Below are 144,179 nucleotides of genomic sequence, written 5' to 3'. Positions count from 1 at the left end.
TCTACCATTAGAGGTACCCAGTATATGTTCTCTAAGACTCCTCTTGATAATATGGGATGTACATCTTGTTTATTCAGCAGCAAGGACAAGAGTCTTGTCCAAAGAACCAGCATTGAGTAGGCACCAGGCCTTGTGGGTTACCAGCAAGATGGAGACATGTCATAAGCAAACAAGTTGGTTCTTAAAAGGTACTTTGTGTCACTTAAGGAGCCACACAAACTGCTTACTCTCCTGGGAAGGAAGCCTGATATGGACAGAAAGAAAGCAGACCTTGGAATTAGACTTGATTTGATTTTTGTTCTCCGCCACTTACTAGCTGAGTGACCTTGAGCCTCATGTTCCTCATCTGCAAAAAAGAAGAGGGGGTACCAATTGAATACGGTTGTTCTATGTGCCCCCTTCCAAACTCATAACCCCCAGAACCTCGGAATGTAACTTTATTTGCAAAGAGGGTCTTTGCAGATATAGTCAAGTGAAGATGAAACCATGAGGATTGGCTCTAACCCAATATGACTAGTGTCCTTATACAAGGGGGACATTTGGATACAGATAGGCACACACAGAGAGAAGACACTGTGAAGAGACATAGAGAGAACACTATGTGAAGACAGAGAATTGAAGCAATGGATCTAACAAGCTGAGGAAGGCCAAAGATTGCCGACCGGCCCCTAGGAGCTAGAAGGAAGCAAGCAAGTACCTTTCCCCACAGGTGTCAGGGGAGCACAGCCCTGCCATTGTCCTGATTTCAGACTTCCAGCCTCTAGAACTATGAGACAACCCATTTCTATTGTTCTAAGCCACCCAGTTCGTGGTATATTGTTACAGAATCCCTGGGAAATTAATTCATTGTAAATATTAAAAGCAATTATTTACATAAAGTACATAGTAGGCCCTCAATAAGTTCAAGTTCTCTTTTTCAAAGAAAAAGGTTTATACGTTGGAATGCAGACAGAAACTATTCACTTTCTCTCTCAAACTCTAGTATGGTCTGACCAGCTGGCAGATGGAGCAGCCTTAAATTCTACAGAGCAGTGCCAGAAGTTATCCACTCTCCTGGGGGACCTCTGGGTTAGAAAGGACTGAGGACCAAACCAAAATCTCTAGGTCTGAACTAGAACAGAGAAAACCCTCAACTGGAATATAAACTGCCGTTTACTGAGAAGAGCTAGGATGTTTTTCTCCATGGGGCACAGTGTCAGGCCAAGCCTAACTCCTACAGTCTGGGTGCCACTCACCCCATTGCTGGGGACTCTCCATACTCACCTGCAGGCTCAGCCCTGGCCAAAGTCTTGGACACTATAACCCTTTGAAATCAAATGATTTGAGGGGCCATTTGCTGCAGTGATGGAGAATGGACGCTGGAGCTGGACTGCCTGGGTCCCAGTTCTGCTACTTGTTGTATATTTTAGGGCAAGTGACTCTCTAAGCTTCAGTCTCCTCTTCTGAAAAATGGGCACAATGATAACAGCATCCAATCATGGGCTTATTGTAAGGCTTAGCTAACACAGCTACAGCATGTGGTTTGACGTCGGGTACGTGGCCAGTGCTGCGTAAGTGTGTGCTGTTATCACTGCCATGCTGTCACTAAGATCTAGTCCCTGCCTGCTCTCCAGTACTAGCAGCTGGTCCCTAGCCTCAGGCCTGAAGCCTTTGTCTTGATAGCTTGTCTTGTGTTCAGTTTCTCTAGTACTAGGACCAAAACCAGACTCTTTCTACAATCTCAACCCACTGTCCTGGTAGGGAGTCCAGTGTCTGTGACCCTGCTGCCTCCCCAAAGACATCCTAATTTTGTGCACTTGCCAGGATGTCCAAATTCTTTACTCCTGGGCTCCACCCTCTCATGATGTCAGCTGATAACCTCTGCATTAACCCTCCAGCGATGGCAAAGAGCTGGGCTGTTATCAGCCCACCTGCCAGCCAAAATGGATTCTCCCCATATCTGAATGGCTGGACTATTCCTGAAAAACCTGCCCAAATACCCACAAGCAGGCGGACTGCCACCTATTTTGTGACAAACCTATCATTCACAAGGTGTTACCTTTGATTGTATCAAATCATAAGATTAAGAGGAATAGGAAAGTCAATGTTTATAAGATTTTATAAAAGTTTCCCTCATTTTGTAATAGTCATTCTCTCTAACCACCTCAGTGGGTAGCATTTAAAAAAAACATCAACACACTACAAAAGTCAAAAGCGAAATCTTTTTCTGCTCCTCATCTCCTCAGGATGACTCTACCTAAAACGTATTAATTAAGTTTTACAAATTGAGATACAGAAAACTGGAGGGAGTGAGCCTTGTTAAACTGACTTTGGCAAGTACTAATTACGTTTCAAACTCTGTGCTAATTGCTTCACACAAATAATATAATTGAATCCTCATAATAAACTTGTAAATTAGGTACCAATTTTATGTGTGCTCTGTGTGTGTGTGTTTCTTTTTACAGATAAGGAAACTGAGGCACAAAAGAGGTGAAATAACTTGACCCAAATTCAAAATCTACTTTAGCAGAGATTGAACCTATGTCCAAGTTCAGACCCTGTACATTGAGTTTAATAAATAAAACTCTTCTACATTCTTTCTTCCTTTTCCAATTGATTTTAGTGTCCAAGTAGGGCTGCTCCTTCCAAATGTATTCAGTGGCATTTGCTGTGAGAGCCACAGCCAGCAAACACTACCCTCATTGTCCCCAGCATAATGCAAAGTCACTGTGGCCCTGGACAGTAGCAGCAGTGAGTTCCTTTTCAGTTTCATCAACTAACCCTGGGGGAGGCTGGGATGGGAAAACACAAGAACTCCAGTTCTCCCAGCGAGCAGCCAGCCTGGCCGGTGGACAGAGGTGGAGGTGACTAGGACCTGTCTCAGGTGATGGTTCACCTTTGGATGAGGTAGGCCCTGAAAGCTGATCATGGGAAATTTCCGATGCACTGATGAGTATGGGAACGGAGGAAGGAGCTTGGTGAAAATTTTTAGTAATGTAGTCAGGAAATTGGTGGCCAGAGCTTCGCTGCCAAATCAAAGAAAGTGGCTTTAGGAAGCTGAGTCTCTACCCTGTTTCTGTTTTCTCCTCAGCAGTATGTCCCTGAGTTATCTTCAGGGAATTGGAGTGGCTGCTTTCTCCCTGGCTATAATGCGAATTCCAACTACAGGCTAATTAGAATACACCGGAACTGCCAGTAAAATGTTTCACTGACTTTATTGGTTTCATAAAACAGGTGGAAGAAATCAGGCACATTTCAGAGCCTTGCCAAGATGCGAGTCTCCTAGTGAAGACTGACGGCAGCTGCGGGGCTCCTGACCTCCCCTACTTCCTCCAAGGTGCTCCTTTTAGCTCCTGGATGCCAGCTCACCACACCCACCTGAGCTGTGGTCCGTACTTCCCGCAACATCTGAGCTGTAGTAGTTGACCTGTGGCCCTGGAGGGATTCGCTTTGGGTTTTTCTGAGCCTCAGTTTCCTCACTTGTCAGTGTCAGGTGATACCCCTTTCATACAAGGCTCAGGCATAGATATAATTTCACTTAGAAAAGCAAGGGACTGTTTTCATCTCTTTTCCCCTCCCCGCAATCCACTCCTGGGTTGGTTTCCTCTCAGTGCTTCAAGCCGAGGCACGAATGATTCCTGCTCCTGTTGACTCCCTGTTGGAAGTGCTGCGTGTGTGTCTTTGCGAACGCGCGTGTCCAGCATGTCTGTTTTCCCTGTCAGCCTTTCTTTGTTCTTTCCCAAGGCTTCCCCGAGAACAGCGAATGAAACATAATGCCCTTGACCAGCCCCTCCCCTTCACCAGCGCGAGGATGGACCGCGTACTACTACCCTGCCTTCATCCGTGTCTCCTCCCCCATCCTCATGAGTGCACTGGAAGAAATGAAAGCCCAGGAAGAGTGATTCGATTATTTGCCTGACCTTTGCGAGTGCCGGAAAGTATGTAGATCCACGTGCTTTCCTCCAATGCCCCTTTGAGGCTTTTCTAAACGTGTCCCCAAAGGACCACTCCTGCAGCTCCTTAGAATCAGCCTCTGAGGGCCGGGCTTGGTTAAAAACCGGGCGCGGTGGACCCTCCCCCCAGCCACGCCAAGCCTGCCTTTATCCCCCTCCGTTCATTACAAACAACAATTGCTGACAGTGATTAGCTGCTCAGAATAACAAGGACGTTATCTTTGCTCAGCTTTACTGCAAAGGCGCATGAGCAAACCTTATTGTGCTTACACAATAAAGTACTTTTGAAAATCCCCTTTAGAGTCCTGGAAAACAGGACCCTGGCCACTTCCTCGTACTGGAACCAATTTCCCTCTCTATTAGGTTGGATTTTCCCTTTGGGCAGCGTACAAAAGCTCGGAGGGAAAACGTACGTTTAAAAAACTGTCGCTTTGTCCATAATTTTGGACAATCCTATCGCTTGATTAGTATTTGTTTACCATTCACCCCATCTTTTGTATGCATTTCTTGGGTTGTAAGGCTTCAGGTGGCCTTCAAATTGTCAATAGTGAGGCAAAAGCAACCATCAAAAGTGAAGCTAGAGAAGGAAAGGTTGGGAAGTTAAGACTATTTAAACCGCTGGAGAGGTTGGAAAGGCAACTTACCAAAATAGCAGTATTAAAAAAAAAATCTGAAAAACAAATTCACCACCAAAGAGTTTCTACTGCTCCATTTATTTCAACTAGTGTGGTATTAATAGAACGCCTAACAGCAGGGAGTTGGAAAATAAATGTATTCTCACTCACAGGGGAATGACTAAATGACTCACAAATGCAAAAATAAATAAATGGCTCCCTATGAAAATCTGAAACTGTATTACCCTGACTGAAACAACTAAGCTTTTTAACTGTAACCTAACATGTTAAATTCAATCAGTTTTATTTGAGGCCATAGATACAGCGAGCGATCAATCTCCATTATCCTGGGCTTTTTTTCATCTCCACAGTGCTATTTTTCTTCCTACAAGACATTTCAGTTCATTTCCTTGAGCCTTCTTCAGTTTAATGGCTGATTTTCAGGAAAAAAAGAGAAAATTTCCCCCTTCCTCTAGAGGAAATGGGAAAAATAGAGCAATGAAAAAAAAAGAAAAATGTAAGCAGGGCATGTCTTAATTCTATGTAGTAAAGAGTAGGAAGGAGGACACGGGGTGAGAAAAAAAATAACAGGTAGATAAATAATGTGTGTTATAGCTTGTTTCAAACACTATGTTAAATGTTAACAGGTGCTGCCTCCTGACACTATAAAAAGATCTACTTTTTGTCTCCTTTGTAATTTGTGAACAGGTAGGCTCCAAGGACTTAAATGAGGTCATGCCAATTAATTCACCGATTCCTGCAATCAGAGTGATAATGACATCCTTAGCAACCATCCTATCACTATGGCACCAGCTTGCTGCTATAAAAACCCTGTTCATCTACACTAGTTTTAGGTTAGGTGGCCAGAGCTGTGATCCTGAAATCCACAGGCTGAGAATTTACGTTAACCACCCTTCCCCCGTCTCACCCAGGGGCGTGAAATCTTTTCTCTCTCAGAGGCAGAGCATTAAGAGCAAAATTTTCACTGCCTCCTAAAGCTGAGGATGGGGGCTTTTCCCAAACACAATACAAATCATCAGATGGCTTTTTGGAATCATCTCCTATTAAGGGAAACAAATGAACTTTATCTTTCAATTTTATCCACCCAATTATGCTGTACAAACTAAAAACTATATACTGGTTTCTGAACTGCCTTTATTCAATAAAAATGTTATTAGTTTTTTCACAGGATGGCAACTGATACCCCAAACACAGCTAAAACCAAAATCATTAACAATATCTCAGGGTTTCTTCCCCAGAGTACTTTAAAAATTTTTAGTTCTCTGGAGATAAACTGAATACCTGTAACAAACAAAAGAAGGGAAATCAGGAATAGTCACAAAATATATTGGGTGGGCAAATTTATCTCAGCAACCTTCTCCAGCTATAAGCATTTTAGTTTGAGCCCACATTTATTATCCTGAGTCTCTCCCTGTGTGGCCCTTGTTATACAAGGCACTTTGGGAAATCCACAAAAATCAAAGATACTTGAGTGTGTCCTCACTTCAAGAAACTTAAAATCTATTTGGGGAGAGAGAGAGAGGCATCTAACCAACAGCAACAACAAAAATCTATTTGAGAAGAGAGGTCTTTACGGTGTAAGACCTTTGTGGCCCTGAGGCCTCCTTCAAAGACCTCTGACAGTATACATCAGAGAGAAATAATAAAATAAAAAGAGGGAAGGGAGGAGGGGGGAATGAGAAGACGGGGACAAAGGAAAGAAAGAAAGAAGGACCAACCAGTCTGGGGAGCAATAAGAGACTGGAGAACAACTAAACATACCAGGAGAGTGAAGAGAAGGCAGTCGAATATACCTCAGGGCCTTTGGCATTTGCTGATCCCCTAAGTGGAATGCTCTTTTCTCAAATCTTCACGGGACTCATTCATTTTTATTTTTATTTTTATGTGATAATGCCTTACTTTACACATACAGACACACACACACACACACACACACACACACACACACACACACACACACACACACAGAGGAACCAGAGATTCATTCCATCCTAAAGTAGTGTTAGCCCAAGGTAGGTTCCCAATACTGGATGGAATACTGGAATGCTGAATGAATGAATGAATAGGAAGAGTTAGTTGCAGGGGAAGGAAGCTTCACATTAGAGGAGACAGTGTGTAATAAGAGCAGCTGGCTCTTACTGAAGTAAGATCTGTGTTCTCAGACAGATTCCCTAAGCATCGATGACAGTGTCAAGTAGACCTGTGACTTCAGAGATGATTTGCAGAGCTGACGTTATCTGTACTGTCGGCAGTTACCATATATTTCTCATTGGAGGATATCAATTCTCCGTTTTCCTAATTGATTCCAGTAACAGCGATACCCTGAGTGCGGTATACAGCTCACTGATTGCTGGGCAAACATTATTGAAGTGTCAATATTTGCTCTTTTTTCTAGAGCGTCATTTTCAAAAAGACTGCAATTCATTTAGGGACACTTCTCTTACATTTAATGCACAGGGAGGGCTGATAGCAACGATATCTTCATTTTATTATTCTTTACCCTTGCTCTGGCCACAGGGATGGCTTGACTTACTGTTACAGAACACCCCCCCATCCCCGCCCTTGGGGGTCTTGTTACTCTATGGTTATTTTTGCCTGCTGTCAATTAAGAACTGTGACTCTCAATGCCAGAGTTTGGTAGAAAAGAAAGGAACTAATCATTCAAAAGTTATATAGGTTCAGGGTAATGGCGGAGTGTCACCATTAAATCCCAAAGTCTCTTTCAAACAGCCACCAACACACACACACAGAGTCCTGCCTCCCCTTGTCAAACCAGGCCAGTTAGGGGTACCATATCTCAGGAAATGAATATAGAAGTCCGTAGCTCAGCTAGGCTCCTGTTCTAAATCCAAAACCACGTAGCACTGATTGGTGGGTTGGTGGGACTTCTGCATTCTTTCAAACCGCATAGCTAGGGCCCCACAATGCTGCTACACCCTGCTTACCTGCTTTCTCAGCTGCATGGTCAAGAGAGCCCCCTCTCTGCTCCCAAACCACATGATAAAATCCCACCATGGCTGCCGCGCCTGGGTTTAAATCCCAGCACAGATCTTCCTCCGTAACCCCACGTCCAACTCCTCCCGCACTGGGATACACCTGCCAGTAGTCTGGTTTCTGGTTTCTTCTGCCTTTCTCAGCTGCCATCGCTAGTCCAGGCAAGTGTGACCATGCAGAACCCGCCTCCAAGCCACTTTTGTGGGCGCAGGGGGCCCCTCTGGCTTTGTCACATCACAGGTAAGAGTCATGTCATCTCCCTGGCTCCGAGCGCAGGCACAGCTTTTAACATGATTAAAACCCTGGCCAAGTTCTTCAGGTATGCAAAGTAGCTCTCAACGGCCCTGGTCCACTTCCCTCATTCCCCAAGTGATCGCTATGGAGGTTTTGTCCATTTGGGGGGACATCCAGCTCAGCACTCCATTACATTACCAGCCACCACGGCTGTCCTTCGGCAGCTCCAGAAATGTTCCCAGTAGATGCTCCTACCGGAGACTGCTACATGATGCTGTTGCCGCCTCTTCTGATGAGACTCGCAATTTAGAAGCAGAGAACCTAGACTGGATTGGACCACTAATGGTCAAGGTTCTTGATTCTTCTCATCTGAACTACATTAGGTAGGGCAGCTGACTCGCCTTTCTGACCTTGTGGTCCTCAGCCCCTTGGGTTAGCCTGAACCACACTTTAGCCAAAAGTTCAGACTTGGAACAACAAGGGATCATTCTGCTATCATGTGACTGCGTTATTGCAAGGCTAAACCCATAGGACATATTTTGGGACATTCTCCACCATTGTGGCAAATAAATCTGTGGTCCCTTTTTGGCTTGCTTTTTTTGCCTTAGAGAGGAGAGACTTGATTTTGGTAGAGACAGCAACGTTGAGGTTGGGTCCCTATAACTTATATGAAGGTGATCTTCTTACATTTATTTCCAGATGCAAATAGAGCCATACTCCAGTGCTTTCTGTCTTCTGGGAAATTCTTGCGGCATGATTCTTCTGGATTGCGTGTCCCGCCACCTCATTAAATTAGTGTGTACTATTCTAGCCAGGAGAAGTCCCATTTTCCAGGGTTATTTTCTTCCCACTGCCCAAGGTGGGAATTCCAGACTTGCAATCACACCAGACCAAATCATTATTATGTGTATGGGAGTTTAGAAACTGTTTTGACCGGGGCCTTTGAACCTGATGCCCCTGGACTTTTGTGTGCTTCAACTTTTTGATACCTAAGTTGAAGATTTTAATAACGGCTTTATTCTTCCAGTCATGTTAATGATAATCGAGTGCTTCTGAAAATAAAAACAACCTGTGATGATCCTGAGATATAATCTTGTGTGATGTGCCAGGCAGTAATATTTCTGATTAGTCATCACTGGGCCACCCAGACTTTCAGTTTACTTATAATTGTGTTTCAGATAATGTTATTCCCAGTTAGGCAGATGATCATTGTAATTTCTGGTAATGAAATGGCTAGGGAGCCCATTCTGTGCTGGGAAGAGAGCCAGAGCCTGGCACTTTGTAAGAGACAAGTGTTATGGTCCAGGACAGAGAGATGAAGCCAAGGTGCTAGTTGAACATTTACAGCATGTATCAGGTTGAGTCTTTATCTAGTGCCCTCTCTCATATTTAAGACTGATACATTTTCAAAGGGACATCCCTCAGCTGGAAAGCAATTCTGCAGAAAGCAAAGACACTAACAATATTTCTTTCCCCTTTGCACTCTTTAATGTGCCAAAGAATCACCATTGGCTTTCACGGTGACAAAGTCATTTTCTCACCATGGTAAGTAGCAGTTTGATCAACTAGGATCAATAAATAATGATGGTGCTTTTTTGGTGGAAGTTATTGAAATGATTGTGGATAAGACCTCTCTAGGTAAAAAAAAAAAAAAAGAAAGAAAGAAAGAAAGAAAGAAAAAGAAAATAAACTTTAGAATGTTTCCCAAAAGTTGTGGGATTATCGGCGCTCCTCTTTTTCCATGTTTCTAACATCTTACGCTTCAGGTATGTTCATGACAAAATAATCACTTGGCTTCGAACTTCTTGATCTTGAGGTATTCTAGCTAACAGCTGAAACCCAGAATATCAATGGCTTCTTTTCAATATATCAACCTGGCAGATATGAAGAGTTCATTTTCCTCCAAGGTTGGAGTCCATCTCTGCTGATTCTGTGGCCATTAATGTCTCTGCAAACTACGTTTCCAGACAGCCTCGTCAACAGGCTGCTGGCCAAGATCCATCAACATCAGAGGGCAGTAGGAAGGGCAAATCCAGGCAGTTCTCTGTCTCTGCTTCAGGTGACAGTTCACAACAGTAGTCAAACTCCTCTGTGGAAGGGAGGATAAGCCCCTCCCTTCAAGGTTCCAGATCTTACCAGGTAGCCCCTGGCTTCTGGTCTCTGTAACATCACCTTTTTCCTACATCTCCTCAGTCTTAAGCAGCAGCTTCTTGCTGTTGTTCATCTCTAGTTTGCTTCACTATCTCCTATTTTGCTTCTCGTTCCTTCTGCCACTGACATAATCAGTCCTTATGATATATTTAATTCCCTTGGTTAAAAATCCTTAGAATGGTTTCTGTTTTCCTGACTTCACAGGAAAACAGGTATCACAGCCCATTCTGTTTTTTTCCCTGAGATTCTTCATTAGATACAGATACAGAGCACAACTTTATTAAGATTTCAGGTCATCTCACCAATAATTAAAATCAATATACAACCATAACAATCATACTAGCATCTCTCACTACTCACCAGCCTGTGCGTTGTCCTCACGTGCAGCTGTCCTGGATTAAGCCGGTACTCACATTGGCTCATCTAATGCTTTCAAAGCAGCCTGAGGTAAGGATTATCATTATCCCCATTTTCTAGATGAGGAGGCTGAGGCTAAGAGAGTTTAAGCAGCTTAATCCAAGTCATGCAGATAACAAGTATCAAGACACTGTTTTGAAAGTATGTTCATTTCAAGCTCCCTTAAACCACCTGAGGATGCTGGTGACAACCAATGCCACATTGAGAAGGCGCTGCAATCCAAAGTGTAATATTAAAGGTTCCTAGCAGCATCTTTGAATAATTCCGTCCACACCCTGCCTTAACCTTTTGGGAGTTATTCCTTCTGCTTAGGACATTAAAATGGATATTTTTGATATGTCAAGGGCACAGGGGAAAGAACAAACCCCCAGAGCTGAGGGCGACTATTAACCCCCCTCAGGGTACTGGAGGGATGAGAAAACCTGCTGCTCGGGGAGGGCAACCTGGACGCCTGCTGGGTGCCTGCTGGTCTCTGGCTGCTGCGTGTGTTCTCTGAGCACCCGCAGGTCATGGCCGCCTGGGGAGCCACCAATGCACTGGCTCTGATCTCTCCTTACCTGAGGGCTAAGAGATAAGCTGCAGAGAAAAATTAATGAGGAAAGGAAGACAGAGTCTTAAGAGAGGAGGAGAGCCTTCTGAAAACAAAGCAGGATTGTTTAGACACATCCTTTCTGTTGGCTTTCCCCTTCCCTTCTCTTTTCATTTTTTTCCTGAGCTTTGTTTTCAGATTAATTTGCCTAAGCATTCCTTTCTGCCTTTGCTCTTCCATGTCTAAATATGGGGGGTGGGGGGTGTTGGAAATAAGGACCAAATTAGCCAAACATTTTACTTTTGGGACTGAGTGATAAAAATAACAGCCCGGTCTGAGCTCTCTGAATCATTGCAATAGCATTGGAAGCATGCGGAGGGTTGCCGCGGGGGGGCGAGCTGGGAGGGGAGGGGTTCAGACTCACCCTGAATTAGAACTTGATTTATTGCAAGAGTCAAGCTCCTGCTTCTTTCAGAATTTGGTTTTGAGCAAAAACAATGACAATCTGAAAAGCATGAAATCCAGAACAGTCACACAGTGTATGAACATGCCACCATTCTCCTTCTTAACCTCCAAGCCCACCGCTGATGTGGAAGCATACAAAACGTCTTTGGTCCTTCAGTCCAAGGGTAGGTCAAGAAATAAAAACAGTCAATTTTCTATTTTATGGGAGCAGCTTACCTACCCAATGAGTGGTTGATGAAAATCCTTTGATGTTCCTTTCTTTCACTTGCTATTTGCCATGAATTCCCTTTCCAAAGAGGCAGACAATGGGAAGAACTGAGATTAGCAGACTGGTCAACTGTTGCTGCTTGCTTTTAAGCAACATTGGTGTTGCTTATTTAGCTGTCCTTTTTTCTTTTTTGGTGGGTTTTGTTTTTTTTTTCTGAGTGCATAAAAGTTGTTTTTGAATATCAAAAAAAAAAAAATCAGGAGCTATGTGGGTGATGCTTTCTATAAATTCTGGTTTAGATCTCTGTTACCAGTCACCATATTTTCGATTTGACTCTGTAAAGAAAAAAATGGTGGGGGGTAGGATATTCTTGTTTACCTTCTTGTACAAACTGGTAAATGGTACATGTGTATTAGTGCTTGAGCAGACACACGCTCATATCTTTTTATACTCAAAGCCAACAAATGCCTCAGTGATCTAACACTGCATCTGTAAGAGCCATTGAAAATACAGTTTTTATGAAAAGGTGGCATTTTAATGTAAATAAAATGATGATGTGAAATGAAAAGAGCAAGCTATAACCAAAGATAAATCCTACAAAAGATAAATGCCTGCTATTTTAATTATTATTTTTTAAAAAAGAAAAAGCAGATGAAGATAGCCAAAGAACCCTATGTGTGGATTGAAAGATAAATAGAAGGGTAATAATGATGTTTTCACATTGAGATGTTTGCCTCAGCAGCTATGGTCCTTGCCTTATTCTGGCCTGGCAAGGGGAGGCACAGGTTGATATAAATGGGCTTTTTCAGTTTTACTTCCTAGTTTGCACATAACTGGTTTGCCAGGTGACCATTGTTCTGGCTCCTCCAAACTCTTCCCTGCTCCCTACTACCCCCTCAGAGCACAAGCTCGTAAGAAATAAAAGCCCCACTGGGTCCGCCAGTGTTCTTCTTTCTCCAAATTACAAGTCTGGCGTTGATGGACCAGAAGATGGAAAATAGGAAGAGAAAGGCTACTTTTAGTGGGAAACATTTTCAGACTAGGGCAGCCCTCCAACATGACCTGAAATTAAAACCTATTTCTCTGCTCTGCGAGCCTTTCAATAAAAGACTAGAAAAAGGGCACATGCTCCCTGGAGCCACTTGGAACCTTCTGGATGTCTGATAGTCAGCATCCGAATGTGCCTCAGGCAGAAAGGAGCTACTGGCCTCCCGGAGAGAGCTGGTGTGCTGGCTTCCGGTCCCGCAGAGGTACTGTCCGTAGGGCTCCTTCACCCAATCGTCTCTTCCCAAGGGTGTCGGAAACCCCTTGTGGATTGATTGGGCCATATGTGAACTTTGGAACATCCTAGGGAGATATGATTTCAGAAAGACTGAAATAAATGTTTCTTCTTTCCCAAAGAATTTTTTTCTCTTTAAAAATTTCAATATCATAGGGGAAGCTGTCATAATCAGTGACAAACACCCTAGTGTGACTTAGTTTGTTCAAATTACATTTCTACGAGCATATTTTTATGAAATAACATAAAGGTCACTTTTTGAAGATGTTAGCAATCTATTAGGGGAAGGTTGGAGATGAATGTAAATGCTACTAAGATATAGGACAGGGCATCCATGCCAATTGATTTGGATAAATAGGAAATATTACAACAATTCAGAGCAGAGGTAAATCATGGAAAGCTTCAAAGAGGAAAAAGCACTTGAGCTGGAAGGGGAGATAAAACAGAAGTGGAGAACTGTAGCTATTGTCCAATTTTTTGCAGCATTCACCATTGGAAGACTCTTTTTGGAGAATAATATCATTTGAGCTAATACTTCTGAAAAGTTAATGTGAAATGTACTGACACTTTTTAGCTCATGCTACTAGGATCTGTCCACTGGGCTGTCACAGGTCGTCCTGCTTTCAGTCTGGCCTTCTGTCCTGCCCTCCTCCCATCTGTCCTGCAAAGAACAGCAGAAAGATCTAAAACTCTAATAGGATCTTAATATGGCTCTACTATTTAAAACTCTTCGTGGCTTTTCATTGGTTTTAGGAGAAAATACAAACCCACAAACACAGTTTACAAGGCCATGCTCATACTTCTACCACCAGCTCCCCTCGTCCCAATGCTGAATTTCAGCCATGCTTTCTCTCCTTCTAGCCTAGAATAATTTCTTCTACCCCATCTCCCTTCTGACCATCAGAAAACTGGGTTAACTCCTATGCATCTTCATGCCTCACACTAAAGATCATTTCTTCAAGAAATCTAATTTGACTGCCTAGACTATGTCCCTTCTGACATGTCAACACTTCCTCTAGACCCTGTGGATACACTGCTGACAAATTAGTTATGGCCTCTGCTCTTGGTGGAGCTTTCATTCTGGGAGAAGACACAAAAACAGCAAACAAACACATAAATATACAGGATCATTTCAGGTGGCATTAAGGACAGTGATGAACATAAATGGATGGTGGGCTGGGGACCAATGAAGGCAATGAGGGGGTCAGTGAGTACGGTATACTTGTGTTCTCTTAAGTGGAGTGGTCCTGGGAGTTTGGGGTCCATTCCACATGTTTCTCTTATAGCCTGTGCATCCCCATCACAAGTAATAATCCAATGTGGTTAAGAGCCATTTATTCATCTATCTTCCCCATGAGATTATAAGTGCCAGGGCAAGGTCTAATAATTTATTTATTTTCCCCCAGCCACTCAACATGGGGCCTGGAATATAATTGCTTGAATAAGTGAGAGATTAGAAGGGGAAAGATTTGAGTTAGGAGATCATATGGTTGTCCAGTTAGAGCTTATAAGGGCCTGAGCTGAGACGGTGGTACCAAATATAAGCAGTGGCATTGTAGAGAAAACATCAACAGGTCCTGGTGACTAACTGGAAGATAAAAATGTAGCAGGAGAAGGAGGAGGAGGAGAAAGAGGAGAAGAAGAAGGAGAAAGAGAAGGAGAAGGAGAAGGAGGAGGAGGAGGAGGGGAAAGGGATACTGCCTTATAGCTTTGAACACTGGTTACAGGGAGAATAGAAGACAGCCAACTACTGAATACATCCTGTCTCCTTTTGGGCACACAGCTAGATAACATTGCCCAGTCTTCTCTGCAATTAGATCCTGTAACCAAGTTCTAGCCAATGGAATGTGAACAAAATGATGCGTACCACTTCCAGATGTGGCCAAAATAAGCCTCCATTGGAGTCTCAACGTTCCTTTCTCCTCTTACCGTCTGAACCTAGTGCTTAAGGCCTCCTTGGAAGCTGTGTATTGCAGATGGCAGGACCTCTATCTTCCTGGCCCCTGAGTGACAGAGCAAAGCCTGTCCCTCTTCTATCTTTACCCAGATGGAGGGCCAGGGGACGTTTCTGCCTTGAGTTGTTGTTAGATCAAGGCATGTTTCTAGATCAAGAAATTAATAAAAATAGGGAAGTTAAGAGAGAAAAATAGCTTAAGTTTGAGTGTAGGGGACACTAATAAGTATGATTTTAGAAACTGGAATGTGAAATTTTAGAAAAATGTTTGGTTGAAAATGTGTCAAAGGAAGTTGGAGAAACTAACCTGGAGTTTAGGACAAGGTTTGGGGTGTGCTTTGTTTACAAGCAGTGGGTAAAGTAGATGAAGTTGATTAGAAAGAGGAGATAAAGAACAAATAGGCAGAATCTGTAGAAAATCACTAATTTTAGAGATTAGGAAGAAGAATGGACTTTGAAAGGCACTGAGGACCCAGGAACTGAGTGTCCTAAACCCAGTGGAGAAGGCCCCAAACTCAGGACTGGAACAAGATCAGAGAATTTGCCGGTGCTGAGGCATGTGGTGGCGGATTGGAGCACAGCGGGAGGAGAAACTGGATTGCACACTGGGGCATGACAAGGTTGCAGGGTGAGTCACTGGAGAATCCTCTTTTGTTCCCCCGGAAGAAATGTAGCTGTGAAAAGTTGAAAGCTATGTCAATACGAGACATAGGCACAGAGAGAGAAGGCTAGAGAGAGTCACAGAGGAAAGGGAAGTCTTGAGGGTATGTGGGAGTGGAGAAAAAGACCCTACAGAAGCTGTGGGACAGAGAAGGAATAAGGAATATGAAAATGTCTGGAGGAGAATTTAGGAGGGTCTGGCATGAAGGACATGGTTAGGGGCGCAACCCTGGCCACAGAGACACCTTTCATATCAATAAAAGAGAAGGTAACCCGTTGCTTAGACCCCAAGGAGGGAAGGAGGAAAGGTGCCACCCAAGGAAGAAGTGGCAGAGATGTGACCCTTCAGGGGGCATACTTGTGAGCTCTCCCATCACCCTCTTATTCTCATTTCATTTGGAGGTTTCTGTTCACATACTTAGTCTTACCTCACCAGATCAATGTTTTTCTTGATCACCAAATCATAAGATTGTGTCCAATGTCAAGGTCTTGGGGCCTGAATGGTGCTTGAGTATCCTAAAGAGTGATAATAATTATGTGAAAGCCAACACACTGGCTGAAAGAGTAGAAAAGAACCATATTCCACCCTTGTAATATGTTAATACGGAGCCCCTTGTGGAAGACAGATGGCTTCTCTTGGATGGTAGACTCTTTGGGACCTGGATTCCTGGGTTAGAAAGGAAAATCTATTTTCTGCCTGTAGCATAGAGTCTGAAACATAGAGTTCAGCGGATGTTAGCTGCTCTTATTAATATTATCATTAACAATTCTCCCCTGGTGGGGGAGTAGTCAGCCTAGAAATGGTATGACCAAGGAGTCATGGATCATTACATCCGAACCCAGGACTTTCATGGGAATGGGAGGGGGTTCGGGGGAGGTGAGGAAGACGAGGCAGGAAAATGAGGGCCTGGGCTTCCCACTAATGAAGAGATCAAATTTATACTTTAATTATTTCACCAAATGAGGTACTATCTTCAGTCTCAGAGTTACCATGACAGGACTGAAAGTAGCCATTCATCATACAACCTTAAACTTGTGTTCCATTTTTGGATCAGGCTGCCTATGGTTCCCCAAGAATTAATGTTTTTCATAAATCCTTAATTATCTTGTGAGATTCAATTGCATTGCAATCTTATATTAAGAGTTACTAGGTTAAATGTAAACACAAATGATGGGATTAAAATGTATTATTTAAATGATTTAAAGCCTCAGTTTTACTTTTCTCTATTTGTTATTACATAGAAGCCCCAAAATATCAGAAATGAGGCTGGGAGTTCCTTGCTAGAGAATACCTAGTTTAGTGATTTTTTTTTTTTTTTTTAATTAAAGGGACTCATCTGAGTCACCAATGAAATTTCTTGAAAAAACAATTCCTCACCCACCCAAAGAGCCTGATTCAGGAGTTTCAAGTTATGTCCAAACCTGCATTGATTGTAAAATGCTCCCAGGCATTCTGACCACATTTCTGAGTCAGGAAGGTGTCTCTCCTGACTCAGCATCCAGGGCTCTTCCCACAGGTTCACAGCAGGCATGTTATTTACCTACCTATGCCCTGACCTGGAGGGCCTGGGGCAGGTGCTTTTGCACCTTCCAATAATAGCAAGTGAATCCTTCGTTTCTTGTCATCATTGTTAAATTAGAGCCTGAAACAAGACACGGTGTGGTGGCTCCCAAAAGCTATGAGTATCTGGCTTCAGAAACAATAAAATAAAAGAATCTCTCTCTCTCTCTCTCTCCCCCCCCCCCCACCCCTCCCTTACCCTCCCTCCCCCTGCCTTCTCCCTCTCCTCTCTCTCTCTCTTAATTTGGTTGGGGAAGCTTACGTCCTAACACTTAAATTACTGATTAACTAGAAAGCTTGCTTTATGAACAGGACTTTAGTCCCTATACCTCTGGGCATGGAAATGTGGTAAATTCCCTCTTTCTTAGCATAGTGGCCCTGAGTGGTGAGTCCTGTGCTCTAAATCTAAGTATCCTGGAACTCTGTATCTTGCCCTTGGGGCACTCCCCCTGAAGAGGGGCTGGAGTCAAATGTTCTAGCTCCTCCCCTCCAGAACTCAAAGGACAATGGGACAGCTGACTGCTGGTGCTCCAGGAAAAAACTGAGCATTTGTTGATGTGCCTCAGACTCCTGAGGGATGGCACAGGACACAGATGCTGCCTAGAGTAGAATCGACCATGTGTCATCTTTGTGCTTCCGGAGGGCCACGGCACATTAGCACTGGTGTTGGTGCCTCTCAGAGGGACAGGGCATTCTGTCTCCAGATTTCATTCCGATTCTGGACTTAGTGTCTGCACATTTGACACTAAATCATATCTTGTCTCATGCAATCAATGATCTTGTCTTCTGTTGTTCTATAACTTTATGTGAGTGCATCTCATTTCCCTGGTCAGATTGTAAGTTCCTAGGGCAGGAACTATAAGTTGTTCATCTTTGTGTCCCCACAGTATGGGTTCACTGATTTCAGATCAAATGAACTAAAGAGTTCAGGAAAGTAGCCCTGATCTAATTTACTGGTGCTATTCTCATTAAGTCACAACCAAAGGTGTGATCCTTAGGCCTTGTCCTTAATTTGTAGAAAGATGAAGAGCAGTAAAGGAGATCATTGACTACAGCCCTGTGCTAAGGGTGACTCTTGGCAAATAAATGGATTTGGGCTTTGTCCATTATTTAGGAATCATCTATGGGCATCACCATTTCAAATTACTGAAGTTTCTTGAGTACTGGAGATATCAAGAACAAAGATAAAAATGATAGTGGATGGCAAATGAGATGTCTGACTCTGGATTTTTTTTAGTTGAGGTCCAGTTTTTCTTGGCTAGGTTTAAGTAGATGATATGTCATTTGCTGAGGACCTGAAGAAATAGCACTCTGAAACACAACTGACCAGAGTATAAACCTGGTATAAACAGGATTAGCACACTTATTTAATCCATCGATCTTACTTTTAAGAATTCAACCTGAGGAAGTAATACAATGTATGCAAAGATGAACATTACGGGAGTTCATAGACATTTGAAAATATGGGAAACAACACAAATGTCTACTAATGGGAGATTTGTTCAGTAATTTATGGTATGGCTTTACAATGGAATACGATGCAGCTGTCAAAAAAAGGTTAAAGAACTTTTTAATGCTATATTTCATCATTTATAAGATACCTTTTAAATTTTTTAACATCTCTGAAATGAAGATGTGTTTTATAGTCTACAGAGCCTACAGTTTATTTTTTCCCTTACTGGGACATAATCGTACAATCACAAATGTCTTTCATTCTGTGAAGTATGGCACATTGACATAAAAATATGGCCATTTTACATTCAGTTAAAAAAGAATCCTACAGAACACTACATAGATAAGATCTCATTTATGTTAATATCTATGTTGATTTCTGGAAATGTATCAAGTTCTTAATAATGATTGTTTAGGTGGCATTAATAAGAGCTTTAACTTTACCAGTATTTTTTGGAATAATTTGCAACGTTCTTTATTATTAGGAAAAATAAAGGTATTTTCAAATTAATCAGTTGTTTTGTCTTTTCCTTTCTACCCACCATGAGACCATTACTCCAAGTGAAAATTTCAGGACTGAGTGCCCACTGAGGACTCGGGTGAGCAAAATGTTGCCTTTCTCTCCTTCAACCACGGTCGATGACATGGTCAGAGCCCCAAGTTTATGTTCTTAGCTCTTAACCCAGACAGCTCTTAGTGAAGTGAACTTGCATGGCTGAGCTCCTGTATGACCCGTATTAAGTTTAGTCTAATGGGATGGATGCCCTATTTGCTTATGATGGAGGCAGGAAGATGTTGTCAGGGAACTCTGCTGGGTGGCGGAAGAAAAAAAAAAAGAGACAAGCCAGGTATCCTTATCATGAAAGAGTAAGAAATAGAAGAGGAAAAAATCAGGCATTTAGAAGCTAAGTTTGCCATTTATCTTCTTTTGACCCAAAACTATATTGGGTTGGTAAAGGCATGGCCATCAGGAGAAAATTACCTCCATGAGGACTATAGGACGGAACAGTTAACTGCTGAAAAGGAGAATTCAGAACACAAGAATAATCATTTACCATAATTAGGACTTTTTAAAAAACATTTAATTGTATTACATTATTTAAACAACCATAATTACATGATAACTGGAGTCATTTTAATTTATTTAATGTGTGATTTTAAAATTTATAAGCATTGTGTTAAGTATAATGTTATCAATTAAATTAGCATTCTTACCACTTTTGCTCTCAATAACTTTTCAGCTGCTATTATCTGCAATTTTAGTAGCATCTCATCAGTAAAGGCTCACTGTGGCTGGCCCGTCTGTTTCATTAATAATTTCTTAATTAAATGAGATGACAGCTGTCCCTCCTTGTCCTCACTACCTGTTACTCTTTCCAAAGTAATTTTTTTCCGGTCTCCCTTACTGCCCCCATCCCCCATCTCTGTCTCTCTGTCTCTCTCTCTCTCTCTCTCTCACACACACACACACACACACACACACACACACACAGGCTCAGCTCCTGGTGTCTTTCACAAATGGATGTGGAATTTCTTCTCTGATCCTCACCGCCTACACCAATCTGTTCCCTCTCTGTCTTTTTTTATTTCAGTTCTATATTATTTTTCTCCCCTTCAAAAGCTTTTCTCACTTCTCAATATCTCTCATCTCTAGTCCTTGTGGTTGTCTTGTTTTTTGTTTTGTTGTTTTTTTTTCCTGAGCTCTCATTATTTCCCTCAAACAATTCAATCACATTACTGTCCTTTTTTGGTCTATTTCTCTATATACTTCAGCTAATGTTCTAAATATCCAATAATAACATAACAGTCCTTATGCAAAGAGACAAAATTAGTGGCAGCTTCATCATGGAAACCCCTTATGACCTCACAACTGTCAGCGTCATATAAAAAAAATCCCCACTGTGGCCATCTGTTTATTTATTCAATTCCAAATATTTTTTCCCCAGTGATTTTTCTTAATGAGAAATGGAAAACATTAACTTTGAAACAAGTAGTCTACTTGATACCAAAATAAAACTCCCAGAAGAATGTGTTTCTTAAGTTGTCCATCTCCCAGGATGGCCTTTTACTTTGAGACTGTGTCGTCATTGTTTTGAAGTCCTTTCTCTCTTTAATAAATAAAATAGCTATGAACTTTACAAAAATCTAGGATTATCTTCAACTTGAGAATAAGAAAAGTGATTCAGGATTCAGCCCTTATTTTATCCAAATTGGTTTATCTATTCCTGAATTGTGTATGCTACAGTATAAATAGATGAGGTAAAGACCTCATCATTTTACAGATGAGGGCCCTGAGAGAGTAGAGGCTTTGGACTTGTACTGTCCAATACATGTAGCTACTTACATTTAAATAAATTAAAATAAAAAAATAGGATGCTGTGTTTCTTTGTCACACTGGTCACATTTCAAGTGCTTAGTAACCACAATGGCGAGCATCTACTGTATTGGATAGCGCGGACATTCATTTCCATTTCAGCAGAAAGATCTATTGGACAGCCCTGGTTCAGATTATGCAAGGCAGAGTTCAAGAATCTGCGACTCAATCTTCCTGTAAGTTGAACACCCCAGAGCCCTACAATAAAATTTGTTTTGTAATGTCCTACAGTATAGGAACCTAAGAGGTCAGGTACAAAGGGAAACTGAATTAAATATAATTTCATATGGTTGATCGCTCATGAAAAGATGCTTTTCAGCTTACAAGGCATTTTCACATCCATCGTTACATTCGAAGCTCACAATAGCCCTGTATAATAGGAAGAACAGGTGTTCACATCTTCATTTCCCAGAGGAGGAACCAGCAGCTCAGAGATGTTAGGACTTGTCCCAAGTCACACTTCTTTTAAACTAAGATAAAAAAGCCAACTGTCTTGCTCCAAATCCCTCGATCCTGTCATCATGTTGAAAAGCACCAAGGGAATGAATATAAATTTTTAAAATTTAAAAAAAAATCACATGTATTAAGAACATTCTAGAAGCCAGGTGCTGTGTCATGTGTTTGTGTATTATCTCATGCCTGGCTTTAGCGTTAAATGTCCAACTGCTTACTCATCCTCTCCTCTTGAAAGTCTGATATGTTTCCCAATGTGCAACATCTAAAGCAGCATTGCAGTAGCCTACACAAGAGAGAGTTGCTTAGATGAAGGTGGTTTTCATGGATATGTATAGAAATTAAGATGGCTGGGGTATATTTTTAGAAGTGAGTTCACCAGATATATTGATAGGAGGGAGAGGGAAACTGATGAACCAACAAGGACTCAGATTTCTCACTGGAGCAATTAGATGGATGTTAATGCTTTTTTTTACTGAGCCAGAGTGCTTGGTTAAAAAGTTACATCAAGTAAGGGGACCCCTCTGTTTAAATTCTTCAGTGGGTCCCCACTGCTCTCAGAGCAAAGCCCCAATCCCTGACTTTGCCCTACAAGCACTTTGTGACCTACCTCTCTCTTACTTCATACCCTGTGGCTCCCTGTGCGCTGGCCCCAGGGGCCTCATTTCTGTCCCTCCAGCTCTGGAATCCTGTCTCCTCCCAGGCTTTGCTCTTGCTTCTTCTGCCCAGCAAGTTCTTCCTTAGCTCTCCCTGTGGCTGCTCACTCCCTTCTCCCCAGATCTTAGTTCAAATGTCACCTCCTTAAAAAAACCTCTTCTTGCCAGTTTGTCTAAAGTAGCTCCCATGTCCACAACTGAGTCTACATTCCCCCGTTTACTTCCGTCGTATCACCACGTCACAACTTTAATGAACTCATTTACTTATTTCCTTGTTTATTGTCTAGGGACCCTGTCACCTGTGTTTTCTGAACTATCTTCCTGAACCTTGAAGAGCGCCTGGTACATAGTAGGTGCTCAATAAATTTTTATTCAATAAACAAACAACCTTAGAAATAAGTTCAGTTATTATTTTTATTTTACAGCTAAGAAGATGAAGACTCAGATTATAACTTCTCGATTGTTCTACATTTAGTAGGTGGTACAGCCAAAAATGAACCCAAATATACACCGAGACCTGCTCTTCTTAATCATAGATCTATGTTGTGTCCTTATTTAAAAAAATTTCCTATGTTCATTCGTTCATTCATTCATCATACATTTATTGAGCATTTACAAAGTAAGTGTCAGGCACAACAGGCCACACTAGGCAAATTCTGGCTCTTTAAAAATGTGGCGCATTCCTTGTCTTCATCTTAAAAATCTTAACTTAAAATTAGCTTAAAATATAGAAGGAAATTCTTTTGTAAGATGAAAAATGATCACCCATTCATTATACATACTTATATGATTTGCTTAAATCTGCATGTACTGATTATAACAAATAAATCATAGGAATAAACAAGCTCTTAAGTGGTCATTTCTTTGTCTTTTTCCCCTCACATTCCAGGTGACAAGAGTCGCTTCTTGCAAATAATTTTCTGGAATGGAGGTCTTACAAGATATTTTAATAACTGACCAAAATAAAATATGCATAACTCTATTTGGGACCATCCAAGTGGTTTATCACAATAGACTGAATTGCTAGTGACAGAGTTTTGATGCCTTATGTTAAAGGCAATAAAAGAAAACTCCCAGAAGGGGTAGAAAGTATACTGAGTTGGGGATTGAAAACCTGAGTTCTAGTCTCAGTTATACCCCTAAACTAATCTTAGCCAATTCACAGTCTTTTAAACATATCTTTTCCTCATCAATAAAAAGGGGCTGGGAGAATGTGTGTCCTACCTCCATCATAATAAGATAATGTAAAGAAAATAAGATAATGTAATGAAAGAGCTAACGTAAAAATTCTCTGAAAAGCCAGGCTATGCAATGTGTTTCCATCATTTCAGGACCTCATTTGCTCCTTAGATGGTAGGAAACGTGGGTGGGTCATAGGTAGAAAGGGACATAGAGTGCTATATCCTTTTCCAGCCTCATCTTTTCACTCCTCCGTGCCGTGGTTCCATGCCTCTGAGCCTTTAAACACACTGTTCCCTCTGAGGAACAGTGAGGTAATGCCCTTTCCTCACTGACTTTTTTTTGTTCTGTTTTGTTTTTTTTGGTTGTATTTCAAAACTCGGCTTGAATCTTAGTACAAATTTCTGGATTTTTCTTAGGCCTAGTCATTGCTCCTTTTTCTGTGTTTTTAGAGTGATCTGATATATTTCTGTAATTCAGCTCATGTAGTTATAGGCTTGTTATCTATTTGTAGATCACAAGATTAGGAGCTTCAGGAGTAAAGAGACTGTCCATCCTTCACAGGATTTTCTCCACATTGCTTTTTTAATGGCAGCTCATTTCTAGAGAGTGTCCCTCCCCACAGGGCAGAGTCTTTTGGTCTAGGGTGAGCTCCTGGTCCAATTTAGGAATTGGAACTGATAAAAGGAACTCAATCTCTTGATTGTGAAGTAATAAATTTCAGAGTTATTGGCAGCCTTGTTAAATGACATGAGGGCAAAAGAAGTGGAAGTCTTGAGAAAGAGAAGAATGAAATAAATGAGATAAGCAGCACACAGAGGGTTCTGAGCTCTTGAATTTCCATTCTAGTCATTCTAGAAATCATATTTCACTTTTTGGATTTTTACAAAGATACTCTGGTATCCCTACAATGAATTATACCCTAGTCCTAAAAATAAGTCCCCCTTTGTGCATAGGCTATTTTAAGTTAAATTTCTGTCACCAATGAAAACAAGTTAACATAAATATACAGTTCTGCCTCAATAAGTCATATAAATTACCTCAGGCATCTTTGAATCCCCAATGTTGAACAGTCTTTACCTTATGGTACTCATTAGATTAAGTTAGTGAATTAATTAATCCTTATCTCAATTCCTGTGTCATACAGTTTTCATAATACTAAATAAAAAGGCTTGATCTTCTAAATGACCATATATAATATGTAGTTGTGTTTCAACCTTTTAAACATGGGCTAGTTACTTTAATAAAAATATATTAAAATTCAGTTTTTGAACAAACTTTCAGAATACTATAATAATCCAATTATAAACACAAACATCTATTAAATGAACCAAATCTTTGGGTATCTTATCAAGGTAGGGTAAAAAAAATCCATCAAGATGGATCAAAATCCAGCATGAAGTGCTCATCAGCACAAGGTAGATGGGAAACAGAATGAGTAGCAGAGGGATGTATTCACCTCTATTGCTTAGCACTTTTGTGATTTTGGGCAAGTTACTCAACCTCCCTGCTTTGTTTCCTCATTCAAAAGATGAAGAGTGGGTAGGGAGTTGAATATAGGTAATATCTATCCTACTGGAGTTTATTATGACTATTAAATGAGGCACTTTATTAAGGCTATCAAAGCTATTAAAACAATAACCAAAAGCAGTATATGAGGTCTGCCTGGAAAAATTCCAGCCATTGTTAATATAATGAGAATGGTTTACGTGACATCGATGTAACCTGGCAGCCAAGGAGAGTGTACTGGAATGCGTGTGTACGAACAATGACAACTTGACTGTGCTAGTCAGTGGAGGTGGTAGACACTGTTGAGTAAGCATGCGTACTGTGTGGCTGTTGCATTCAAAACAAGTGAACAGAGCAACAAATCTGCTTCAAATTTCACGTTAAGCTTAAACTTTCCTCTGTGGAAACTATTCAGATGATTCAGAAGCTGCAGCTATGGGAAACTGGTGATTGGCAGCTTCACCATAACAACACACTCACTCATGCATCATATCTTGTGTGGAGATTTTTGGCAAAACATCAAATCAACCAGGTGACTTAGCCCCGCCACAGCCCAGATTTGGCGCCCTGCAACTTCCGGCTTTTCCCAAAACTAAAATCACCTTTGAAAGGGAAGAGATTTCAGACTGTTGATGAGATTCAGGAAAATATGATGGGGCAGCTGATCACTGTTTGGAGAACTGTGTGAGGTCCCAAGGTGCCTATGTGGAAGGAGACTGCAGTGTGTGTCCTATGCACAATGTTTCCTGTATCTTGTATCTTCTTCAATAAATATCCCTATTACATGGCTGAATATCTTTTGGACAGACTTTGCACCTTTCACTATTTTCCTGTCACATCACTGGTAAATACTCCGACAAGTAGTTTTCTCTTCATTTTGTACCTGTGGAGAACTGTTATTAAAAAACTAAATAATTGACTAAAACTCTGCAACCCTATAACAGGTTTACTATTGTAAGTATTCAAAGAGTGATTGGTTGGTGAAAACCACTTCTCAGGACAGAAGCCTTTTACAATAATAATAGTAAGTTGGACTGGCTTGACATTTTATTTTGAAGGAAATCCAAATCATTCAACAAGCAAGTATTGTCCTTTTTAAGGGCTGAGGAAACGGCCCTGTGAGGTGACGCACCAGGAAAGCCACACTGCTGGTGACAACCAAAGGGAAAATGCTGAATCTTCTGCTTGTATCATCTAAGATCCATTAACAAAGACACTGTTCTTTCTATACAAAAATAACCAATGCAGGAACACCTCAAGCTGCCTTCCCCGCGGTTGTGAAGGAACAGGCCGGAAATGAGTGGGCGCTTAATCACTGCTCCCCTCTGTGCCCAGCTTCCTGACCCTTCTTCCTCCCGGTACTCTCCAAGAATTGCAGGAAATCAGACCTCTAATATGGAAAAAATAACACTTCGCAAAGAAAATGACCAACATTCCCACCGCGGTTGTGTTTTCTCAGAACACATCTACCAGCTTTCTGGGGATAAAGTCTCTGAGGAAGAAGAGGATTGAACCTGGGAAACGCTTGCTCCCCAGCCTCTCTGCCACAGTTAAGGAGAAGCTGAGCTGGGCAAGGATTTGGGGTGGCTGGGGCGCCACGCACTTGGGGTGGCTGCAGGAGAGAAGGGAAATCAGAGAGGCTATGTACCACCAGTGGCTTTTCATTCCCTGAGCCCAAAGCAGAGGCCACCAGCCCGAGATCTGGGGAGCATGTGAACAGCATGCCCTTTTTCCCGAGGACTATGATCAGACTCACATCCAGGAAACTCTCCCCTGAAACATTTAAGCTTTTTGTTAGGAACGATGATGAAAGCCAGCACTACAGAGCATGTAACATGTTCCAGGCTCAACTCCCATCATGTCCATGTATTAACTCTTGTAATTCTTAAAACGATCCTGAAGTTGCTAACAGAGGCTCGGACGGTCGACCTGGGAGGTAATTCATAATTAATGCCTGATTGCGTTTCACAAAGCTTTTGTATTTATCTTTGAATATAAAGGCTTTTGATGTTTTGGGGACTTATTCCAAGCCTAGAGAGGAAGTCCTGTTAGAAAGTCCTGCCACAGAAGGTAGAAAAATTGGCCAGTTTCTCTTTCCATCCATGTCCATGTTTTTCTGTAGCCGTTCAGTGTCAGGTTTCCAAGCATTTCTCCGAGGGAGCGAAGGCCGCAGTCCCAGTCAGGCAGAGAGAAAGGCGCCATCTATCACCAAGTTGTGCAGGGGCCTGTCGGGGAAAACAGTGTTAAACATAAAAGGAACGTCTGCCTCAGAAATACTGCTGTGGGGATGATACAGATTTTCCTTAATGTGCTGAACTGTGAGTGTAGACATTGTCTCTGTTTGTTGTCATTTACACATCCAGAGCCCCACAAAGGGATTCGCTAGCTTAAAAATTCTCAGCAAATTTCTGTTTAATGAATCAAAAATGAATGCCAAGATGAACCATTCTCTGGGACCATTCTATATGGGGATTCTGTAATTTTCATATCAAATACTTCTTGAAATTATATTGTCCCAGAATTTAAGAATAAGAAAGGACTTAAAGATTCATGTGACCTATTCTATTTATTTCTCTGGAAAGGAAAAGCAAGGCCCAGAAAGGCTAAGTGATGTGCCCCAGGCCGTACGGTTCAGCGGAGGCGCAGGTCGGGCTGCGGAGTGTTTCCTGACTCCCTGACCTGTCTTCTCTTCCTGCGCCCTGTGCTGCCTCACACAGGAGGTAATGAAAGAAAACTCATCTTTGGTCTTACTGTAATAGAATGACATGGTTCCCCCTACGCCCCTATTGCTGGAGCTTTTCTCTTGATACTTCTGGAACAGTCTGGAAAGGTGTTCTGGCTTTTTTTTTTTTTCCCATTTCTGAAGATTCTCTTCTTTTCTCAAAGTTGTATTTCCTTTCCAGCACCGGTTCACCCGTCCCCTAAAAAAAAACATAATCATTGCTCTATTGATTTCTCTAACTCGGAAGTTAACGTCTCTTGGCAAAGAACAAAATTGACTACAATCTTTTGAGAGGAGATGCAGCTGACATATGGATGAGGAGGAATTGGTGGTTCTGGTGAAGTGAGTGAGTTGATGCAAGTGTTGGTGTATATTATAAATTATGAACATAAAAAAGAGAACTATTTGCAAGGCTGTGTTGCATATTCTGAGATACTTGACCCCAAGATGAAGAAAGGGATCCAGGACATGGCCCTGAGGAAGTGTCCCAGAGTGGCCTATGTTTTCCTCCTTGCCTATGGCCCAGGCTTGGCTCCGGATGGACCAGTACCACATACATGCCTGGCCCCTGCTCCCCTTTCCCCTCAACAACAGCTGATCTGGCCAGTTATGAGCCCTGGACCCAGGCCTGGCCAATGAAATTCTTCCTCAGGGGAAATTAGAATTGGGACCCAGAGACTGTGCCCATGCCCATGGGTAGCCAAGTGACAGGTGCTGTAGAGGCTAGAGCTAAGGAGTTATTTGGGAGCAGCTAGGCAGGGAGGTATGTTGGACCATATGCAATGGATGAGGAAGTGAAGAAGCTTGTTTCTGCAAGGAAGGGCAGAGCATTAGGCAAAGAAAATCAGAAATGAGAGAGAAGGAGAGAGAGAGAAGAGAGAAAAGAGACAGAAAATGAGATGGGAGACCCCATGACTTTCAAATCCCAAGAACTATTTTCCCCATAATCAGGTTTCATGAAATCCCCCTGCATCTTTTTTATCTTGATACGATTGTAGTAAATTTTTGTTCTTTGCAAAGAGGCATTAACTTCTCAGTTAGAGAAACCAATAGAGCAATGGTTATGTTGCTTTGAGGGAGGCAGGTGAACCAGTGCTGGAAAGGAAATACAACTTTGAGAAGAGAAGAGAGCCTGTAGAAATGGGGAGGGGGCCACAGAAGACCAAAGAGTCAGGGGCGTCAGAGGGAGCGAGCCTGAGGAAGCAGAGGGGAGCTGGGAGGCAATGGCTGCTTTCCAGATACCCCATTGACTCCATGCCCAGCCAGCCTGGTTTCCCATCCCCAAGAGCCAATCAGCTGCTCCTCCCTGCTGCACAGGGAGATCATCAAAGAGATTTAATAACGGTTGGCAAATGTCAAATTACATTGAATCTACACCAAATTCCAGACATTTAGGGTTGTGTAGTCATTAACAATCAATTAGTGAACTTGCTTTTCAGTCAAAGCATTTTTTTATACCCTTTCCTTCCCATGACAAGAAAACACATGGTTTGCTTTTATCCCTCTCTGGGCAGCTGAGCAAAGTATCACTCCTTGAACTTAGGGAAGGAACAACCTAGTCCCTGTTCTCATTGTGGTTTGTTTTCCCTGTTTGCTCCCCCAACAATGCTGTCAGGTGTAGAAGGAGGGCATTTGTACATCCTGTCCTGCAAACATGAGAGAAGGAAAGCGACATCGGTCATTTTTCTCTCTTTCTTGGGAATCATGGAACAATGGAAGCTACAGAGGATGGAGTGCTTCATCGCAAACCTTTTCTCTAGCTGCAGGCAAGGACTTTGGCCTCCGGCACCTGGAGGAGCATCCACACCAATTACTCCAGGAGGCATGAGGTGAACTCATTTCACTTCTAATGGCACATGTTCTGATGCAGCAGGATCACATTCCCGCAACAGAGCGGTAAACATTGACCACAAAACAAGACGTCGCTCTATCGATTGCCAAGTATCTGCTTCATCCTTCCCTTTCCAAATTAGCTCAGATTTATGGCAATTCCCTTCCTGTTCTCCAAGCCAACCACCTCATCCCTCGGGTGCTGCGGGCCAGAGGAAAGAGATAAGCAGGAACCTGTATCTGAATTCTTGTTTTCAGGAAGAATTTTTGCAATCAGTTGAAAATTCCTCTTTTGCGCCTATTTTTTCCTGCTAGGTCTTCCACTGGCCTATTTTTAGAATCACTTTTTCAGAATATAGAAAAGCCCATATTATCCACTGCCACAAGGATTTTATGAGAAAACCTGGAGCTTCATTCAAAGGGCTTGTTGACAGACAGCAGACTCATTTGGGGTCCTCTGAGCTCTTGGTTCCAGGTAATTTTTGCATGAAAGATGAAATGCAGTGGCATAAAGGTGGCAGTGATGAAGGAGGCAAATGTCTGAAAAGACAAAGAGGACTTGACACAGAGAGGGTGTCGTTGGAGTTTCATAAGCCAGGGGCAGGGCCCAGAGCAGGCAAGTCCTCCAGGCCCAGGAGCAGATGGGTGTTCCTACGCCCAGGTCTGGGCCTCCACCGGAGAACCTCACAGCACAGGGCATGCGCCACCAAGGCCAAGCGAGAGGGCTGAACAAAAGCCAATGAAAGAGAAACTCACTAGCTCCGAAGAGTTACCAGTAGAGTTCTTATCTAAAACGACACCCAGCGCACTTCGGAAGAGAATTCTTGGGGCTTTACCTGATCAGTTACCTCCTTGGAAGTCACCCAGTGAACCGGTGATAGCGCAGTTGTCATTGTGACAGGTCCCAAGCAAATGCAGTCCGAGGAACAGACATACCACACTCTGAGCAGGTCGTAAGTACCTATGAAAATCTATATTTTGACAGAGCAAAAATGAGAGAACACTTATTTGCATTTTAAAACGGTGCTTTGCATTATATACAAGTGTTTCTCAGACTATGAGGTGCTCTGAAAATGCGCCTGAGTGAACCTGTTAAAATGCAGATGTCTAGTCTTTACTCCCAAAGAATGAGACTCAGAAAATTGCATTTTAAAAAAGAACTCGATGATTCCGATGGCTGCGGTTGTCGGCCCGCACCCTGAGAAACACCCTGCACAGCTGGCTTCTGCATACATCTAAACAGAAGTCAATTTTAATTTGGAGAATGATTATATTGCATAAACAAAAACCTACCTGTACTGTAATGGACATCACTGTGAGCTAAGGGAGAAAATTTATATTTGAGACTTTCCAAGGCATTTGGGATTAAGGATCAGCAAAGAGCTATTTTATTATTCTATTTTCTATTGCTTATGTGTCTTGGTAAGAAACATTCAAATGGGCATGTAGGTGATTGACACATTCCTATATGACATGCATGTCCCAGTGACGGACCCACTGCTGGGCACGTGACAGTGTTTAACACATGAAGCTGTGTTGGAAGCATCTGTGCCATCAGGCAGTTTTCTGTTTCTAACTGTACCCAAGGAAACCCAGGGAAACAACCAAAACCCTTCCCTTAGTAGCACTATTTTAAATTATGCTGAAAAAATGGACAGCCTCTACCTGGGAGAGAGCGGCCCTCCAAAGGTGCAGAGGAGGCAGAGAGGAGGAAGGAGGGGCATCTGGGGCCAGGTCACTGTGGCAACACCAGACAGGGAAATCCAGTGTGGGCTTGGAAGCCAGTTCCTCACAGTTGTTGTTGTTGTTTTCCCAGATACCAGGATGCAGAAAGAAAGGAGAAAGAAAAGAGGAAAAGAGAGTAAATGGGAAAGAAAATGAAAATTAAAAAAAAAAAAATCAAGATTAGGATCAGAAAAGTGTTAAAAGTTCCAAGAACCAAAGTTAAGATTCAAATTTTGACCATTCATTAATGCTGTCATCATATCCTCTGTACATTAGAGTATAATCAGATATTTTTAAGCAGGGATGAAAAATGATTTTATAACAAATTTGACACTGAGTCAATTCATTTGTGGTTTCAAGTGGCAAATCTTTAGGTCTCTGCCTTCATGAGTTCATTTGAGCATGTAAATAAGATCAGGGCATTTGTTTCTTACTGCTCACAACAGCCTGCAGACTTAACCCCAAGAACACAGCATATTGTGTAGCTGCAGAAGACATATCATTGCTTTGGCTCTGATATTAGACTCCACAAATAATGTCTCTTTAAAAACTCCCCCAGTGACTCAGGTACAGTCCATCTTTACAGAGGAACCTCGACTTTCAGCTCACAGGATCAGGACCCTGGAAGCTGCGGCTTCCGGGAACAGAACCAAGCCCGCAACCAGAGATCTGTTACTATTACCTAACTAGAGGCCACCCATATACTAGTAGCTGTTTCCTGTGATAAGCTCTGCAGACCCAGTTTTCTGGAGATGCACATTTTGATCACGTAGCAGGCTTTGCCGGCAACAAAATATTGCTGCAGTCCCTTTATGAAGTCATTTGATACCCTGTGTCTCCACAGTGATGGGCAAAGAACTGCCTGCCTGTCTGCTTACCCCTCCCCACCTCCTGTGTCCCAAAGTGGGCCACCTGCTTCTGTATTTTTTCCCTATCCATAATCCCCATATCTGTCATCCTCCTTGTACTTAAAACCATTTCTTGTGAAAGGATAGAATAAATTGATTCCTATTATCGTACACATGACCAATAAAACATAAAGAGTTACCTCTTCCTGCCTAGTTGTAGTTTTAAAAATAGAGAAGCTTTAAACTATATATATAGTTTATATATATATACATATATATAGTATGTGTGTATATATATATACACACACACTTATATATAAATATAAATCAGGTGCCTGGGAGCTGGTTGGGAAAACACCTTGGGGGCTGAGTTGTGTGTATGTGCACATGAATAGATGGTGGCCCGGGGCTCCCAGGACACATGTCACGAATGTGAGCACATGTTTTGAAGCCGTTTTATAGTGTAGGAAATACATTTTTGTAGCATTTGTTTCAAGGCATTGACTGTTGACGGTGGCGGGGGGGTGTGGGGGGACACATGAGGAAGGGCGACTGCCTTGAGGCGGTCCATGCCTAACGGTCAGAGCTCCATTCCCAGAATAATGGCAGGGCCTGGCCTCCCGCCCATCCACTGACAGCGCCTTTCCCTGAGGGAAGATGGGTGTTCCACAGATGGGAAGGCGAGGCCAGGAATGCATGCTCACTTCACTTACGGCCATATTATCTTCTTCTTCCTGAGAGACCTCTGGGTCCTTAAGTAACTTCCCAGTCATCAAATCGGTCTTTATTAAATTTTCACATGCACTTAGTTTTAGATTCAATTTGAAACGTGCTCCAAGGAGCATCGTATGGACTACATAATTAGTTAAGAGACATGGTACAGAATAGATTTTAGGGAATGGTGCAGAACAGGACCTCTCCAGTACCACCAATAGTAATTGAGATTTTTAATGTAACACAAAGGTGAGTATTTTTACTTTGAGTTATATATTAACTTTCCTTTTTATTTAAAGGAAAAGAGGTCATATTGGCAGTTTTAGGAATATTTTTGCTCTGGACGAAGCTAACGTAGGTTAAATTTTAAAAGTGGGTCAATTGAAAGAAAAATATTAAAGAAATAATAGTGCAAGGATATTGCAAGAACCTTGAAGACTGTACTCAAATGACTAAAATTTAAGAAACATCACCAAGAATAGTAGATCATTACTGCATATCAACAGCCCTGAGTTGACCCCTGTTATGGCCCTGGGCATGTTGCAACCTCTCTGAGCCTCAGTTTGGTGTCATTGAAGGAGGTCCCTTCCAACTGTAGCATATTCTAGGTTAATGGAGAGGAGATGGAGAAATTAAGTCAGTGCTGCATTGAGTTAGCTTCCGCTGAGCCCCCAGAAGCAGTAAGGAATAGAGGAAGGTACACTAGTTTGAGAGTCAGGTGACCTATGGGTCAACTCTACCACTTACGGTCTCCCCTGGGCCCTCACAAAGTCGCATGCCTTCTTTGAACCTGTTTCTCTCTCTGTGAGGGCAAAGGGTCATGGTGGTGGGTGGTACTTATTTCATTACTATACAGTCTTGTTGGGCAGCTCAAATGCAGTGTACCTGAAGTTACACAAACATAAATCTTGTCTTCCCACCCTCTTGTGCCTGTCTTTGTATCATTTCATTATTTTTAAATAGAGTGTGTGGTGGTATATTATAATCAGGTAGAATTTTTAAAAAAGTAATAGGTCCCATTCAAGCCAGTCAATATTGACAGTTTTTCAGAACCCAGACAAAATGCTTAAGGTGAAGAAAGAATGGTGAATTGGCTCATGGTAGAAAACCCAGGAAACCATCACTACCCATCACCTCAAATTCATGTCTCAGTTAAAAGTTTTAACCACCTCCTCTTCTAGACCTATCATTGTAAGTGGAAGATGAGCTAGATACACTAAATTATTTATCAATCCCACTGAGCTCTGCTTTTTACGAGATTCCTTTCCATTAGCCCAGAATTCCCAATTGAATAGGTGACCTCAAATTACAGCTGTCACAAGGTTTATATGCTTCACTCCCTTAGAATATCCAGGTTACACTTTCAGATTACCGCCTGTTGAATTCAAATTATAGTTATTTTTGTACCAACTTACTAAGCTTGATTCTCTGATATGTGCTAGCTGACGAGGAGAAAAATATTGTAGAAGGTGACACAAAGAACTTGCAACTTCCAAATAGGGATAGCGCAGCAAAGAAAGTATAGTCATTCGATATGAAGTGTGGAGTCATTTAGCGTGGGGTCAGGCAACCTCACAGCTTGGAGCCACCCCGAATGTATAATATATTGCACAAGTGGATGCTCAAAAAGGTTGTGAAGTGGGTAATTTATTTTTAGGTATATTTTAAGCAAGAGATATTTCTAAATATGAGAGCTTGTTATCTAGAGTACTCACTTAAATAAACTGTCTTGTTTCCTTATTCCAAATAGGTTAGACTTACAACCCTCTCCTCTCAACTTTTTGGTACAAGGTGGGTTGTCCTCCACCCAAAATGTCCAATTTTGATATTCTTTTACAAGTCAGGCTTCTAATGGGATAATAAGCTTTGTTCTAAATAATACCGCAAAGCTCTCTTATACTTCCTCATGCAAAGGAATTTCTAGGTGAACAACTTTGGTTTTGAGATGGTTTAATTACTCATCTAGGCATGGCTCTACTAAATGACCAGGGGCCAGGAAGTAGGACTGCAGACTCCGGGACCCATATTTCACCCACCGGCTCCTGTAGTTTCTTGTCAGTTAGCCTTGGGCTGCCCCGATGCCCAGCCAGCTCACTTACCTGCTTTCAAAGTCATTTTCCTGCCCCTGCAGCATCAACTCTTTTCTTTACCCTAAGTTGTATTAGAGTGAGAACAAAATCCCTCAGCTTCCCTGGCAAACCCACTGCAACACTCCTTACACTTGCTCTCCTGTTCCAAGACATGACTGTACAAATTGGCAAGTCAGTCACTGTACCAACAGTCTGAACGTGAAAATTTATTGAAAAGTTTTTTGTCACATTCATTTGATGAGCAATAGAAGTGATTCACCTTTGTATCCTTTTCTGTAAGTCCAAAGTGTGGTAAGAAAGCTTGAGTAGTACTTTGTCCCAAGTAACTGACAGATGCATTTATTGTTGTTTCCAGTGACTAATACAACTTCTCTTGGGGAATCACCCTGCAAGGGATGCTGGGGTAATAACACTAGTTAGACTCTCTTACTTTGATGTTCTTTAATGGAAGTCATATGTGGAAGAGAAGACTTCAGTCAGTGTTCCTTTTAGTTCTGAGAATTTTCCGTAGGCCTTTCATCTCTCTCCCTCTTTTTGGTGTTTCAAGCTGCTTACATTGCACCTAACTTTTTGTACCACGTATAGGCACCCAGACTCCTCTGCCTCTGGCTAGTCAGCTCTTCCCCGCTTTGCTATGAAATGCCTTCTGTAAATGGACTCCTCCCACCTCGCACCTAAATTATTCCCTCACCTGTGCCCTTCTTCACTCCTCCGCTAGCAGCTTCCAGTCATCCTTTCCGAAGATGCTTCTATTTAACGCTATCCCAGAACAAACTTTACGCCTTGTTCCCCAAATAAACTGCTTTCAATAAGCCTCCCCTAAACAAGTAACATCCCATAACCTACCTTGTTCTAAAATATTGCTTTTCATAACCTCCAACAATTTGCTCCTTTCCTTCCCTCATAGAAATAAACTGTCATCAGTGCTCCGTTCTGTTTGGGCACTAAGCTGCCTCATCAAAACCATAAAAAAGACACCCCCCCCCCGAAACAACCTCCCAAACAAAGAAAAATGGCCTTATACAGTTTTTCACTTTCCCTTTCTCTCTCTGAGAACATTCTCATGTGGTAGATAAGGACCCATTTGTGTCCCTTTTGAGGAGTTTTCTTTCTCAATGAAATAAGCTAAGGAGAAATACAGTAAGGCATTCCAAGGCCAAACACATTCTACTGTTTATTACACATATTACATTCTTAAATAAAAATGCGTCACATAACATTTTTTGCATAGATATCTTACAATATACCAATTTAAAAAAGAATTATGAAACAGACCAGTAACAAAAATAAATTTTTTCTTCATTAATAATTTTGTAACATTAACATACCACCATCATATAATACAAATAATAGTTTTAAATCTTAAGACTTTTGTACAGCAAAAAAACTTGACAAAGTAATATATTTATATATATATATAAAAAGCTTAAAAAAAATAAAATGTCAAAAAAAGGCATAACCGAGGGCTATAAGACTGGGTACTTCTGTGATATATTATAAATACCAGAGAAGGCCTGAGAGAAATGTGACCGGGGAGGCAGGGGGCGGGAGGGGGCTGGGAGTAGGTCTCTCCAAACACACTTGTTAGACACATCTGGCAAAAAGAAAATGTATAGTGCAAAAATAAATTTCTTCAAGCCTGTTAAGAGGATAATAGAGATTTGAAAGAAAAATGGTGGTGGCTGGGAAGATGTATGGTGGGGACAGGGAGGGATGACAAGGGAGGAGTTCGGGGAGATTTGTGGAAAGGAAGGGGAGGCTTCAAAAATATGGAACATTTATTTTTGCCTCTGTGTTAGCAAGGAGATCTTGGCCAAACAGGTGTACTTTTCCTCCCTGGAATGAAGCAAAAGTAAAAGATAAGGAAATTAAGTCTGAGTATAGGAAATGCATGCTGGGGAGGGAAAAAAAGGGGAAAAAAAAAAAAGGTTGAGAACCAGCCAATGAGTCCAAAAGCCTCTGAGGACCTAGATTTGCAGAAATTATTCTATCTCTGGTCCAAAGGCCTAGGATTAAAATGTCCCCTCTCCCCACCCTCAGCCCTTCCCCTTTATGTGGAACTCCCAGTGTGGTTTCAATATACTGGCAATTATAAGCATCCATCCCCCAAAAAAGATATTAGGCACTGGTGGCTACTCCTCTTAAACGTCGGTAGCCTGTTTTCCTTCTGCGAAGGTACATTAGGTACATGTGCACATGTTAGGTGTGCACAGACATACCACCCTCATTATTCTGATGTGGGGTCCATTTTATGGCAGTAGACAGAAGCTGGAGTCAAAGCAATTTACGATTCCAAAGCTCACAGTTGAAAAAAATTGTATAAACAGTCCCCAACAAAGAATGGATCAACCTTCCCTCATGGCCGCTTAGAGGGAGCCCTGTTTGAAAAGAGTATCTTGTTTGGGATATTTGTGAAGTGATGGCCTAGGATTTCTCTCTCCATTTTTGACACCTATTTCCCGAGGACTTATACTTAAATGCAAAACACCTGAAGAATACAGTACTAGATCGGAAGGGTGCGCACAAGAAAAGTTAATTGCAGCTTTATTATCCCCTTTTTCTGGGATCTATTAGAAACCAACAGAGGAGGTTTGAGAGAGAGTGTTAAAAGCAAGAGAAAACCCTGAAGCCTCAGGCAATCAGTCATGGGATCTCACACTGGGAAGCGGTTTTTGCTTTCTTGGACACATTTTGTTGTTGTTGTTCCATCTCAAGTATTCCCAATGATCCTCACTGAGGAAAGGAGGCCATCAAAGAGGCACTGATGTATACCCAGGCCAGCCCCTCTCTTTTTCAAGCTGAGATATCACCATGTTTACCGAAATTTAATCCAGACTCAGAATGAAAATTCTCTTCTCCTGCCCCCACCCCACGCTTGGCAGGTGTCCACTTCCAGAAGAGGCCAGGGAAAGCTTCCGCGATCAGGTTCGACTTAATGAATTTTCACTTTGGCAAAGATGTGGGTGCAAAACTGTGGCCAGACATGCTGGCCCTCATAAGATTTTTTAAAAAGAAACAATGAACCTGATTTTTGTAGTTAAATGCATTGCCTCTCTCTGACTTTCCCTACCTTCTTCCTTCTCCTAAAACCAAGTCATGCAAAGGAGAAGACAAAAGCACTTTGTCCTGTGTTTTATATTTTATGAAGTGCCATTTTGAGCCAGTAACACTAATCAGTAGGTTTTGTTTATTTCTTTTTGGCTTTGCCGCAGAATTCGGGAGTGGGGGTTACAGGCAAAATGCTCCGAGTGTCCTGGGTGAGCTGCCCTGAAAATCCCACTTATTTCCCCTCTGATGCCAATAGACATGGCTAATCTGGACGTTTATCCCAAACGAAAGTCCTTAAAAAATCTTCTCTGACTTCTAGGTTCAAAGAAGATTTTTCAAAAAAAATAGCAATCAGTTCTGCTAATCATGCGTGAGGTTGGCTGTCATTTTACCCTGTTAGAATCAGGCAATCAAAGATGTAAAAAGGGCACAAGAGGTGCAGGAGGGGAGGAGATGGGTACTTGGAGGGCTCTGCAAGGGAACACATGTATAGGGGAGAAGGGAATGGTCAGCGTGAAGTTCATTTGGGGGTCTCCGATATTTTTTATAAAATGCAGCTTTGTCATGAGTCTGATCATCTCTTTTTTCGGACATAATAGTCATTACCACCAGGCATTAAGTTGGGCGGATTAACCGTTGGTGGGGCAGGAGGCCAGTAGCTAGGAGCAGCATGTCATTTCAGGTTTCCACGTCTTTGACTTACAGCCAGGTGGTAGGAGAAAGAAGCACAACTTGAAATTAAGAAAACTGTCAAAATTGTCCATGGCTTAGAAACACTCCCGTTCTAGACATCAAACTCTGAACCCTGGATTAAGTGTGCTTGAGGGGGCAATCACAAGAAACACCACGCCAGGGTTTTCCTTTTAAATTTGGGATCCCCTGGAACATTAGGAGGTAACAATTTAAATGAAAGAGCAGTTCGATGTGTTTCAAATGTCCATTAAAGCACTGTTTTAAATAACCTGTCCTTTTGGGAGTAAAATATTTTTAAGTCATTTGTTGGAAAGCCTGCTCACTCCAGCAGGCTCTGGTCAATCATCTCTGCCATTTTGGAGATGCTGGGCATTTGATCACAAATTTTTCCAAAATGATTCAGGTTGTACCCCCACTCCCACGGGCAGGACTGGTTATCATTCACAGGTGTCAATTGGGCTAGAGAGGAACAGTTTCAAAGCCATACACTTAGCACCCACCAAATTCTCGGCCAGTTCTCACAGTCAACAAATGACTCTGAAGCGAGCCAGCCCCACCATCGCCGTTGAGCGCACCCTGCTCTGAGAAAGGTCAGGAGCAGATTACAAAGGACCTCACTGATACAAAAGAGAGAGGAATTACAGAACAGTTCAGACACTGATGGGGACCAAAGGGCCTTTGTTCCGCCACATTCAAATGAGAGCTTTTCAAGACCACAGATGACAACAGGGAGCAAACAAGCAATGATTACTCTTCTGCATTCTTTTTTTAACTTTCTTTTTAATAGAGCCTTGCATTGGTCAGTTCAAAAAATTAAATTAAGTGTTATAAACCCTTAATAATAGCATTTCAAGAGGCAAGAGCAGCTCCAGCTGGGGAGAGAACATCTGCAAATCGTGGTGGCCACGGCCAATGTCATCTCTGGAGTGTGCGTGCATTCCTGCTGGAGGCTGCTGTAGGAAGGGAAACCAGCGAACCAACAAAATCTGGGGTGTCTAACGTTTCATCTAGTGCACTGACTGGAGGCGCTACAGTTTAATACAGCTGAGGTTCAAGGTCCCTCACACATCCTTCATCCCGAAAGGATGCACCACACATTCAAATATAATCCCGTGGTACGCCCTGATGGACTGGCCACAAAATGCACTCAAATGCAGTCGAGAACTACGAGATTGTCAGCAAGCAGTGCTCCAGAAATTGTTTCTAAGTCATGTCTAGTTTTAAATCTTTGGAATAAAACTGATTTTTTAAAATACCCTCCGACTAACATATACATAATTGCCTCTGGCAAATGGGCAGATTTTGTGTGTGCGTGTGTGTATTTTAGGGTGGTTTTTTATTGTTATCTTGTTGTGGGGTTTTTTGTTTTTTGTGTTTTTTTTGTATTTTTTTTTTGTTTCTGTTTTTGGTCTAAATTGAAAAAAGGAAAAAGAGAAAGCAAAGTTTAAGGGCCAGACCTCGGAATGCCCCCAGTGTCCAATTGGCAGCTACAACATTTGTGACAAGGAAGCTCCTTTACCCTCAGATGAGTAGTTTCAACATTTCAGTGAAATCAAAGGTTGCAGGAAGCTGAGAAACCAAATGCCAAGGATCTTGAAGGCTGCTGTCATAAGTATATTTGTGTTTCTTATATTATTATCTCCTTTTAAAGACTTCAGTTTTGCATCCCAAATTGGTATGGGGTGGCATTTTAACAGTCAATGAGTCAAACAGTCAAAGGAGGGCAGGAAGGGAGCCAGCTGCTATGAAGGAGCAGCAATCATGTGCGGACCAAATGCCATTTTTGTTTTTTAGACGTGTCTTGAAGGGATGGTCCCAGAATATACAAAATATACAATCTGTCCTAATAACCACCCCGCTTGCTTGCATAGGCCATTTAATGGTCCTAAAGGCAGTCTTTGGAGTTGAGGCCAATGCCAGCTAGCTAAGAATGCGGGTAGATAGAGACCGATATTGGATGTGTGTGAGGGATGAAAAGTAAGGAATGTAACCCCCTTGGAGTCAGTTTGCAGAGTAAACGTGAGGCCTCTGTTGATCCTGGGTGCTCTAGGTCACAAGTCATGATGGGCCTAGCCAGAAAAAAAATTAGAAATATGTCTCTCCTTTTAGCCAGACCATGAGAGAAACATCTCAACCCTTTCCTGAAATGTCCACCCTTCATTCCCACAATGGCATTGTTGAATCATGTGTTTTAACAAGTGGAGTAGCATGAGCTCAGTGGGGATGAGAGGAAGATAGGATGATGTTTTTTGAAGTCACTAGACTTGGGAGGCATCTTCCATTTTCCCCACTCCTGGAAAGAGTGATATTTTTGGCTTTTTGTCAGGTCATAACCCAGAGTTAGGTTCAATATGCAGCTGCCCTTTGAGACTAGCGACATGTACGCTGAAACTGGGTACAGGGTGGCCATGACACACAGCACAGGGTTGATCACTATGAGCTGAGGTCATGACGCCTCAAGGGGACGAGAGAACTGTGATGTCCCATCTGATTGGCTGCTGTGAGAGCTGGACATCCACGTGCTGAGGGAGTCCTGGAGAGGTTTAGTCCATGGAGAAAAGATAAAACATTTAAGCTTCCAAATAAGCTTTTCAAGTTTTCATTAGCAAAAACAGAGAGATTAAAAAGAAAAAATCTAGCACTGGCAATAAGGTGAGGCTCAAGGGATAGACTGTGATTTATCATCAAGGACTTTATTCTCTTGGCCACTTTGCAGTCATGCTAGAAGTTTCCAGAATCCCTAGTGCATATGGTGTGCAAGAGTCAAAAAGTAAAAAAAAAGAAAACTCCTCCCTTAAGAGTGAAGTCTAGAGAAATGCAGGCCAGAAAGGTGTAAGGTGTTATTCCAGAGTCTGTCGCCGCTAAGGCCGTTGGTATTGACTCGAAAGATCTCAATTGACTAAGAAGAACCAAAACCAATCAACAGTTCTTTGAGGAAGTCGGACGCACGGAATAGTAGGACTTTTCACACACAAAGGACAAATAAACCAAGAGTTAATTTTGGCTACCAAACTGCAATTTGGTTTTCTAGGTCATTTTCCCCCAACTATTTAAAAAGGAACATTAGTGCTACACATATGCAACTTTAAGACGTTGTATTCTCCTATCAAGTTGCACTGAGAAGTTAAATAAGCCCCTCTTACGGCTGTCCACCCGCAGAAACGTCACATCCATTTTCTTTGATTTCCATTGGCAACAGCGGGAAATAATTCCAATAGTGCTGAAGTGAGCAGCCAGTCTGCCTTGCTGAGTTCACCGGGTTTCCTTCTTCTTCGTCTTCTACCATCTGGCTAGGGCAAGGCATAAGGAATAGACGTATATATTTTAAATACAGCTGAGTGCATGACAGTGTGTGTGGTGGGGGGATCTGTGCGTGAGAGCGCATGTGGATGTGTGTGTCTGTGTGTATGTGTGTACACAGAGGTTTGGAAGGGAGAACTTTCTTCTGCGAGGCAATGGGTCCCCGCCTGAAGTCCAGCCCTCTGCCTCGTGGCATTTCCTTCAGACAACGGCCGGCATCATGGCAACTCTGGCCTTTAGGTTTTTAGATATGTCTCTTCATATGGAGGGCAAGATGGTCAGACCTGGAAAAACACCTAGGAAATATAAACAACAACAAGAATATTAGAGAGGTCCAGGTAGAGAACTCAATTTCCATCGCCCCTAAGAGAATGATTCACCCTACCTGAAAGAGAGACAGTACCAGTGTATTGAGAAATAAGGCAGTGTGTTAGGAAGGTGCGCTCAGGCGTCAGGTTGCTTGGGTTCCAGTGCCAGCTCTCCCAGTAACTGTGTAACTCCGAGCACGTTGATGTCTCTGTGCCTTAATTACTCCTCTGTAAAACAGCACTTACCTCATAGCTTGGTTGTGAGGACTAAATGAGACTATCTATGTAAAGTGCTTAAACTATTGCCTGGCACACAGTAAGGTCTCAATGAATGTTAACTATTATTATCATAGTTGTCATCATTAAAGAAGAAACGAATGTGCAAATGCTTCGGAAACAATATGTGTCATGCCTGTATACTATAGAGTAAATACGCTATGGATGAGTAGCCTGTATTACTGAACGGCGCGACTCTAACATTTGAACACCCAAAGTTCAGTCTTGAGCTTTACAATGAAATCCCAGAAACACTGCCTCTGATATGCATAGGTCTACACAGATACTCTCTATCCATCTCAAGAAAAAGCATGGCGAAGGGAGCTCCTATTTATGGAATACGGTATGACAGGCAGGCATATGCTAGGTGCTGTCCCAATATCGCCCCGGGAACCTCCTCAGCAACCTTCCATGGTAAGTATTCACACCCTTTGGTGTATGTGTGGTAAGGAAACAGAGGCTAGGGTCACATAGCTAGTGAGTGACAGACTTGAGGTTAGATCCCAGGTAGACCTGCAAGCCCACTTTTCTGAACTGCTTCTAGGTACCTAATGTCCACCAACTGGGTGTCTTCCACAATCTTCTGAGTAGTGTCAGTGGTTGTCTTCACCGCTTCTCATTTCTTCTAACATTACCAACTTGATTTTCCCTCGGATAGCAACTCTTCTGCATTCTCAGTTGTACGGAGCTGACCCTCCTCCTAAGTGGTCTGCTAAGCAACAGCCACGTGACTCATAAAAATCAGTAAGAGCCGGCCCTAGGATAGCTACTGAAACTATAGGAAGACAGAAGCTCTCCTTCCACTGGGGCTGCTGAGCTACTAAGACTGAAGCCCGGAGCTGCATGTGACAAAGAGCCTGCTTGAGAACCAAGTCAAGAGAAAAATTGGGCCAGTGGATAGAAAGAGAGAGTTCTGATGACAATATCAGAGAATCTAGATCCAGCCAAACCTAATGACAAATCTAATTCTGTTCTTAGTCACCTGAGCTAAGAACTACCTGCATCATGTAACTAACAGAGGGGGCATTTCCATATCCCCACAGCCTATAATCTAAGGTTCCAGTGAGAATCCCAATGAAGTTGGCATGTAAGACAGCAGTCATTCTTAGCTCTGGATTCCTCTCTTAAAACTGGCTACTCTCCATCTGGGAGAATATTCCCTGGCTACCCTGAGGACCAAGAAACCAGCACAGTCCAAAATTCTTGGTAGGATGTTAGCATGTTGTCCTGTTCAGGTTAGCAAGTTTTCCAGTTTAGTCCTGGATTTCCCTATGTTTGTTTATTCTTAAAACAAACAAACAAACCCACTCTATCCTCTGACCCCAACATTCTCTACACACTGTCTGTGTTTATTTCTTAAACAGGTACATGTGCGGGATAAAACCCCAAGGAAATGAAGTAAAACAGAACAGAAGCAAAATAAAAAACACATAAGAATGGGAAAAGTATAGTAGAAAGCACTCTAATCCAGTAACATGTTGGATAATAATAATCCTAATTATATCAGCTTACTTCAGGTTCTGATTTAGAATGAGCAAGATATTTGGGAGATCCCTTAGAGTGTCATCAGGGTACCATCTAAAGGGGATTTGATTTACTGTAAAACACCGATAAAATTTTCTTTAAAAACCAGAACTCGGTGCCACTGGTACAAAAAAAGCTAAACAGCCTGCTGGGAATTTAGTGTTTAATGCGCATAATTCTGTTCTATCTTGAAGATATACTCAGTAGTGCTCACTGACCAATTATTTTCTTTTCTTCTCTTCCTCCCTGCCTCCTTCCTTTCCTCTCCCCTTCCTTTATCCCAACAGCCTAGAGAAAGAAGACCGAAGCTGAAAAGTTCTCTTTGCAGGAATTTCCCTTTTAAAGTTAACATCTTTACAAGAACCCTATGAACAAAGTACTATTCTTATTCCTACCATCAGATGAGATATTCATCACTAAGATTTGAACCCAAGCAGTCTGACTCCAGAGCCCAGGCTCTTAACTACACCTGCTTTTCAGGCCAAGAAGAAGAGAGGGCTGAGATGACAATTTAAGGAGTTTGGAGTAGACAAAATAATGGATGGTTCCCCCATAATGTCTACACCTAAGTCCCAGGGCCTGTGAATATATTAGGTTACAAGGCAAAGGGGAATTAAAGTTGTGAATAGAATTAATTTGCTAATCAGTTGACTGTAAAATAGGGAGATTATTCTGCATTATCTGGGGAGAACCAATGTCATCACAAGAGTCTTTCCAAATGGAACAGGAAACTGAAAGAGAAAACCAGAGAGACTGGCAGCATGTGAAGGACTCAACAGCCTGGATGATGGCGGAATGCGGTCAGGAGGCAAGAAACGTGGTCAACCCTTAAAAGCTGGAAAAGACAGGGAAATGAATGCTCCCTTAGAGCTTCTAGAAGAAAAATGCAGCCTGGTGGGTACCTTGATTTTAACCCGTGAGACTCGTATTAATAAGCCTTGTAACCTATAGGATTATTAGATGATTAAATTTGTAAAGATATAGAAAAATGACATTACATGTGTGGCAATTGGTAATGGCAGCAACTAGAAAACTAGTCCTTACATTAATCTGGGCAGGCCTGTCAGCAAAGACCTGTGAGAGACCAACAAAGCAGGGACAGAGCCTCCACCTGTTCCAGAGGGGGACACAGGGGCCTGAGACGGTAAGAAGTGAAGGAGAGGTCTTGGCAGTGGGCAAAACCTCTTTCCTTTCCTTTCTATATTCAGGAAACTTAGAGGAAAATAGTATTCTTGATATACAACTTCATTTGAAATGACCATTCAGTAATGTGTATGTTCTAGGTTTTTACTATGCCTTTACCAATTGCCTACTCTGTGCAGGGTATCTAGTAATATATGTACAAGTGTTCAATTTCTTTCAGGAAAGAAAGACAAGTGAAAATGAAAAAACCCAGATCCTTAACACGATATGAAATGTAATACGTCCCTCCAGAATCAAACTAGCATCATTATTTGTTCAAATTCTAAGGAGTATATGATACTTAACATTAGACTAGGTCTCTCACCATTGAGGTTTTTATTTAAATTCAATATACCAGCAAGATACTTATTCATGATTAATTTATATTTATTAATTTATACTTACTGGGCTCCACATAGGAATAGTAAAAGGTAATACATAAACTCAGCATCTAGAAATGCAGAATCAAATAATTCTAAGGGTAATATACCCCCAGAGGGTATTTATGACTATACAGCAGGCAGATGACCTTAAATAAGAAAGTCCTTAATGATTGAAATTTGCTCACTACAGAGAACCAGTCAAACCCCAATGGTCGTTTCTCTTGCTTTTATGAAAAAGGCACAATAAAGTCATGTGGGCATTAAGCCAACGGCAACCCTATAGGGCACCAAAGGGCTAGATACTGGCTGGTATTTCTTACCACCTGGAAGTAGGCTGACTCAAAGATCAAAATGCCTCCTCTCAACTGCCCAAGATCTTGGAGGGACAACCCTGGCAGCCGCCTCCCTGGACAACTGTGCCGAGTCGGCAGAACAACAGCCTGCCTATCACCACCAGTAGAAACAGCCTCGCGCCCTGCGGCTGAGCGGCAAGACTCTGTCTCCAGCAGCTAGTCACTCAGTGGGCCGCATGGTTCAGTCCGACGGTAAGGAAACGGCAGAGCTGCCTCATGGCTTACCACCCCCCAAGCTGGACCTGAAGCCAGAGGTCACAAAACCCAAGGCCTTCAGGGGTCAGGCAGGTGAACTGAATGTGGGCAGTGGGTCGAGTGTAAGAAACACACAGCCCTCCCTGATTCCACTTTTGAGAAGGCATGGATCCAAAAAAAACACTGTTCTTGTGAGAGCAGACAATGGAGCAAGTGTGGTAAGCCGTGTCACTAATGGTCTGCCTTCACGTTGGGAGGCCACAGGGAGTGATGGGAACAGTGAGAAATTAGTGACCACGTGGCTATTTCAAATGGGTAGTGACTACTATTTGGCTCCAGGAAATTATGGCCACATGGGAACATGAGCCAACTGTTACCGAATATCTGATTTTTCCAGACAAAGCCAGAAATACAGACATTCTGGGGGCATTAGCAATTTTAAATGTTAGCAAAACAAACACTTATGCATCTTTTATTCTAGCCTATATGCAAGATAAAAATATACATGGTACATACTCTAAGGAAAGGAAACCCCAGTCCTAGCTTAGCCTTGAAATAGGGTGGTTTGGTTTTTCAAATTAAAGAGGCAAGAGGTAGGTTTCTCAAGCTCATACACAAGGTGGTACCAATAGGATCCAGTGTCTCACTAAGGGCCACAGATGCCCTCTGTTTCTGAAGGTAAATGTCTTCTAAGGAATGCCGAGTCCTTGGTCACTCCAGGCTTTCCTTTCATCTGCTCTGGGACCACTCCAATTCCCAATGCCACCTCCCAGACCTGCACTGTTCTTAGCACAATCCTTGCAATTGAAAGCAGGGTGCACCCTGTTGTGAGGCACTAATGAGAGTCCAACCTCTCGGGTCTGACACTGTTGAAATGCACTGACTGACCAGTGCCACAGGGCTTGAGCTACTCACAATCTCTCCCAAATACCATGCGTGTCGCAAAACTTGTACCATCTGCTTAGAAAATTTCTAGCTCCAGAAACCATAGCATATTTTGATGAAGCAAAAAGACTAACCAACTTCCCCATCTCTGATAAATCCTTCACTGAAACATCTAGTTAGCTTGAAATATTTCCCACATCAATCACACAATCAGATTTAATCCTAACTCATCAACGGCTACACAGTTGTAAATTTCACAGTAAGTCCCTTGATTTGAAGAAAGAAATACTAACTCTGGCCATTTCCCCTGAAGAACTCTGTCCATTTCCAGGGATGACAGCGATCCATCATACACAATCTTTGGTGAACTGCCTCACCACCTTCCAGGGATGGGGGACCTGTGTGTGACTCCTATACCACAGTCTGACAACTCACCAAGTGGATACACTGCTCTTTCCCAAAGGACCGTGGACATAGAATTGCCATCTATGTAGTGTCTTTATTAGTAGCCAGGGACAGAGAGGAATCAACTTGAGGTGGGAGATGGGGGGAAGCTGTCAAATAAGGAGAGACTTGACCGAAGTATAATCTGCAGAAGAGCTGCTGGGACTTCTAGGTAATGGGATAGAAATGGGAAAACAGGTTGCATTCTTGGGGAGCAGAAGAAGGCTCCAAAGGAATGAGAGACAATAGCTTCAAGAAGTGTACTTCCTCAGCTCTGGGGTGGGAGGTTATCTCTGGGCTACAGAAGGCAAGGGGGCTTTATTTAGTTCTTAAAGAATGAAGATAAGAGGAAAATAGCCTCTTCAGGAAGAAGGAAAAAAAAGGAGGAAAAACATGAATGTTCCTTTATAAGCATCTTAAAGGAGCACCAAGCCAACTGGCCACTGGGAGACTTGGCCACCCCTGACCCACTCTCCAAACAAACACACGCTACTGCGCAGGAAGGCCCCGCGAGGGGAGGTGCCTGCACTGGGACCCGGGAGGCAGGATGCGCAAGCGATCGAATTTCCTCCCAAGGAGAGCCAGGCCTCTATGGACATCCTGCAGCCCCTCCTGCCGTCCTGCGAGCTGCTGGCCAAGCCAGGGAACCCTGAGGCTTTCAGGGCTTTTATCGTATTAGAAGCATTTTTCTCATCATAACCGAGACCTTTAGTATTGCATTAAAAAGATGGTTAATTTTCTTAAGCTTCCTTTTAAACACAGAAATAGGATTAGAAGGATAACACGCTCAGATGCAAGCCCATTATTTGATTATGTCTAAACCTAATCCTGCCTTCACCTTGGCCTGCAGAGTCTCCATTTTGGGGTTTATTGGTTGATAATGCCAAGGCTGTCAGATACTATTACTTGTGTAGTATCTGCTGCTGCGTGCTCTTTCTTCCACTATCAAATGCTGAAGGTTTGAAATGGAATTACAGGGTAAGTTCTCAAAGCATTGCCATCTTTTAGACCTTTGTGCCTGTTTTCAAAGGAGAAAGAACAGTGCAGGCCCCCAAAGAATGGGAGCTGTCTTCAGTAAATTCATTTCTAATAATACTTCAGAGGAAAGCCTTATACCTCGCCATCCCTCCGTTAAGCAGGCTTTCTACTCTTTCACGTTACTAAGGGTGAGGGAAAGTGGTATTGCTGTTAATAAAAAGATGAGAAGAAACAGCTACAGGTAACCGTTCTCCATCCCATTACTTTTTATATTATACCAAAATGATCTGTCTCATCATTTCCTTGAGGGCAGGAATTGTGTCTTACTGATATCTACTGACTAACATGGCTCCTGGTCCACAGCTGGTGTTCAGTAAACACTTGTGTAATTGAACCAAGAATTCATATAATCTCTTGATTGCATACATGAAGGCACCCTTATCTCATTGGTTTTCTTGGTGGAGAAGTAAAAGGCATCACCAGATCCGAGACTCTGGTAAGGCGGTTTTCGATGAATCCCAGAGCACATGGACAGCCCATTCTCCAACCCACCATCTTCCCTCCCCATCCAGAAGCGTCTAAGTTTCTTTACCTGTCGCAGTGGTTGCATTTAAAGGGCTTTGCACCTGTGTGTTTCCTGTAGTGCCTCGTGAGCTCATCGCTTCGTGCAAAACGCCACTCACACCCTTCCCACGAGCACTTATAAGGCTTCTCACCTGCAAGAAGAGATGGAATGACCGTGGTCAGTGACAGGAACAAATGGCCCCACACCTGATCAGCTCCTGCTACCTTGTTGTCAGTCTTGGAAAACAGCTCTATAAACCCCTCTTGAGAGACTACATTTCCTAAACACAGCATGTCACATTTTCTTTAATCGCCCAGTGTTCTGGTGGTGGTGGTGGTGATTTTTTTCTTTTTAACCTTCAAAACGTGGTTTCATATGATCCTCAAATCTGGAGCTGCCACTTCAGTTCCCAGAGTCAGAGCATTTCCTTTGACTGGTGAGGGATCAATTTTTATTTATTTTCTATTCCCTGGAGCACTTTGACCCCCCAAGTCCAAGCAGAAAAGGAAATGTGCTATTTTCATCTGAACCACAAACGCTTCTAATCTATTTTTCTCCAGAACCTTCAGTAATTTACCCTCCCAGCCTCTTCAGTCTCTCCTCCTCCCATAACAGTAGCCAGGTAGCTGCCTGACTAGGCAGACAGCTCAGGTCTCCCAGAACACGGCTCCTTCCAGTAAATGTGAGTGGGTGGACAGTCACGAGGAAGGGCTACAACTTGAGAGGAAAGGAAATATCACTCAACGATTCCTGGCATTTGTGTGAAATACAGTCACAAAGTCCTATTTAAGAAGCCCATAACTTAAACGACTCCAAGAGCATCATATTAGAGAAAGATACATATTATTACAAAATATTTTTAAAGTCAATTTGTAGAGCGGGGGTTTTTGCCACAGTGCAGCTGCTTAAAAGCACGAAATTCGAGCTCTTGGACTCAAGTGACCTTTTCGCACAGTAAATACAGATGGAGGGATACAGAAAAGAAAGTACATGGCTTTTCCTCAGACTATTTTTTTTTAGCCCGTCAATGTCAGTCACCAAACATGACACATATTTACCCTTCTAGCTGTATGGTTTGTTGACTCTAATTAAGAACTGAGCCCTGGACCTGGGAGGCACGTTAGCACCGTGGTCATGAGCTCTGAGGCCAACTTCCTGGGCTCAGCTTTCAGTTCTGCCCCTAACTGCCTGAGTTTATGTGCCTCTCTTTGCCTGTGTTTTGTTTTGTTTTGTTTTAGATTTTATTTATTTTATTTTTTTTACAGAGGGGAAAGGAAGGAGAAAGGGAAGGAGGAAACATCAATGTGTGATTGTGTCTCGTGTGCCCCCGCCCCACCGCGGGACCTGGCCTGCAGCCCAGGCATTGTGCCCTGACTGGGAATCGAACCAACGACCCCTTGGTTCGTAGGCCGGCACTCAGTCCATTGAGCCACACCAGCCAGGGCTTTGGCTGTGTTTTCTTAGACATAATAATATGTACCTCCCAGGGTTTGGAGATGATAAATTCATATTATGTGAATTAGTGTGTATTGTCTATTAATTAGAACTGTGCCTGGCACATGGAAGAGTCACATAACTTGTAATTATTATAAACTGCCAAACCCCAATTTCAGGATAGACAAGTGCCAAAGGCCTATCTATCGCTGTCCCATTATTTCTCCATTTTTCACAGCTAAACCTTCACCAGGCAACACGTAAGGAGACATTGCCCGGGACTATACTTGACTCACTTTCTTCTTTCTACCTTTTTTCTTCCCTTTAAGCCTGACTACAAAGTGATCACAATGCTTTATTTGTATCCCCTAGAATCAAACCAAACATGATTGAAATTTTTATTTCATTAAATCGGTGCCCTAGTGAGACACTGCTCTGTAAGACCCATAGAGAAGAGGAATGAGAAACGCAGGCATGTCTTTGAAAGGGAACCAAGAAGACATGAAGGAGAGCTGGAAGCACAGGAGGAAACCCATTCAGCTTTGGAAACCTGTAAAAAATGAATTGCTGACAAGGGTTAAAAGTTCACCTTCTGGATCCTTAAAGCCAAATTTTAGTAACGTGCACCCGCTGAACAGAAGGTGAAGAGGGGAGATGTCAAATCAACTTTGGAGCTGGCACACCTGGGATATTTCTGAGTTCATTACAGACACCCGGCCTCAGTGTCCTTATTCCATCAGATGGGGGTGAGTGTCCCACGTTTATGGCGAGGTTTAAATAAGTTGCCGTGCATAAGGCACATGTATATGACACGTTTCTTGTGCCCAGCACAGGTAGATATTCAATTAATTGGAACTCACTCTCCTTCTCAACTCACGGGTGTGCTCAGAGGCTGCTGAGGAGACAGGTCTGCCCGGGTAGCAATAACTTTTGGAGCTTAGGCTCCAGACAGCTGGGTCTGGAGTCACTCCGGGCAACCTAAATATCGGAAGAGTCTCTGTAAGCTTTAAATCATTCTTAGTGATTGAAGGATAATAGGTCAGAAAAACTGAGCATTCTTTAGATCTGCTCTGAATGAGTAGCATTACTGGAGGGGGAAAAAAGAGACCCCAGATGGAGGAAGAAATGCTCTCTCAGTGTGGCATGTCTGCTTCCTTCTTAATGCTATTGATTACTCACAAGGCTTTGTTACTTCAAGGAAATCTAGCGTGAGCAACAACAACGAAGAGAGAATGAGGTGCCAAAGACTTCGGAAGTTAAAAATGCCCTCTACCCCCAGAGGCCTTCAAATACAAGTAAAATCGGAGGTTTTGGGAACCATGGGGACCAAACACAGCCCAAATGCAACAAGGTATCTGGAAACCTAGGGCATTCTGCAGCAACAAGCAGAGACATCCAGTCCCCAAAATCAATCCCACAATCGAACTGACCCGTCCATCACAGGCAACCACATTCTGAAGGACACAGGAAGGACAGGGAGAAAATGAAAGAGATTACAGTGGATGTCTTTACTGTTGTTGGGTTTGCTTTTTTTTTTTTTTATTTCAAACTGTTTGCTTTTTCCATGGCAGAATTTTAAATGTCGGTTCTATTCTGTTTTATTTTGACAAATAATATCGAAGACTTAGTTCTTTCCTAAGAAATAACGTTGGCTCTTAGTTAATTCTGACATAAACCAACTGCCCTACCCAGTAGCTCTTTCAGCATCCCTTTGGCAACCGGGTGGACGGCAACTAGAGATAGCTTGACTTGGCTCTAAATCACGTCACTAACATTGTCTCCTGCTGCTGGCTACGTGCTACACAGAATCATACTGAGGACAAGCCCCTGTGAACCCTGACAGTTTAGCCAAGTCATATTATAGTAATTTATGAAGCTATTTCCCCAGTGTCTGATTAATTTACCTACAAGTTGCCATTTCTGCAAATATTCACTAACAAGACATTTAAAATAACCCCAAAAGAACTCAGCCAAATGAAGGAGCAGTGCTTGAAACAGGCAGAGTTGAAAGTCAAAGGAGCAGAAAAAAAATATAAAGAACTGGAAATATGATGTCATATTAGGGCTCAGAAATAGTGGGATTGGGCTGACCTCATTCCCGGGTTCTACAGCCACTTCCGTAAACCAGTTTCCACTCACAAGCAGGTCAGTGAAATTGTCAGCATTTTGCATGGCCAGGATTACCAGCACCCACTGTTTGCTCTTGCCGGTGAAGCCCCCTATATCCACAATGTATTAGTTTTCATCCTAACAGCCTACCAGGAGATTTCTGCTCATTTTATAAAAGGCTTGGGTTTCTTTCTTTGTGAAAGAAAAGAAAGTCTTTTTTCAGAAAACAAAGGAAGAAAGGAAGGAAGAGAGGGAGGGCAGGAAGAAAGGCGAAAGGAAGGAAGAAAAAAGAAATAAGCAGTTCAGTCATAATTGGAGCGGATTTCATGCAAATTCTGCTCACCTGCCTCACCCTCCCTCCCCTCCTTGCTCCACGCCAGTTACTACTCCTGTGTCTAGAGCAGAAATCAGCATCACTCTACTGCACGGCACCTGGGATAATGCCCGCCACTCAACTCACTGCACCTCTACAGTGAATGAAAATGTTCAAGAAAGGTCTATATGAGACAGGCAGATGGGAGAGAGACTTAAAACATTAGGACTCCAGTCCGGAAGGAGTGCGCGAATGAAGGCGGGCTCATCACAAGGGTATGACAGGGCTCGCACAGAGCTGGGAGGAGAACACACTCTTCAGAGCCCCCTGAATTTCAGGAGGAATGTCAATAACTACTTCTCCTATCTGGAAATAAACCCTAGGCAACTTGTTTCCCTGGGGGAGTACATGTCACCTTAGAGGTGACAGCAAGTCTAATCAGGTATAAATAGATTTATAACCAAATGAGGGCTCTTGAAGAGATTTAAGGATGCTTGAGATACAGGATTGACATTCAGCAAGGTTGAATCATGGCAAGAATTCCTGCTCTTCCTCAAAATGGCCTCTGAAATGCAAGGTGGTCTACACTAGTGTGGCATTTGTTAGTTTCTTGCAGCATAACTGTCCCTACATCAAATTTAATGGATCAAAAACACATTGAATACATACTTTTTGAACATGTCCCTTTGGTACATGTATATTCATCATGCATTATATAAATGTACTAAAGTCCTAATATATTAGGATATTATAAAACATACACCCAATATAGAAATTTAAGAGAAGTACAGTATAGGGAATATAGTCAGTAATACTGTAATAAATATGTATGGTGCCAGGTGGGTACTGGAAATATCAGAGGGAAGACTTTGTAAAGTGTATGATTGTCTAACCACTGTGCTATACACCCGAAACCAATACAAAATAATGTTGAAAGTAAGCTATAGTTGAAAAAAAAAATACACTTTACATTGGAATTCACAATGCACAAGGGAACATGTATATGCATGTGTATGTATAAATGAGACAAAGGTTACATGAAACAAAAGCTGCTATCGTCTTATGGGTTAATAAACACGCTCTGATATTTTCTATTTGATTCCAGTTCATTTACCAAAAGAAACAAAAAGTGGACTGATCCATTAGGTTGATTTTTTGAAAAACTAGGGTAAATGAAACATAAGTAGAAGCTGTACATTTTCTTCCCGCATTCAAAGAGCTATGCTGCCAACCCTTCCTTAGAAACCGCTACCCTGTGGTATCAATGCCAAGGGCTGGGCTCCCAGGTCTCGCTGTGCCCATGCTTGTCCCCACCGGTCTGTTTCGTCTACGTGAGTCAGAGCAACCCCCTCTGTGAATGTAAGTCAGAGCGTGCGTGTCCTTTCCAGGGCACCTTATTCTTTAGCTTTCCATATAATTGGTTTCTGTGAGAGCCTCTGGATTTCATTTTATGCATTTAAAAATGTTATTCTGCACAGGGTTCCACAGGTTTCACCAGACTGTCAAATAAGTTTAAGACCCAAAAAAGACTTAGAAGAAATAAAAATGGAAGTGCTCCAGTGGCTTCCTATCACACTCAGAATAAGCCAAAAGCATGAAAGGGCCTAAAGTATAGGCTACATGATCTGGCCCCAGGCTACCTTTCTAATCACATCTCCTAACCGTCCTCCCAGACTCACCAGACCTATCTTCTCACATGCTCCCCGCCTCAGGGCCTTTGTACCTGCTCCTCCCTCTGCCTGGAGCACTCTGGCTCCCTCACTCCATTCACGTCACTGCTCAGGTGCCTCCTCCTCAGAGAGACCTACCCTCACCATCCTCTGGAAAACAGCAGATTCTGTCACCTTCTCCACATCACTTAATCTCTTTATAATTAGATCGCATGTTGTTTGTTTGTACTACTGCCCGCTTCCCCTACTACAGTATAGGCCTCATGCAGGCATCTGTTTTGGTCACTGTGATACAAAAAGCACTAAGGAAGGCCTAGCTCAGTGCTGTGGAATACATTAAGTGAATGAAGCATCCTGATTTGCAACAAAGACCCAGGCACTCACAGACAGACAGGACAGCCAGTGTGGTTTCAGTCCTTCTCATTCTGGGCACTGAACTGGCTCATAACAGTAGAAAATGTCTGCTTGCTTGCCTGCTTGCTTAAACCTGGCCACTCTTCTGTGACAGGGACCAAAATGTAGAACTCTATAATGGGTTTAATATTCCTGCAATCACAGATCACTTCCACTTCTTCCCTATCTGCCCAAGCCTAATAAAGGAGTATCCTGAAACTCATCCCGAAACATTCATCTTACACCTGGGACCCCAGTCTCCCAGGCAACATCCCCTCTGGGAAGCCAAGTGCGTCATTTTATGGAACTCATTTGTAAAGGCTCTCAGTGAAAATGTGTTTGGGAGAGCATAAGAGATATGCCAAATGTATTGCAGTATAAACTTGCCTTTAAGATACAGACTGCAGCATGAAATATGAACACGTGTCAGACTCTTGCATTCCAGGTTTAAAAGTCCCTTGAAAATAAACATCACTAATGCAAATTTTCTGCATTCATTTCCTGACCTGCAAAATTTCAAGTTCCTAATCTAATTCCTAAGGAGACTTAGGACTTTGGCATGCCCAGTTTTTTGTTAAAACTAATTTTATCTATCTCTTTTTATTTTTTTTTAAATGTGGTTACTAGATGTCTGTTATCTGGACATGTCAAGGTCCTACTCTCTTTAGCACTTGGATTAGGAACTTGAAATTTTGCAGATCAGGAAATGGAAAAGCAAAATGGAAAGGAGGGAGAATACTTTGTAATGGGTTTATATTGCCACTGAGTATGTCTAGAGGAAATCAGCAAAGACCCATCAATTTCTTTCACAGCACACTCAGCAGCACTAGAGAATGTAAGCCACCTGGGGAATAAAGACGTTGAGAGAGAGACTGTCCCTACACTTTCTTAACGTTGGAAAAAGAGAAAGCAGTAAACATTGCTCCATCAGTTGGCAATCTCTTTTTGTGTGTATGTGCTGTAACTAAAAAATACCCAAAGTTTTTAACTCTGCTTTGGAAGATTGTCTGAGTTCCTCGTAATTTTCAATTAAATCTTAAATATTTACTTTTTCAAAGTTTTTAGATTAAATGATCGATGGCAAATGAGACCAGGGCTTTATTTCCCAGAATTTCAAAAGCATTTAAAACTATAACATAAAATAGAACATGTACTCATTACTTATGTTCCACATTGATTCTTTTGTTTATCTGTTACTTGTTCACCCAGCAGCCTACTAGGTGCTAGGACCTGAGTTGTTGAATTTGCACAAAGCACTAGTCACTTTACAGCGCATACGAATATTTACTCTATTTTTGTATTCCTAAAACAACAAATAAAACAATAACTTGCCTAGGTTAAGTTCACTCCTCAGGGCCGGGATCACCACCTTAAAATAGTTTAGAAATGTATAAGCTAACATTTAAATCATATCCTCAGTGAGGTGTAGCTCCTACTTCAGAATATGGAGACAGGTGAGAGAGGATTCTGACTTAATCCCACAGCTGTTGACAACTGGCCACATGTGGCCATGAGCCCTTGAAACATGGCTAAGGTGACAAAAGAACTAAACTTCTAACTTAATTTTAATTAAAATTTAAAAACTGAAGCAACATAAAGAATATTTTATACTCTTATTAAAACTATACTTTAATCATTAAAGGGACTTAAATGTGCTGTAAATATTCAACACACACTGGATTTTGAAGACTTAGAATTTTAAAAGTATGTAACTATATCTCATTAATAATCTTATTATTTTATATTTAAATCATATTTTGGATATATTTTCATGTATTTCTTTTTACTTTTAAAAAAATGTGCTTCCTAGAAAATTTAAAATTACATATATGGCTTGAATATATTTCTACTTTGGATAGTATTTGGTTTAAAATATATTTTCTATGTAGAAAGCCCACCATCAACTGAAACATAAGGGCTCATCCCTTCTAAACTTTTCCCCATATCCAGCCCAAAAAACTGTGTTACCACCTTGCCTTCCAGATTCCTAAGCCATAACATGTATTATCTCCAAAAACACCTCATCTCTGTCCAAGGGTGAGCAGGAAAATTGAAATAGTTAGACTTCCGGTCTAATTCACTGATGGTGAAAATACGGCCCCTCCAGTGTGACGAGCTGTTGGATTCAACCAACATTGGTTGTTGGTTCTAATGGGTACTGAGCAGGCACCTCGCCGGAGACTGAAAGGGAAAAGGAAAGGGTCTCTGCATCAGGGGAGCTCCCCTGTGTTTGTGTGCAAACAGCACAAGACCCAATGTGTCCGATAAAGGCATGTGCAGGGACATGTGAAGAAGGGAATCCTCAAGACCCTGTAGGAGCACACCATTAGTGTAAGCCTCCCTTGATGCCTCAGTGCAGCTTAAATCATTGCTCTGATTCAAAATGGATTAGTCATCCAAAAAAAAAAGGTAAATCATACAAAAAACAGATTCTCCTAGTTCTGTCTTTTCCATGTAACAGCAATGTGGCTTTGTAGAGTCAATAACTTCTTCTTCGGGACTTTTTGTTCTCAACTGTGTGGAGAAGGAATAAAAAGAAAAAATCTTCTGTTTCCTGATAATAGGAAGATTCAATGGAATCTAGCACATAAGAGTGATTTACATTGTCCCAATTACAAAGTCCCAAATGGATAAAAGGTGTTATGATGATAACAGTGATATCAAAAGAGAGTGTGCAGGCATGAAGAAGGCCAAAGAAAGCTACGATACAGAGACCTCCGTCACCTGTGGGCAAGGGCAAAAGGGCTCCTCCGTGAGACTTCAAGTGGAGCCCAAGCATCACAGTGACTCACTTCTCGTGCCCACCTTGCCTTTGAAGCATAGCCAGGAAATACACAGCATTAAACAAATCTTTGGGGCCATATTCCATTTTAATGACTGTTAACATTTCCAAAACGTTCCTTTAGAAATAAAAGAAATAAAGTGTTAGATTCCTCATGAATTTGTTTAAAATGCTAGAGGAAGACTGGGTTCGTTGGTCATAAAAACTGGCAACCATCCCAGGTGCTAGAATAAGTATAGCTGTTGGCACGTGGAGTTTGTGCAATGTGCAACCTGTGATTTCAATACACGTGTTTTTAGATACCACAGCATGTTTCCCATAAGCCAGAGAGTATCATAATATTTCCAAAGTCAAACTGATTTTTTTATTTAAATAAAAATGTACACAGTACTCTAATATTTTTCAGTGAGCTGAGTGAGGTACAACTAATTCCCTCCCAATAAAGCAAAACAAAATCATACAACTCTTAAAACTGCAATTCTCCAAAACTGTAAGCTCACTTAAAACTTCGGACGTCAACATTCATACATTCATACCTGAAACATTACATTGTCAAGTTGTGAAATAGGTAAGCATGAGCATTAGGGGAAACAAATGTTTTACTGGCATTGTAGTTAATTTGTTTTGAATTTTTCCTTGTTTTGTTTTTATACTTTTTTCTTCGCTTTAGTTGTTGCCCAAGATTAATTAAAAAAAATTATTTTTTATTAGTTTTTTAGAGATAATTCCAAAGAGAGTTTAATGTCAACTTAGAAATTTAGGTATACTAAATTTGAAGAAAAAAATTGTTAAAACATCCGCCTTTTTCCTGTCAAGATGACAACTACGCTGCATGATTTATTTGAAATGAATCTGTAAGATACTTCTTTCATTTAGTAGTAAAGATATGACTTTGTAAGCCAGGTTCCCACAATTCAATTTGGTATATTTAGGGGGAAATTTTATTATTAAAAATATGAACTTTAAATTCAAAGCCAATCTGGCTTTTGCATTCAAATGTAAAGATGGCCATATTGCAGGGGACACATGCAGGAATAGTCTATTGCTACCACAATGACCAAACATTAATTTCTGGATCACTTTTAAAAATTTAATTTCAGGAATGAAGAAATGTTTCTTTAGCTTCATGCATGTTCCAAAGATAAGTTAATATCAAAAATATCACCAAGGCACTCTGAAAGTGATGATACATCTAATACAGAAGTACACCCTTTAGAAATAAATCAACACAGAATGGGAACCCTTCCCCCAAAGATGCAATCAGTTGCAGAAGTTGGCAGCTCAGGTGTACAACTTCAAGTGATGATAGCCAGAAATTTATTCTTCTTGCATGGAGAGTGGTAGCTTAAAAAAAAATAAATAAAAGAGTAACAACTGTGGAGCACACAGCTTTGTGAGAGAGGAAGCCTCACACCCACTGGGGAGGATTTAGGAAAAACTGAGGGCAAGGTGGAAAGACTGGGTACCTAGGAGTCATGGAAAGGAAGGGGCATGGAAATCCAGAACAGGAGAGTAGGGAGGGGAGGCTAGATCAAACCTGCTCTGATCCAGGATCCAAGGTAGTCATCAGTCGGCACTTATCACATTAGTTGATGATGCCAAGTTACTGTCTTAGGTACAATGATTTTATTTTTTCTTTTTCTAACCCAAAATTGGATATTATAAACTTGAATCATTTACCATTAGGATACAAAGTTAACTTTCTGCTATATATGATGGATCCATGGTATTAAAAAAACCCATAGGAGTGGATAACCCAAAACCACCACAGATTCAGTTTTGGAAGCTATCCAATGATTGGCTTCAGCATCCTGAGTTTGTTCTGATTAAGCTAAAGCTACTCTTAATTTTTATTCCCTGGTTATATAAATGCAGATGGTGAAGAAGTGGGCTAAGCACATCAACATTTTATAAGGCAATTTATCTTAAAATTAAAAAGCCAAGAAAGATAACTGTATCAATCCTCAAGAAGCCCAAATTTGACCAGCTACCATTCAGCTTTAACAGGTGAAGATCCAATTCCCTAGAGATTTTTAGAGGCAAATAAATATCAAGTCAGTCAAGATTTAAAACATCAACTTGTCTCCATAACTCTCTTACAAGATGATCAAACACTTTTTTTTTAAAGACTGAATTACCAGATTAGCTAAAGCAACCCAAACATATATCCTATCCAGGTATAAAGTATAAGAAAGAATAACCCAAAAGAAAAATTTTAGTTTCTTATGCTGACAAATAACCTACGACGGGTGCTTTTCACATACCATTGCCTATGTACTCCGGAAAAGATGTCCACAAAACCATGTCACTTATGCTTTTCTCTTATCTGCCCACACTCCTCACATAAACCCCTCCCTCTCCAACATCCCTGAGCAGCCCTCCCCAGCCATTCCCACTGACTAGGATGTCCTCTACTCAGAATGTGTCTGTCTTCTACATGTCATGCGGGCCCAAAGTATTTCCTGGTCAGAAAACTACAACCTTGTCTGAGTTTTTACCCTTTGGCCACTTCTCTACTGTTTCTTGCAGATCCTTATCTTTTTATGCCTTAATCCTTTGCCTTGCTTTTCCCCACCCACATTACATGAGAAGCATTTCAAATATTTTAACCCGCGACATCTTACACCTCCGATTCAAAATATGATGGAGGACCCAGTGAGTGTCCAGGCCCTGGGCTGGATGCCTTCTCACTTGCCTCCTAGTCCTCACCCACAGTGTCCAGCACAGGTTCAGGCACACTATACACACTCAGTATGATGCTTGCTAATTAAGAGCTCAGCGACTAATCAAAAATCAACAGTACCAAAACTTTGTTACACCTTGCCTTCCAGATCCATAAGCCATAACAGGCATTATCTCTAAAACATCTCATTCCTGTCCACCGGCGGGCAGGAACAGTCAAACCCTTAGACTTCTAGTCGAATTCGCTGACGGTGAAAATACAGCCTCTCCAGTGTGACGAGTTGTTGGATTTAACCAACATTAGTCATTGGTTCTCATGTGTACAGAGCAGGGACCCCGCTGGAGACTGAAAGGAACAGGAAAGGGTCTCTGCATCAGAGCAACTCCCAGGTGGGAGGGCTCCGTGCTTGCGTGCAAACAGCACAAGACCCCATGTGTTGCATCAGAAAAATGCATGTGCATGGATGTGTGGAGGACCGTAACATGCTGTAGAACCATCAGAGTAAGTGTCCCAGAGGCAATAAGCGCAGAGGAGATATGCCAGGGACAAAAGCAGTGGACATTTCAGGGAGAAGGAGCAGCATGTACAAAGGCCCAGAGATGAAAGCCAGTGATTTGTTACAGCTGAGGTGAAGGGTGAGCCTATGAGGAGGAATTTCAAGAATGAACTGGAGAGGTGGTGAGAGCCACACCTGCAGGCCTTCAAGGAGAGAAGGCCAAGGTCAATGCCCTCTAATGACCTTAGTGTTCCCAAGACTTAGAATGTTAGAGACATGCCAAAGGCCTTCGATCAACTTGAGTAGGCAAACATATGCATATGTTACTCGTCCTTTTTCAGACCTTCCTTTAAGCATTGTAACCTAAATCCTCCCACATCCTTGTTCTGCCACTCCACAATAAAAATAATTGGGAAGAAAACACAATGATTAAAGCCACCCATAGAATCTATATTAACACACACATACACACACACACACACGCACGCACGCACACACACTCCCTAATCTGCAAACAATTCCCCACAAACACATTGATACCCACATACGCAGAAACACCCTCATGCAATCTGTCAGCCTCCATACCTCTAACCTCAAACAGTCCTAATTTTGTTAAACCCACAGCTACAACTTTCTCTTCATCCTTCCACTAAAGTTTCATCTTGCTACAAAAAGGACAACACAACAAAATATATAAGAAACATTAAGATGTTGTAAATTAGACCCCTCCCCCTACACTTGCTCTGTTAAGTAATTAATTTCCTAGTCACTTCGTATTATTCCAATGATGCAATATTCTCACAAAATGCAAAATGTTCATTGTTCCTAATCAAAACTTCTGGCATTCCACAGGGACCTAGTTTTCATGCAGTTATTTTGATTTTGCAATGAAGTAGGATTTTTCTGTTAACATGTATACATTTTGAATTTTGAATATCAAGTGTTTCATGTTAAAATGTCTGCATTGCAGGCTAAGAAGAAACCGTTAAGACTAAGAGCATATCAGCAACTGCAACTGCCACGTGTCCTTCTATATTCATTCTCTCCTTTTCTATAATAAGAGATTCCCTGAATTTTAGTTGGGCTCGTTGCCACCTAGAATGAAGACTCTCTGTCCCAGCTCCTTTGCAGTTGCATGTTAACATAGAACTAAATTCTAGCTGATGAGATGTGAGTGGAAGTGACAAGTGCAATTTCAAGCTGCATTTTTTTATAGTTGCATGAAAACTAGGTTCCTAGAATGTAGGCCTGGGGTAGCCATCTTGAATTGCATGGACATGGGCAATTTCTTAAGGGGGAAAATCCCCAGGATGGGCGACCAATGGGATAGAAAGAAACTGGGCTTCTGACAAGTTCTCAGAGCACAGCTTTCTGAGAGCCTGGACTTTTATGTGAAAGAGAAAAAAGAATCTTACATCTTCTTTTAAGTTTCTGTTGGCTTAAGTCTCTGTCACAAATAGTTTCATTTATGTTCTTATTAATTCAAGGGTAACAGAAACTGATGAATGAAAATGATACACGCTCAAATGGCCAGAACTTACAATATATAAACATTACCTCACAACTTGATCACACTTCTTTTATTCAGAAAGGTCACCAGAGCTTCGTAAATAGTGCCTCAAGTGTGCAAGCACAGTTTAGTAGAAAACACACACATGACTCACAATCAGGAGGCCTGGGTTCCAGTTCTAGCTCTTCCTATTACTATGTGATCTTAGGAAAGTTACATACTCCTTGGGTCTCACTTTCTTCCTTCTCAAAATGGGGCTAACCCCTTCCTTAACATTGTCCTCACAGGACTACTGTGAAGTCTGAAGAGAGATGCTGTCTGTGCAAGTGTTTTGTATACTGTGAAGCCCTATACAGGCAAGGAGATTATTAAAATATTCCAAACAAACATCCTTCTTTATTCAAGGTAGCTCATATCAACATCTAATGCCCAGATATATCTCCCTGGTAAAGAAAGGGCCTGAAATCACCTGTTTCTAGCTAAGACGGTTACAGATCAATGTTAAGGTGTTAGGAGCGGGCTACCTCCTGGGGCTGGTCTTTCCTTTAATAATCAGTGGTGACACCCCCAGCCTCAACTCCTCAGCTAGCAATATGTTACTGATTAAAACACAAAAGGAATTAGACAAAACACCACAACTAAAGACCAAGAATAGAAAAATAACCCAAAGCCTGTGCATCACTAAAATAGGGTGTAAACGAGGTCTGTCCAGAAGTCCAGCCATTGGTAATATAATGAGAATGGTTTGTGTGACATCACTGTAACCTTGCAGCCAAGGAGAGTGGACTGGAATGTGCATGCGTGACAATGATGACTTCACTTTACTAGTCAGTGAGGGTGGTAGATGCCATTGAGTGAGCATGTGTACTGTGTGGCCGTTGCATTCAAAATGCCTGAGCAAGTAGGGCAACGAACCTGTATCAAATTTTGCGTTAAGCTTGGACATTCCTCTGCAGAAACTATTTTGATGATTCAGAAGGCTACAGCTATGGGCAACTGGTGACTGGCAGCTTCATCACAACAATGCATAAGCTCATGTATCACATCTTGTGCAGAGTTTTTTTGTGAAACATCAAATCACCCAGGTGACTAAAGCCCAGATTTGGCACCCTGTGACTTCTGGCTTTTCCCAAAACTAAAATCACCTCTGAAAAGGAAGAGATTTCAGACTGTCGATTGATTCAGCAAAACATGACAGGAAGCTGATGGTAACAAGGAGAACTGTGTAAGGTCCCCAGGTGTCTACTTTGAAAGGGACTGAGGTGTCATTGTCCTATGTACAATGTTTCTCTTATCTTGTATTTTCTTCAGTAAATGTCTCTATTTTTCATATTACATGGCTGGATACCTTCTAGACAGACCCCGTATTTTACCAGGCCTCATACTCACTGAAATATATTTGGCTTTATCTTGCTATTATCTTCTTCCATTTTGTAGATGAAGAAACTGAGGATCAGAGAAATGAAGCCACTCACCAAGTGTGCCAGCTTATGAGTGGTACAGTCAAAATTTAAACCCAGGTGGTCTCACCTTCAGAGTCTACAGGCTTAACCACTACCTCACTCTGCCTCTTATTTAATTTCCTACAATTACAACAGAATAAATATTTATAATTCCTTTGGAAATACTTGCAGATAAAAGAAATCTCTCAACTGGAAAGAATGTCAGAACTATTTAGATGCCCCCATATAATAGCTGTTCTTTTTAAAAATAAGTAAGCGAAGGAATGTCATCTACCAAGACTAGAAACCAAGGGTGTGACCGACAACTCACTCTTCCTGTTCCAGGTCCTGTGCTCTCATCTTTAGCTCGTATACCAGCATTACTTGCTGCAGAACCTCAGAAGGGGGGTAAGCAGTTAATTTTCCTCAGAGGAGGCTGATACCACAAATTAATGTTACCAGTGTACTTCCACTTCATTCCCTTCACTTTCTCAAAAATCATCCCTGTCATCTGACACAGCCCTAGATGGAAATGCGCAAGGCCAATTGCAAAGCAAGGACTTCACTCTTAACCCACGTCAGCTGCCTGAAAGCACTTCCGGGTGGGAAGGGCAGAATGAAGGTGGCTCAGCGTTGGGCTGTCTCTGCCCACCCCTTAGCCTCTGCCATGTCGTCTCCCACACCTCACCCAGAAACTGGCCGAGAGGAAGCTCTGGAGTGTGTGTCCTAAGGGAGGGAGGGACATGATGAGGCTGAAACACCAGGCAGGGGCCAGGATGAGAAGGCTTAAAGACCTGCCCAGTCCAATCTGAGTTCACATATGGCTCCTGAGCACTTGAAATGTGAGCAATCTAAACCGGGATGTGCTCCAAGTGTAAAATACATGCCAGGTTTCAAAGACTTGGGGAGAAAAAGAATGTAAAATAGCTCATTAATCATTGCTTATACTGATTATATGTTGAAATGGTAAGTTTGGATATATTGAGTTAAATAAAAGTCTAATAATAAATTTATTTAATTAGCACAACTAATTTAAAAATAAAGCTTCCAGAAAATTTAAAATTACACACGTGGCTGATGTTATATATTTCTATTGGACAGTGTTCTTACTGACTACACTTAAGAATTTGGACTTCATCCTAAGAGCAATGGAAACCACTGTGAGATTTTAAGCAGAGGCATAACACGATTGGATTTAAATTTTAAAAATATCGTTCTGGAGCGTGGGCTGCAGAGGGGAATGAGCTGATGTGAGGAGACCCTCCAGGAGGCTCTACCACAGTCTGGGAGAACAAGAGAGTGGCTGGCGCAAGGACGGTGTGGCTGCTAGCAGCGGGGGCTGGAGAGCAGCGAACACACACAAAACACAACGAGATATGGAAATTGATGGAGTAAGGGAGAAATAAAAGGATATGTATCAGGAATGCTTCCCAGGGTTCTGTTATGAAGAGTGGGTGGTCATTCAAGCTCCACCCTCCCCTCCAGTAATTGAACATCCAGGTAAAACTGGTCCATCAGGTTACCCTGGGCCATAGTGGGATTCCCCTGCAAGGAGCATAAATCATGGATGCTCTGGGTACTCTGGAACTAGTGCATGCTGTTCCAAAGTGCTCTCCTTCTGAAGAGCTCCCAGAACGAGTAATTCAAGATTCTGCCAAGACAAGAAACACTTAGGAAAGCTGTCGGAAACGATGAGGGTAATTGCTGCTAAGACCAGGAAATGGGCTGAAAGCACAGCACATGGGATGGGCTACGGCAGAAGCAGGGAGGAAGGTGGTCTTTGCTCCCGTGCCCTGCAGTGGCTTCCTTCCTAGGAAATTCCAGCAAAATCTTGCAGGGGAAGGAGCTCTGGAGTCAGAAGGAGCTTTTGTGTAACAAGTACCCAACTTGTTAGCTGCGGACCCCTGGGCTTTTTTAGGCTCCTGTTCTCTGCTCCCGAGGACGGGAAAATCATCCCCTACCTTGCCAGGATTCAGGGCAAGGACACAGGGCCAGGGCCAGCCTGCTTGGCACAGCGAGTGCCCCAAACTTGAACTGGGACCGCTCTGCCTTTCTCCACCACCCTCCTTCGCTCCAGGAAGGGACGGCAGGTACGCAGAAACCTGCCACCCTCCAGCTGGCTCACCCCTCACGGGCAAAAACACGGCAACCGTAAGAAAAGCCGGGCAGGCTGTTTCAGCGGTAACCGCCTCTGCTGCTGGGATACGGATGCTACGCTCCTTCCAGGACAAGCATTATTATGAATAATTAAAGTGAAGCGCAGCTTATTAAAATAAACGAACAAAGGATGCCTCTGACATAGCAGCTACTTTTTAATATATATAAATTTTTGGCTGTTTTAGGACACCATTTTTTCTGTTACAGCTCCTTCCAATTTGATCATCTTCAGAGGCCTCCCTATCAATTTGGGTAAATTAGCAAGCTTCTGCTCCGTGTGGAGCCGCAGCCATAAATCACAAATATGAGTGTGTGTAAAATTATATAGCATGGGCCCAGTGTAATAATAAACACATTTATATTTTATAACTGCTGTTTTCTCCACCTTCGAGCCGGCTCACTGCCGGGGCCCCCGGGGCTCGCAAGCGCTCCCCACCCGCCCGTGCTCGGCAGTCTTGCTTTGTGCGCTGTTTTCCTGCCCCCTCCGCTCCGACCACGATCTGCCAAATGCCAGCCAGCTCCTCTTTGTGCTGCGGCAGGCAAGGAATCGTACCCGCCCAGGGCCCTCTGTGAAGCAGCGCAGCAGAGACACAAATGAGCAGGTGACCTTTCAAACCGTGGCAAAACGGGCCCTTGACCCAGAGACCTCCAAACTTCAGTGGTTTCACTGTCTAAATCAGCCAACTGAAAAGAACTATGTTTGCACAATGTGATTGTGTTTACACAAAGATTTAACGCCTCAATAGAGCAAAAGCTGCTCAGTTAATTTTAATTATTGCTTTATTCTTCTCACAACAGATTAAAAAAATGTTTAACAGTGAGCTCGTGGTAATTGATCCCATAAGCTTTGTGCCTACGGTCCTCCTAGCTCGCGCGATGACAGTAGGGGAAAGATGTATGAAAGGTTTCCTTTCGCTGAAAGGATTCTTTCCAGTCCCTGCCTTTGCTTATTAACCATTCTCTGTGGAGAAGATGGACGCCAAGGAAAACCACAGAAAACTTCAGCATCAGCCTGTGGGAGGGAGCAAAAGGCACACAGGTGGGTTAGAAAGCTTTCTAAATGCTCAGCGGCAAATCCTAAGCAAGGGAAAGGCGAATATGAAATGGGAGTGGGGTCCTGCCAATCATAACGATTTACTACGGTTATGTCTTTGGCAGGGAGAAGAAATAAAAGGGGAAGTAAATCTGAAAATACAAAGATGCACAAGAACACAAGATCGGACAAAGAAACCAATCTACTTTTGTGAGGTAAAAAAATCCTCAAAAAAAGTACAGCTCTTAGGAGTCATGCGTTATTCCTTGTACCTTCCAGGAATTTGTCTTTTGCCATTAAAATCTTTTCTTTCCTCGGATCTGTAGGAGACAATGCAAATGCCCATCGCTGGGAGGTTCCTGTAGATCCTTTCGGCAGAGTGTTAGAAAGCAGCTCCTCACCACGGGCTGTTGTGAATATGAAGGAGTGGTGGCTGCACGCAGCAGCAGAATCTTAACCTGAGTTTGGGATCTTTGCTCATTAGGGGATTTATAATTCTGGTATCGAGCAAGTGTGTTTCTTAAGACATTTAACACATCCATAAAAGCTGGACAAAAAGGGGATAAAATAGGATTATCTTTAACTACACATGTATCATATAAATAAAAATAAAATTACAAATTATTTGTTCAAAGTCCCCTAAACTCTGATACGCCTGAGATAATAACAACGTGCAACGTACACATCAAGATCCATCCACCCCCTGCCCCGCTTTCCCAAACTGTTTCTCTAAGGCACCTCCATTTGGATTTTCCAGTTTAGTGATAAAAGAGGACTGCTAAGGTGCATTCAAAGAGAAGTTTCTATTTACAATCTCTCTCCAAAAATTTTCTAAAATATGCAGTTCACTGGTAGTAAGATAGCATTCTGAGAATCAATACCTTCCATTTGTTTGCACCTTCAAAACTAGCTTGCATTCTTAAAATAGAAAAAACAATCAACTAAGACCAAGGATTCTTAAGTTCAATTAAAATAGACAATGTAAGAATATATGACAGTCCCTCCATTTTCTTAGCTATTCTGAATTTGTTATGACATTGGACAAGTAAGATCACAACTCATGTTACTTAGCATATGTGTGAAATAAGTAGGATGGCAAATGTTAAGCCATTTATTTTGCTGAGTCATAAATAAACTAAGTTCATTTCTATCCTGTTTTAATTTAGCTTGCCCCCGCCCCCGCCAAAAAAAAAAAAATAGCTGATTTCTAAAGAAAATTCTGCTGGATTAGGTAGGCTCCACGGTTTGGCAGAGAAACCTTTGGAGGGGGGGGGAAATCATTCTGAGCCTCAGTTTCCTCATCTGTAAAATGGGAATAATGAGAATATTTTTTTCCACAGAGGTAGGTGGGGGTTAAATGAAATGAGAGACATGAGAGCCACTGGTAAGCTATAAAGAGCAATGCAGTTGACATTGCCACTGCTTGCTGACTTGGATAAAGCCATAACGTGAAGGCAGCCATTCTCAGGCTTGATACCCAATTGCTTCTCTTTCCCAAAGCCAGTCTGAGTAGGGACGCCTCAGCCTACGCTTTCTTTAGCACATCTGCTCTGGGAGAGCTGACTAAACAACCATCGCATCGCCAGGTCATCAAAATAAATATTACTAATTCCCGATAGGACCTAAAACTAAGGTCCAACAACAACTGGGATCCAAAATGTGGCACTTACCATGACCCCAGGAGGGCAGCTCACTAATCGCAACCTTTCCAAGCGGCAAGGGAGAAGCTAATCTGTGTGAAAGACACAGATGTCACGTACTCCCTACAGCCACATTGACATGTATGAGAGGAATAATGTCAGCAGTATTATCTCCAAACAGCTAGGACAATGCCCCACAATTATAATAGCATATTGTCCATTGTATCTGGGGATGACACGTCTGACAATGTTATTTTCTATGCATGTGAATGTAGCTGAAAGGGCCAATGCATAATTCACATCTCCTGACAAATGCAAGCATAAAGTATAAGTCCATTAGATGATGCCATTTAAATCCTTTTACCTGAGATAGACCCTTTCTCCCTGGAACCGGAATAGTGAATGAAAGGAAGTGCGTTGAAGTACTATATACTTCAATACAGTTTTCCCAATAAAAGTTCTATTTTCTGACTGAAAATGCTTATCCTCTGTCTTATTTCTGCCCTAAGAGTCAACCTCCCTTCTGATAGGAAACGACTGTTCTAATTCGGCGAGGCTGCTGTGCATGAGAGAACAGGTAAGAAATGACCGTTAGTGTCTGGTCAGCTGTGCCCAATTCCTGGCTAAAAGCCTGCCTCCCACTTACCAGCCTGGCAGCTGTGTGAGTCAAACCCCTGCCTCAGCAAAATTTCAGGATATTGCAGGTCAGGAGCCTACAGCAAGAGGGGAGTGGACGGTGCTGGGGAACTGCCACAATCACAGCATTACATCTAGAAAGCTGAGCCTCTGGCGGAGGTGGAGAGACTGCCCTCACATCATCGGGGAGAAAGCAGCCCGTCTTCTAAGTCCCGACAGAAATAATCAATTACACAGTTTTTCTATCTAGTCAATTTTTAAAAGATCGTAAGGAAGGCAAGACCCGTTCAGTAGTCTTACGAGAATGAGGATGGATTTCGCTGGTGGTGCAGCGTAACCCAAAGAGAGAATGTGGAGGACAGCCAAGGTTGCGTCAGGCCAGGGTTTCTCCACCTCCGCCCCGCTGACATTTGCGGCCCGGTGAGTGCTGTGAGGCTGTCCCGCGTGCTGCAGGATGTGTAACAGCATCCCTGCCCTCCACTTACCGGATGTCAGTAGCGAACCCCGCCCCCCTCCAAGATGTGACAACCAAAAATGTCTCCAGACATTGGCAAATATCTCCTGAGGGGCAAAATCGGCCCAAATTGAGAATCGCTGCATTAGGCAACTAATGATCTCACATTTGAGGACAACGGCTGGGCTAAAAATTTTGCTCTCACACAGAATGGCCTCTTTAGCCATTGAGAGGAGGTCCCAATACCCGCCTTGAACAGTCGTGTGACTTTCCTGTCCCTGCCAGAACCTCATCAGCCTCAAAGTTCCGGAAGGGTCAGGGAAGGCCCAGTGAAGTGGATCAACTCCTGTGGCGAGCAGGCAGCCACGTGAGGTGTGAGCACAGGGCGTCCCGCTGAAGGGCTGAGGGGCTGAATCCAAGGCAGCGTCTGCCCACAGAAGAGGCACCTTTGTCTGATTTGCACAAAGACCTATAACATAGGTTAGTAGCAGCCCTGCTGGCAGCCAGCAGACATCAGATTCCTCTTTCCCAGCTTTTTCAACTGCTTTACTCATACATGAGGTGGTAGCTTTGTGTGGAGATGAGAATTAGCAAAGCAGTTTTTCACAATGGAGGAGAATCCTAAGGTTGAAGCAGCGAGTGGGGCATCTCCTTTCCTCAAGCCCCAAAGTGTGCCTGTGCTCCCAATAGCACTTTAAACATGGAGACGTCTAAAGAATAAAGATATGCCCGCTCAGAAGAGCATAAAGAGAGGAAGTTGGGAGCGGGTCCTGGTGTTCCTTTATGGCTGGGGCTAACCATGACCACTTCAGCCTTTTCAAGGACCTCTGCCTTGAGTTACCCTGGTTCTACCAGAGCCAGAATGCAGATGCAAAACCATGCCCAACAGATGGTTGGAGAGAGGTGGACGGGACAGACACCCAGGACTTCTTTGGGCTTTTCACCCCAAGTCCTGCTTCAGCCAGACAGGGACAATCCATAATACACACGGGAAGTTGTTATTTTGACAATCTGCCATCAACGAAGATGAAACACTGAAACAGTCAAAACCACCCCCACCCAAAGTCAGAATATAAAACTTGTCAAGCAACGAAGGAATGTTCTGACTTATGATACGTGCTCATAATCAAATGGCTAAGCCTTTTAATGCATCGACTCCTGAGTGATTAACAACTAGACCTCTTAAGACAAATAGCAGATATAGGACTATATCTGCTCCATAGTTATCCTCTGATAATAAAGTTTCCTTTTGCAGTTTGATACTAGCTAGCTGGTTTCCTTAAGATCTATGGAACACTGCAATATTCTCTCCATCATCCTAGCCTAGTTTCAGGCCTTCGATCTATTTTAAGGATACTTTGAGCAGCAAAGATTCCACAGAGCTTGATCTGATCTTAGAGTGGCAGGGCTTACTGCTCAGAATAGAGGTATTCCTGCTTCACTTTCAACAGCGGACGGTAGGTCTCATTAGTATGGGAAACCACTGCTAGCCATTAGCGTCAAGGAAAAGTTGCCTTTGCTAACTATTGCTGTGCATAGCCACACAACATGCTCTGAGTTTCCTCAATAAAACAGCTCCTTCCCAAGGGGATGAAGTTGCCACTTTAAGGAGCCCCAATTTACATACATTTTCTCCACTATTTAAAGTGAAACCTTCTTGAAGCATCACTTCACTTCTGAAGAACCTTTCTCCCCACACTTCCAGTAAAAATGTCAACAGTGATGAAAGGGAAACCTCTACTTAAATAGGAGATACAACTATATGGAAAGTAACTATACTTTTTTAAGTCAAAAAACTGGTTTTAAGTTTATTTTGCACCACATTTGTTTGTTATAAGGAAAGAAAATAAAGTGTGCAAAACATTTTTCATTATTTCTATGTAAATACAACGTATCACCAAAAAGTACTTGAGACATGTGCTGTGCACAAGAGCAATGAAATCTGTAATGTAAATTCATGGGTCTAGAAGCTTCCCTTTGTGCCTTCTAACTGAATAAAACATTTGGGAAAATCCCATAATCACTTTTAGTCCATTTTATTCCTTACTTTAAACCTGTATGATATCAAGAAGAATGGCTATGAAGGAATTTAGTCCATTTAAGAGATAAAGTGGTACTATTATTAAGATGTTAAAAATGCTGCCTTGTTTATAAAGTTAGTAATTTTAATGTTTGTACAAATTCTATGGTACCCATATCAAATTTAGATGTGTAATAATTTGTGAGTTCTTTCTTAAGAAGACCAAATCCATCATTTAAGTAATAAGTCTTCAAATGTCTTGTTTCTTTTGAACCACATTCAAAAGGTATACAGAGAAAAGAAACACTTCCAAGATTCTAATGTGTTTTCATAGCTGAAAGATTTAGTTGAGAAAGCAGGATGAGGGGACGCAGGTGCCAGACATTGTGTAGAATTTGCACTTATGCTCCATTAATTGCCAGCGTATCTTCCTTTCCCTTTGCCTTCCCCTCCCCCCATTAAATCCCTCTGGAAAACAGCAGAGCAGCAGGCCCAGACTGGTACCCAGCAGCAACACCAGAAGCAGAAGTAGCCAATTAGCCTCCAGAACACAAAGGGAGGGGGGGAAATGATGCAGTTACCTAGCAACCAGAAAGAGCAGAAACAGCTGTGTAGCAGGCCCAGGCTGGTACCCAGGCAGAAACAGGATAGCCAATTAGCACACTGTATTTAATGCTGATGTGGTTTCCTAGTAACAGGCTGTACAAGTCTGTCTGTTGCATTTTCTCCCTCCCTTCCTTACATTTTCCTCAATCATGCACAGTATTACTATTTGCCCTAATTACTGTTTCTCCACTGCTTCAAGCGGCCATTATTTTGTCCCTAGAGAAATTGGAAGAACTTAGAAAAAAATCTTCTGTAATGACAGTATTTAGTTTCAAATTCAGATTAGTTGTAAGCTTTGAGACACTAAACAACAACAAAGAATAAAAAAAAAAGCCAGTAGATTGCTTTCTGCCTAAATTTCTAAGTCGCCCATGGTACCTTTTCTACATGTTAATATTTACATGTGGGTGAAGCAAAAAATACTTAATAATGCATACTGTCATTTTGCGATTCACTACATTTTCGAATAGGCTGAATCCTGTGTACTTGAATTTATTCATATTGATTTTCCGACACTCTCTGCTGAACACTAGGAACATAAAACGTCTTATTACCAATATCAGAGAAGGAAGATGTACCTTTTGTTGCTCTTTTTAAAATACCAATACTAGTTTCAATAGGCTCATGACCAATTGAGAATTCAATATGGAGAATCATTATTTCCTTTCTACAACAGAATTTGAGTGTAGGTGATCAAACACCATGTTATAAGTTTATAATCACACTAATGAATTCCAGTGGGGCAACATTAAATCACATAAAAACACAAAATTAAGACAGACAACTTTGAAACAGGACTACTGCACAGCTATCCTAAAATATGTCCTATTGTATCTTGCTACCCTTGTATACACTAAAGTATGTACCAGGCTCAACCTTGTTCTTGGGTTCCATTCATCAGGGCACAGATTGTATCACATCAGACTCCTAGAACCACTCTCACCTAACAGTAGCTTTAATCTAGAGTCTTTCTTACAAAATCTTCTTGATATGAAAACAGCAAGGGCTCTAGAGCAGCAATTTTCAAACTTTTCACCTCATGGCATACATAAATTGATTACTAAAATTCTTCAGCACACCAAATAAAATATATTCTTTGCTGATCTGAAAAAAAAATAGGTATGATTTTGATTCATTCACACCAGACAGCTATTGTTGTGTTGGTTGTGATAATTTTTTTTTTTTATTTGACCATCTAAGGGAAAAGAGGTCAGTGCCCCTAACTAAATAGTCAGGTACTGAATGTTTTAATAATTCTTGCAGCACATGGGCTGAAAAATCGCCGCTCTAGAGAAAGACATTACACACTGTAACACATCTAACTGGGCAATACTCTACCACGAAGGACGAGAACTCTCTCAACGGAGGATGGTTTCTGGCTTCCTGCTCACAACAAAAGGACTGATGGCTTTTAATCGACTTTGGCTCACCTAGTAAAGCAGTTGAAACTATTCTATCCCAACACTCTTGGGATTTAAAAAAAAAAATATTTTACATTGTTTGCCTGAAAACAGTATGCGTAGTACTGTTTTACTTCACTGAATTCCTTAAATTAAATATCAATTCTAAGAATGGAAAGAGGATATATTCTGGAGGTAGAAACAACAACAAAAAAAACTAAGTTATGTTTTATGATACCAGATGAGTGGTTTATAATATAAAATGAGTTTTATCTTATAAATAAGTTTTATAATTTAAAACCTGAATGCACATAACCTTGGAAGGAAAGAAAGAAAAACATGTAGAGTCCAAAAAGGAAGGGCATCTGCCAAGTAGGCCTGGTTTGGGACTGGTAAGAGGGTATCCTGGTCTCCCATTCCTAAAAGCTTAAGAGGTCAAACCCTGGTCGGTCCCCAAGTCAACAAGCACAGAAGATAAATGAGAAGATAGGGTGAACAGAAATATGGGACAAGCCAGGAAAAACCTGCTCTGACTACAGTCACTCTTAAATAGTTTTAGTGGCTTGACCTGTAGTATAGAAGCTAGTCAGCTCCTGACACTGGCCCCCGAACATGGGAACACTGCAGGCATGGGAACAATGCCGTCACTGGTTGGTGGAGTAAGCAGCACAGTCAAAAGTCACTAACTTTTGATTACTACGAATGGTCTTGCTTCTACTAACATTTGGCCTCATAACTGCTGTGACAATACATTACATTTTTAAATGATTGAAAAGAAGTTACTCTTGGAAAATGTAGAAAATCTAGTCGCAGGGGAGGGGCACAGGGTGGGAGGGGAGGCAGGGGATGCTGCTCTAGCTTCGAAACAGCCCCAGCGTGGCTCCCTACTTGCTTGCAGACTCCTGAAACTCCATGAACAATCTCCCACAATGGAGCATTAAAAAAAAAATAATAGTAAAGTTTTCAGTGTTTTACAATGGTCGATGGACGTGTCATCTACCGATCCAGTGTATTTCTACCAGATCCGCTCTGATATAAAGGAGGGTGAAGGAAAGCTTCAAAAGCAGGAAATGAGTTGGTACAGAAACACATCAGGTATAAGGTAGGGCATGAGGAAAGAATGAACTGAAATTTCAGGAACAGGTTTGCCCAGGACAATCCACTTCATCTCTATTAGGGTGGAGACAAATTGAAATTGCCCAGTTAGAAAGACCCAGCCTCTCTCCCTTGGAACTGGAGTAGCCTGGCAGAGCTCTGAGTCCCATTACAAACATGCCAAGGCAGGCAGGGTTCCCCACGGGTTCCATTTACTTACCAGAACTAACTTCCTTACATGCAAAGTATGTTTTCTCATGATGCATTTTCAAGGTTTTAACTGGAATTTCTGCTAAATTCAAATTGGATTTTTTTCCTAAGAAAAACACACTATTTTATGAATACTTTTTTCCCTGTCTTTATATTTTAACTAATCTTTTTAAAACAATTATGCCAGTGTTTTAAGAAAAGTTTTGGGGGTTTTCTTTTTGCTTTTATTTTTACACATGACTTTCTTAAACTTTTTTTCTCATTCAAACAGAATCACTTGATGTTTCAACCTCAGGAGACATAAGAAAAAATGTTCCTTACTACCAATGAATTTTTACATCTTCTTAGCCTGCACTCTTTACAAAGCTCCATTTGACTTTCCTCAAACCTCCTAATATGTACAGAATGGCCATGATCATCATGGTCTTTACCATTCTTACTATAATAGGAACACTTCTGTACACTATCTGCTCATTAAAGGGAACAGTTTTCTTTAAAGTTCACACTTGGCCTTCCCAATGTCTTTCCTTCAATCGTCCAGAGTTCTCACAACCCTCTTCTCTATCAAAGAGAGATGACCCAACCTTTAAATCCTCAAATTTCTATAATTCTATTACTCCCACCACTTTTTTCTGAAATGAGATTCCTCGATTCTCTTCCCTCCATCCTGCCTACACCCCCCTCCATGTTCTACTCTCTTTTGAGATCATTTTCCAAATGTAATGACTTTATGAAAAATATATTTCAGGCTTCTCCATCAAAAAGCAGGGTCCTCAGAGACGGGGGAAGGAACAGTGTCTCGTATAGTATTTTCAATAAATAGTGTATGATAAAATATATATTCATTTCAGGATTTTACTTTATCCTCCACTTTTATTTTAACATGTTTATTTACTTTGTGACTACTAATTACCCATTAAAAGGACATCTGGAATAGGCATCTCACAAAGCCTACATTTATTACCATATGATAACGATAAAATAAATGTGCTGGCTGTGTATAGGCTGAGTTTAAGACATTCTGCCCAATATATGTTTACTTAAATTTATCTTTATAAATGTTAAGGGCTAGCATTATGCTAACGTATCAGGTGGTAAAACTCGAAGATCATCTGAACCGTAAAATTCTCCCATCAATTGTTCCCCACCACCTCATTCACACTCCTTCTTCACAAACTCTTTCTCTTAAATCTTGAATATGCTGAACCCAAGATAGCAAACACTCCTATTAAATTCTCTCCACCTTGTAAACTGAATGGTTAACCCTTATTCTGGTTTCCATCCCATAATCAGGGTTTAATGAGTTTCTGCCTCAACACACGGGTAAACATTAGCAGCCATGTGTCTCAGAATATTAAAGGGCCTTTAATGTCTTAAAATTGCCCTATTTCAGTTGCTATTGTATAAAATCAAAGAGTTCTTATCTATGGCACCAAGGAGGTTGAAAGTGGTCGATGGGCCCCCTAGAGTTCTAGACTGAGGTATTCAATTTTCTCCTGCTGATATGCCTGACCTTGAATTAGGGCTTCCATTTATATACATTAGTGTATTATCACTTTGGCATCATTCAAAAACATGAACAGAATCAATAAACACCCTGTCCAGAAAGAGAAACGCCACTTATCTCCAAATCATCTGTGCTGCTTCTGACCACTGACAGGAGCCCCAACTTGCAGTTAATGACCCTTCCGCACCCCCACTCTATAAGTTGCCTTTCCTTTCTCCTCCGCTGCCCCCCTCCACCCCCGGCACAGTGCCTGACATCTCTGGGTACTTAATACCCATTTATGAAATGGCTGAGTGAACAAAGTAAGTAAGAAGCAAGATGATATTTTAAATAAGATGCAAGCCTGAGGGGCAAGGAGATATTGGTCAAATTTTAATTCTGCCCATGCGGGTTATATAACCTGGACTAAGACATTTTTATTTTTTTGATCCTCAGTTTCCCCTATATGTGATAATGTTTGCCTTTCTTATTCCATAGGTATAGAGTGTTAACATTTCTCATTTTAATGAGTCCACTGAGACTGTTACAAGAAAGTCTCTCTTTAATACTTAGGTTTAAAAAACGCTTTAGTAGTAATGACCACAATAACAGTAGCTATAGCAGTAACAGTAATGGGCCTGGAAATGAAAGACCATCCTTTGTAATTTCCTTGTTCTAGGCCCTAGTCACTTGATGAGGCACTTTGTTTTAACTGACTCTCCCACCTTTTATCTCTTTAGAAGACACTTAGCATAGTTTTCATTGTCAATTCGTATTTAAACTATATGTTTCTCATTTCCTCTTAATAATTGGTTATTGAGAAAAATGTCTACTTGACTTCTTTTTCCCTCATTAGTTAGCATAAAAGAGCTTAGACTGGAGCAACAGTGGTTTGTTAGCATCCTGGCTCAGCCACTTAGGAGCTACGTGCAATTGGATAAGTTGCTTGACCTCTCTGGACCTCATTTATGAAATAAAAATAGTACCTATGACATTATATTAATACAAGGATTAAAAGGATTAATATTTGTCAAAGACTTCAAAAAGTGCATAGCAAGTGCTTTACACTATTTGTCGATTAAGTAAAATAAATACATTTTTAACTTTAAAGAACTTTCATTATATGTATAAAATAAGCACTTTTCTTGGCTTCTTAAACACAATACTCATTTTTTCATTTATAACATTTTGGGCCACCTTTTCATTTAGAAACAAACCATTTCCATAAATCCTAATTAAACTTAAGAGATTGTGCCACATCTTGGTCCGTTATGACCTGCCCCAAAGCAGACATGAAATGCTAATTGCACGCCTCCCCTACCTTTTCACCTGAAAACACCCTTTTACATCCTTCACTGCACAATCTACAATGTCCTCATCACCACCCATGGATTAGACTAAAGTAACCTCAGTCCCCGGAGGGAACCTTCCAACTGGCACATGTGAGAACATGGCCTCTTTTCTCCCTCCTCTCTGACCAACCGCCAAAGATTTCATTGCTGGCCTTTGTCCTGACTTTACTAACATGACTCACTCTGACTAGTATAAATGTGAACATGCTTTTATATGAATTTCCATACTACAAAAGTCTGCTCATTTAACACAAAGCATCATTTCAATCACGGACTTTTTGCTTTTTTTCATCTAAGACGTGATCAAGAAGAAATGTGGAGAACTTTTTTTTTTTTTTGCATTGCATCTACTAACATTTTAACAAATTGATTTTTGCTAAAAATGAGCATAATAAATTGATTTTTAGAAAACTGAAATAAAAGGTTTCTCCTGCATCAAAATATAAGGATTATTTAGCTGAGTCCAAGAAGATGAATAAAATTATGATCATAATGGTTGAATTACTGAGAAAGAAAAATATGCCATACAAAGAGCAGAAAACAGAGGGGAAGAGAAAGGTCTGTAATGGCTCGGCTGCTAAAGGACATTTTTCCACTCATGCCAGCACTAAGTGCTCTTCCCGATGAATAAACCATATGTCCATTTTTATATGCTTCCTTTCACTGAGATTCTGCTACTTCACAATATTCCCTTTGTCCCAGTCGTGCCTTCATCTTCTTCCGCCATCCCCGCCCCCGGGCTCCCCCATGCACAACTTCACCTCCTTGGGTACCCAGTATTTGTGCCCTAGCTACCAACTTGAACATCTGCTACCTGGGAAAAAAAAATCACCTCATTGCTTAACATCCTCCAGAGCAAAAAGTTTAAAGGATTCAGCATTCTCAAAGAACAGCCCAAGGGAGTGGAATGGGGGTGGGGGTGGGGGGGGCGGCATCCTTTTTCCAGCTCAGGAAATTCTAAATTCTATCTATATAAAGATTAAATGAAGAACACTAAAAATTCCTCCATGCAAGCAATCTCACCTTACCAACCAAGTATTGTCTCTCTAACGCATAGACAAAGCCCTGCACATTTGACTTTATTTCATTTTTGCAACTCTCTCCTTTTCAACATATCAACACATAGAAGATAGAGCATATATATAACTCTAGAGAACAAAATGCCTGTACTTCTCCTGGGTAGTTTTCTCTCTCTCTCTTTTTTTTTTTTCTGTCTCCAAAACACTTCCCCAACTGAAAGATAAGGAAATATTTTCACTGAATTAAAGTGAGCCCCGCATTAAAATAGCTTGCCTGAATGCAACCAGAACCCATTTTTAAAAAACTTTATTTCAACATTCGTCAGCAGCTCTCTCTCCTCCATCCACTCACTTTTATCAGCAGACTCATCTTGAATTCCCATCGCCATATACCTTTGCCCTCAAGCTTTTACTAGTCCATTTCCTTGATATGTCTGCACTTAATTTGGTTCTATCCTTCATGCTTTTTTCATTATTCTTAGTTCATCCACACCACATAAATTATCACCTTTGTTTTCAGTTCCCCATGTGCCCCATTCACACCAATTCCAAATAAATACTTCTGATTCTCATCCATTTAATCCAAATTAATTCATATTCCCTCTCCCCATCCTTCATTCCCAGCTCTGCCTCTCTCCTATCTGTTTCTCTTTCTTATAAGCATGTACTTTTCCCTCCACACTGGGCTCTGAGGATGCAAGGCGATTGCTTCCTTGTTGTCTCAGAAAAGCCCTGGCCTACAGGAGTGTCAAATTCAATGGCCAACGCCTGCATGTCCAGCCTCACCCTCCACAACTGGTGTCCGTGAGCACTGTCACCTGCACATGCAAAGTGCAGGAGTGGGGACAGAAGAGCTTCTTGCTTTTTGCTGGTATGTAACTTCAGCTAAGAGGCTTATTGCCAGTTATAGAGAGCTTTTTTTTTTTCCATTAAATCATCACTACTCAGTATCTATAGCAATAGTAGTAACTACAATTAACCTTCCACCTAGCTTTTAATAAGCTCTTACAAGTATTTTACATATAATTTCTTATTTAATCTTTAAAACAATCTAGGACGTAAATGTAATTGCCCCTAGTTAATGAATGAGGAAGATGAGACTGAGTAAAGATAAATAACTTATCCAGATCATAAATTTAGGAAGTGGTAGAGCCAAAGCTCAAACCCAAGTCCACTTAACAACAAAGCCCTGTCTCAATCACTCAGCAATGCTCCTTTCTGGTAATGCATAGGGCCTCTCTGAGAGAATTCCCCACGTGCAGAAGTCTTTCCACTCCAGTCCACCATAGGTAAAGTGGTCAGCAGTGCCGGGAACATCATGAGCGTGATAATCACTGAGTACACAATGCCCCCAAACAACACATCACTCCAAAGACTTATCCTTCTGGCCCAACACATCTGTTGGGAAGAAGGGATAAGAAAAAGAAGAAAATGGCCTGAACTGCCCACCACCAAAAAAAGGAATCTCTGCTTCCCTAGAGCCGTCCAGCCGCCATACTAGGCAGGATGCAGCCTCTCTTAGTGTCAATAATTCTGAAATGTGCCCATCATCATGACTGCCATACCCCTAATGAAACTCTACACTCTCACCTCATCCTGCTTCCCCTGGTTTCCTGTGGGGAGCGGGAGATGAGGCATAGCTGCAGCCTGGAACACTGCAATGTCTTGTCATTATTTTACTCGTGGACTTGAGAAAGAAATGACCTTGAGGACAGTAACGGAGAGAAATAATGCTGACAACAGGAAGCACCAGCCTTGGAATGTGTGCAGTGGAGAACCTGAATGCCAACTCTGCTGAGAAACCAGGAGTGGGACTCCGCACCAGAGCCTCAGGGCTCGAAAGTTGTTTTAGGAGACCTTCCCATGAACCAATCAGGAGCCACGAGGGAAATTAAGTTCAGAGTAAGAGGAATGCATGCCTGGGCCTTGTGCTGCGAGGAAGCCATGTCAGTGCCCATGGGAAGAACTTTGTGGCTCAAAAGGGCAATTTCTTCTAGCCATGCGTTAACACATGGCTACTTCAGGGAAGTTCTCCTATGCTGAGCAAAGACAGTTCACAGAATTCCATAACAGGAGAGCTGAAAGGGGCTTTAAGAACCAGATTATATGACACATGTGGACAGTGAGGTCCACTGAGGTAAAGGGACACACTCAAGGCCACAGAGCTAGCTAGTGGCAGAGTACAAACTAGAGCCCAGGCTTTTCTGCTTTGCTAGCCAATGAACTTTGCAGGGTACAGTCCACAAATCACCAGAGAGCACCAGAAAGACAAGCAGTGAGCCCCAGAAGAACTCTTGCCAGGTACCTCCTAGCTTAGATTCATCACCCACTTTTCTCCAACAATACTCTCATTCTGTTGCTTATATTTTTGGAGTTTTCCCTATTCAGCTTGTACTGTGCAAGCAGTAGGCAAAAACCATACAGGCAATACGCTGTCAGGGACTCGTTTAAAACCCACCAATGACAGTAATTGCTCCTAGGATGCTAACACCAAGAAGAGATGCAAGCCCTAAAGCTTCCATCTCAACGCAGAAAACAAAGACCAGTTTCAAGGAAAATGCCACTCTCAGCCTTTTCTCTGTAAACCCTGCTCTTCCAAATTGTCCCATTGCTCCAAAGATCAATATGATTCCTGGGAATCACTACAGAAGTCCTGAGTAAAATACCCAGTCTCTGTTGGTCCCCACCCTGCCCCTACCACACACATAGCCATGTAATCACTTTAGCAACTTCTCAGTAACAAGCTCATTAAAAAGCCATTCTGCCATCTCTCCATAAAACATGCGCCAGAGAACAATGCAAAAGAGGAGATGCCAATTAATTACAGAATGATCACATCTAATGAACTTTGAAACCCTCCTGCTGTTGATGACTTTGATGAAAAATCAGGGATGCTGGGAAAAGAGTGAATGGGGACACCCCGGCTACCTTATTTAACTGAATTCTTTCTAATGTACCTCCTCAGATTCCAGTGCTGGTCAAAACTGCAGAACTACACTCCTAAAACAATGAAAAGTGTCAGAAAGTGACAAGTGCAAGCATCACATAGGGCTGTGAGTCACTCTACCAGAGCCCACGTTCATGCATCCTCAGAATCGTTTGATCCTATGCTGTGCTTGGCATTGCCTATGACAGGGTCTCACAGCCTGCGAGTGACAAGCCCGTGTCCTGTGCTCAGGACCTCTGGAGGGCTTAAGGTAACAAGGGAGTCATCTGCTTCCCCACCCAGGCCCTCCTGCCTTCCTATCACCTTCTGGTTGGCAGGGATGCCAGTTCTTGGAACAAAGAGAAGCCCTTCCCACCAGGAGGTTAGAGGAGGAAAAAGAAGAAGAAACCACGTGCGGCCAACTTGTACCACTACCTGTGTGAGTCCTCTGGTGGGCCTTTAAGTGGGAGCTTTTTGTATAAACTTTCCGGCACCCGTTAAACTGACAGCGGTGAACCCTCTTCTTGTTTTCAGGGCATGCCTCAGCCCCTACCCCTCCTTGTTCACTGTCGCTCTGTCCACTCTTAACTGTCCCGGTTGCCGCCACGGCTGCTGCTGCTGTTGCCACCCCTCCCACCTTTACTGAGCTGAGTGCAGCCTTCTTGGCCACCAGTTTCAACGTCACTGTGCCATCCACGGCTGAGAGAGTCTGTGAGGTTTTGACCAGATGGCGGCTGAGCTCAGGGGACGATGGGGGCGTTAATGAGGTCACTGCGTTGAGCTGGGCCTGGTTGACGGCTGTGTAGCTGTCTAGAGAAGAGCTGGTTGGCTGGAGACTGAGGCAGGTCTCAGATAGCAACTTGTCCCGAGAGAGCAAAATGTCCACTGCCGAGCTCTTCTCGCAGATGGCCGCTTCCACAGGGAGCAGCAGGGGGTCTAAGCGCCGGAAGCTCTCCTCAATGCACGGGGGAGGAGAAGCGTGGAGGAAACAGTCCAAGTCCTCGCCAAAGGTCTCCGAGATCCTCCTTGGCTCCGTCTGTAGGTAGCGTTCCAATTCAAGGCATGTCTGCAGAGGGGAAGGAGGAGGGGAAAGAAACAGCTATCAGAGGCAAAGAACACCATGAGGCCACACGTTGACAGGCAGAGGAGGAAGATTCAGAAAGACACAGAGCATGGTTTCATGGCCCGGATCTGAAATTCTCCTACTGAAAGGCCTGACCTTGTTATTTACTCTGTGAATATTCCTGAAGGGTGCATAAGGTCACATCATAGGAGTTCCACTGGTAGACTTGATGGGAAACTAGAGGCCCCGGAGGGCTATCTCACACCATCAAGATCCCAGAGAACATTCAATGTTGAAATGATCTCCTGCCCCACAATCCAATTCAGCAGGTGAGATGCTCCAGGCTTCCCTAGGAGTTCCCATCTAAGCACGAAGCAATAGAATCAGACAAGGTTTTCACAGCAAGACAAGGCTCCTCATAGTGCACTTTATTTCTCAAGTAGATGAGCAACTCGCAAAACTAAGCCAATTCTCCAACTTGATCTGAAGAACAAACTATGTCCACCTAAACTAGGGGGCAACCTTAGGTACAAGCAGCCAGCATCAAACCCTGCCTTGAGCATGGATTCCCTAACCATCAAGAATGAATATTGTTCTAAAAGATCACCTTTACAAAACCCTCTGTTGTTTACAGTGAGTTATTCAAAATACAATTGCTACATGTTTTGTAGCAAGGAGCACAAGTCCATTACAATGGTTTAACATCTTTGACTATGTGATAGAGACAAGTTCAAACACAGCTACCTGGCTTGTTAAAGATAAAACCCAATCTCATTTCAACATAAAGTTTTCACCTGGTAAAGAAATAGAGAAAAAGGAACAAGCAGCTCACAGTTTTAACACATCTTCATCCCTGGTGCACGTAAGTCTTTGTAAGATGGTAGAAGCACTTTTATGGCAAAAATGGATATTTAAATTTCTGGTCTAAAACCTCTCTTCACTTAAAAATCCTATTCTTCCATAATCATGTATAAAACCATGGTGCTGACTTCCACCAGCTCAATTTGCTCAAACTTTTGAGCTTCGACAAAGAAATACTGATGGCAAATTTAAAATGTGACTAGCTCCTAATTTACTGCTTCCGTACAGCTTCTGTGTTTTCAACTAGTGTTCTGCTTCTAGGCCTTTATTCCGTTAAGAATATATTTCAATGATATACCTAGTTGTGTAGCAGCTGTCAAAGATTTTATTGTGGTTTATTATTTCAATAGAGTGGTTTTTAAATCAACCTTCTGGTAAAACTCTGTATTACTGAATAAGAAAAACAGACTTTTAGCAACGAATCACCTTTGGGTCTCACTGTTGGTTTTTAATACTAAAAACTAATGACTAGTTCCAATCTTCATTCAACACTCATGTCACAAGTGTTCATTCAACTACTGTCTTCACAGCAAGGCGCAAGGCTCTCTGTGTATGAGAAGAAGACAGTAATAGATCCATGTGTATAGGAACAGAATAAACAATTACAAGCTAAGAGGGGCATGGCTTTACAAAGCAACATGAGAGCAAGTAACACATTAATAAAATGTGCTGATAAGTTCTTAGGAGATGAACAGACAACAAATTCTACACTCTATAATATGGAGGTATTAATCAAGGAAAACTTATTGGAAAAGTAACTTTTAATTCTACTGCACTTAATAATTAGATAGTAGCTCTGGCTGAGTAGCTTCCCACCATTTGATATTTGAAACCAGCAGCACTGTCGTCTCCTCAGGTCTAGCAATTCGCACCATCCACACTTGCCCCTTTCCTGAATTCCATGTCTCAGAATTTCCCTTGCCTTTTTCCATCTCGTTGTTAGAAATTATAATTTTCTTCTCTGTAGTATTAAAACCCTCACTCTTAGCATCCGTTACTTCACTTCTGACTTAAAAGATCTTCCTCCTGAAATCTCCCTTATTCTTCTTCCCCTTCTCTTTTTAAACCATCACCTACCAAGCACAGTGTCTGACCCAACAGGTATGTACTGTCTATTAAACAAAGATAACATCGACTGGATACCATTACTTTAATCATTCTACTATGCTCCACTCTGCAAAAGCCATCTGCAGACACACTATCCTGAGCCATACTGAGGCTAGCAATCCTGGAAATGACCACTAACGCATGTCTTCTGCAACACAACTGTAGTGCTTCTTTAGATATGTCCAAAGAGCAGAGGTCAGACCTTGGAGACACAGATCTGCTCCAGGGAAAAATCAGCTGGATTGTGGGCTATAAGCGGTCTTTGAGGCCATTCCCCGCCTCACACACGAGTACTACTTTAGACCCCCAGTCCCCACTGTCTATAGAGTTTTTGTATGTCATGTCCTCTTACATATTTTGTAGCTCAAAGATTTGAAAGTCACTAAAAACATTGCTATGATTGTTAGGAAGCTCTTATTTCCTTATATCCAGAGTTCGGAGGAACTGAGATATTCTAAACACCTTCACATACTCTTCTGGGAATATTGAAAAATAACCTATCCAGCCCTGGCAGGGTGGCTCAGTTGGTTGGAATGTCTCCTGGTACACCAAAAGGTTGTGGGTTCGATTCCTGGTCAGGGTACATGCCTAGGTTGCTCAGATCCCTGTCTGAGCGCATGTAGGAATTCAACTGATCGATGTCTCTCTCCCATATCAATGTTTCTCTTTCTTTCTCCTTTTCTTTTCTCTCCAAAATCAATAAACATATCCTTGGGTGAGGATTTAAAATAATAATAATAACCTATCCTATATGCCCTAGTTTGAGTCCCAGGTGCCCATGGGTCACACTAATGATCTAAGTATGAAGATACCTCCCACCACTAAAATATGGGAAAATCTGGGCCACTTAAGAGAGGCTGTCACTTGCAATCCTGATATAGGGCATTCTTAGTCCATCTGAGAATTGAAGGAGCATGAGCACCCATTAAGATGTGCTGGAGAGACCTATGAAATCTCTATGGAATAATTTCTGTCTTGAGAAAGCTACTTCTTGTAATATCTGCTAGAGATAAAGCTTAGATAGAGAAGATTTTGTCAATCAGAAACTCATCAAGAGTGTTGAAGGTTGAAATGTTAAGAGTAAGGAGGGTTTTAATGTTAGATTATTTCCAAACCAAAGGGAAAGTTTGTCTCCAATTTTTTTTAATTGATTATAAGAACTCTATTAAGAAATGTCTATGATGTTTAATTAGAATTTGAGGTATCATTAGTTACACATAGACTTTAACACAACCACACAGAGGTATATATAGAAATAAATGTGTATATACACATAGGAATCTATATACATATATTGTATAGCTCTGTCTATGGGAAGCATCTACAAGAAAAGACACCACAGTAGCAGTGAGCCCATCTGGCATAAAGATCTTGGCTTCTAAATATCATTATCCAATAAAGGAACCAGGACTCCTTGGAGAAAGAATTGATTGAAAGGCTGGGGCAAAGAAGAGAAAAGATGAGCCTAAATATCTTGCGGTACCAGAAGGTAGGAAAACGTTCATAAAGTGATAGAGGTATGTCAAAAAGACCCAGGAGCTAACTTGAAGGAGCTTTGTATGAGCAAATCTGGACAATTTGAACAACAAAAATGAATAATGACAATAATGGACTCTAACCTATGGAATAAAATTAATACCCACGAGTCTATATGATATAAATAAATAACTGAATAAATGAACAAATGAAAAAGGATCAGCTCCTCTTTACAGTAAAACTACAATTAATAAACACAGAAGGAATGGTGGAAATACAAAATTTCTATTAGGCAAACAACAAAATAAGAACAACTACAGGCAAGAATCACCAATGGATGTTAAAATTAGTAAATGGAAGTATAATGAGAAACAAGATATTTGCCTAGTACCTCCCAAAAAAATATTAGTTACAAAGACAAAAATAGTAATTTTACAGTAGAGCAACCTCACATGTACTACCTTAACCACACAACCAAAGTCGGCAGCACTAGTAATGAGATATATTTATATCATGTACCACTGATACAATAGGCTGACAAGATCACGTTATTCTGTGTCATTTCTGCCAAGTACGTAACCTCAGCTAATCACAAGAAAACACCAGATCAATCCAAATTAAGGGGCACTGTATAAAATAACCAGCCAGTATTCGTTAAAAGTATCAAGCTCATGAAAAACACAGGAAAGGAGACTAAGGAGATATAACTAAATGTAATGAATGCTGCCATGGATCCTGGATTTTAAAAAGGAGGGAAAAATATGTGTTTCAAATAACATGTACAGATTAGTTAATGGTATTGTATCAATGTGAATTTCCTGGTTCTAATCATTATACTATGGTTATGTAACATTAGGGGAAGGTTAGCAAAGTCCATACAGGAACTTTATGTACTAATTTTGCAACTTTTCTGTAAGTCTAAATAATTTCAAAAGAGAGAGCAAGGAAGAGAAGAAAACATCCAACAGCAATCTAGGCGCATCTGCAGACTATAAATTTGGATATTGAGTTCAACTGTTTGTTTTTCCACCAAAACCCAAAATTCACTCTGTCCCAATGACACTCTAGAAAGCAAACTCCAAATCTGAGTTAGCAGATCTCAACTTAATGACAAGTTATGTCTGTCTGGTAGCTTACCTTAGAAAAATAAGGCTTCTCTTAGCCTCACCTAACAATACAACTCAAGGCTTGAGCCACGGGCTTGAATTTCTACACCCTCAAAAATCCATGAGCGTCAGCAGTAGGAAGGAAATGTACCCAGTGTGAAGTGATTTTCTTATTATTTGGGTCACAGATGAGCTTTGTGAAGGTCCCCTGGTATCTCAACTTTGAAATGCACAGTTTCTTCTCCTAGTTGCCTAACAGATATCACATGAAATTAGTTTTGAAATGATCACCCTGAAATCTATGATACTGTTCATAGCCGTATCACTTGTTGAAACAGGTTTATTAAAACAGATAATCCAAGACCCAGTTTTTTTAAAAAAATTAAAACCTATTACTGTCATGCCTACTACTTCTGATAGGTTCCAAAGTCAGAAGTTGATGGTGAACAGGATGTCCCGTCTTGTAGCACAAATTAAGTTTACCAAAATCTCCTTGCTGTTGGCAAGAGGTAGTTACTTTCACAGGATCAAGAGATACATAAGAAATTGGGTCTTGTAGCCCTTACTGGTGTGACTCAGTGGGTTGGGTGTTGCCCCACAGACCAAATGGTTCAATTCCTGGTCAGGGTACATGCCTGGGTTGAAAGCCAGGTCTTCAACTCGGGGCTTGCGATAGGCAACTGATCAGTTTCTCTTGCACATTGATGTTTCCCTCTCTCTCCCTCTCTCTAAAAACAAAGAAATAAAATCTTAAAAAAAAGAAAAGAAATTGGATTATATAGGGCCATGATGATGCTAAGGTTACCAAAATGACTTTTGTTCAATCTGTCCTTCTCTCTTCATAAATTACGTAAATTTGCCAGTCAGGATTACAAACATCTCTATGCACTTCTGCCTTTTTTCCTACAACCCTCCCTAAAGACTTATCCTTCATTTATTCTTCCTCTCTTTACATTATGCTCATGTGCTGGACACAATCTTTCATCTCCCCCCCCCCTAATCATCTTCATTCAAAGTTCAACATAAAACATAAAGTCTCTCTCTTTCAGGAAGCCTGACCTAGAACAAAGGAGTTAAGAAAACAGCTGACTGCCAAGTGTTGAAAGCCATCCCTTCTCAATCCTGGACAATTAAACAGCATCTCCAAAATGAATCTAAGAGTCTATAAACCAGTGGTATGTCTGGTTTATTAAGATCATGATCTCACTAAAAGCAATGATCATAGTAGTTATACCACATGTGCTCGCAAATAAAAATAATAATTTAGAACTAAACTTCCACCTGTGTTATCTCAGATGACAGAGGTTTCTCAGCGTCTGAAATGATGTAGAACTGGAAGAGTTAGAACTTTCTGAAAAAATGAGCCGAAATCACCTCACAACCCCCTCCATCACCACCACTGTATTTAGATCTATGTTTGGGTGTGACAGAATGTTCTAGTCTTTATTTCTGTGTCTTTTCATTGGAACAGAAGACAAAGTCATTGGTCCACTGTTTTTGCCACCACTCAATGACTATGTCACTATGAGAAATTCTTGGACGTCTTTGGGTCCGCATATACTTGAGTTGGGGAGTCAAAAATAAATAAAATAAAATGCATTTTGCTAATTTTTTTTTCCTGGAACAACAGAGAGGCATTGAAACAAAATGTCACCTATGTTTATAATCAATTATTAGTCATATGTGGTGCCTTTAGCGAGCTGCCCTTCATCCCAAGCATTCCACCTATTTCATTCACCTAAAAGAACCAAGAGTTAAGAGTACAAAGAGAAAAAAAATTGGAGAAAGAACACAGATGCAAAAATATGGAGAAATATAGCTTCCCACTTCGTGGCAATTTGTCAAGTCATGCTTCTTCTGAGATCAGACCTTGACCTGGTGATGACAATGATAATGCTGCAGATGCTGATGATGCTTTTTCCAGCGAGGAGGAGGTGGGCTTGACTTCCCAGAAAGAATGCTCTCCCAGGTAACTGCACATCACAGGTGAACTGCACTTGGCTGCCCATGGGAGCCCCTTCCTAACATTTATTATGTGTGGTTTTGTCACGTGCTATTAACCATGGTGCCATAGTCCCCAGAGGGTGTGAGGTACAGCAACAGGGAGATGAATCTCTTACCTTTCTCTTGGGAATGTCCCAAAGCTTAATTACTTTTTTATGCTTTGAAATCTTCATATATTTCCCAGAATGAAAATTTCAAGTGACACAAAGAAACTCCTGATAGTAGGGTAATTTGGGCTTCTTTTTAAAAGTGACCTTCTAAAATACTCATCCTTTTCTAACTTACTATGAATGTGCTTACACATCACACTTTTTAGCAAAATCTTTGGGTTTTTTTGACCCCTGAAACCAACTTAGAAACCTCTGTAGGACTGCAAAGACTTGTATTTATGGGAACTGTATGATTTATTTCCCTCTCAAGGATGATATGATGTAATGATTCTGACACATTTCTAGTCTTGTAAAATTAGGTCCAAGTTGAAAGATGGGAAAGGAAGTAGACAGTATGGCCAGAGAGGTCTAGTACCATTTTTCTCAGAGGTTGGAGGAGGAGAAAGAAGCACCATGAGTAGTAAGTTCAGTAAGTCCATCTTCCTAGGTTTCAACATTTCAAAGCAGGTCTGAGAAGGAGAACCTAACACTGAATCTAACTCACAGCAGAAAAGATACATGAACCAGTGACAAGAATCAACCTGTAAGATCTAAAAAGTGATTCCTGCAAAAATTTTAAATAAATATTTACTCTTTCTTGACTACCATTGCCAGAGAGTATTAGGGTGGAAGGTTAGGAGAGAATGAATTCAGTCTAGAAAATGGGGGTAAGCAAGTACATGGGATAAGTGAAAATCTCTTCTTGCATTTTTTAGCTATTAGTCTAAAAAAATAAAAAACAAAACCATCAGCAGCACACCCCGGAGGTACGCTGGTGTTACACATCACTGTCAGAACTGCTGAACTCCACAAAATAACCACGGCACTGGAACTGTGTAAGACTGCATTCCTTTCCACTGTTTCTCACATCAACCGGTTGCTGGAGCTGAAACCGAATTAAATATTTCCCTCTAGTAATTTGTAAATTCTGAGAGACAACACTGTGAAAATTATCTGAATTCTAAATAAATGTGAAAGTTGAGGAATTTCTACCAAAACCTCTTCAGCATTTCTCCTCCCCAAACTATTCCAACATAGAACATGTGTTGGTATATTTCTTCTTGGGGTAGCAGGGAAGGAAGAAGACAAGAATAGAGGCCTGGGGAGGGGGGGATGTCTTTGAAATAAGCACCTCAAAAACCTCTTTCACCTTCCAAGGATTGCTTAGTTACTGCGTATACAAGAAATGCCCTAAAAAACTCAAATCTGAATTAAACGTTAAAGTGAGTTTTAAAGTCACATAACCTGGGCAAAAATGGGGCCCAGGTCTTATGTTCCTTGCAAGAAGGCACTGGGCTCCCCCTGGCGCCTCCAAAAACTAGGAAAAGCACTGTCTTCCTTCCTGGTGGCTGTGATCCTGAAATGAACAGTCTCCACTAGGGACAGCATGGCCCATGCACCCAGAGGTCTTTGTATCTTGGTCCAGGGTTGTTTTTCCAGATGCTACTTTTCAGAACATGCCAATTTGAAGTCTATCACTCCGGCTGCCACCCACAATGGCTGCACCTGCCCTCCATCAGCCTTTAAGAAGGCTCATTCATTATTGCTTTGCCAGTTCCTTGGACTGTAACTAAATTCAGTCTTCTGACTGGTCAAGAGATACCACTGACTGTGTACAGCTGGATCATATACTTGGGTCTGCTATCATCTTATGTCCCAACTAAGCTTCTATTTAGTTGGACACACACTGGAGGAAATCCCATTCATTACTTTATAGCTTGAAAATAAGTTTCATTAGCTGTCCCTGCTTTGGTCATCACATTTTCAGAGACAAAATTAAATTCATGCCTTAAGAGTCAATGAAAAACCATCCTGCACTACACCAGACTTAGATTTTGGCTGAAAGTAAAGACAGAAAAAAATGCAGAAGAGACACTCCTAAAGGAAAGCCCCATCCCTGCACAGGAGCACGCCAGTTAGTCTTTGCTCAGGAAGGAGGACGCTCTGTCCTAGATGCTCATGAGAGCCCAAGGACCTGGAAGAAGGCCTCGCCTCTGCGGACCGATGGCTTCCCAAGAAAAACAACGTCCCTGACAGTTTTTCAGCTTCACCATTAACTTTCCATAAAAAGCCGTTTTCACCATGAGCGCTTGTGTCAGGCAGAGCCTAATGCTTCAGAAACCTGTAATTATTCTTGGCTCCCCACCCCCCACAGCCTCTGCACCTGTGTCAGTTCAAGGCACCAGCTGGCCATGTCTTGCCTCTTGCCTCTAAAGTGGGGAGGGGGGGTGCAGGGGAAGAGGAGGGGGCAGGGGAGCTTTCATTAAAAACCCAAACTCATGTTACTTGCCTCTTCTTCCAAAATGCAGAAACAAAACAAAAAATTTAAACTCACCAATCTCATCCTTTCCTCCAACAGGTCTTGCCAAAGGAAACAAACATTAATTGGCTAGAGAGCTTTCATTCAAACCAAAATTACTGAAAACACAGTAACAGGGAAAGGTCTGACAAGGGGCGATTAATCCTGTTTTACAGCCTGCTCTTACTCACCCCCACCGGCTCCTGTTAACTTTGTACACACCCTCCCCGAACTCCCCCGGCCCCTTTGCGCAGAGCGGCCAAGATGGGAACATGCCGAACCCATTACATCATCTCCCCTTCCTCTCCTAAATCACTTGCACAGCCTGACTCAGGCTACTGGGATTTTTTTTTTTTTTTTAAGCAAACTCATTTCATGGGCTCCCTTCTGAAACAATATTATATCTTTCTCAGTTGGGTTAATTAAATATACCCTCCCCCCAATAAAAATACATACGCATATACAATTGCTTCTTTTACCCCAAAGCACAGTTGCACACATACACAAATTTCCCAAGAACAACAGGTTCAAATCCCACTGGGACCCTCAGTGGCAGATGCAATTTGGTGGCTGGTGATCCCACAGGATATTTTCAAAACTGAGAGAGCTTTCAGCTTCCACTGTGGAATGTGGAAGACAACATGGGGGTGCTAAGAGGAATGGCTGTCATATTCTTCAGACTGTGAAAGATGGCAGCCAGAAAATAATGAAACCAAGCCCTAAGCCGCTTTTCCTGACATGGATGGTTGTACTTTTACTTCATTTGAGGTATCTGGAATTTCTCCAGGTATTTAAGATGGGTGCGTGGGTGTGCCACTGTGCTGCGAAGGAAATAGACGGGCCCCACGTATACTTGGAGGCAGAAGAGAGTGGGTGAGAGTACGGGCCCTGGAGCCAGACTGCCTGGGTCCAAACTCACCCAGCGCCCATCACTATTCAGCAAGTTACTAAACCTCTCTGTGCCTCAGTTTCTTCATGTGTAAAATGAGATGATAATACACCGTACTGTACAGGAGGGTGTGAGGATTCGATCACTTGATGTATGTTAAGTGCTTGGAGCAGGGCCTGCAATACTCGCTACGCATGTTGTAGCTAATCTTCACTACACATCCAAGAAGACAATTAAATATGTAAACAAATATACCAAGGGCCTGGAAAGGGAAAATAAACAATACCAAATAATTGTCGAAGCAAACTGAAGCCCTTGCATATGAAAGGTTAGGTAAACAAGAAACTCTGGCTGAGTGACTTTCCTCCCTGGGATCAGTTTTCTCATCTACCAGCCAAACAGACTGGCCTTCTGAGGAACCTATGAGCCTGGAGTTCTGTGATATCATGAAGTAGTAGTAGAAAAGTCAAGGCTGAAAAGTGAGAATGGCTCATTCAGAACAGGATCAAAGACTGACTCACAGCTCTGCTGTCCACCTCGGGGGTGAAAGGAAGAGACTGGAGAACCCGGAAGGAGGTGGAAGATGGGCCTTCCTCTGCACGGGGGCCTCACGGCCTCAATTATAAAGCCTAAGACACTGACTAATTCAAGTTAACAAGATGCTAGAAATCTAAGTCTTTGACTCATCATGGATATCAGCACTAGCAGCATCAAAATGTAAATTTCCCTAGAATGTGGGCTATTCAAAGACATCTAGACCTGGGCCCTGACTCAAATTTCCCTCAAGCATTTGTCCAATGGATGGTGAATGGATGGATGGATGGACGAATAAAGCAACTCTCAAACAGTCCAGCTAAAAAGCAACGGTGAGCACAGTCTTGGTCAGGCAGTGGTCCAAGAGGATGATGAAAACCAAAAATTCTTCCTTCTCCACCAAAAGAGCATCAGAAACAATGTGTATACATTTATTACCAACATGTCCTGTACAATACATTAGTATTTTAAGATTTAACTATAGGTGATATACATCTATTATCTCTTCAATGATTTTCACTAAAAAAAATTTTTTTACCGCTGCCTGTCTGGTACTGATCCAGTATTCCAAACGGAGAGGCACATTTAGGATTAAAAAAGGCCACAGGGCAGCCCTGAGAGTGGTACCTGTGTAGGAAGCGCAGCGCCTGGAAAAGGCTTTCAAAACCTACCAGGTGAGAAGTAACTCAATTAATTAATCAATCTGGGGATCCAGGGACAGTGTTACCTGGTCTCCACCTCATTTTATCCTAAAATGTCTACCTCATTATGCCAAAGGTCTCAATCATAATTTCTTCTCAGCACTTGCGGGTTCATACTCATCAGAAAGTAGTGAAATGGAGCCTCTTCTCAAGACGAAGGGGTTAGTCTTGGTCCTCATATCTGCCCATTTCAAACAGATGCAAAGAGGGCATTTCTTCTCAGCAGTCCACATTGCATCATATGCCCTGAGTGTCAGAAAGATGAACAAAACCCGCCCCTCTTCTGGCCTCCGAACCACGTGCTTATTAACTGCTGTCCTGAGGGAAGAGACTAAAGATAGGGGATCAACCCACTTTATATCATTTACTGCCATTTCTATCACCCACAGGAACCTCCTGATAAAGGCAACTCTGGCCACTGGTCTCAGAAGCACTTGAGAGTCCCATCAATTCGGGCCCCAATATTGGCATCTTCACATTCATCGGCCCTTACATGACAAACCCATTCAAATCTAGCAGTCATCAAAGACTTGTGTTTTCTGTCCTCTTAAATAGCCACACACTCTACTTACATAGATGAGGTCCTTGGAAATTCCTGTTTTGGACCATTTGGGGGGCTTTCCCATAACTTCCTAAACACAGAAGCATTTCTTTCCTCTCCATTCCCTTTAAGAATTTTACATAAAAAGACATCTCTATGGAGAGGTGCTATTTATTTCAGGATCATTATTTCACAGATACAGAACCATCCAACACTGGACCTGGACGTGAGCCAAAATCCAATTAAGAGAGTATGGCGTTTGAACTAGGCAAGAGATAAGGGTGCAAATACTGAATATAAGCTTTACAGGTTTCATGTGTGTATGGGTGTCTGTGCGCGTATGTACATGTGTGCACACAAGCCTCCGACAATGAAATGTGGATTCTTTTTAATGTATTTTGGATGCCTTTTGCTAAACCTGTCGTTGTTCCCACTGTCACAAAGCCATTCCCTCTCCTGTTCATTATGTTACACCAGCAATTTTCAACCAGTGTGTCACAAGAATTTTCAAAACATGCAGTACCTGACTATTTAGTCAGGGCACTAACCTCTTTTCCCTTAGATTGTCAGATAAAAAAATGACAACTGCCAACACAATAGTCATCCAGTGTGAATCAATCAAAATTATATGTATTTTTTTTGTCAGATAGGCAAAAAATATATTTTTTTGGTGTGCCACAGAATCTTAGTCATTACTTAAGTGTGCCGTGAGATGAAAAAGGTTGAAAATCGCTATGGTAGGCAATAGGAATCTGTCCCATGCGGGCTGAAAAAGATGAGGGAGAAAGGACGGGAAGATTTGCCATCATGAACAGAAGTAAATTGTGCTTGGCCCATTTCTGAACCACATTACAATGTTGCAGTTTCAAATTAACAATTCAACCCAACTTGACAGGGAAGAGTCAAGGGCTGAGGCTCTTGAAGTTTGGATTCCAGTAGCTCTGGCTACTTAACCTTGGGTGGCTCAGCTGATATTGGATGACATGCGCTTTCAGGCGCACCAGACGCTCATTGTAGAAGAGACACTAATTTGAATCATCACTGCCATCCCCTCTCCCCTTTGTTCCTGTCTGAACCAATTTCCATACAGTTTCAAAGAAATCATCAGCCCATGCAAAGGGGAAATCCCAATGGAATGAGAACTACATTAGCAGCATAAGGGGGAAAATCTAATTTCCAATCCGGTTGCTTTGTTGTTCAACCTCCAAGGAAGCTTGCTACATATGCACAACATAAATTAAGTTTTAAAACACTACTGTGATTTAGAATTAATAAAAACACTCATGGGGGAAAGGTGGCTCTTGGTACAAATCTCCTTACACAATGGAGGTCAGGTCCACCAGAGTTTGTGGGTGGGCTGGGACTTTGAGGTCTCAATCATCTCAGCGAACAAAATGTTTTAGAACAGCATATACTCTTTGAAACCAATGCACATGCTACTTAATAGTTGATGGTGAAAGAATTCTCAATCTCAGGCAGTATCTGCACTAAGAAACTCAAACTGCTTTGTTGACAGACCTCACTCAGATGTATTTTATTGGTCCAAATTAAGGGTTCCTCTTTGGCACAACAGGATATGCCAATGCGATTTCCTAGTGCCCTACTTACTGGAATAAAGTGCATGGCAAGACACCAGTGTGACTACATCATTAATTAACCTGAACCACATACCGGAACATTGCTGCTAATAAAACTCCCTTATAAAGAAAACATGCTTTCTCTACTGAGGATCCTGGAATGTGGGCCCCAGCAGAGCCAGTGCCTTAATTAAGGAGATATTTTGATGTGTCTAGATTTGCGATTGCCATAAAATTTGGCCGTATTCAGCTTGATCTTGAACAACTTGAGTTCTTGCATGTGCTTTTGGGGAAAGGAAAGTGAAAATGACATTCACTGTTCTCAGGATTTGCAAACAACTCCGTGAATGAAAGGATCACTTTTGCTAAGGAAAAGGGTGCTTTTTTTTTTTTTTTTTTAAAGTCTGGGCTGTTCTATAAAGCACAGTCTAAGCTCTCACCTCACAATTCACTGAATCAGAGATCTACAGAAGCCTTCCATTTTCTCTAGAAAACAGGCTGACAGAATCAGGAACAAAGTCATAACTACAGCAGCCAAGTGAAAGCTGGACTTTTTCAGTCTAAGCCATAGAAAATGACATACACTTCTTTTCAGAGAAATCTGTTGTGAAAAGTTTCTGAAAATGCTTATCAATATTTATCATGTAATCTCGGAATCTCCCTGTGAGACCGTTAGGCTGCAAGGATTGAAAATCCCCATCCTATCTATGGGGAATCCTATCTAGTAAAGAAAATTGGGTTTTCGACAGGTCTGTAGCCATACTATCAATAATACCAGAAACAGAACCAAAAGTTTCTTGGCTATTAATAATTAAGCGTTTTCTGGTCCAATTCTGAATCTTCTACCAGAGTCCCAAAACATTCTAAAAATTCAACAAGCTATCACCTCAGTAACCTAGAAGGAATAGGATTTCTGACAAAGGCTTAAGATCTTCCAAAATTAGAAACACAACAACCAACCCCAAATTTCTTTCACAAGCTTTCCAACTACATATCTGTGTGCAATTCCTTCCAGGGAGACTGGTACAAGTGCTCTTGGTTTAGACAACACCCTTCATTAGATTTCTGAGTTCTCCATGCCTGTTCAGTATCTTGTTCGAATTTTAAAAATAAACAGGATTTCAGTCATTCCAACCTGTCAACATCAAGTGTAATCATCAAGATAGAAAGAAACGGAACTAGTATGTTTTTGTGAAGACAGGAACTGAGAAAATTTATAAATATAGTTTACTGAGAATTTAATTTTATTTGTTTATTGGGTTAATGCCAAACACATGGAAATTATAAGTGATACTCTTTAAGAGAGGGTATTTGAATCTGTTATGCAACATTTAAAAAAATTCCTAATTTTAATAAATGTAAAAATACAAATTTGATCAAACCAGATTCAACATCCTCCCTCTCCCATGTCCTTCAGAATAGTAGTGGTTCTTGGCTCATTGCAATACCAGCATTATCCATCGTTCATCCCTTTTGTTCAAACTCAAATAGACAATGCAGCTAGGAAAGAGACAAGGAATGAATAAAGGCAGCAAGAAGAAAAGGAGGGAAAAAGCAGCATGGAAAACAGGAGAGCTGCAAGCAGCTCATGCCTGCGTAAAAACTGTGGGAGCCAGCAGCAGGCTCTTATCAGTAACACACCTCCAGCGAAGGGGGTCCATCGACCTTCGGGCAGCAGATTAGCTCAAGGGCAAAATGGACACTTGGCCCATTTCCCTACATGAAACCTAAACATTAATTTTCAAGTGGTTTTGTCTATAATCATCTGGTAGTAACAACCTACTAAGAACAATAGCCAGTGGGTGAGGAATAGTATTGTGATTCAGAAATGAGTGGTGGTGGAAGACCATCTGTACTAAAAAATAGGTAATTAAGCCCCTTGTTAGGATGGGTGCTTAATCAATCTTGGATATCAAAATCCCTCAACCTTCAGACTTTTTATAAGTATATAAAATCAAAGGCAATGTGATGTCATGGAGACCACAAAGACCGAAAAGTCAAGGGGACTTTTACCAGCTCCTCCTACGCAATTAGCTTTGTGGCCTTAAGTCACTTCCTCCTTGGTCCTCATTTCTCATGACCAAATCTCACTTGCAAAGGGGACAAGGCACAAACGATGGAATTTACTACTCTGATCCCTCTGTTTATAGAATTGCTTGACTCCGGGTATCTCAGTTTCAGACTCTGGACAGCAACTTCTGTCTGTCTAGGTGAGACTTCAAGGTACAAGGCCACGTGGCTGTACTTGGAGTGCTGTGGTAGACAGGTGCTATTTCTGAGGATGCTTTCCTCTAGAAGTTAACAATGCCCTTCCTGATAAAACTAGGTGAGGAGATCCACAAACTCAAATTCCTACAAGGACCAGGTACATACCATACATTCATGAAACAGTCCAGGAATATGACAGTAGGGACTCGGGGGGACAGTGAAAATCACAGTCCCACAATTTTCCTATGAAATTCCTTATGTGGGGAGAGGCCCCGCTGGAGGAAATCATGAAGGAGCAGCACTTTATTAGCCTTCTGCTCAGCTGCTCTTGCATAGTACCATTCAGCTTGAATCCCTGCTCTGAAGAAGAATCTCAAACAAGAATGGGAAATTTGCAGCAACGGCAGCATGAAATGTCCCGCAGGAGGAAGTAAGTGCTATGACAAGCCTACAAGAGCCTGGAGGTCTGGCACCAGGTTGTAAGCTTTCCTTGGGCTGAGTACACTGTCATCATCAGGAGCTTCTCCATAAATACTTCCTAAATGAATTTTTTTTTTTTAAATCTCAATTAGGAGCCACTATTATATCTCATTACACACTCTTCTCTGGGATGCCTGGATCAGATGGGTAGAGTTGTCCAGCAGGATAATGCCCAGGGAGGAAGAACTTTTCTGGGATAAGTCCGTTTGAATTTTGTTGGCCTTTCAGGGACAGGTACTGTATCTTGTACTTCTTTTAAATTAACATAACAATTACTCACTGAACTTCTACTTTATATAAGACAATTTGCTAGACACTTCAGGGAATCCTGGGGCTCGATATCTACATACAGAGTTCCACGGCATAGTAGGGACAGAGGGACAGAAATGCAGCCAACTAAAAAGAACAGAGTATGGCCCTGGCTGGTGTGGCTCAGGAGACTGAGTGCGAATCAAAGGGTCACCGGTTTGATTCCCAGTCTAGGGCACATGCCTGAGTTGCAGGGCCAGGTCTCCTGGTAGGGGGCACGCAACTGGCACAACCACACATTGATATTTCTCTCCAACTCTCCCTTCCTTCTCCTCCCTAAAGATAAATAAAATCTTTAAAAAAAATATAACAGGACATATGTATAACTAATAACTAGAGTGAATAAAGTGTTATGGCAACACAGAGAAGGAACTGATTCACTCTCCTGGAGAGGCCGGTGAAGGCCATGTGAAGATGTCACATTTGAGCCAGGCCTTGAAAAATGAGCGAGCTTTTGTCAAGTAGAGAGGGGGAGCAGCGACGTTCTAGAAAGAGCATATGACATGAGCAATGATGTGCACAAGCCCTACTGAGTGCTTGGAAATTAGGTATTTTGAGGCATGGATGCATATTGTAGGGCAGAGCAAGAAATGCACCCTGGGCCCTAAAAAAATGCCGATATTCCTGGCTGACAATAATGTTGGTTTGCTCTTGGCTCGGCTTTCCAAGTACACTTACTAAACAGAAACTACTTGTTTTTCTGGATAATAATAATAAAAACAATTTGGGGAAAGATTACGAGTTTCAAAGATAATGTGAGGCCCCATGGGCAAATTAATAATGCCAAGTAATATTCCTGAACCTAAAAGTTTTAGAAAATCATCTGAAGTACTTTCCTTTTCACATTTACACTCCTAACTTAAGACACACATATAACAAACTCTGAAATGAGAACAAAGCAGAAATAGATATTACACTCCCCCCAAAAAAATGTTACCTAAAAAAAACACTACCAAATCAAGCACAGAATTAAACTAGACCCTGAGTTTCCTGGTAACCAAAAAGAAAAAGATCAATGAATTAAGAAATCCTCATCATCAAAGAAACATCAGTTACTCAGAGATCAGTCAATCTGAGCACATCAGATTGAATGCGAAAAAAGGAGGAGGAGAATCCATGGAAGAGAAGAACAAAAGGAGGAAAGACGGTGATTGAAAAAATATTATCTCCCCCTTAAAAAAAAAAAAGGTGAAATTCCCCCATTAAAAACCATCCAATGTTTTGTTGGTGAAAGGACCAAAGGTTCAGTGCCTGCGTATGTTTTTCTCCTTTGTAGCCTTTCTCTGTTGATGTTTTTCTGGCTTTCTAAGCAAAGAGGAAACCTCACCCATTCCTGTAGACATGCATTTATGACCACATTCTCCTGGCCAATAATCCTCAGTGGCTCCTTGAGGCACTTCTCAAGGGTGGAGTGTCAAGCAATTGGATCTGGTCATGAGGCTGCTGCTGCTACTGCTCAGGTTGAACACTGGCAAGTTCAGTTAGGGCTCCTGGGCAGAGCTAATTCATTAAGGACAAGATGTGCAGGCGCGTTTGACCTTTGGAAATACAGCCCTGGTCAGAAGCTTCCAGATTCAAAACAAAAGCTCGAGGACAGTTGGAGGAAGCACACTGTGAGCCCTGGGCCCAACCCCCACACATTCCTGGCGACTGAGAGGCTCACAAAATCAATAGGGCAGCATTATTAACTCTGCAAAATCGGAAGAGAAGGCTTTGCTCTCTGCCTGGGTGGAGAGGGAAGATGGCGGAGAGGCAGGCTGGCTCTGAGGGAAAGGATGCTTCATTAAAGTCAACTCTGGCAGGCAGCTGCCGTGGAAGCCTAACAGGCAAACCTGTTGTTGAAAGCCCCCCAAAACCTAACCCTCGGTCTAGGTGTCATCATACTGGAAGAAAGTACAGCTAGACCAAGCAAGGCCTGGATGGCCAAGAGCTGTTGTTCGGTGTAGACTTCCTAAAAGTCGTGCCAGGGGGCTAACCCAAGGCAAAAGTTTTAAATACATCATACAAATGTGACTCTGTCACCTACAGTCACAAATTTTAAAGCATCCTATTGTGCTAGCTTTTCACTCTGCTTTTCTGAGTCCTCTCAAAGTACCAAAATGAACACAGCCACTGTTTTCATTAGACAAAGCTGTAGTGCTATTGCTATACCTCCTGGAAATGAAACCACTGACCCTGACCTTGTGTCCCTTCTGACTTGGCTAGGATCCCTGCCTGCCCCTCCCCATCGGCGTCCAGGGTTCCCTGTCCTAGGTCACATGACCCAACCACACTGCTTCTATCACCAAATCAGCATCACCGCCCAACTCTCATGCATACCCAATGAAGAGGGGTTCATTGGATCCTTCTCTTCTTACGGAGATATGCCTTGGTCTCTCTGGTATCCTGCCACCATCTTTCAGTTGTGCCAGTCATTGTCATGATAGGTTGCAAATTGGAAGGCACTCAAGGTAAACAAAGTCAGTTTCCAGATACATCTTAATCCCAAAATCTTTCCTCCAATCACAGAAATCAAGCAAAAGTCTTATCTTTGTAACGTCCTCCTCGAATGCAATTTCTGATTCTGGTATTTGATTCTAGATAGAAGGTCAAGCATCCCTGTTGCAAATCACACTCACATCAATTCAATCTATTTGCTGTTTAAAAAAAAAAAAAAAAAGGCATCCTTCTTCCCAGAAAGGTTTTTCCTTTAGCCACATACCAAGCCCAAATCAAACAAACGTGGCCTGATAAATTGTTGATCTTATTCACATCTCTCAAAAGGGGGCAATGGCAACTCCCCAATAAATCCTGGGGCAGCACTTAAGGAATGGAATGCTCACATACCTAGTTTTAAAAACTGCCACCACTCATGACCATAAACTACCTATTGCTTTCACATAGACAGAATTTGTTAGGAGGCGCTACACAGTAATGCACCAAGGCCTTAACTGACAGGCTTAGTCCGATCTCTTGCCTAACATGATCCGCTATGTGACATAGAAAGACCCATTAACTTTTCTTTTTCTTTACTTCCCTCATTATTTTTCCAATGGAAGAAATAATATAAATCCATTAGAATAGAAGCTAAGGTTAAAAACAGACCTTTAAACAGTAATACATTTACTCAAGGCCAACAATATATATAGGATATAAAGTGTAACTTCTTTGCTTAGCAAGATTAAAACTCCAGCTATAAATATATCCCACATAGCTGGAAAGTTATAAACCTGAGAGAAGACTAACCACAAATGAAATACAGGTAAAATACAGACTATAAGTGTTCTCAATCTCAAACATCTGTTCCCTTTTAGATTCCTTCTGAGCAGGAGCAGTAAACTTCCAGGAAAAAGTTTTGAGAACATTTTGAGGAAGTATATAAAAGCTGTGAGATGAATAGGAAAATTCCTTGACTCTTTCGGGGGTGACTGGGAAAGTCACTAAAGAAATATTCTCTTGGCGCCCTGCTCTCTTCCTCATATCCCAGTCATAATGCATATTTCCATAGGTATTTATTGATCTCCTGGGTCCACCTCTGGACTCGAAGCTCCATGGGCGCAGGGACATCTCTGTGGGTCACTACTGCATCTTCAGCACAGAGCTCAGTACTTGGCATGTTGGAAGCCCTCATAAAAGGAAGAGAGAAAGGAAGGGAAGGAGAAAGAGAGGAAAGAATTAAATGAATAAATTAAAGAAAGAGAACCAGGAGAGTGATATCACCAAGATGTTGATATAGGTCATGGCTGACTTCACTTCCTCTCACAAGTACAACTAACAACTATTCACAGACCAGGCACCACTGAGAAAATCCTGAAGAAAGAGAACCAGAAAAAGAAATCGCAGCGCAGAAACAGAGCACAGCTCTGATATTAAGCATTCTCTACTTCCTTCTCAATCATCTCAATGGTTTGTTATGAACAGTGTGTTCATTCCAGCGTCTTCATCTATTATTGTCAAGTGACATACTCTGATCAGCAAATACCAGTCAACTTCAGGGGCAAGGAATGGGTTCTGTTCCAATGTGAAGTAGCCAAGAAGGGGCAAGAGGACAGATGGACAGGAAAAGAACAAAGCAGTCTCCAAAGCAGTGTTCTGGAGACACGGCAGTGGCCTGTTCTCATCTCTCCGCCTACACAGCAGTCCCCCCGCACCCCCTGCCTCCCACCCCATTTGTGGTTGCGCTTTCTGCCATTTTAGTTATCCATGGTCAACCATGTTCCAAAAATAGTAAATAGGAAATTCCAGAAATAAACAATTCGTACGTTTTACATCGCACGCTCTCCCGAGTATTATGATGAAATCGCACGCTGTCCTGCTCGGTGCTGCCCCGAACATAAATCACCCCTTTGTCCAGCATATCCCTGCTGTATAGACTCCCCACTCATTAATCACTTGGTAGCCTTCTTGGTTATCAGATGGATTATCACAGTGAGAAAGAGACAGAGGACCTGTGCACATTACTTTTATTACAATATATTGTTGTAATTGTTCTATTATTAGTTATTAATTTCTTACTGTCCCTAATTTAAAAATTAGATTTTATCATAGGTATGTTTGTATAGGGAAAACACTGTACATATAAAGTTCAGCACTACCTATGGTTTCAGGCACCAACGGAGGGCCTGGAACAAAACCCCCACAGATAAGGAGGAACTAGTGTACCCCTCTTCCAGGACTGATGCAGGTCTATAGTCCTCAAATGCTTTCCACTTTTACTTGCCAGTGAGATTGGGGGAATTCGAAACCCACTAGAAGCAAACATGCACTGGGCCCCTCCCCTTCCCTGGCTGCTCCCAGTCCCTTCCTGGCCAATGTTCCTCAAGGGCCAAGGCCTAGGACAGTGTCCCCATGCACCTTGCCCCTGAGCAAGACCATCACTGAATCATCTCTACTGATTCCTGCCTTCCTTCCTGCACCGAGCCCTCCCCTTGCACTTCTGGCTCCTTCGTTCCCTCCTTGGGAATCCTGTGGGGGCACAAGGCTACATAGTCCTTGGTCTCCCTTCTGCGCAGGGGAAGCCCTTCCCTTGCCCCATGTTTCCCTGAGGGACCTCCACTCCCAGAAGTAAATATCTCCAAGAATATCCTTTTACTCCCTTCACACACTCCTGACCGAGGGAGAAAAGTGATCAGTGATATGGAAAGAAAAGACAGGAAAAAGAAGAAAGAAAAAGCAGTGCCACGCTCACTCATTTCCCATCACCCTGACCCTCCAGGGCTTTCCTCTGCCCGAGGCCAGTGGGAGCGCCTGGGCCAGGGAGGCCATGGGGAATCCGTGATGCGTCAGCCCGTAAGCTAGCAGGGGGCAGGATGGGGTAAACAGTGGGAAGCCAGAATGAAATGGCACTTCCCAACTGGGTCTGAATCCAGCTTTATCAACAAAAATCCTGATATTTGAACTCTACCTCTCTACTTCTTGTATGTATTCTCTCTCATGAGGTAGGGAAGGGAGTAATGGGGTTAATTTACTGGCCCCACGAAAAGAACAGCCAAATTATTGATCTTCTCAAGAAGTTTGGTGTATTTTTCATTAACATATATAACTTAAAGAAGACCTAATGAGGAAAACATAAGTGCTCCATTATTCCATCATCTGCATTGTTCTTTTGAAAAAAAAAAAAAAGAGTAATGAACATACACGAGGTCAAAAAACGTTAAAAATAAAGGTCAAAAACAAAAAAGGTATGAACCATTAAAATCTCCCTTTCCTCGTCTCCAGTAGTCTCTCCTCTTTCTCCCCCAAACTGTCAACAAGTGCTTATATATCCTTTTATTTGGAATGTTATGCGTACTGGCCTATATAATAGACATTGGTATTCCTTGTATTTTCTCACTTAAACAAAAGATAATTGACTTTTCATTCTAACAGTTGAGAAGCCTCAGGTACAAAGAGACTGGTGTGAGGGAGGCCTGGATTCCTCCTTTCCCCTCCTTTTCTCCCTGCCCACGGTTCCTGTTGTCCTACAAGGGCTTCACCCCGCCTTTCTAAAAGGTCCCTCCGACCACACCCACTGCACCTCCTCAGACCAAGTGCCTGGACAGGAACTGAGTCCTCCAGTAGCTATATCCGATGTTGCCCCTGGGTCACGCTGGATGAAGGGTATAGGGGACTCTATGTTTTATTTTGGCAACTCACTGTGAGTCTATAATTATTTCAAAATAAAAGGTGTTTTCAAAACGAAGTAAGTTAGTGCTGGGTGGGAAGAGCCACCGTGGAGGAACCCTAAAGTGAGAGGAGGAGGAGTAACGATGATGATGAAGCTCATGCTGAAGGCCAGTACCAGCCCTGGCTCCTGCCATTTCCGCGGTGTCTGCTGGCCAGGACTATAGTAGCATCAGCCAGTTCTTGAAATGGTTTAGGATGGGTTAGAGTTTCTTTAAAGAACAAAACAATGTTTTCCAGTAAAACTATTTGTTATGAACTTGGAAATGTTACCACTTGATCCCAAACATTTCATGGTGGTCGGCTTTCTTAGTTGTTGAGTGAGTCTCTATCCTCTTTTTAAAAATCAAAACTGAACCTTCAAAGTACATAAATATTTAATTTTGCAAAGAAAGGTATGGCTCTCCAGATGGGGAGTCCGTCCAATTCATGATCTCAAGCATTTTATGGCCGAACTTTCCCTGCAAATCACATCGATGGCAAAAACCCAGCTGCATACTCAAGCGTTTTGTCACATGCCTGACCCCAGAATCAAATTTCTCATGAAGGAGGTTGAGCCAAAGGTATGTCCCAACAAATCTCTACAGAAGTGGGTCACAAAGCTGACATTCCAGTCCCCCTCCATCTCTTCTCCCCCCTTGGAAGTCTGGAGCCAGGGCGAACTGCAAACTGCGAGCTTCAGGGACCCCATCCAACTCCGCCTAGAGTGAGGGGAGAGCTGCGCCTGAGTTTTAATCCAGGCAGACAGAGTGAAAGAGAGAGGCCGAGCCTCTCAGACCACACGGAAGGGGGGCCCGCTCCCCGGGGCCATCCTAGATGCAAGCTTTCACTTCAAAGGAATGCATGAAGGCAGAGCTCTTCAACCCGTAAAAACAGAGATGGGCTAAAACCCTGTTGGGCCTCGCAGACACAGAGATCCTGGTGCGCCCTCATTTCTCTGAGTGCTCCAGGTGAGGCAGGATGAGAGTGGACCTTTGGACCAAACACCCTGGGCTCCCAAATCCTTGTCAATATGGCACCTGTCTTCAGCAGCACGGAGAGCTGAGGGTCCTCAGTTGAAGGGTTCACGGGGCCTGACCTACACAGTCAGTGCAGTCCTCCCGTCAGAAAGACCAACCTCCTTATCTAGTTACCTGCTCTCAGGGTTGTCCTGGGATGAGGTAAGAGTCCACGTCCCAGAAGGCACAGGCTGGGCCTCCCTGGAAGGCAGGTTGGCAGGTCCAGGTAAGTCTAGGACTTCCTTATCAAGGTAAGTCCCCATCTTCTTATCATTTAACAACATGTGACAGTACATTGTTAATGAGTCATTTTAGCCACAAACACTTCCACTTCCAGAAGCAAACTGTCCCAGGGTTCTCACTTCTACATAAAACGCAGACTTCCTTTATATTTGAGGACCAACACACACACACACACACACACACACAATGTACACAATTGTGTCATGATTGTGGTAAAATATTTTAATTTTTAAAAATGTATCTAAAAATTAATTAAGCCAAATATAATAAATATCTTTAGTCTGAAGTTTTGAGAGACTTCATACTATAGACTAATTTTACTTTCTTAAAATTTATTTAAAAGCTAACACATGCCCACATACAAAGAGAAATCAGAAAGTTTTATGTCCCCCACATTTAGACAACCAGTAGGAAAGTTTTTTTTTTTCCAGTTCCATGAGTAAGGCACAAGTAACAGTTCCTCTTTAACAATAAGAAGCTAAGACATTTCTCCTCAGAAAACTGAATAGAAATCATGAGGAAGAACGCCAACAAGAAGCACTAGTTTAAGGTTAGAAACAAACCCCGCCCCCCTCAGCATAGAAAACAGTAACACTGTATAGCATGTGACAGTTTACAAAGCACTTTCACATCCATATGTCATTTGGTTATAACAATGCTATTATTATAATCCCCACATTGCAAATGGGAAAATGCAGTCTAGCAATTTGCCCTGGTTTATATTTACTAAATCAGGGCTAAATTCCAGGTTTTCTTATGCAAACCCCTAGAATCTAGTACCATGCCCGTATTTCCCTGACTTCATTTTCACTCCACCTTTATTCATTTTTACCAAATAAACATTTCATCAGCACAATCATTTCCCTATCGTTTTTATACGTAATTGCCTCACTAAGGCATTGTGTATTAAGGCTGCGTATTTTTAAAATACTTTCCCTGTAAATGTTCATCAATCATATAATTAAAAAATAACAAAACCAAAATAATATTAACTTTTAGCTGATGTTTACCTGTCCAAAGCTCTGGGTCTGAGACAGATCTGTTCCCTCTTCATTAGAAAACAAAAGAAAGAAAAGAAGATGGAGAAGGAGGAGGAAGAGGAGAAGGAAAGACTATGAAGCCTTAGGTGCCAAAGACATACTCCCACGAAGCTGAGTCTTTCTCCTCGAATTCATCAGAAGATTGGGGTGGGGGAAAACGGCAAAGGGAGTCATCCTGCCTCCCAAGGAGATTCTGATGTGATTTAACTCTGTGCTGATGAAAAATGCGACGGGGGCACCCGTGAAGGGGCATCACCTGGAGCCGTGCTGCACCCGACCCTGTGTCAACGTGCAAGTGCATTTAAAACATTGGAAAGCAGCCCCCAGTTCTAGAAGGCCCAAGACTGGATAGCAATTAAATAATGATCTCAAAAGCTCAGGCAGGTGATCTACAAATTGAGGAGGGACTGCCATGAGATGTCAAGTGGTCCTCAAATTCTAGTATTTGTAAAATCCTAGTCTCTGGAAATAAATAGGAGATCATGGATGTAAAAGCAGGAGAAAAAAGAAGGCAGGCACATCTTGGGTAGGAAGGCAAATGCTTTCCATTCTGCTTCTTTTTCACAGGAAAACTATGCAAGTCCACATAGTATCTGCCTTTCTTTCCAGTGCCTTCCTTCCTTTCTCCTTGGCTTCTTCCCCTCCTTCCTTTCTAGAAGTATTTTTTGAGAAACATTTTAATAGTAGCTTGCTCATATAGTAAGATAAACAGTTACTAGTTCTAAAAATAATTTACACACACACACACAAGGTAATGACCTGGACCTTTACTTAGCACACAAAAGTATTTAAAAAGAAAAAAAGTAATTGCAGATTGGAGAAAACAAAAAGGAATACTCAACAGCAAGTAATTCAAAGGAACAGCTTTTTTAGCAGGAAAAGAATGACCCTGAAATGTACCATTTGGTCAACCTAAATGATGTCCTGAGTAATATAAGGTAGCCAATAAAAAAGAATAAATTTTTTTTTAAACATCCCCTAATGTAGAATAGCATCCTGAAAGCATTAGAAAATGAAGGCCAAGTGTCTTGCTGGCAGTATTTGAGGGCCGAGGGTAGGAAGAAAGCAAATTACTTGAGCCTCAGGGAAGTACTTTATTATAATGCCCTGGAGTTCCTCACACAAAAAGCATCATTTCCTCAGTGAAACAAGTCATATAAAATCCAGCTCCACAAAAAATAAGTAGTGAAAGTAGTTAATGGAATTCTATACCACATGCCCCCACGTCAGATTCGGAAACCTCAGAGCTGGTTACTGGTTTTCCTTCCACAAAAAGGAGTTTTTCTCACAGCTGACCAGTTGGGTCTCTGGAAATGACAAAAGAAACTATGACACTAGCAGCCACTTGTTAATGAGGACTGTCTGACCAAAAAAACTTTTTGTTTGTCCTTGTCCCATTTGTTCTCACTTAGACCAAGAAGAGGCTGTATGCTCAGGAAACTTAGAGTCAGTTTCCAAATTGGAAAATGTTGCAAATACCAACCAATAAGGAATGAACATGCTCTGGAGCAACTGCGCAGCCCAGGCGGGGAGAGGGGTAAACCAGATGGTCTCTTCCATCCCATATTTCGATGCTCTACAACAGAGCCTGGATGACTAGGGGAAACCGAGCTGCAGTTTGCAGGCCGCTTTATAAAATAAAGTCCCAAACAAAGACATTCAACAAGGCTCAGAAATCTAAAGAGGGGTGAACACGGATTCTGGGTGAGAGTAGAGAGCAAGCCAGCTGGAGGCCGCGATGGAGAGATAAAGGTTGTCCCCAAGTCACAGCAGTGTGAGGGAGGGGCCTGAGAGAGCTTCCAGTCGCAAGTCCAAATGCGTGCTCACCAGACCAGAGAGCAGATGTGAAGCGAGGTGGAAATAGTGGGGACAAGGTTAACTGAAGAGTGCCTGATCTGTCTAAAAGCATTCAAGTGAAAAAGAAAATTGAACCATGTATGCTAGCCAAATAAAGCACCTCTTCGAGCCATTTCAGCCTAGGTGCTTCCTGTTTGTATCTCCGATCGCCATAACCATTTTACCTCTACCCGACAATATCCGCATGAGGACCCTGAGGACCAGAGAAGTCGCATCTTTTGATGATAAGCAGAGTCAAAGGCTAGGGTTACCTTACACAGAGATGATGTTAAATAGAAAAACATTAAACATTAGGTAAAAATCCTCTGTCCAGATGTACTAAACTCACATGGTTTATTCTTTCAGAGAACAAATGGAATTATCATCTAGTTAAACACAAAGCTACTGAGAACTGGGGGAAGATCTATGTAAGGAGAGGTTGTGCAAAACCAACCAACAAACAAAAAATTTAGTCATAGAGTCAGATATCCAATTTTTCAAAAACTATAGTTCAATCTGTAGTTAAATTTGTCATAACCGCCCTGAGTAAGATATGGCAAATGGAGCTCCTGGTTTCCATTTTGCAGACAGAAAAAGTGAGATACTTAGAGCCCACTTCTTGTTTTTAAAAATGAATTTTTTTTTAAGTAAAAAGTCCAGGGTTCCTTTTAGGTACTGTTAAATGAGCAAGGTTAAAAAAAAAACAAAAAAAAAAACCCAACTTTCTATTTTTTGGTATTGGTTAATGCATTTTTTTTTTTAAGTGGATAAGCTTAAGACGTTTTTTAGTGAAATTTCACAGAGGAAAAAATCTCACTGTGATCTACTAAGTGGTGTGAAATCTTCCCAGGAAACCCTTGAAGTGGGGAGAGGGTGGAGAACACTCTCCCTCGGGACAGCCGGAAGTGGACTAGACCAAGAACTAGACCAAGAACTGAAAACATTCTGTCAGGGAACCCCCCCCCACCCGCCCGCCAGTGGGGCTCGCCTCCCATGGTTTCTAAGTATCTAAGAAAACACAAACACACACTCCTCCTAGGAAAGAGGGAATGCAGCCCGCACACAGGGCTGGCATATCTGAAATAAATCTCTCCATAGGTGCTGGGCTAGCCCTTTACCATGAGGAAATGATCTTTGAGTTTTATTGCAGCATATGCATGATTCTTCCCCCTCCCCCATAAAACTCCCAACACGAACAACCACATCGAATTATTGCTTTTCAGAGGCCAATTCAAAAACGCCCTACTTTATCACGGAAAGAATATTCCTTGTGTGTGTGAGTGCTTCCATTATGTCTTATTTGAAGGGGGAAAATGAAATAAAAATCCTATCTGAGATATTTATAGATCTCATAAAACCTCCTTCACTCTCATAAGCTGCTGTAAGCTCAGTCATCAGGTAAGGCAGAAATGGCAGGTGTAGTAACCAGCACTGTATTATGTTATATGTGCCTAATTCTGGCTCTTAAAAATAATAACAGTATACTGGAAAAACTTTAGAAAAGTAAGTCATAACTAAAACTGGAGAGAAAGGAAAGGGAATGGGTTGGACATTTGCATGAACAGACTAAGCAAATTCCAAGGATGTCAAAACTAGCGCCAATTTCTACGGGTAATGGGTATTGCTAGACTTTCTCCAGTTCGAAGTACAAGTGACTTCACGAGAGCTTCTCCTGTGGACGAGTGAAGGAATGCCATGCCCAACGCTCAGCACACTCCCTTACCCAGCCTCCTGTTGTTCACCTTCTCTTGGATGCTCCCAGATCACCGGGATCGGGATCTCGGAGGGGCAAGTGATACTATTTAGAAACAGAGCACTGAGGGGAGGAAGACCAGCTGAAAACGGGGGAGGAAAGGGCATGTGGGGAGTGGATGCTATGGACCAGACACAGGACCAGAGAGCTAATGTGTGGGCATTATTAACTCCATTCCACAGGTGACGGAACGAGACTCAAAGATGTTATGTGGCTTTCTCGAGGTTCCAGATCTGCCTTATTTCAAAGCCTCCAAGGTATCTGCCTACTGAAAACACTGTGACTTTAAGGAAATTCAGCATAGTCTCGTTTGTTTGTTTTTTTTTAATAGATGAGAAATCCAAGGCCTAGAAATCCAAGACCAGAGAGCTGTTCAAATCCCTACAGGCCCACCGGTTGCCAGGCCATGACCTTGGGCTTCTGCCTTGGCGCCTCCTACCTAACTAGGAGAGTATAAATGTAAAAACTCTGAGTATTGAGCTGACTGCCTGGGTTTGGATCCAGGCTCGACCACTTCCAAGTTGTGTGACTTTAGGCAAGCCATTTAATATCTCTAACCTCAATGTTTCCATGTGTAAAGTGGAGATAAACAGAATATGTAACACACAGGGCAGCTGTAAGGATTGAAGGAAATACTGAATATAAGGTGTTCAAAAAATAGTACCTCTGGGAAGTATCTGATATACCTATTGTGGCCATTATTATGATGCTTATTATGAGGATAGAAAGATTAGCCCAGTGGAAAGAGGAAAGTATGTTCCACCACTGGTTTTGCAAGTCAAATTGGCTTTGTAGCCACATTACAACAACTTGCTAAGTCTTCCTCTGCCCCAATTTTCTCACTTCTGAAAGGGAATTTCTGTGACCTGCCTGCTCCTTAGTACAGAAGGAATGTGCCAATGATGAGATTGTGAGCAAAACCCCCTACACCCCTGAAAACAAAAGCTCAATATAGATGTTTGCTAGACTTTCACAAGCAAACAAGAGAAATCGTCTCCTGGTCCATATTAAAGAAAGCGAATAGCTTAATACAGATGGGCAAATGCCCAGGTAAGAGCTGAACAAACCCTTGGAATGCAGGAGTGAAGCAAGCTACTCAAGCTGGCATTGAACAGCACCTCAGGTAGCTCCCAGGACAATCGGCTCTGCCTTGGGGCCTGCTCACAGAAGTCACCCTTCACCATCATCAGCAGGAACTATGCTCTGTTAGCAGGGTCTAACAGTGACCAAATGAACCAACAACAAAAGCTCAAAAGGTAGAAGTAGGAGGAATCTATTTCCACTCCTTTGTACGCTGAGCAAATTTGCTGCCTTTCCAAAAATAAGAGCCGACGCTATGACCACTCCATTGGATCCCTGCTCACATGGCTCTGGAAGGTGAGGGTGAGCGTGGGGTCGGGAGCAGGAGCAGACAGGCACTACCTTCCCGAGCCATTGCTGCCCGGCTAATTGCCGTTTTCACAGCTGGACTGAGCTTTCCGAAAGGCATCCTCACACCCTAAGCTCTGAGCTCCTCTCATGATGTTCTTTCTTGCCAACCATACCCCCATCAAAGACAGTTTATAGATGAAAGGATGTAACTATAGTACATACATTTTGGCAAACATTGCAGTTTTAAATAGAGGCATTTCTAAGGCCTCTTTGTGAAAATCACCACATGCCCACGGTCATTACCACAAGAGCTAAGCCTTCTACGGACGGGGAGGCGGCCTCCTTGCCTGAATGTCCTCAGCGGCAATTCTTCCAGCTTGTTTTTATTCCTCTTCCTAGAAGCATGGGTCCTTTGAAATTCCTTATAAATAGAGTCTACTTCCAAACAGCAAGGTCAGTAACAGACAGGGAGAGCTACTACTTAATGCCTATCTCGCATCAACCAACACATGTTCATGCACGCATCCATCCCTTTAAACCACAGCGCAGGCTGAGGTCAGTGGAAAATCATGGTCGAGGGCTTTCCGAGAAGGAATTATTTGAAGCACAGCATGGCTGGAGTTTAATGCTCAATACCACAAAGGTACCAGAAATGGAATTTGACCAGGTTAAGCAAACCTCTAGTGGGTCATACTAACTGTGAGCCAAATGGGGCCACATTAGACACTTCAGGGTGAGGGAAAGCAAAACAAAAAGGATGAAATAACATTTTGGGCAGTCACTACTAACCAGTGAGCTCGATGAACTACATCCACCAGCACTGTCCTGCTTTATTATAAACCTCTGTTACACTTAGATTCAAGCTATACAAGAAATGAACTATTTCCACAAATGGAGCAGGCACCTACAACTCTGATATATCTAATATTACACTTATAAGCCTTGGTGGCATATTGGAATCACCTAGAAGCTTTAAAAACCACTGTTGGCTATCCATTCTACCCAAATGGATACTGATTTAACTGGCCTGGCGTGCACCCACAGTTGACAAACCACTGCTACAGACATAGGCAAATCTTAAGTCAAGTGATAATCCTTAAATATCCATGGAATGCCTAGCACAAGGCTTCTTAAAAACCTGCAGGGTTCTATACCAAAGGTTTATGATCAATATTAAAACTGAGACATCAAGTCTGCTCTGGATCATACAACCCAACTAGAAAAATAAGAAAACAGGGTAAAAAAAAGAAAAAAAAAAAAAGGAAAGCTGTATTACAAGACTAAACTGAAAAGCATCATGAGGAAGTAAAAAGTTCTACACAAGAATGTAGTAATAGTAGCAATTATTATTGGCCGAGGAAGGGGCGGGGGGAGTTTCCTGGAAGATGTGGCAACCACGTTAAATGATGGGCAGGATCTGGACAAAGAGAATCCGAGGGAAAGAGGGAGGAAGAAGGAAAAGGCTCACAGAAATGACACAAATAAAGACAGAAGCAGGAAAAGCACAGTCATCCATTTGGGTGGCCCCTGCTACACACGAAAGGGCACACGTATAAACCATTCTCTAAACCTAGTCTTGGAACAGCTTGACTCTTAGAAGTCGGGTCTCATCCTCAGTGTAATGGGGCACCACTCACAACCTGAAGCCACGGTAATGGAAGCAGAAAGTCAGTCCAGGGGAGGTGACAGGGGCTGCCTTCAGGCAACGGCAGAAGGAGCGGAAAGCTGAAGGCCTTGAAATATGGGAAGAACCAAATCAATAGGATTTTTCAACTGATTCGATTCAAGGGAAAGAGGAGCTGAAGATGACTGAAGCTTCAAACCCTGGATCACAGGAAGAAAGCTCATGTCAATGAGAGAAATCAGAAAGCCAGGAAAGGAAGGGAAAAGTTGATCCGTTTAAGCTTTGTAACATATTCAGCTGAGGGGATCATGGGACAACTCGAAAACCTGTCGTGTTGTCCATGCTGCGTGGGCCTGAAACTCAGGAAAATACCTGGAGTCAGAGATGTAGATTACAGCTTTGAGGAAATCAAGGAGCCTCCATTTGGGATAGGAATTTCCATTTCAGAGATCTTAGTGGTGAAACAGTTTCTAACAAAGAATTTTCACCATCATAACCACCAGAGATTGGGTAGAGAAGGGCAAAAATGCACTGGGCCAAGGAGTGTTGAGCAACCCTGTTTCTCCTTTCCTCACTAGGGACATTGTGAACATTAGACCTGCTTCATGCTCCAACCCCAAAAAGGACTTTTTAAAAATCTCATAGAAGCTGACTTTTCTTCCCAACTGGTTATCACAACATTCAGTATTTTCTGTTTAAATTTGTAAAACAGTACAACCTCACTGCCCATCCAATCCTCTCGAGAAATTTAAAAACACTTCCAAAAAGAGTTTTCTGAATTGGCACAGGATTGTTGTTCCAGTTTCATGCAGGCCCGTTGCTGGGAAGGTGTCAGAGACAAAGCCATGTCTCACTTGATGCCTTCTACACAAAACCCCAGTTCCATCATCCACCCAACTCTCCGCCGTGTTCTCTCTATGCCCCTCCTTTAACTCCTCCTCCATCTGTTATTATTTCAGCAACAGTACATTTTTTAAATAAGACTCAAGTTGTAATTGGGGACTTTTGTTGTTTTGTTTTCAAGGCAGTGTACATTTTCCAGGTTACCACACATTATTAAAAGTGGACAAGGGATTAAGTTACATAATAAGCCTTCTTCGAGATATTCACTTAAGGGCTCAGACAATTTCAAAATTCCATACACTAGTACTGTCCAAAGTCTGAGGGAGTTTCTTGCCTCCCTTTAAGAGGAGAGAGAGAGGAAGAGGAGGAGAAGTGACTCAAAGTATATTCAGGGCAGGGTGATGAAAAGCAAGTGAACTGATCTGGGTGTCCAGAAGAGTCCGGGGCCCACTGGTGGCCACACCTGAGTGAGCTTGGAGGGCTGACTATCTCACCTGGCTTTAACAATCGCTTGGGAAAAGCCTAGTGTTTTGGAGTTGAGGAAAGCAAGACCCTTTCAGGATGTGAAATTCTAAGAGTCTCTGCTCCTAGCTTTGGTGCAAGGCCTGGGGCCTGACTTTCAATGTGACCCTCAGGAAATGTCAATAAACCCATATTCAGAAATAGATATTGCGTATGGCTGGACATTAATTATTTTAATTACCTCTAATCATTTCCGAATGACACAGACATGGATGCTGTTTCCTGGCCATTATGGACAGACGTGTATTCACACTGTATACTCATTTGTCCTAAAAGGGCCCCTGGCCCCCCGGCGTGCCATTAGCTAAAAGCACAACAGGACTTAGTAAAATTCAAGCATGTTTTATAAACATGGTGATAACAATGTGGGTAAATACAGACAGGCACAGTTAAGTGTTCAAATACTCAGAGAACTTAAAATTTCTTTTTTTTTTGGCAATTGTATTCTAATTTTGTATTGCTTAATTTTGAACATGCTCACTCTCCCCTACTGGAGTCAAGCTCATCCAAGGCAGAATCTGGATCCAATTCAAATTTGCATCACCCAAACAGTATTTTGCACATAACTAGAATCAAGAAATGAGGTATTTTTCAGTGAAATATTTTCCATATTTTAATATAAACAAAGATAATCCCATAAGGTGTGACTGGGTGCATCTACCGGCTCAATCAGGAATGGCTTCACTATGAAATCAGAAGTCACATCTCAAGCAGGCCGATCTTGGGCCCATTTTCCAAGGCCCCTGCTGCTCCGCTGTAACGTGTACACATCACACATGGGGCAGACAAGGCAACGGGAGCTGTGCTAAGGAAGACTGCAAAAGACACGTTACACTTAGCAGAACGAAGTTCCCAGGGTCGCACCAAACACCACGTGAGGGAAACAAAAGGGACTTAAGGCAATAAAAACAATTACCCAAATCAGCAGCAGAAAATAAAGGCAAAGTAGGGAGAGGAGCAAGATGATGGTCGGTCTCAGGTAAAAGCAGGTCCTATTAGCGGCAATAGTTTGTTTATTTCGGGGACTCTTGCACTAAATTGAATAGACGTTTTCTTATGCGGATGTTCTAAGATAACACATAATGTAACAGGGCAGAGGAGTGTTTCTTGTCGGCGTTACCTGTGACATTAATGTCAGATACTGTATTGTGTTCAGTGAGTTTAACAGCATTAGTGGTTGTAGAGTTTCTTAATCACTGTATTTGGTAAGATTTGGCAATATGAGTTAAAATGTTTCCACCTGTTTATGCATAGCAAGTGCTTGACTGATTTGGGAAAGCACAGGGACTTATTTGTAGAGATTAAATCTCCACCCCTCAGCCTTCCGGGTACCACGCAGGTTTAGTTGGGGAGCTGTCCTAAACTTTCAGCAAAGCCCAATTCCTGCACACATGCTGACAGAACTGAGTGAACTGGAATCACAGAGGCGGTTTCTGCATCTGCCAGTCTTGGGGTCCAGCAAAGGCAATAAAAGCCCCTTGCATGCTACTACAAACTGCAAAGATAGGGGGCACCTGCTAACGCTTGTGGTCTGCTGCCCTACCAAAATGAGCCAGTGGGACTGGCCAGAGCAAACTGCATTCTTCTTTTCCCAGGAGGCGCACAGTGATTAAAGAAGATTGCAATGCCTTCTTGTACTCAAAATTTAAAATACCGGAGTTCTCTGAAGGGAGAAGTATCTGAAGATTTATAAAAGAATGGCCACTAAAAGCCCCATTAGGACCCTCTCTAAACTCTTCCCATTTAAGTGGAGAGGCAAATAGCCCCCACTGGCATTTATATTTAGAACGGGCTGGGAGGGAGCAAGAGCCCACATCTGAAGGCTGAAGGTCTCTGACATACCCATACGTAACTCACTTCAGGGTAAGCCTGTCACAGTGCATCTTCTGCTCTGCCCTTTAAATGGATTGGACCCCAACGTCACATTCTCCTCAGGGTAAGAAGTGGGGGTGGGAGTTTCATGGAGAACAAAGAAGTCACCACTTCCTTTATATCCCCCCCCCCACCCCACGAAGGACAGACATAGTAAAAATATCTGCATTGTAACATTTAAAATACCAAACTGCAAACAGGTAGACTGAACGATGTTTGGGAACCCCTACACCTACACAAAGATGTGTCTATTAAAAAGGACATGGAAATGAATCTTAAAGAAAGGCTAAGTATGTGATTGATTGCATTCACATGTGCTTTCATTTGTAAAGCTACATTTTATGTAGTGATTATATGCTCATACACAAAAATCTGGGTAACAGTTCTCATTTTTTTTTCATCTACCAAGACACTGTTTCAAAAAAAAAAACAAAACAGACTTATGGTAACTGAAGAGCACACAAATCACATTTGTGTAAAAAAAAAAAAAAGCACCAGCTATTTTATCCTTTCAGTGTGGTTAGCAAGGCTCCTTTGTGTCTACAAATTTCCCTGGGTGGTGCTGTTGCCAAGAAATTCTAATTCATGACAAGGGTTTCTGCGAATTGGGGAAAGAGGCAAACCTGCGGATGCAGGGACCCTCCAGTTTGCTTTGTCTTTCTGGCTGAGGCAGCACCTGGCTGCTCAGGCCTATAGAAGGCAGTGTGCAAAGGCAAGATCACCATATAGAGGGAGAAGCAATGCAGCTCGTGGGTCCAATCCCATCCCCTGTACCATGAGGCTGTTCTTGGAAGGCAACCATTTTTGTAGGCTGTCCCCTAGAGATGCCTCATTCTGAAGGCCTGTAAAAGTGTTTCAGGGTGCTTGCAACCAAGATGAAATTGCAGTGTTATGGGGACGTTTTAGTTCTTACAGTAGCCAAGTATGCCATTAGTTTAAAACAATGGGGAAATGGGGGAGGAGGGAGGAATGTTCTATGATTTATTTATTTGTTTCCAGTAGCAGTGGAAAATTTTCTCTGAGCAAAAGGAAGGCCTGAAACTGACCCCATCTGCCAATTATGAATCAGCATTAACAACAAACGTAATTCCGTAAGAGTTTTCAAGTAAATATGCCATGCCACGAAATGGCATGAAGCAGAGCTAAATGCGAACGAGACTTAGAACATCATTACTTGACCTGCACTTATGAAATAAGCAAGCTGGGTATAAAGAATATATCCAAATTCTAAGCCTTTGTAGCTCCCTGAAGGAAAACAACCGACTATATTTTATCAAATCCTTTTTATTTTTAAAGTCAACAGTGGGCCCAGAAAAATCATGATTTCTATTGGCAACAAAACTCACGAACGGCTCTCCCTTTATCCATCACCAAGTGGTACCCTACGAGCTGCTCCAGGTTCTGTCATCCCTTTGACTTTTTCCTACTTTTGCTCAGACAGCTCTTGGAAAATTTTCTTGCAAGTTTCCAAAGAGGTTAAGGCTGGGAGCTGTAAGACTTGTGCATCAGCTGAATTCCATGAAATAATAAGACCACATAAGCACAGTGTAGTTTACAGTTGTATGGCAGGCAGGGATGATGCCACTTGGGCCGAGCGCGTAAGTATGCAGTCAGAGCCCCGGAATAGAGCAGTTAAAGCAGGGTGTCCATCTGGGTTTTACAATTATACCAGCAACGATTTTCAGAGTTGGACCTGCAGGTGGACAAGGCATCATTGCTTGAAACCTCAATGTCAAAACATGACCCTGTGACAGGAGAGCCATCACAGGGTCACTGATTATTAAGCAGGACAGTTATTCCAAACCATACGTTTAAAATATAATCCCCAAATTGTTCGTCCTCAGTTTTCAAACGCCCAGAGGTTCTTGGGTTTATCATCCAAGCTGCTCTTTCTGTACAAACAAAATCAGATTATTGGAATCTCTGTATTTCGCTCACGTCCTCAAGACCAGGTACACTGTTCACTTTGAGAAGAACATCTAATAATTGCTCCTTATTTGACCTCTAAAATCTGATTACTCCAGAGCATGAAGAAACTTCCTCCTGCCTGGGGTTCTTTGTAGCAACATTCTTGAGCCATTTTGAGTAAAGGAGTCTCAACATTTCACCATCTGATGGTTGATTTGGAACCAACAGTTGCATATAACCATCCCCCCTTCTGACACTCAGAAAGGGGAAGGGGGGCAGGGAGAGGGAGAAAGGGAGACATAGAGGTTGGGGGTTTTGTCATCAGAATGAACTTAAGAGTCAGACTGACCTCTTTACAGAGCAGTTGTGACTAGAGTCCAGAGCAGAAAGCCGCTCTGAGTGATGTTATTTAGGAGTGCTTCCTCACAAGTTACGCTGTGGCACGGACTATGTGCTCGCCTCTGACACAGCCTGGCAAAGGGTTTTACCATGACAGCAGTTGGCGGTTGGAGAGGGTTAAGGCAAGACAAGGGGGGGTGGGGGAGGGCGCTGAAAATTCCTTTGCCTGCCGATAGAATCTATGAAAGAGGTTCCTTAAAGGGGCTGGACGGAGGAGGGAGGGAGGAGAGAGGGTAAGGAAAAGCTGAGAAGGCTTGTGAGGAAACAATAGATCTAATTCGTCCCCTAATTATCAAACCAATGATGTTTCTTTACAGATCTAGATTTTCTCCTGCATGATATAAACTGATTTAAAAAAAGAAAAAGAAAAGAAAAAAAAGCAGGTTTTCTCTGGAGAGGCCTTTCCCCAAAGCAGGCTTTACTACTGTGAAAACTTGAACCAAAACAAAGTTGTGTGATTCATCAGGACGGAACGTTGTAACAAATAAAGCCAACTTTCCTCCCTCCAACACTGCTTTAGCAGTTAGTCACAAACAAGAGCTGCCTTAGGCAGGCTGACTAAATCAACAGATTCCCTTCCTAACCTGTCTAGACAGTTGTTAATACCCAACCATTTGACACCAGTGGGCTGACAGTGTGAAATGACAGCTATTTCAGAAAATGAAACTCTGGCATTTCAGTTCAATTAGCGAGTGAAATAAAAAGAAGGAGATGCAGTGAGACCCTTCATAAAAATAGTAGTGTTAAGGGTGGGAAAAGGATGCATTGAAGAAATGACTTACGCTAAAAAAAAGTGCTAATTCTGTGCATTTAGAGAGACAAAGTCAAGGATATCTACCAGCATCCTTGGGCAGGAATGCACACGTGGACACACAGACAACAGAGGCCAATACCTGAAGGAAAACTGGCAGCCTCCAATCAAGGGACAGCAGCAACTAGTAACAATGGTACAGAGGATCAGCTTTGCCACTTGGCTAGTTGTTCCCAAACCCAAACCTCACTTGCTAAAGCAGAAACTGTTACATCCCAGCCTCAAGCTGGCAAATCCCGCTTCGGATCCTGGCAGAGGGAAATCAGCCGTTCATTAGCCATAACGAGCTGCTGTCACTGAGCGGAGAAGTTACCAGAGCAGCCACACACCAAGCCTCTGTAGCCCTCCCCAAGGGCAACTGGATTTCTCCAAGATGGACTGTGCGAGTTCACACTTCCAATGTGTAAATCCAGACCGTTTTCTTGGACTTTCCTTGGTGCACATTGTAGAATTTTCAAAGAATACCTATATCCGCCCCCCCCCCACCTCCCACACACCATCTTTTCTGCAGAATGTCCCCTCAGCAGCTCCTAATCCTTGCTGAGAAAACCACTGTTTCCACAGCAGACCTCTAGCACTTTTCACTGATCGGCACTTTATTCCACTTCACAAAGCCCAGTGAACTTGTCACCAGCCCCACTTCGCCCTCACTGGGACGCCTAGCCAACTTGGCATTGGTGCCCTTCAGCATCCTAAGGAGTTTCTTAACTAGTCCTCTAAGACAAAGTCAGAGGCATAGAAGCACACGCTGTCCTTTGTCGGAGGCTGTGATAATTGGAAAGGGACCCCAAACAAAAAAAAGGCGGGGGGAACAAGGACACACATAGAAGGTGTTTTCTTCCTGGAGGCATTGCACTGGGGAAACCTACAATGCATGGTCAGCGTTACATAGATACATCTTCCCGTCCTTCTCCCGATAGCCTTGAGTATCTTTTGTCACTGGGCTCCTCTCGCTGCTGCCCACCTTCTAATCTCAAAATCAAGTTCCTATTCTTTACTGACACTCGCCCCCACCTCACAATCTGACGGTTGTCAGTACCAGTTGAAAGAGATGAGCCTGATTTAAGGTATCAAGTAGGAAGAGCCAGCGCATGTAGGGGCGCGGTATCCTGTCAGCCACAGCTCTCGCAAAACCCCAAACCACCTTCCCTCTCGGCTCCTCCAAACCCCAGAAGTTAGGCAGGTCTCTGCTGGGGGACAGTGAGCCCGACAACGTGGGCGCAAGGATGTGTGTTGGTGACTGAAACGCAGGCAGCTCGACCGGCTGCTCAGCTCGACACACTACGGGGTTAGAGGGTGGGTGGAGAGGTATAGCGCAGATGACTGTTTCCGAAAACATTTTAAACAACAAACAGCCAAAAAGAGGGGAAAAAAAATAAAACAAACCAAAAAATTCAAACCCAAAGCCCACACCAACGCAGCCCCTGCGTCTCCGCCGCCACCACACGATTTACACAAGTAATTTAAATCATTCACCTGCTGCCAGGTCTCCTCCAGGGATGGCAAAGCTGAGAAGTAGCCGGTGTCGTGGACAAGTTGTAGCTCCTGGAATATACTATAACTAGCCAACACGTCCATGCTGCTGCTGCCGGGCAAAACGGGAGGAGAAACCCTCCCCCGAACACAGTTGGGTCTGTTTGTTTGTCAGTCTGTCTGGCTCACCCCCCAAGAAGGCAGACATCCAGTGGCCCTTTTGTTTTGTTTTGTTTCAGTCAACTAAAAAGGAAAAAAAAATCAATGCAGGAGAGAGGGCGAGAGAAGGTGAGAGAGAAAAGACTAGGGTGGATGGAGAGAGGCATCCAGCGTGTACAGTGCAGACGGCTGCCAGGAAAAGGGGACTTCTCCACGGGAGTAACAATTCCCTTCCAGGGCTCTAATCACTCCAGCTCGTGGATCAGTAAGGGGGATGCAAACTCACTGACACGAAGCTGCCATCTATTTCTGCAGCGCTGTTCGCTCCTAATGCAATCTTTGCTCTTTATTTTGGGAGGTTGCATTTTTTTTTTTTTTCTCGCGATCGCTTCTCTCCCCACCCCCCCTTCCCTTCCCTCCCCACCCCCACCCCATCCTTGCTAGTTTGTAGTCTCTCCCCCCCCCCCTTTTTCTCCTCCTCCTGCTCTTCCCCCTCCCCAAACTCCCTCCCACCGCCCGGCTCTCCGCGCAGCCGTGGGATCTCGGAGGAGGGCGTCCATTAGGCCGCGTGTGACCATGTAAGGTAAACAGGAGGCTCATGAAGTCACTGAGAACCAATGGGTAGCGCAAAACGGGGTCCGAGGCGGGGCTTGTCCCTGGCGGCGAGCGCGGATTGGTGCACTGAGGATCTCCCTGCTGCCTTACAAGGCGGTGCGAAGCGAGCTATTTTTAGAGGGCTATATAAGGGGGCTGAGGCTGTCGCTCCGCCGTCTGGGAGCGCGAGCGCTAGGCACGGGGAGGGCCGAGGTGGCACTCACGCCGGCAGCCGGGAAGCCTGGGCGGCCAGACTCGGGCCGAACACCGGCCTCCGATCCTCGCCTTGGTGCCTGCGCCCTTCGGAGGGGAGGGGGTCGCGTGTCGCCGTTACGGCGTGAACGCTGCCGGTCAGGAGGTGCAAGTCCAGAATGCGGGGTTAGGATGCCTCCTGCAGGAGAAGCGGGGCAGTAGACCGGCGAAGCCGTGGACGGGGAGGGAATGACACTTCCCACTCCACCTGGGTCCTCAGAATGGGGGCCTGCGGAACCGCGAGGGAGAGGCCGTGCCAGGGAGATCCTCACTTACTAAAAAGTAAACTGAAAAAAGAAAAGGCATCAAAAGCCCCCTCAAAAATTCCCCCAGAGCCTACCAGGGCGCAGGGCTCGAACGCCAGGAGAGGAAGCGCTACACAATGGCACAGAACAAAGGGGAGCGGCGCGAAGAGCGGCTCGGCCCGCCCCGGGCGCGCTGCGCGCGGCCCCGCCCCGCGAGCGCCAGGGTTCCCGCAGCCGCTGCAGCCTGCCAGCCCTTTCCTTCTGACCCCCAGCGCGGGGCTGGGGGGGTGTCCGATACCCAGTTAGAATTGATGGAGGGGACATATCTCTCGAGTGTATTAAAAAGAATAGAGAGGCCCTGGGTAGACGTGGGGCGCAGGCGGGAACCGTCAGCTTTCTAGGGGATTTCAACGTTAGCCTGACTCTCCTTATAGGTTCGAGAGAGGTGTCAGTCGGGAGGTGGAACCGTATCGTATTCTGGAACTAGCATACAAAGATGTATAGTGATCCGACTATCTCTTAGTTGAAAACCCTGCACAGAGCTCGTTTTTTAGGGTTGACCAGTTGTTTTCTTGACCTTAAATGGTTAGTGTAGTTCAAGCTTCCCCCAAACAGACTGTGAGCTGAACTTCCACTTTTGGAATGAATGCAGAATTCGTTACTTATTCAGAGATGAGACGCTAAATTCTTCTCCTAGTGGAAGAAGCACATCCACCTTAATGGCCCTTCTCAGCTTTCCTTCCTTCTGACTATGTGGGACTTCCATATAAATTTGAAAGATTCTGCTCTCTAGAACGAGCAGAATTTGAAATCAAGTATTTGCTGAGGGATATTAACCAGGAATTACTGGGATTGAGGAGGATGTAGTTTATTTAATTTTTTGATATCTGGAATTCTGTTGATCAGATGTATAGCATCCATTGTATAATTGTGCATTGATTGTAGTATTTGCACGGTATGTGCAAGTACCTTCATATATTTAGTATTATGTATACATAGATGTGGTTCTAAGAGATAAATGGTATAAAAAAATTAAAAGTCATACACGATTAAGTCATACACGATAGCACATACGTGTGTTAGCACCAGTGTGAGAGGCCAGCTCCGCCTCTGGAAGACCTGTCGGGCCTTTCCAAGACATAGAAAACCACTTAGAACCACCTCATCCCTATTAATGCATTAACTTGATCCTTATGGTCATTGGTACTGCCACTTATTAGCTGTGTCACTGTGAGCAGCTTACTAGCTCAGACCCTCTGCTTACCGATCGCAGAAATAGGAATAGTGGTATCTACCTTGCCTAGTTGTTATGAAGAGTCAAACTAGTGTTTGTAACTCATGTAGTGCTATAGTCTCTAGTGCTCTTAAGTGACTGCCAAATGTTAGCCATTGTTATCTCCTGGCTTTAGTTACATAAACGATATCTGAAGGAGTGGGACCCATGGAGGTACAGACCCAGAGTCTTGGAGAAGGAGGGGAGGTAGAAGCCCCTTGCCAATCTGTAATAAGGTCTCCCCTCCTCACGCCGCCCACCATGCTGTTCCTTTTGTGTGTGGGGATGGGGAGGAGGCCATTGAGAAGCACTGGAGCAGAAGCCAAGTTCATGGGGAGGTGATAGGGGAAGGAGAGGAACTCAGATATAGGAAGCTCCAGCGGCAAAAGACCAAAGCCTATAACTTGATGTTTAAAATTCAAGTGAACTTAATTTTTGTTTCTTGAGTTACAATGTTATCATTTTTTAACAAATCATGACATACCTGTTAATTTGTGAACTTGAAGATTTTACAAATAATAGTTAATATTTATTAAGTACTTTCAATGTGCTGGGTTGTATGGGCATGTGAACATTTTCTATGTAAAGTCTCATTTCATCCTCGTAACAACCCTGAGGTAGGTATTTTTATTATCTCCAACTTTATGGATGAAGATACCATGGCTTAGAAATATTATTTTGGTCTATCAAGGTCACACAACTAAGAAGCAGTTGCTCAGGGATTCAAATTTGGAAGCATGTGACTTTTGAGATTGTGCTCTGCATGGGGCTCCCTGTGTGGTAAAAGACAGAGTTTCTTGCTTTTAAGTCAAGATTTGTTTATAAAAATCGCTTGGATGTGGAGAAGGGGGGCTTCCATTGAGGTTTTCCTCCATGTAAATATTAGCCATCTAACTTCCAGAAGAACTCAACCAAAATTTTACAATGTAAATCCTGAAAACCTCATTATGACTTTTTTCAAAACTTTACGGAATATTTTAGAATTCATTCCAAGAGATTTATGCAACAAGGCACTCCTAAAGGTACATTTTCAATATTAGTCATATTTAGATACTTTTAGGTGCCCATTGTAAAACACATGCAAAGACTCTGAATGAACAAATTAATCAGCAAATCAAGATCACAAGGGAATTTTGGCAGCTAAACAAACCAAAAATAAACAGCACTGCTGTAACTACTGCATATTGAATGCCCTCTCTGTACATGGCATTTTACGCATGTTTGCATCTGACCTTCACCACAGTCTTGTGAGGGAGCTATTATTGCTCCTTTTTCACAAATGAAGATACCAAAGTTCAGAGAGGGCACATAATTTGCTCATTAACATATGTCTGTTAAATGGCAGAAGCAGATTCAAATGTAAGTCTTATTCCAAGTTCACTCCAAAGTTTGTGTCCTCTACACGAATTGCCTTTGGAAACACTAATATTACTTTTTTTACTGTTGGTCAAGTATGGTTGTCCCCATTTCTCCCGGTTACTCTCCCCTGTCCTACCCTCCCCCACTTCCCACAGTAGATCGTCCCCCCACCTTGTCTTTGTCCACGGGCCAAATATATGTTCCCGGCCCCCTCCCCTTCTTTCCCGGTTATCTCCCTCTCCCTGGTGGCTGCTGTCAGTTTGTTCTTTATTTCTATGTCTCTGGTTCTATTTTGCTCACTTGTTTGTTTTGTTGATTAGGTTCCAAACACTAATATTACTTTTAATAATACCACCCTTTGGAAGTGATCCTATAGGAAACACCTAAGAGTAAACAAGTTACCACCCTCCAAAAATTAAGAAATGAGGATATTTTATGAACAAAAGAGTAAAAATTTAATATGTAAATAGACACCATCCAGGCGTCAGTTGCTACTAGAAAACTTCTGCTTCATTAGTACAGGAAGTCCTTATTAGCACTGGTAAATCCTTAAAGTAAAGCTACTTAAAACAGGAACCAAATTTCAGAGCAATTAGTGAAATAAAAGGTTTGCTGGGGGCTTTCTTTAAAAAAATAAAACTCAACATTATTAAAATATATTTATTCTATCCTATATTGATCAAAATTTATGTTGTAATGACAGCTATTGCCTAATATAGCATGAATAAGTAATAAGTGAAGGATATTATTGTTGGCTTATTTTTTTCTACAAAATGTGAAGCACCACATAACATGCTTTATTTCATATTTAACTTTTACACCATATTCAAAAAGAGGGTCATTTTGTAAAAATATCTGAGGGTTTCATAGTTTTCCCAAGGGTTTCAATTAATTCTTTGATATTCAAAATATTCTGTTCTTCTCTTCTTAAGCATCAGTGTACTCATCAGCTCTGTTGACTTTACCTTCATTTGTTTGTTTAACTCTATAGATCCTCATTTGCCGGTTGCTTTACCAACTTCACTTTCCCTGACATCATGAAACCTTAAACCTTTTGCAAAATTTGCAATTTTACTTTGCAATGGAATCATTGTATCTGCATTGTATCAAAAATGCTTACCATCATGGGGGGTTGAGGAAGAGAATCCAGAGGTTTAAAAGAGATGTTTGAATGGGGGACTAAATTACAAGTGGTCATATCATTAATAAATACTTTCATGAAGTAATGACTTATTTGCCTTCACAATCTTAACTATAGTAGAAGATTGTGAACTTGGGGAACCTGCTTTGACTATCTCATAGAAAACAAGTGTCAGAGAGGGGGATGTTGGCAAACCAGTCCGTGAGCGACAAGATTTGAATCTGGAAGCAAATGTACGTGGCGTACATATACTGACATATATTCATGCATACAACCAGAGAGCTGTTTTATGATTGAAGGGAAAGGTGGCAGCTTTATCAGGGGTGTGATGTCCTGCATAAAATATTCCTCAAGAATACACATCTCCTTTTGTTTCCATTCTGTACTCAGCTCATAATTTGGCTTCCCACTTGTTCTGCCTGCAGGGAAAGAATGTGCTGGCTACAACCACAGGAGCCTGGTGGCCATTGTTACAGTTCTGGTCAATACAAAGACGTTTTAGTTATAATTGTGTTCCCTGGGCGTTTAATTAGCATGGATCTGACTCTCTGTGTGTGTCCATTTTGAGACTCTGACATGTTGAGATTTCTGGACATACGATGGGGTGTGGGGAGAAAACCCTCTTGGTCTTGACGATTTAACCAATAACTCTTGGCAGGTAGCCTGCTGATCTCCAGAAAACATCTCAATCTTGCTATTGACTTTTCAGAATTCTGTGGGAATGTTATAGTTTAATAAACATTCATTTTTAATAAAATCTTAAATCCAACCCTGAATGTTGAATTTGGCATTGCAATGTGTCATACAGAAGGGATTAAGGGGGGCTGGGGTTCACTGCTGGTCATGGGCATGTTGCTATGAGTCAAGTAATCTATTGCTTAACAAAACTGACTTCCCACAATAATAAGGGTAAGAAATTCAAGAATCCAGCAGAAGCTGACTGTCCAGAATGTCCTGCCCCGACTTTAGAATGTTGAGCGTTCAATGCTGTTATGACTTGCGGTGCCTAAATCCTGTGGAGATTAGTATCTGAGGTCACTTTTTCAGCTTGAGCTACCAGCACTTAGAAGTGTCACTATCCTCTAATTTAGAACAAAATTGTTATTTAAATTTAAGCAGTCATTCAACATATATTGTACAAAACATTTCGTCATTTAACATAGATAATGCAAGTGCATAGGTTGAAAATCAAATGGTAAACACAGACACATAACCCACGTCAGATAGTAGTACTGTATCTCTGAAGAAAGCGTCCAGTCCAGCCTTCAGAGATCCCCACTTCCCTCTGCAGCATTCCTTCCAGGAGATGCCCAGTTACTCCACTGATAGGCACATCCCAGGAGTGTGGTGTTAGGTGTCACTAAATCTGCTTCGACTCCTGCTAACCCTATGAATGAGTGATGTCCACCGTGTTTTGTCCTCAACTGCCCTGCTCAATCCCTGTAGACTCATGCCTCAGGCTTCTCTTATGGAGCCAATCCATCTCATATTCATCTCCTCTTTTCCTGCTTCGTGTGTTTTTCCCACTTTGATTATCTTTTCCAAAGAACGCTGTTTTCTGTTGATGAGCTCATAGTAAGAGAGTTTCAGTTTTGTCGGTTTTGCCTTCAGTGATGTTCCAGGCTTAATTTGCTGTAGGACCCAATAAACCACTACAACTGAGCCTGGCTGGCTAATTTTCCCCCTCTAAGAATAGCATCACAAGCTATTCAGGGGGGCCTGAACAAAGATTTTGGGAAAGAGACCAGTAAAAAATGAGAAAATATTTTTAAATGAGAAACAGGAAAAACTCCTTGGCTATATAATGATAGAAATGCCAAGACAGTTGTGAAACTAGTGAGAAATTAAGTTGCCAATGTTTGGGGAATTATTACCCTTTGCAGTATATGAGGCACGATTTGTAGGATTACATTATGTTTTATCCTGAGCATTCTTTGTTCTGACATGTTGAATACAGCGCAGAATTACTATTAATATATTAAATATCACTGTCAATGTTTTATCAGAATTTCATTTTTCTTTTAAACATGCCATTTCCAAAGGGTTTGGTACACAGTTAATGGAATTTAACGGCAGAATGCATCTCAGATTTTGTAATGGAAATCAATGGGAGAATAAGATTGATTTGATGGAAAGTCTCTGCACTTCAAACTTTGCTGACAGTGACCATTCCTTTAAGTGAGGGATACCTATTCTACAAGTGCCCAATGATGAGTTTTTATGCATATGATAGATCTGGGTAGTTTGGGAGATTAATAATGTCAGCAGCAGTTTTTTTGCTGACGGGTTGCTCGTTTGAATTTCACTGAATTTTCTTTACCAGAAGGATGCTTATGTGAATGGTTAGTAGAGTCAGCTGAATAGGTTATTAGTACTGGTTACTGCTCTTAGGAGTAGGCAAATGCCCTAACCTTCCATTTGTGCTGTCCAACTGGGGAGAAATGCTCCAGCGTCCACCTCAGAATGCCAGCTCTTATCTCTCCCTACTGCTTTGCAACTCTCAAAGATCGTTCTAAGCAAATGTGCTCATGTTTTATACAGGGTTATTTCATTTCGGCCCCTCCTGAGCTGGGTCCCATGTACAGCATGCTCTTTGGTTCTACTTCAGGGTCACTTCAGGTTTACTTGGGAAGCTAGTGAAATCCCATTTGATGAAGGTCAATATAACTCAGAACGCTCCCTCCCTCCATCCAGTTTGTCCAAATGTGAAATTCTACCTAGCCCCTTCTGTGCCACAAATGAAACTATCCCTTGCTTTTCTGCAGTGTCAATTCTTGATCTTTGAGAGACATCTATGTTAAATCCCCCTATTGTTTCTGCCCTTTTTTCATATACATCATTTCCCTTTTGAGATTATAAATTCTTAGGGATCATTTGTCTGATCACACTATATATAATCTAATATCAATTATCGTACACATAAACTATTTTTTAATTGTTTTACTGACTTGAGAGAAGGGGGTGTGGGGGAGAGAGAGAGAAACATTGATTTGTTGTTCCACTTATTATTTATGCATTCATTGGTTGACTCCTGTTTATGCCCTGACTGGGGATCGAACCCACAACCTTGGTGTATTGAGACGATGCTCCAAACAACTCAGCTACCGTGCTAGAGCCCATGTAAACGTTTTAAAACCAAGTTTAAAAAAAGGTTACTCAAAATGTTTTTAGTAAAATTTAAAAATAATAATTACTCTTTGTTCAGTATTGTTTGAACATAGTATTGTTTGTGTTGGCTTCTTTTAGTTTGGTCTCAGTGGGAAGACATGGTATTACCTCAAATTATGTCAAATGTGGTTGAAAGAAAATAGAAGCTCTAAGACTCCTAGTAACAAATCTCTGTAATTAAAATGACCAAATCCTACATTAAGTATATGAGAAACATTGTCAAAGAACCCACTTTACAGAGTGATTAAGAGGTATTTTTTAAAATAAGACACTTCTCAGTCTCTCAGGAAATAGCCACTATTACATTTGTTGCATTTTAAGAGAGGCTGTAATCTTAAATATTGTAACACTTCACAAAGTGATATAATAACAGACTTTTCTGGGAACTGATAACATTAGCAAAAGAAAAGATGAGGAACAAAAATTTCTTGAATTTCAGTTTCTTTCACACTGTCCTGGGGGTAAAGGATGTCTTGAGGCTAAATGTCCTTTAAAGATCACAGTATAGAAAGAGATCTACTTTAGTAGCTTGAAAGTAAGTATTTGGCAAACTTGAATTTCCCCTTTCTAATTTGTCTTTACCACAGCAATCTTTTGATCTGTAATTTCATCTTCTGAGTAGACTTACTTGTATGAGAGTGTTCTTTGTTAACACATAATAACCAATTTTTATTTATTTACATGCTTGTCTCTTTTTCCTTCTATTTCCAGAGGGGAAATATAAATAAAGACAATAAAATACAAGAATGATAACACAGAAAATTATTAACATTAATAACAAGACAGAAGTCAAGTACCAAAAGATAAGGGAAGAAGAACTATATTAGGTATTCATTATCATTGAAGTGTCTCTTATTAAACATGATCAAGCTATGTTGTTATTTATAAATTAGTTTCTTGTAAGTTTTCTTCATGTGAACTAATGCCCCAAGGGCACAGAATCTCATCTTTGTGAACTTAATCATCTTTAAACTGGCAACACTGAGCTTCATATTTGTCAGTTCTGGTGGACCCACTAAGATGTACCCAGGTCATCTCATTTAAAGCCATGTAATTTCATTTACTCAACAATTATTGACCACCTATTCTGTCAAGCAGTAGGTTAGGGTCAGGGGCTATAAGGATGAATGAGATATGATTTTTGCTGTTCTGGAACTAACATGCTAACTGAAAACAGATTTAAATAAAAGAACTAATTAAAAAGTAATGTGGGTAATATTGCAGATTAGGTTATTGGGACAGACTCCCTCTGTGCAAAAATAACCAAAATACTAGGGCATGAGCATTGATAAACAGACAAGATAGTAAGGATTTATAGGGTTAAAATCTAAGTGAAAATGAGATTCAACATTGCTTCTGGTAGTGAGTACTGTTAAATTCAATATTCTCAGCACTGGCTGTATACTAGAAAGAGCTTTCCGATACCATTGGGTGTTGTGTGCTTCCAGCAAAGGTAGACCAGCAGAGGTTGGATGAACCCCACTCCCACCCCAAGAACAACTAGAAAATTTGGATGAAATATAAAAACTACACGATGATATTGAAGAAATAGTAATAAAGCAAGAACTCGCCAAACCTAGGTCCTGGAGAGATAAGAAGCCCAAAGAAATAAGTCCCCCAATCAGCATGATCTTATCCCATTGAAGTGATTAATGAAGAAAAAGCTGAGAGGCTATGAAGATGATCAGAAAACACAGCTGAAAAGGAAGATGAACAAAGATTTCAGTAATCCAAAAGGCTGAGGATATCAATATTGTGGTCCTCCAAGCAGTTGGTAGGGGATGGAGAACTTCAGAAATAAACTACCCCTTCATTACCAGAACTGAAGTCTGACTTTGAGATACCTAAAACCTGACTGCAGTAAGGTAATCTGCTCCAACTCAAGCTGCCTTCAGAAGTAAAGAGTAAATCCTTGCTATATAAAGATAATCCAGAATGTTGAACTAACTCCACAATGTCTAACACTCATTTAAAAACAAACAGGCATAAAAAGGTAAAACTTCCCTAAAACCAAAATTTAAAAAACAGGTAATAGAAGAAGACACATAAGAAATCCATATATTGTCATTATTAGACATACACTTTAAAACAACTATCATGAATATAACCAGGAAATCAAATGACAAGAAGCAGAATTTCAACATAGAACTGGAGACTGTAACAAAAGAATAAAATAAAATTCTGTAACAAGAAAAATCATAATAATTAAAAATAAAAATGTAATGGAAGGGTTGGTGATGGTTGGTTTCGTGTCAGCTTGACTGCATCACATGGTGCCCAGCTATTAGCAAAACATTTCTTGGTGTGTCTGCACAGGTGTTTCAGAATGAAATTAGCAATTGAGTCAGTGGCCTCAGTAAAGCAGTTTGCCCTCCCCAATGTGGATGCCAATGCCCACAGAACAGAAAGGCAGAGAAAGGAAGAATTTGCCCTTCTCACCTCATTGTTGAGCTAGGACATCCATCTTCTCCTGGCCTCAGCACACCTGGCTCCCAGACCCTCAGACCCAGCCCAGAATCTACATCATTGTTTCCCCTGGTTCTCAGACCCTGGGACTTGGATTGAATTATATCACCGGCTTGCCTGGGTCTCCAGCCTACAGATGGTTGATTGTGGGCTGCACAGCCTCTATAATTGCATGAGCTAATTCTTTATAGTAAGTCTCTTCATAGATGGATAGATAGATAGATAGATAGATAGATAGATAGATAGATAGATAGATAGGCTATCCATAGCCTATTGCTTCCGTTTCCCTAGAGAATTCTGACTAATACAGAGTTAACAATAGATTAGACATAGATAACAGAGAATTGGAAGTGGGTTAGAAGAAAATATGCAGGCAAAAGCATGGGAATGCAAATAGGACAAGGTGAAACATTCTCTCGTATGTACAATTGGATTCTACAAAAGATAAAAGAGAATAGGGCAGAAGCAATATGTGAAGGCATAATGACTGAGAGTTTTCCAAAATTAAACAAAAGATATCAAATCCATGAATTACAAAGAGCTATAGATGGCCAAGATGAATAAATATAATAAAACTATATCTAAGAAACTCATAGAAAAATTGCTGACAACCAAAGAGGAAATCTGAAAAGCATTTAAGGTAAAAGATATTTTATTTTCATGAGTACAAAAATAAGACTGAATTTTTTATCCTCAACAAAAGCATTAGAAGCAGAAGACAATGGAATGAAATATTCAAAGTACTGAAGGAAAATAACTGCCAATTTAGATTTTCATACCCAGTGAAAATGTCCTTCAAAAACTGTTGCCAGATCCATTCTAAAGTAATACTAAGAAGAGTTCATTGGTCAAGATGATAAATCAGATGATGGTACCAGGTGCAGGTGTGGAGATGGAGTAGAGGGGTGAATATAAATATTAACTTTATAAAACAATAATAATAAAGTCTATGAGATTTTAAATTATGTGAAATTAAAATAGCACAAAATAAGGGAAGTAAAGTGATTTGAAATATTCTAATGCACTTTCATGGTCCCAGGTCATGGAAAAATTACTATTATACAGGTTCTGGCAGAAGTAATGCCTGCTTGAGTGTGGTTGGCAGGGTAATAATATGGGTGTAATAATTTATAGTTGTAATTTGAACATTTCACTTAAAATGTCACATAGTGTGCTTGAGTGTGATATTGTTATGTTACAGGATTACATGCTTATAATTTTATAATAAAAGATTTTGTAAAGAAAAAAACGGGGGGGGGGGGACATTTTTTGTACCAGACTCTGTATATTAGATTTTTAAAAATCAAAGAAAAATATTATAATTCCTAAAGTAACCACTAAAGGAAAAGTTTAAGAATATTAAATAACAATTTAATAAAGAGGAAGGAATAAAATTATTAATCTAGAAAAGGAGAGAAAAAGAAATAGATAAGTAGTACAAATAGAAAACAAATAGTTAGATGATGGGTTTAAACATAAATACATCAGTTATTTCAATAATTGCAAACAGACTAAAATGTTCAATTAAAAGATGGTGTCAAACTTAAAAACAAAACTCAGGTGTAATAAAATTTCCATTTTTGTAGATCAGATGTGGTCTTATATTGACACTTTACATGCTTCAACCTGAAATGTATGCCGCTTATAAGAGATAGTTATTAAATATAATGAAAAAGAATGGTTGAAAGTGACATGAAGAGAAAAGAAATTATGCAAATAAAACCAAAACATAGTTGACTTATGTCTAAGAATGTTAGACAAATTAGACTTTAAGTTAATGAACAAACTAGACATAAAAAGGATTTTTATAATGTAATCATCGCCAAAAGATATAACACTTCTACATCTGTGTGTACCTATTATTATAACCCCAAAATGATTAAGTAAACTGAAAGAATTAAGAGCAGTAGAAAAATCTACAATCATACTGATAGAGTGTCATTTTTCTTGGTATCCAATAGAACATACAGAAATAAATCAGTAAAGATATAAATAATTTGAGCAACAAGATGTCCACCTAATTGTCAAATATAAAACATGGCACTTAGTGCACATAGAAAACATTTTCAACTGCATGTGGAACATTTACCAAAATAAATTAGATTGACATAATAGCACTGACAACCCCTGAGAGCTTGTGAGAAACGCAGACTGACAAGCCACACCCAGACCTACTGAACTGCAATATACATTTTAATAAAATCCCCAGGTAATTGGTGGGCATGTAATGTTTGAGGAGCATTCTTATAGACATGGATTCATGACCTCTCTTGTTTGAACTTGTTATAAAGCCGAGAGCAATTCCATCTGGCCACACCCACCTACCTGACTGTTATTTACTCTGAGATAATAGGGTTGTTTCCTGTGGTGTCACTTCCACTTCATCAATTAATACCTTCTTATTGGTAAAAATTAGATTTAGAGGAATGGCTGTTGACCTTTCACTTTCTCTAACTTCTAAGATATGGCTATTTCATTCCAGTTTTTCTTCATACCCAAAACATGAAAGCTGAATTATCTCCTCTTTGATTATCCTTTGACATCTGAATACACTGTCATATTTTCAAAAGTACTTTCATATCTGCTATTTTACTAGGTATCTTGACAACAGTTCATGATGTAGCTAGTGTTAAAATGTTAAGAGCATAGATTAGTATTTCCATTTGTGAGACGAAGTTGAGGCCTAGAGGTTAAAGCAACTTGGGCAAAACCATATAGTAAGTAGTGGCAATGTCAGTACTAGTATTCAGGCTCCCTGTATTCTTTCCTCTGCATAACGTTATGTCCAAAGTATTATTTCAAATCTCTGAACAGTGTTGGAGGGAGGCCTACCCATCCTGGCACCACTTACCAAACATATACTCTTTCTCTGCTGTGGAAAACACTGCTGGTTAGCCACCCAATATTCAATCTTTTTTTAAAATTAATTTGTTACCAGAATCCTAATGGTTTGGTTGGAATATGAATTCTGTCCAGAAGGTATCCAGCCATGTAATATGAAAAATAGAGACATTCATTGAAGAAGATACAAGATACAAGAAACACTGTTCATAGGACAATGACACCTCATATCCCTTCCAAGTAGGCACCTTGGGACCTCACACAGTTCTCCCAGTCACCATCAGCTGTCCCATTATATTTTCCTGAATCATCAACAATATGAAATCTCTTCCCTTTCAAAGGTGATTTTAGTTTTCAGAAAAGCCAGGAGTCACAGGGAGCCAAATCTGGGCTGTAGGGGTGCTGGGTCACCTGGGTGATTTGATGTTTTACCAAAACTCTCTGCACAGGATGTGATGCATGAGCAGGTGCGTTGTCGTGATGAAGCTGCCAATCACCACTTGCCCACAGCTGCAGCCTTTCTGAATCATCCAAATAGTTTCCTTAGTGGAATGTTCAAGCTTAATGCAAAATTTGATGCAGATTCGCTGCTCTACTCATTCAGTCATTTTGAATGTGATGGCCACACAGTACACATGCTCACTCAATGGCCTCTACCACCTTATGCTGACTAGTACAGTGAAGTCATCATTGTTCACTCATGGAAATTCCAGTCCACTTTCCTTGACTGCCAGGTTACAAAGCTGCCTTGCAAATCGTTCTCATTATATTAATAATGGATGGTCTTTTTCCAGACAGGTCTCATACGTTCAGCTACAAACATATTTGTCTATCCTCCCTTGTGGTTAGGAGTGGCCAGGGGCACAGTTCTAGCCAATAAAGTGTAAATCAAAATCTTGTGGTATGTATTAGTTTGCTGGGGCTGCTGTAAGAAAGTACCACAAACTCAGCGGCTTAAACAACAGAAATTTATTGTCTCACAGCTGTGGAGGCTAGAAGTCTGAAATCAAAATGTTGGCAAGCCTGTTTCCTTCTGAGGGCTCTGAAGGAAGTCTGTTTTGGGTACCTCTCCTAGGCTTGTAGATGGCGCCCTTCATGTTCATGCAGCATTCTCCATAATGACTCAGTTTCAACTTCATCACCTCTATAACGACCCTATCTCCAAATAAGGTCACATTCAGAAGTACAGGGAGTTAGGACTCCAACATATCTCTTTTTGGAGGGGAGAGACAGAGGAGTGGTAGCCGGATGGGTAGACATAAAATGGGGAGAATGTGGGTATCTTGGGAAGCTCTTGCTTTACTCATAAAAGGGGACAGTCATTGTGTGACATCCTTCTATTACCCCCCCTTCTTTTGCCTTCTGTACTGCCTCAGTTGCTGGAGCCACCCAGCCTTGTTAGGATTATGAGTGAAAGACCAAGAGAACTAAGTAGTTGAAGCAAAATTAGGAACTGCCTGACTTTTCATATCCTGTTACATGAGAAAAATTTACTCCTACACTAAAAACCCTATAGTTGGGTTTTCTGTTACTTATAGCCAAACATATTTCTAATATATAAACATTCTAAAACAAACAAACAAAAAACTGGCTTTACATGATTTTATTCAAGCATCCCAATCAATCTAGAATAAAAGTGCTAGTTATCATCAAGCCACATTGACATATGACTTAGATTAAGAATGGGGCTGAATGATTAAATAATGGCATTTTGAAGATTATGTCTAGGAGAAGTATGTATATTGGAGGCTGTCCACCAACTGCCATCAAACTCTCCTTTGTTGCTAGTTCTTGAAGGTGACTGGTACCTTCCAGTCCCCAATGTTGTTCTTGACAAGCCCATAAAAAGGGTCCTGCTTGCTATTCTTAGCACTTATATTAAGTGGAGTTAAAGAATGAGGTCATGACGTCTTATCCTCAACAGTGGAAATTTTAGCAAGTCCTTCCGTGTACTTCTTTGACAACTAAGCATGAGATCATCTCTGCAGTTCAAATTTATAGTCTTAAATGTACCTCTGTTCCCTCTCACGTGCCATGCGTCCTGTAACGATCTCTTTTGGAATTCTTTGAGAAGCTAAAGTCTAACAACAGGTGGCTGTTGTGTCTCCAGCTACTTTGAATGGGAAAGAAAGTGCTAAACAGAAAGCAAAGTACAGGCATCAGTGAGCCAGGCAGGGCGCCCTCTGAATTGGACAGGGACTAGGGGAAGGCAGGAGAGGCATCCTGGGAGCACCCTTAAAGGCAGCGCTCACTCTCAGCTCCGGGCACTGGCAGGGCCCTGAGGGTGTGTGCCTCTTAATGTTGGCCTTGGGCACTTCTCCTGTGTCCCAATAAAAAAGATCTCTAATGGATATTTTTAGCCCCTTAAATTTAGTTGCTGCATGTCTGCTTGTTGGTTCTAACTTGTTATGTTTTATATATTTCAATTGAGTAGCTACACTTTTAACCATAATCCTAATAAGAGCACATTCACAGAAAAAGAGAATTTTCTTTCCCTGATACCCAGGCATTTAATTCTCTACGATGATAACTCTAAATAAATGAATGTCTATGTACTAAACCTGGCTAGGTATTTTACATACACTATGTGTAGTACTCACAAAAAAATTCTGTAGCCTAGGCATCCATCTTTCACTTTGCAGATGAGACCAAGGCGGATTAAACGACCAGACGCCAGCTCTGGAGAACACAGGGCCACCAGCGTCCATTGTGCTCCAAGCCTACACTGGCCACCTGTGTCCTGCCCTCTCTCAAGCTCTCAAAATCCCTGCTTTCTAAGAGTTTATTTTAATTCCCTCAGTCACCACAAATTACCTCTTTATCTCCTGGTCAGATTTTTTTTTTTTTAACTCACCTAAAAGATTATATTAATGCTCTGCTTTTGTGGTTTCTTTCTCCTTTCCAGCTTAAAATTTTTCCATTGAGTTCGAGAGTAGATCAGTATGTCAAGTTTTCTCAAAACAATCTTTAAAGCCATTTCTGACTTAAATGCCTAGAGGGCAGAGCTAAATGGGGCCACCAGGCAAGGAAGCAGGCCGGCTGCACACACGCTTAGAGAAGATGAGGAAGGAGAAAATGGAAAGGAAAAAATCTTATTAGGTTTTGTAGGTCAGGGAAATCCTTTCTAGCCTCGATTTTTAAACCTTCTGAATTTTAATTGAAAGTATTTCTCCAGGGCATTTACTTTAACATGACTGTGCACTCTCAAAAAAAAAAAAAAAAAAAAAAAAACATTCCCTATCCCTATGGGGAAAATATTAAAAATTTCAGGAAGACAAAACTGCATTAGAAGGAAGAAGTTGGTGAGATGCCCCCTCTGCTTCGGGACTGTAACTGGGAAATCGCTGGAAGCCACAAAAGCTGCCAGACATCCCTGCTGGGAAAAACCTGACGCTCGCGGGTGTGATACACGACTGTATGCTCCCACCTAGGAATCACCACTAGTTCTTTAAAAAAAAAAAAAGTGAACAATATTTCTTTCAAGATTTATAGCCATTCATACCAGAAAATACCCCCAAGTTAGACAGTAAAATATTGGTTTTTAACATATCTGGGGGTTATTGTTAGAAAGGTATGAAAATTAAAGAATAAAACTTGAAGTAACCTTGTTTTCCAGTTTTGGCCTCAAATGCAAAATATTGCTTATTCTTTGTACAGTAAACTCCCAAGGGTATGTTTACTCAAAAGACAGAAATTCTCAATCTTTTCCTTATAACAAAGGCAAAATCAATTGAGAGCTAAGTGTTATTACTCTTTTTATAATCTGTATATACATCTTTACCCAAACTAGAAATTATTCTATTCTCTTTTCTGTACATAGATATATTACTATAACTACAAGTGTCATTATTAGCAATAATGTAGATTATAATAATAAACTTGTTTAAATAGTACTTTTTGTCTTCCTGGCTCTCTCTCTCTATTTTTTACGTTATATCTTCTCATCTTCATTATGTTCTTATGAAGAAGGTTACTTATTTTTTATTTATAGACATAAAAATCAGGGCACAGAAAAGGAAGAAGACACAATGTAAGGTCAAAGAGTAATGAAAGATTGGTCCTTCAACTTACTTCCTATATTCAAATTTTTTAGCTTCTTCAAAGACCAAAAATGGAGGATACTAATACATAAGTGTTAAGTGTTTTCCATGGAAATAGTGCTTTATCATTAGAATACATATCCAAATTATCAATCCTTCCAAATGCCTGTAAACATGTCCAGGGTGTTTCTGATGGTTTTAAAACTGACCCACCTGAGCCAGGACGTTCACTAGCCAGCCAGACTTTTAAGGACTCTGAGTGGAATTCTTAGCATGCTCTGACTAAGTGATCATGCCTTGGCTGCTTTACCCACTTCTTACTCACATCTTCCCAGCACATGGCTTATGAAGAGTCACTTTGGCCCCTCCCTGGAAACATGCTTTTCCACAATATTTCAGCGACTTTGCCTCAACTTTGCGTCAGTGCCCCTGCTTGACCCTGTGCTCCCTGCTGCGGAGTTTACAAGGAAGGCTCTCTTCCAGAAGACCCCAAGCCAGAAGGGGTGTCAGAGCTTACGAAGAATGCACAGTTTGTCCATTGCTCAGCCACCCATTTCAAGCCACTGCCTCGGGTAGCCGTGGCCCTTCTCTCCAGGCTGATGCCTGATCCATAGGAACAAAATCCATCCCCACCCCTGACTCTGGTTCTATTCTGCAAGTGTCAGGGATCTGTGCACTTAGAGATATCAGTGTAGGGGCATGGCCATGACCTCCCCTGGCAACATTTAGAATACAGGACGACTCAGCCCAGCCATGAAATGAGAAGGTGGATGGCCATGGAGATGGGGGGCGGGCAACAACCACCCACAGTCTGGACCCATGAGACATGTTAGCAGTGGCACTAATCAATCTGATACTCAGGCTATCTAGGCTCTAATTCTAGCTCAGGCATCTTCTTTGCCTCGATTTTCACATTCAGGCCTAACAGCTCTTTTTGGGAGGATGACTATGCATCAGACATGTGTTCCCTGTGTTTACGAAAGATATCTATCAGACAGTTACTGATTTTTGGTCTTCGAGCCTCCTGAATTGACTGCATTGGTAACCCTACTCTGATTTTCCTCCAAGAACTACCTCTTCTCCAGTCACAGTCCAGGAGTTGATTTCTTTTCGGCTCCAGGAGTGAAGCATGGAAACTAAGCCTGGCCCATGAACACTTCGTACATCCCAGAATTGTGTGAATGATTCATGGGTGGGCAGCCACTCAGAGAGAATGACAGAACTTTGCTACCTGAAGAGGCTTGCTCTACACCTATTGATCTAAGTATCAGGGTTGTCATGCCAGGAGCCTAAAGCCACTGAGCCACAGGCCACGTAGAGCTGAAGAATGAATGCTCCCAGAGGAAGCGACGAGACAGAGCCAGGAAAGGGATCTTGGCAGCCTCGGCAAAGACTGAATTATGCTGACCTAAAGCCATACCTGTTTTATACTTTCAGTAGTAAAATACCTCTTTAGCTTAAGCCAGTTTGAACTGGGTCCTCTGTCGCAATTTCAATGAAAAAAATCCACTGATACACCATCTCATTCTTTTCTCACTGCTAAAATTTGCATAATAACTGGCTGAGCCAATACACTTTATTGTTGTGAATAGCAATAAGACAATACATAGCAGGGAAGTTTCAAGAGTATAAACAGAAATACAAACAATTATTGTCCTACCATGAAGATAACCCCTCCTTGCAATTTTCTCTCTTCAGTCATGATACTTAAAGTCTAATCCCAGTGACAAAATTGTGCAAACTGTGATGTATGAAAGACCTGGCTTGTTAAAATTCACTTGGCTGGATTTTTCTTTTATTCTTTTTGGAATTGAACTAAATTAAACCTAATGCCAAGGGAACAAGACTCTCACTTTAAATTCCTGCCATGCCCTGATCCCCCACCTCCTGCCACCAAGTTCTATCAAATACTTCCTTAACGTATGTTTAGTCCATTCATTTCTTGACACATCTATCGCCACCATCTTAAACAAGGTTGTCACTATTTCTTGGGTGAGTCGCTGAAATCAGATTGTGGTGCACACATCTGAGAAAGAACACACAGGAGAACTTCTAGGTTTTATTGGAGTGTTGGTTACATATTTGCTAAATGACCCCCGGACTTAGTGGCCCAATACAACAGTAAACATTTATTATTTCACATAGTTTCTGTGGTGCAAGTCTTAAGAGTGGCTTAGCTAAATGGTTCTGATTCAGGGCCTCTCATGGGGTTACAGGCAAAACGTTGGTGGGGGGTGGGGCACTGCAGTCAGATGAAGGCTTGACAGGGCCTGGAGCTCTGTCTCTAGTTTGGTTCACTTTCATGCTGAGCGAGCTAGTGCTGGTTTTTGGTGGGCGGCCTACTGCAGGCCACACAGTCGTCTCCAAAGGGCTGATAAGCGTCCTTGTGATAAGGAGCAGGCTTCTCCTAAGGGCAAATGATCCAAGAGAGCACATCAAAGAAGCCACAGTGTCCTTCATAGCTAAGCCTCAGACAGCGCCCGCATCAGCCGGTAGCTCTCTTTCGGTTACGCCAGTCAGCCCTGACTCATGCGGGAAGGGGTACCCAAGGGCATAAACACCAAGAAGGAGGGGATTATGGGAGTGTTCTTAGGGGCCAGCTACCACTGTTAGAAACAATGAATGCTTCAGTCTGGGATGTTCATTTTTGAACATAAAGTACTTGTACAGTATCAAGGTTTGGGGGTGGGGGGAGTTATGGGTGTGGGTCAGAAGGCAGATGCACCCTAGGAGTCATCAGCACAAAGACAGCAGCTGAAGATAAGAGAGTGAGTCAGGTCACCCCGAAAGGGGGAGAAGAACATGAAGGACTGAACCACCAATAGCTGAAGAGGGACGAAGATGCTGCATGGAAGGCTCGGAAAAATCAACTAGAGGGGTGGAAGGAGAGCTGAGATACAGTAACATCATCAAAACCAAGGGAGTTGCAAAGAAAAGAACCTCTGATTTCCCATTGAACTCTTGAAGTCTATGGTCTCAGTTGCAATGGAAATGATCCTGAGTTTTGCTACGAAGCTGATATAATTGAAATAGAAGGGGAAAAATTCAAAGGTCTTTTGAATTTTTCGATACCTAACAGGTTAGTTAAATTTCTCGTTGTTTTTACAAACACAAAAGGGAAAATTGTTTGTTTCATTTTTAGGTGGAGGTGATGGATTTTGTTTGTTTTGCTTTACAAGTTGAATATTTTCTTACTCTATGAATCCCATATTGTTCCATATATATGTCCATATATTTTTCTCAAATTATTTATTTCCTAGTCATTAAAAGGATGCTTATTATTCTCTGGAATATCACATTTGGTTTTAAAATTCTTATTCTCCTTCTGTCTCCAGAGGCAGCAGTCTTTACATTGAGTTTGCCATGATTTTGAGGGTTCCAGAATCTCTAACTCCCTCTGTGGTCTATGGCATTATGGGACATCACAGTTTGTAAAAATTCGGTCAAGCTCAAGGTTGAGGGTTAGTTGATGTTTGCTCATCTGTAGTTGTGAGAATAAAGCTCTGGGGAACATATCTTTAATAGAAATATGAACTAGCCATGAATACATTAAATGTTTTGTTTTGTTTGTTTTGGCTTTGAAAACTTTCAGATTGGAGCTGCATGCCTTAGAGATTTGTTTTGTTCAGGACTATTTTAGTCAATCTATGATCTATTTATCCTGTACCTGACCAAATATATTTACTCTGACCCATTTCATAGATAGCTGTTTTGTGTTTTCTTTCCAGAGAGAAAAGTGCTTAGTCAGCCAAGAAAAATACTGCAAATGTTAGCAAGAAAATCTTACGTGACAACTTGGCAAATGGGTTGTATTTTGTCCCTTTTCTGTATAGTCTGAAGAGTTCAAGCCCCTTCAAGTGGAATTGAATCAGGAGGAAAATAAACCAAATTTATGTCACTATATAAATTAAATTCTTTCTGTGAAAATGAAAGCTACAAACAGGATTAAAACTTGCACTCCTAAATACCTTCTAATGGTAATTGACAGTATTCATGTCCCCAGTTTTCTTTTCTCTCCTTCTCTCATTACAGAAAAGGCACAGGAAACATTTCATTCATTTCTGGAATATAGCCACCTCTGGCATGGAAAGCAACAAACTTCATTTAACAGCTATACAATAAAACATTTCACAATAGTGTATAAAGATAGTCCTGGCCGAAGAAAGCTGCTGTCCAGTGTGAATTCAGCTGTAGTGGAGCTGGAATGGGGTTGGGATGCCTGTGCAGCCATCACCTTAGGGAATGTCACTATTTACGGGTTCAACTGTGTTCCCCCAAAATTCATATGTTGAAGTCTTAACTCCCAGTATCTCAGAATGGCTGTATTTGGAGATAGGGTCCTTAAAAAGATAAACTAGAGTTAAAATGAAGTCACTATGGTGAACCCTAATCCCATGTGACTGGTATGTCCTTCCATATGTCCTCACAAGAAGAGGGGATTAGATCACAGGCACACACAGAGGGAGTACTATGTGAAGACAGAGGGAGAAGGTGATCATCTACAGGCCAAGGGGAGAGGTCTCAGGAGAAAGCAACCCTACGGATCCCTTGTTGTCTGACCTCCAGCCTCCAGAAATGTGAGGAAATGAATTTCTGTTGTCTAAGCCACACAGTCTGTGGTACTTTGTGTGGCAGCCTTAGCAAGCTAACACAGCACAGTATTAGGGCATAAAGAGCTCTGCAGATTTCTTAGGTGAATCTCAGAAACACAAGATACACTAGGGAGTATGGTTCTCTCCACGTTTGCCCCCCTCAGCCAATCAGCCCTCTTCTGAGTCTCAGCTCAATTCACTCTCAGATTTAGTTTTTAAGCATGTACAACTCATTAAAATCTAACCTAGCCCCACCAATAAGTAGATAGCTACATTTCTTTCAGCACGTGCACACACACATGCAAGCACACTTTCTATGTTAATAACTAATAAATATTCT

At 41.8% G+C, this 144,179-nt stretch overlaps 1 protein-coding gene across 3 annotated transcripts; it reads right to left on the bottom strand.

The window, feature by feature from the left end:
• Window positions 1-35,904: 35,904 nt before the first annotated feature.
• Window positions 35,905-122,245, bottom strand: KLF7 (KLF transcription factor 7). Of its 3 annotated transcripts, none has more exons than XM_054585756.1 (4): window positions 121,713-122,245; window positions 82,004-82,637; window positions 48,733-48,856; window positions 35,905-41,908 (listed from the first exon to the last, which is right to left on the bottom strand). In XM_054585756.1, the coding sequence occupies exons 1-4, from the start codon at window positions 121,812-121,814 to the stop codon at window positions 41,857-41,859; spliced, it is 912 nt and encodes a 303-aa protein (XP_054441731.1). In that variant the 5' UTR covers window positions 121,815-122,245; the 3' UTR covers window positions 35,905-41,856. The 3 variants fall into 3 exon arrangements, with proteins under 3 accessions (XP_054441731.1, XP_054441732.1, XP_054441733.1); XM_054585757.1 differs by having other exon boundaries at window positions 82,007-82,637; XM_054585758.1 differs by having other exon boundaries at window positions 82,209-82,637.
• Window positions 122,246-144,179: the final 21,934 nt, after the last annotated feature.

This window comes from Pteronotus mesoamericanus, unplaced genomic scaffold (genome assembly GCF_021234165.1).
Source record: "Pteronotus mesoamericanus isolate MK-2021 breed Mesoamerican mustached bat unplaced genomic scaffold, CSHL_Meso_final contig_90, whole genome shotgun sequence".
NCBI lineage: Eukaryota > Metazoa > Chordata > Mammalia > Chiroptera > Mormoopidae > Pteronotus > Pteronotus mesoamericanus.
The sequence above is the reverse complement of the archived record's forward strand: the minus strand, read 5'-3'. Positions and strand labels throughout refer to the sequence as shown.

Bases quoted from the DNA above. Each gene is read 5' to 3' on its own strand.
- KLF7 (XM_054585756.1), bottom strand. From the start codon at position 121,814: ATGGACGTGTTGGCTAGTTATAGTATATTCCAGGAGCTACAACTTGTC. The intron at 82,638-121,712 runs GTGAATGATTTA...TCCCCTCTGCAG, and splicing joins TGGAGGAGACCTGGCAGCAG to ACATGCCTTGAATTGGAACG. The intron at 41,909-48,732 runs GTAAAGAAACTT...TATATTTCCTAG, and splicing joins AAATGCAACCACTGCGACAG to GTGTTTTTCCAGGTCTGACC.